This window comes from Gigantopelta aegis, chromosome 9 (genome assembly GCF_016097555.1).
Source record: "Gigantopelta aegis isolate Gae_Host chromosome 9, Gae_host_genome, whole genome shotgun sequence".
In the NCBI taxonomy this organism is placed as follows: domain Eukaryota; kingdom Metazoa; phylum Mollusca; class Gastropoda; order Neomphalida; family Peltospiridae; genus Gigantopelta; species Gigantopelta aegis.
The window spans coordinates 72,951,833-73,068,265 of record NC_054707.1 but is presented as its reverse complement, the minus strand read 5'-3'; the positions used below and the strand labels follow the sequence as shown (position 1 = coordinate 73,068,265).

General features: G+C 35.3%; 5 protein-coding genes across 6 annotated transcripts; 2 read left to right on the top strand and 3 right to left on the bottom strand.

Moving 5' to 3' along the window:
* Positions 1-16,769: 16,769 nt before the first annotated feature.
* On the bottom strand, positions 16,770-48,661 carry LOC121381004 (cleavage and polyadenylation specificity factor subunit 6-like). Of its 2 annotated transcripts, XM_041510075.1 has the most exons (16): positions 48,575-48,661; positions 43,559-43,636; positions 42,792-42,899; positions 42,018-42,121; positions 41,269-41,444; positions 38,944-39,126; positions 38,507-38,601; positions 36,628-36,733; positions 32,954-32,992; positions 29,495-29,566; positions 25,944-26,098; positions 25,059-25,132; positions 23,569-23,681; positions 22,920-23,067; positions 22,116-22,374; positions 16,770-17,200 (listed from the first exon to the last, which is right to left on the bottom strand). In XM_041510075.1, the coding sequence occupies exons 1-15, from the start codon at positions 48,629-48,631 to the stop codon at positions 22,134-22,136; spliced, it is 1,749 nt and encodes a 582-aa protein (XP_041366009.1). In that variant the 5' UTR covers positions 48,632-48,661; the 3' UTR covers positions 16,770-17,200; positions 22,116-22,133. The 2 variants fall into 2 exon arrangements, with proteins under 2 accessions (XP_041366009.1, XP_041366010.1); XM_041510076.1 differs by lacking the exon at positions 32,954-32,992.
* Positions 48,662-49,320: 659 nt separating this feature from the next.
* On the top strand, positions 49,321-61,011 carry LOC121381748 (collagen alpha-1(IV) chain-like). Its single transcript, XM_041511096.1, has 2 exons — positions 49,321-49,458; positions 59,986-61,011. The coding sequence occupies exons 1-2, from the start codon at positions 49,321-49,323 to the stop codon at positions 61,009-61,011; spliced, it is 1,164 nt and encodes a 387-aa protein (XP_041367030.1).
* Positions 61,012-65,364: 4,353 nt separating this feature from the next.
* On the bottom strand, positions 65,365-82,443 carry LOC121381747 (transmembrane protein 237-like). Its single transcript, XM_041511095.1, has 5 exons — positions 82,111-82,443; positions 81,205-81,481; positions 79,250-79,565; positions 67,158-67,332; positions 65,365-66,166 (listed from the first exon to the last, which is right to left on the bottom strand). The coding sequence occupies exons 1-5, from the start codon at positions 82,441-82,443 to the stop codon at positions 65,984-65,986; spliced, it is 1,284 nt and encodes a 427-aa protein (XP_041367029.1). The 3' UTR covers positions 65,365-65,983.
* Positions 82,444-86,751: 4,308 nt separating this feature from the next.
* LOC121380963 lies at positions 86,752-96,678 on the top strand. Its single transcript, XM_041510017.1, has 6 exons — positions 86,752-86,997; positions 89,300-89,488; positions 91,337-91,504; positions 92,026-92,246; positions 93,028-93,144; positions 93,947-96,678. The coding sequence occupies exons 1-6, from the start codon at positions 86,887-86,889 to the stop codon at positions 94,134-94,136; spliced, it is 996 nt and encodes a 331-aa protein (XP_041365951.1). The 5' UTR covers positions 86,752-86,886; the 3' UTR covers positions 94,137-96,678.
* A 412-nt stretch (positions 96,679-97,090) lies between these two features.
* Positions 97,091-109,485, bottom strand: LOC121382323. Its single transcript, XM_041511904.1, has 7 exons — positions 109,335-109,485; positions 103,890-105,164; positions 102,842-102,944; positions 100,834-101,009; positions 99,470-99,622; positions 99,003-99,125; positions 97,091-97,873 (listed from the first exon to the last, which is right to left on the bottom strand). Exons 2-7 carry the CDS (start codon positions 105,086-105,088, stop codon positions 97,726-97,728), a joined length of 1,902 nt encoding a protein of 633 aa, XP_041367838.1. The 5' UTR covers positions 105,089-105,164; positions 109,335-109,485; the 3' UTR covers positions 97,091-97,725.
* Between the last annotated feature and the right edge of the window lie 6,948 nt (positions 109,486-116,433).

Genomic DNA, 116,433 nt, shown 5'->3' with positions numbered 1-116,433 from the left:
TACCCACAATATTAGTGGTTAGGAATTTTCACTTAATTCGCGAAAAAAAATCACCCCGCCCCACTAGAAAAATGGGAGCCCGTACGCCTATGGATTCAGCAGCATAAACCATTTTGTATTAATCTTACAAACACTGGATTTTTCGGGCACTTCAAACTTCGGAAGGGGGGGGGGGGAGAGGGGGAGAGAATCTTGGAACCGCACCTGTATTAGTTTCATCTTGCATTTGCATTATTTAGGGGTGGGAATTGGTGAACTGTTTAAAAAAAAAAAAAAAAGAGGAAATCTAGTGGTCCCGGAAATTCTTGAAATCCTAGTTTAAAATCTGTGCCATAGGGCACATTTTAAGAGGAAAAGACGATTAAAATGCGAGGAAATGCAATGTTCCACGAGAGGAAAACAGCTGATCGAGAATTCCCCTCTGATTATTACATTCTATGAATTATATTGTTCCAACAGGCTTTTAAAAGTAAGCTAGCTAAGACATAAAACAATTACCTTGTAAGTTCGATATTTTCCTATTTTGATGGTACTATTGCTAACTGGTTCCCTGTTCCTCTGCCGTGTGCCTCCAGTAAATAAAAACAAAACGTCGATACACACTGTAAAGTTATATTTTCCAGCATATGGTGTCACCTAGATCGAATAGATCTCTCCGATTAGGTATTCATTCAATATCAACTCTTCGTCGACAACAAAAAACGTAAGACAAGCAAACTCTGGGATGCCCGATGTGCGAAAACACGATGTGCAAAATAATGAAATTTGACCAAACATATTGTACAATTGGCCAATCTATAGAGAATTAGCGTAGTTTGTGGGCCGGATATAATACATTGGGATATTGAGGGACTTCACATACAATCTGCTCATTTTGATTGATGCCATTGTCGCTTTTATTAGATCTATAAAAACGTTTCCTTAGATAACGCCATCTTGAATAACTCGATAGGTAAGGTTTAAGCGAGTCGACTACACAACTTTACGGCGGTGAAGGATTAATGTGGCTTAAAGCCACACTGCATTCGATTGGTCCCTCAGCATTGTTTTCAGCCAGTAGATGATGTCAACTTTATTGGCAGTAACGATTTCTTCTCATTTGTAAATATGATCAAAATAGCACGACATTGCATGATAAAGGCAGATTTAAAATGCATGCATGTATGTAAAATGTTGTATAAACAAAGTGGTCTATCCGAGTGACTGAATAAAAGTAGGTTAGGACATTCTCTTACATCCATCCTTGTCTACAGATAACAAAAAAAAACAGTTGTTTAAAGTCTTCTTTATTTGAACAAACTCAAAAGGCTAGTGTAATAAATAAAAACGTAAAAAATAAATAATAAAATATATAAATAAATGCTTATTAAAAAGTCCAAAAACCAGATATCATAAACATATGGGTCTACATTCTACGATCGGTGTCTGTATAGAGTTTTGTTTTATTACCTGCTCTGAGAAGACGATGCAGACAACACAGTCATGTCCGGTGAAACCCAAAAGTTGGAAACTAAAATGCCATTCAACAAAAAAAACGGGGCGCTCGGGGACGTCATATCGCTTAATAGTAGAACACACGTCATGCCCACCCCATCTAGTACTCCACGACTGTATATCGGTTGTGTGGGATTGGGGAGAGGGGTCGTCTCAACTAGTTCCCCAAAACTGTTACATCAAAATTAGTGGTATGTGCTGTCCTGTCCGTGGGAAAGTGCATTTAAACTAATGGGAAAAGGTACCGGTTTCCTCTATGACTGTCTGAATTATCCATTTGATATCAAACAGCCTGTTTTAATAAATTAAGTGCTTTTCTGGCGTCATTAAACAAACTGGGCCGAATTTACGAAGACAAATGTTTTTATCCGCAGGTGTTAGGGATTGTAAATGTATGTACCAGTAATTATACACATGTAACACACAAATAGGCTTTGTAAATTCGGCCCACAAACTCAAGTCTTTATGAACTTGAACATATGATAGCACATTGTATGTGGTCCATTATCAAGACTGGCAACTGTTCGTTCGTGATACAGGTGCGGGGTTATCAATACATATCTTCAAAATTAGAATGCAAAAAAAAAAATCCTTTCTGATTTAAGTACCTAATAAATACTACTTCTGGGGACAAACATGTCATATATTTTCTGTTAATAGTTTCATGAGCCATCAGCTACATCCTCTTTCCCCAACATCTATCCCGAATTTCAATATACCATTTAATCGAGTATTTTAAACTCTTTAAATCTTTCATCTAAACATTGCCAATGTTGATAACGACCACAAGGACCATCCATAAAGTACAATAATATATTACTCACAAAAACACAAGTAAAACGTTTGTCCATACGCACCACCCCCCCCCCCCCCCCCCCCCCACCCGTAAATTGCCAACAGCAACCCGCCATGAAGTACATTTGATAATTAAGTTGGAATTATGTACACTGTATAGAATTCAAGACATAAGATTGATTGATTGTCAGTGTTATCAAAGAGATTACGACACGCAGAAGAGTGATTTTTCTACCCCAATTCAGTAGTTGTGCCTTGTACATTTTTGGTAACGTATGCATGCGTATTGTCACAGACTTACCACCCTACCTCTAGCACCATCCTCCTTTACACTATTCAAATCTGATGTCCCACTCCTTCCCCTGTGGACGTACGTAATTTATGGATGTTCCCCTTAATTACTTAAACGAATGTTACTAGTCCTGATCATAATAATACTCCACCATGTTTTCACTTACTAATATTACAAATTATTCATGAAAATCTCTAAAATGTAACTAAAATCATATGTAATATGCAAAAACATGGTAGTGTATAATTTTGATTGGTACTTTAGTTTTAATAATAATAATAATAATACATTGGTTTTGGACCAATATATGTATGGTTGTGTCTGTAAAACTTGATTGACCGGCTAGCTTCAACCAGTCGTTGGCAATTTCTCTCTTCAATCTTCAATCCTGGCCAAGTTATCTGCAAATCGCCTTTATTACCAATAGAACTTCAAAAAACCACAATTTCCAAGTCAGTTAGCAGATCATCAGGGACTGGTGAGCAGCAGCTATTGGGCTTCCAATACTATCGACGTGATGTGTAGCACAATTACTAGTCCATTCAATCATGAGGTCATGTTTTCAAAAAGTTGAATACTTTATAAATAAAGGCAATTTTTAAGCATCTCAGTTCATATCAGTGTTCAGATCCAGTTTATTACTATGTTTCCATCAAATAGATTACATCAAATTTATACAACGCCAAACGATGCAGATCAAAGAAAATGTGTATGGGAAAACAATCGCAATTACGTCTCTGTTGGATCGGTCATGGACCAATGAAGCTAAAATATGTTCCTACTTTTGAGATCTGCCGCAGAGGGTCTGCATAAATAACGTTTAAAATAAAATTAAAGCTGAAAACTCACATCCCTGTATAAATAAATAAATGTACTTTTGTACGAATCTTCTGGATGTCATAATTATGGTCGTATCAAAGACAAACATATGCTTAAGATAATGGCATATAAATGCAAGTCGATTTGAATCCTGACACTTTAAAAAATTAATGTACAGAATGATACAATGCCCACAAAGGCAAACACCAAAACTGGTGCGCGTGTGTGCGTGCGTGCGTGGGTGCGTTCACACACACACACTATCACATTTTGTTTTTAACTATTATTGTTAGATTATCAACAACAAAATTATCATAATAATATTTTGCGCAAGAGCAACCTAGCAAGACGATTGGTTGATCTGTTGTCATTTCTATTTCAACAAACCAAATAAATAATTTGTTGTAATGTCGAACGATTTTAACAAAACATCCAGACTAAATCATTTTGTTTTGTATGATAGTGTACTATTTGTCGCCCATTCTGTAAAAACATCAATATCTGTTTATAATTTACTACTACCGGGGGGGGGGGGGGGGGGGGGGGGGGGGGGGGGGGGGGGGGGGTAAATAATTAAATTATCTTCTGATTATCAAATAATTAATAGGGAGGTTTGTCCATAGGATTGTATTGGCGTTGCTTTTGTGGCAATACACAATACAAAAAACCTTATGACAAGACAGTGTTTCTGCAATTGCAGTCGATAGGGGGTATGGGTTAGGGTTAAGAAAACCATACAGCAACGACAAAGAGTCATTAATTTTGTCAATAGGTAAACTTTAAAAAATAAAATCTACGAAAACATTTGGGTATGGCGCCATACCCATTTTACCCTGGGGCAGAAACCCTGCAAGAAACAAACAACATATACAAAACAGAACTAAGTAAATGTCTATAAACACAGTTCCACGAAAACACATTCAATCCAACTGCAATCTGTCTATCATACAATAATACTGAACTCAATTGAAAATGTAAGTCACAATTGAAGTTGTAAACAGAATGTAATGAGAAGACATAATACATTTAGCGGATTTTGTATAACTGGATGTATTGTTAACAACAAAACAAAACAATGTATACAAGGGTTAAAGTTATTGTGTTTTATAGCAAACTCGCACATGTGATAGCAGTAACATCGGGTAATTGGGTGGTGCGTTTTCAATGACGTTTAGCACAGTATGTAATGTGATGTAATCCCATCATTTTAACCCAAATTAATGTACTAGTATACGATAAGTTCACTCGAAATTGAACGAGGTTGTCAAAGAGCAAACTGAATGTACTTTAAATCAATAAAAGCATTAAAGGCATACTGTCAGATTTATTTATCTAAAAATGGATAATAATAAAAAAATTACATTAATTGTTGGAAACCAAATCTAGCTATCGCATCACCGTAACTGAACCATGATGGAGTGAAATCCATGTCATCCCTCTCGGCAATTTTAGTTTTTGAATTATGGATCATTGCCATAATTCAATTATTTTTACAAAATGCCATTAATAAATGGAGTATGGTGGTTATGAAGATGGTTGAATAAAGTACATTTAGGGACAAATCAAATTATATTTGTTCAGGCAATACTTTGTTAGACCATTAAAAAGGTCAGTGATCTGTGACAATATGCCTTTAACATAACTACAAAGTACAATCCCATTTTTGTACAAGACAAGAATCCACACAGAATTTAGTCATAACACAATTATACATATTGCAATATTTGGACCTTGGCGAGAATGACATTTCGTTCGCTCAAGTCTGGTTTTGTGTAACCCATTATTTGAACATTATTTACAGTCATAATGGGTTAGACAAAAATGAAACGAGTGTTAGACAAAAACAAAATGGGTTACCTGAATTCGTTTTGGTATAACCTATATATGATTTACGTAAATCTGTTTGTATGCCGATGTCCAAAAGAAACTTTACATAAATAAAATTTGGTAAATTTTGTTGCTAATCGAAAAGTAACAATTTAGAAACCACCTTACAAAAACAATGCTGTTATCAAGATTTTATAAACTTCGAATAAAGCATACTTTTATATGCCACGGTACCGTTTGTCGGTTTTCTACAATACAATTTCAAGCCTTGTAGTTCCTTTTGGACGTCAGTCAGTCAGGGTGGGTGTGTGTGTGTGTGTGTGTGTGTGTGTGTGTGTGTGTGTTTTGCGTGTGTGTACTTAAGTGGATTATCATGACATTAAAATCAACTGAAGTCAATTAATTATTAAATAAAATGCCACTGGTACTATTTTTGTCAGTGGTGAGCAGAGAGTTTTCGAAGACAAGTCCTATCCACATGATACAACCACAAATGGAATTTGAAGTAGGAATACATTACGATGGTAATTTCTATTCCTTTTTTTTAAAATATATTATGTAATTAACAGTATTATAATCTTCCAAATTTAAATATGTACACACATACTTGTATATCGCTAAATTTTAAACCCTATTGATTCATGCAACACAAAAGTTCTATTTAAGAAAGGGCATACATGCACTGCTATAAAGAACTACACGAAGGCACCTATAGTCACGGTTCCATTAGCTGTGCAGTACTCAAATATATTACAACTTTTCACCCATAGTCCACAATCGTTTGGCTATACATTCATGATCATCTGGTACGCCACACACACACACACACACACACACACACACACACACATATATATATATTTGTCGTATTTACTCACAACCAGATGCTACTATGATTATCAAAGTTGTTCAAACTGACAATACAGAACGGGTTGACGTACAATCAAAGAGTTCAATTATCTGAAAATCATCCTTTAAGAAATAATATAATTAAAATAAAATGTTTTAAGTTAAGGTCAACGCCAAAACCAATAAATAAATAAATAAAATAACGTGAACAGTTGAATGATTAATGTAAATATTTTACTGGGGCAATTTGTAGATCAACAGCTGTGAGATGTACCTTTAAATTTGTTCTTTGTTTTTCAATAGTACAATTAATAAGAACTTTTCAAATAGCATGTACATTTCAACGGTGCTGTGATACAAACAAATAGATTTGATCAATGATTTGTCAAATAGTAATAGTTTTATAGCTGCAATCTTGTCTGCACCCCTTGTTACATATTTTACTAAAAACAAAAACACAACTACAGATTTAACGAACATCCGTCTCAAAACCAACTTGCAAGTATTGTCGACATATATTTACGTAGACAAATGGGAAGCGAGCTACAGTCAATGCTTCTATATTTCATGTTCCCTTATTTTAGTGCTTATATCCAATTAAGCTTCTAACAGAGTTGGACACACACACCGGCAATATCGGCTGTATGTCTAGGACAATTGGTTAGTCGTTAGGTGGCGATTAGAGCGAGAAGTTTTTCTTGTGACCTTACACTACCCAATGAATCATTAAATCTAGATTTGGGTGGGAACAGGTACTGAGATGCGAACCAAGCCTAGCATGTCTTTATGTAACCATGACTAGAGATTACAGCAAACAAATAAAAGTGATGCATAGTGGTTGGTAATTAGCCTCATCTAATTCTGACAATACTGTGCATGGCCTCGGTCTGCATACTCAAATCATAGAGCTATTTTGCATAAAGCAGCATAATGTCACCAATGGGAACAAATTATTTCTTTATGCACCAATTTGGTAGGACACTTAAGAGTAATATCAGCAAGCCATCAAATAATTTCTGAAACAAAAATGTTTATTAATCTGGAAGAAAATGGGAAGATTAGTACAGAAATATAATTAGAATAACAAAGTGGAAGCAAATAATTTGGAAACTGCATAATTAACAAAACCAAGGCATAAAAAAAACTAATATTAAGAATGGGTAAATAAAACTTGACATCAAAAATACATTGTGTACACTTGTGTGAAATTCTTATTTTTCACAGAGATAAGATCCCTTTAAATCTATCAAATAACTGTTGTGAATCCTCATCCAATAAAAGGCCAAACAATAATGTTTTATTACAACAGCATTTTACACAAAAATAAATTGTTATTCTTTTTAACAGAACAAAAGTATTTCTCTGTTTTCAGTAACATGTTTTAAAGAAAAAAAAGTAAGGCAACATTGATTTTTCACATTAACATTATTGTTTAGCTTTATTTAAAACACTAATTACAACAGCATGGGCGTATTAATCATATACAGATAACATTATTAAGCCTTGCAGGGAACTTAGATGAAACTCCTAAATTTATCAAGCGGGACTACTTTAATAGAATTACATGTAAAGAGCTGGAGAGTTCTGTATTTAAAAGCTTGGCATAAAAGATTCAAAATAACTATTGGCTAAAATATTCTTAAAGTAATCTGCAGTAAAACATATATGACACAGATGTGAACAACATTTAGGTATACTAAGTTATGAACTGAATTTAAAATGTATTCTATATAATAGGGAATAATAAATAAAAAAAAATTAAAAGCTACATCGTCATTATGCTGTAATGAATCTATTGGATGTTATAAGTAGTACATTTTTTTATGTAATTCAAAATACAAACTTAAAATTCCAACATCATCATAAAAAGCATTTTGAGTTCAATAGTCTCAAATTATTTTAATTTCTGATGATACACAAAAAGAAACATTCCACAGACGAATTCTCTGAATTGTACGTTGTGCTTCTTTTCTTTTTTTTAAAGCATTTTAAGTTTAAATCCAAAACATACATACTTATGTCTGTGATGTTCCAAATAACATATCTTGAAAAACAGTATATATCTAGTTGATGTATGTATGCATATGAATACCAAATTACACATTATTCTAACTGGTGATCATCATTTTTAAAAAAAATTGATATAAGAACTTAACAAACCACAACTTACCTTTGTATCACTACTCATCTCTGAACATTCTCATAGAATTTATAAATTAAACTAGACTTACCTGTATGGCAAAGTTTGATTGTAATTCTGCCATCCAATCCTTAAGTGCTGAGAGTTTGGTTGGTAGAAATGCATACAGTATCACCTTCTAATTAATTTGTTTTTCTTTGTATAATTTTTATATATGATTAATATTGCCAACAATATTGAAACTTTGTAACAGATATGATTACAGATTGTTTTTGTTTTAACCCCCTGGTCAACTTCAAGTCTACAAAGTAAGGTAAGAGAAAAAAAAACGGAACACTTAAACTTTAACTTCATATTTTGATTAACATTTCTACCTGCTGTAACAAATAACAATTTTAATGTAATGTGAAGCTTTATCAAGTATGTACTTCTGGTTGCCTGAAAGAAAAATGTTTTGCACACAATGTGAAATCCCAATAAATTGTTTTAATACATATAAACTATAGGTGGTGCTAAATCAAGAGATTTAACAGTGAAAACATTGTTATAAAACCACAATCTAATTTTACCTACTATAAATGTTTTATAATATAAAATAATGTAAAATATTAGAGTACTGCTAAAGCAATATATGTTCCCAACCACGCCCAACAATTGGTTTTAAATTCCTAACTTCAAGGGCCTTAACTCCATGGAAGTCAAACTTATTCTGTAACTATACCATGAAGCTAAACACAAAATTTTCGCTTAATATCTCAAGGCATTATGAAAAAAAAGTCTGGAAAACTATGTGTGACAGACTGATTGGCAGAAGAATGGACACAAAACCTATAGTTCCATCTAGTTGGACTGGTAGGGGACTAATAAGCATCCTATTATTAGTACTGAAAAGTTCATATAATTTTGATACAAAATTACGGTATAGTAAGTATGATCATTGTCATACAGGAATTCTACGGACGTAAATGTTTCACCTACCAATTTTTATCACACATACATGCATTCACATATGTTTACGTCAATGTATGTTAAAAAAACTAAAACATTTTAATAAATTTTAAATAAAATTTTATAATAGAAATAATTTTATTATGTAAACTTCATGATTAATTTGAATGACAAAACCGTAATACATCATCTGAGCCATATTTCTGAAAAATGCAGTCGAATGGGCATTTGGCAAAATAGTGGTTGATTCCATAAACCTCTATCTAGTGCCTTTCTAGGTATTTTAAGGAAAACATTTAATAATAATTTTAGAATTGTAATAAAAAGATTTTTTTTTAACATGCATTGAGATAAACATTCATGGATGCAACCATAAAGCATATTTTATTTACCTAGGACCTACAGATTGTGACAAATGGAGCTTAACACAAAAACATAATATCGGTGTAAAGGTTGATGCTGTTGCTACCACCACCACAGGAAAATTAATACCTAAATCTCACCTTTTGACTTTAAAAAGATGAGCCCCTCCCCCTTCAATTGTAACTGTAATACTGTGAATTAAACAATATATTGTGTGATAACGGAAAAGATGAATAAACATTAATTGCATTAATTACATGTATATCCACTGATAACTATAATTACTAGATAAACCTCTTTGTTTTTGGGTCAATGACAGAATATAAAGTAAAGATTGTTTTGTTTCACGACACCACTAGATCACATTGATTTATTAATCATCAGCTACTGGATGTCAAACATTTGGTAATTTTGACATATAGTCTTAGAGAGGAAACCCGCTACATTTTTCCATTACCAGCCATGGATTTTTTATATGCACCATCCCACAGACAGGATAGCACATACCACGGCCGCTACACTGGCTGGAACAAGAAATAGCCCAATGGGCCCATCGACAGGGATCGATCCCACACCATCAAGTGAGCACTTTACCACTGGGCTATGTCCTGCCTCTTTGACAGACTATCGTCAGCTGATATAAATTGTGATGTTACCTGCTCTGCAAATCAACTGACTTTCTAATACCCAGCGTGTATGATTTTTTGTGATCAGATTTATTTTTCAATTTTTACTATTGTTATAACTTATTGATAAACAGGTGTTACAGCTTTAAAATATTTGTTCTTTGAGGTTCAGGTTGGACTTTTGATAACAATTGACACCAAATCCAAACTTCACATCATAAAATCAGTATCTTGAATGCAATAATCTATTTGTGAACAGCTCTAGTGTTATACATTTATATGTGTGTGTCGCAATGAATATTTCCAGACATCCACTACAATCAAAAACATGCTTTGAAATCCACAAACTCAAATATTTATCACTATAACTGTAAATAATGCAGTGAAATAACTTGGAATTTAAGGCTACTGTTACTATCTTACTTACGTAAACAGATACTTAACAGTTATGATATTTCACCGTATATTAAATATGCTATAAAACAGAACACAATTATTAATTAAATGTAGATTGTGATTTCATATATTTAAGCAATTGCTCTACAGCACTAACGAAGATAATGTCTAGCTAGATATATAACTCACATTATAACAGTGGAGGAATATGAATTCCATTATGCTAATTTCGTATTACTTATTTATATAAACACTGGTGCTAAAAAAGTAAACTGGCATATTTTGTTTGATTACTAGCTGCTTATGTATATGTAAAGTGGGGTTGTTGTTGTTTTTGTGGGGGGGATTTGGGGGGGGGGGGGGCGTATGTGTAGATTGTTAGCTTTGTTGTTTAGCCAAAGAAAGGTTGACTAAATAGAACATGTTCAGCACAAACTTGACATTCTGGTTATTATTGGCATGTAAAATAAAATGTATGTTGTGCAAAATAAATTAAATGGTATCAACAAAAATGTCATTGGCAAATATAAGAATATACATGTATCAGGGCTTCTAGAATTTTTATAAAATCCACTAGCCATGGGATCAGTGATTTTAAAAATGTACTAGCCATGAATAAAAATTCACTAGCCTTACTTTACTTAATACAATTTTACTAATAGTAATAATCAGATGTGTTGCATTGAAAAGATTAAAAACACCAATATTTGAGGGGTGGGGTGGGGGGCAGCATGTTCATATTTACAAAATGGACTTAAATGCAGCATTTGACAACTTATTTACTAGCCCAACATTGAATATCACTAGCCATGGGAGTGGGGCTACCATAATCTAGAAGCCCTGCATGTATATGCAGAACTTCACATATGTTGTTTTCACTTCCTATTTGTTGCACAAGTTTATTTTGCTCAAATAAATAAGAAACAAAAACAACATATGTGAAGTTTTGTATTTTTTACATATCTTCTTTCATTTAAAAAAAAAAAGGTTCTTAATTTAGCATCATAACTACATTTTCTTGAATCTATAAGCAATGCTCCTTTCATGTATTTACAGAGTTAACATTAAGAATCACACTGTGCGGCAGTTGTGTGTAATGTTTCAAATACAATAGCAAGTAAGTAGCAAAAAGATCCCAACTCCAGTAAAAATAAAAATGGAAACCTAATTTAAAATTTCCAGTCCAGATCACACGTGTGTGATACAAAATAAATTTATCACATGGTTTGAAAATGTCTATCACTATAGTAACATTGAATAGGTATGTAATAAAACACTGTACCATCCAAATGTAGTACAAAAATCAAGTGTTATTACATACACAAATACATGTACATTGTACACTGAAGACAACAGCAACATTCACAGATGTTATAAGCATCATTAGTGTATATCTTAGAGCATATTAGTTCCAAGGTCTCCATAATTCCCTTTCTTAGGACCTCAACAACCAAATCACAAGCTCCATAATACTAAGGTTGCTAACGACATAACACCTTTGTTCAGATTTCTATGATATTCAATTAAGAAATTACCACTGCTGTTTCTGATATACAATGTACATGTATAGTCTTCCTTTGTAGTCATTTTTATAAAATATTTTTGAAAATATTTAATACTATTTAAAGTAAAGCATATTCTGGTATGTATTTTAAAAGTGATTATGCAACTTGTAATAAAGTCACAACAAAGCCAGACCTCCCAGAACCTGTAGCCAAGATAGAGAATTGTGACAAATTAATATACTAGTAACCTGAACAACAAAACGCTTATCAGTGATTAAGACTGTATCACTGAACAATAACTATATTCCAAATTCAGACAACATAAGAGGACTGCATTTTAAATAGAAATATTTTTCTTTAGAATTTATTTTACATACTCTAGCTACAATTATAATCAAAATTTTTAAAACAAATTTTCTATTGTAGACTTCAACAGTTGACAGATTTTGAAAACGGGAAAGAAATCAAAGGATATCTAGGAGGCCTGAAAAGTATCTAAATATGACACTTCAGTTGTAACACCATTAACAACCAAATCATACCAATAATAATAATTGCATTATCATTAAAATATTATTACTCTATCGTTCATATTGTAGTTCATTTATTATAATATACAAAAAGCAAATTGTAAAGATATCATGATGCTGTAATTGTGAATAATCTTCTTTTTTTTTTTAATTAATAGTTTTAATGTAAGACATTACCATACAAAATACATCAATATTTTACACTTTTCCAATGAGTAAAAGTATCAGAATTTACCAACAATATTTTACAAATCGAAATAACTCATTCTGAGTCAATTGCATACTTAATATGAACCGGTATTTTAACATGAGGTGATATTACAACTAATTTGATAAATGGTAAATTATATTATTAGCTATATCTTTTACTAATACTACTATTTTATGTTAACAATACAAGTACTAAACACACAGTATATATGTGTAAAGTTGTATAATTCAAAGATTAATAAATGAATTAATGATTGATTGAATTAAATAATGTTTTGTAACATCCATGCACAAACAACAAATTGGCTATAACTAACTTTATGATTATGAAATGGTAAATGACTTTTGCATTTAAAAAATAAAATCAGTGTAAAGGGCTGATTAAAAAATGCTATATAAATGTTATTAAAAAGATTAGAAAAATAGTGTAATGCATAGAAAAATCAATGTTTTCAAAATTCATTTTAAACATTAGTCTCTTAAAAAATGTAAACTGAATAGGTGGTATATATTAATAAATAATTCACAGCCAATTACACACAATACAAACTGAATTAATTAATTATATAAAAATATACAGATATTTACCATATTCTAATTACAAAAATGAATAAACCTTTTACCTGAAAATAACTGTTGATGATTTCATGATTAAGTGTATAACATTTAGCCATTTCCAACACAATGTTTTAACAAAAAACTGAATAAAAAAAAGTACATTTTTGTAATCAATTTCCATTTCTAAATGTTAACTATGAATATTTAAAGTAGTAAATAAGGATCCAAAACAATGTACACTCAGTAGAAATTTTTGCATTTTTCTAAAAGTAAGTCCAGTTTTGGTCTAATTTATTATGTTTATGTACCATAGTAAAATAAATTCTTTATTCCTGAAGGTTTATAGTTAGGATAGTAAACAACACGGTGGCACATTCACACAATTTCTCACATATTAATAAATATATTATATTATATTATACTCAAATGAACTACAATTCAATTTAGTATTTTCAAGCTAAATATTTCCGTTACTAGAGAAGTTCATGCATAACAAAGATTTAAATTTTAAAATACTAACTGAAACTGGTCACACCAATAGAAAACCCCCACCCATAGTTTAACAATACCATGTTGACAGCTAACATGGAAAAAATCTACGTTTTAAAAAATCACTGAATTTTAATAGTCATATGGACATACAAGCTATATATATATATATATATATATATATATATATATATATATATATATATATATACAAACAAGAATGGTTGTAATAAATGTATGGAGCAAAAGGGTGGTTGTTAAGTAGGCATCAAAATAAGATGAGAATGGTTGCTCGGATTAACAGGTTACATCATGTTAAAAATGTTAAATACTTTATTGTCCACAAATTCTTAAATAAAAGCACTACCACCCTGATTAACTAAGTGTTATTCAAATATAAGATACACAACAAAGTATCTGTTTCTCTTACAAGATTTTATAGCAATAAAGAAAATTGTAAACTTGCCAAATGTGTCATAACATACAGTCAAATGTGTCATAACATACAGCCAAATGTGTCATAACATACAGCCAAATGTGTCATAACATACAGTCAAATGTGTCATAACATACAGCCAAATATAGTCAAATGTGTCATAACATACAGCCAAATGTGTCATAACACACAGTCAAATGTGTCATAACACACAGTCAAATGTGTCATAACACAGTCAAATGTGTCATAACACACAGCCAAATGTGTCATAACACACAGTCAAATGTGTATATAACACATAGTCAAATGTGTATATAACATACAGCCAAATGTGTCATAACATACAGTCAAATGTGTCATAACATACAGCCAAATGTGTCATAACACAGAGTCAAATGTGTCATAACACACAGTCAAATGTGTCATAACATACAGTCAAATGTGTCATAACATACAGGTTACAAGGACCTTAGGTTATGGTATTTTCACATAGGTTACCACATTCTGTTCTCATTTCGATGCCTGTAAAGATGTACTGTAATGTTATAAGCAAACAATTTAACAGTTAACTCCAGAATAATCTAAACATAAAGCAAGACAAAAAAAAGGTTTTGGCAAGTTGTAGACAAATATTAGGACATGACATTATGTATTTCGTTTCCAATAAAGCCAATTTCAATTTGATAAAAATTACTGAAAATTAGTGTATACACCATAAAAACAAACAAAACAAAACGAATGAAGAAACAAAGAAAAAAAAGAACATGGGCATCAGAAGATGCCAACAAATGGAGGGGCTAGTAATATATTAATTTTCCTTCCAACAAGAGAGGGGGCATGTATTATTTTCAGAGTTGGGGGGGGAGCAATTATTGTTTTATCTTGTACGTCTGCAGCACCCATCCTATGTACACGTGATTTAAATTTTAAAAATAGTTTGTAGATAGTGGGTATACATATATACACGTGTATATTAAATCCATAAGGTGTTTATCTCTTAATATCTGCATCTCTATACATTACATGGTTACTCCTAAAAAAAAAATGCTGCCTCTGTATGTAGGAAGGTTGCCTCCTCGAACCAAAGTGGCTAACTTTTGGGGGGAATCTGGAACATTTAGTGTAGGTATTTTGTCAAACACTTTTCAGTTAGCAAAGAAAGCAAAAGTATGAATATCACTTGCTATCGGTTACTGAGGACAAAATATACAGTAATGCAGATTTAGATAGTATACATAATTTTATTATGAAGCTAACCTCTAAAAGGAGTCATTTACTGTTGTCTTCGTGATCTGAAACACAGATTTCAGGAACTCAATAAAAATAGTAAGTATTTTTAGGTACGTTGGTCATGTGTGCTAAAGTGAAAACAGGACATTACTTAAATAAACATGCAGTACAACAGTGCACAAAATGAAGTTCAATGAAACAATATAAGAGACCAATAAAATTATTATAATGAGGAATATATGCTATACACACTATTTGTATGGCATATGATTCAGTTTTCAATATATCCCCCATGTTATAACAATTCACAAAAGATGTACTTACAACAACCAACTGCAGTTAGGTTACACCAAAAATAGCAAACTTATATTCTTTTGTGCTAACTATGAGTATACCTATTTTTAAATATCCTAATTATGGTTATATACCGACACATTACTATATATCTGTTACCCACATTTACAACAAACCATTGCAGAATTACAAAGGTTAGTTAAAAACACAATTATAGAACATAAAAAAAATTCTTGCACAACTTTTTCTTTTTTATTTGTACATGGCAGGGTTTAATGGATGACTGGTAAACACTTTTCAAAATTAATTAGCCAAATTTCATATTTAATTCTTCAAAAGACTGATCCAAGAATTAACATTTACAATGGGCTTTTTATTTTGCTAAAACAAACTGAACTTGTTTTATATATTTTTAAACCAAATTTGTCAAATTGTTAAAAAATTTGTCCAGCTTAAACCCTCCACGACACTGCAAAATATGATTACCTACTCACACAGCTGCCTGTATCAAGAGGCCACCTTTGTATTCTACCAATCATTTAACAGTGTTCATTGACCTTTCTAAAGCCATGTTTCAGAGACACTTATCATTAGGTGGCTTCTTTATACAAGTATAACTGTATGACAAAGTATATAACCGTGTGAACAAGTCCTGAAATAAAAGGTACTACAGTAAAGTACTCTTATAACGAACTGGAAGGGATCATGACAGTTAGTTTTGTTATAACAGTAGTTCGTTGTACACATTTGCATAAGATTGTTATTAATGTATAGGGAGATAAAACGGGACTTTACGATCAGTTCATTCTATGCAGTAGTTCTTCTAAGTGTACTTTACTGTATTTATTTATACAAGTAAAAACAAATAAAATAGTTTTTACCTTCAACAAAGTTTATCTAGTGTACTTGTAAATAACCTTTGACCATGTCAAAAATACATGCTGAAAATAAAAAACAATTGACAAAACTGGTGATTAAGAACCTTTTATTACCATACATTGATGAATTAAAAAAAAAGAAAACAAAACAATTAATAAAAACCTTCAAACGTCTAGACGATTGAAGATTTAAAAAGCATGATGAAAATCCATGAAGATCCACGAAGCGTGAAACTTGAAGATGATGTCACAATCCACTTTATTCCAAACTTTCGATGAACTGTAAAATGCATCCAACGACGAATTCGTTTTCCTTTTTCCGTCTTGATTCAGATATCTAGGTGATGAAGTCTGTCTCCAATCCAATGATGATTCGAATGTTCAATGCAGTGGCAAGGTAATTAACGTACAAATATGTGATCCACAATTACAATAAACGTAACGGTTATAGTCAAATAGCTATCGTAGCCAAGTACACTAGATGCAATCACAATGGACATGAAGATCAAAGGTTATATAACCTAAAAGAAAACAGAAACATGTTGATTTTATGTAGAAGAGAAAAGAAACGTTAGACATAATGAACAAACAGGTGACTTCAGATGTAATCAAGACCAGCAATGGGTAAAGCAAGGTGAAACAGTGCTAAAAACCCATCCAAGTAAAGTTTGTTTTATTTAACGACACCACTAGAGCACATTGATTTTTTATCTTATCATCGGCTATTGGACGTCAAACATATGGTCATTCTGACAGTTTTTTTTAGAGGAAACCCGCTGTCGCCACATAGACTACTCTTTTACGACAGGCAAGGGATCTTTTATTTGTGCTTCCCACAAGCAGGATAGCACAAACCATGGCCTTTGTTGAACCAGTTATGGATCACTGGTCGGTGCAAGTGGTTTACACCTACCCATTGCACTCACTCAGTATCTGGATTAAAAATCCCATGCCTCGACTAGGATCCGAACCCAGTACTTACCAGCCTGGAGACCGATGGCCTAACCACAATGCCACTGAGGCCGGTCCCAATCGCATCACACCCAGCATGAATTCACTAACAGTAAACAGAATATATTTAATCAAATCTTAAAGTAAGTTCTAAATAATTCCCACCCAATATCTCCAAGGGATTTTCTCTGAGATTTTACTTAATGTTCAATGCCCCAAACGGATAAATATTTTATCATTTCATATATTACTGGGAAATCTCATTTCACCTTCCAACACATATGTATTATGAAATTAATTTTCTTTGTTCTCGTGTTTAAATAAAACGTAAAAATAATGAACAATAAACAGTGCAGAAAACTAAAAGGAGGAGTGATACGGATGTCATTACCCCTCAAGTAATCATCCCAATACAAATTCAACAAAAAGCGGCTACATTGAACTTATTTAACTTCTTTCTTTTTTTCAGGTGGGTGGGGGTAGTGTAATCAAATAATTAACCAGACTCAATAAACAAATAAAATATAACATTAATGTCTTGAAATAAAATTACCTACCAGTAGACCACAATCCTGATGCTCAAATAGTTTAAATAATGAAGCTCTTTTATAATACGGTGTCTCTAAGTTATGTTTTTCATGTTGGTACTGCAACATTATTAATAAAAGTCATGGAACATTTGAAAATATATTTTGGGGTCTAAATATAATGAAATAACAAAGCAATAAATGGTTACTTTTAATAGAAAACAACAATATACAAATGTTGAAAGTAACCAGTAGCTATTTCTTGTTTTCTGGTCAATATATTTATATCCCCCCAAAAAACTTTTCAAATGTTTACATGGCATATTTTTTTTATGACACCGCTACGAGTTTAACACAATGTTATCAAAGACATTATACATGTTACCAAAATGGCACCTTACTTCTTAGTGAGCTAAATATGATCAAGCTTCAAATGTAACACAAACTGACCAAAGGACAAAAATATATTGCTCACAATGTTTACCACAAAACATTTAGTGTCATTTTAGTTCAGCAAGTGCCCTTTTTGTCTACCTGCAGAAGGCAATGTTTTTTTTTCTACAGCACCCCATTTTAAGCTAGATATACCCTGCTCACACATTTCATAATAATAAAATAGTAAAGTTCAAAGAAACTGTAGATGTAACAAACGTTAAAGCAGACAATTTAATTGTAGTTATAGCATAAAATAAATTTCTGCATTCTTTCTGCAGTTACTTTCATGATATGGTCGATAAAAGTACATGTAGTATTTAAACCTGGGTTGTTGTTTTTTACATTTATATGTATGTATACAAAATAACCAAACAAATATACCATCAAAAATCAGGTTCTGTCTAAAACTTTAGACATGACTTTGCCACGATTGCATTGTCTGACTTGCATATTCTTTCTATATCAAGATTTTAACTAGACAAAGTCCAAGTTTGTGATTTAACACATGCACACACACTATTATGGGCGTATATGACAATACATTTTACAGTAATTAATGAGTGCATGCCATCACAGCTGTATATATTCCAATGAGCTCTATCCTTTTGGTTTTCTAAGCTAGTCTTTGGCATGCAGTCCTCCTATGAGCTGAGCAGGAGGGATGAAACATCTTTTCACAATCTCCTATGACAGTGGCAGTCCTCCCAAGGACAAGCACCCGATAGTGAATTATGGAAGCAATCACGACTTTGTCTAACATCCTTTTGACTACCTTGTGCAGAGATACAATTCAGAGTTCACATCTCCCTATCTACATGTATATATAATGTACTCAGTACAGTGATACTTTAGCAACCTCTTTACCATTTAACATGCCATTTCGAAAGTCTAGTTACAGCCATGAATACATGTATACCCATTTTACTTTAATGTATATAATACATTGATTATGATAACGAAGCAACAGTTTAAGCTATTTCAGACCTGTGTAATATAATGACAACTAAAACCGATGTGGGGTAAAACAGAAATACATACAAGTCAGACAATATTGGCATTGTATACACTTAATATGATGGAACAAATGTATTATATACTGAAAGCCAAGCATTGTGGCTAGTTACATTTGTGAATGAATTTGATGCCTGATCAAAATTGCAACATGAAATACATAATAATAATATATAATAATATATGATAATAATAATAATAATACATATCATACAAATAAAACTATAAATATCACTAAATCAATGTCTGTTATATAATTTTAAGGAGAAATTCAAAACCATATTAGCAATCTAGTATTTCTATTAAAACAAGCCCATTGGGAATTCATTTACCCATCCATATCAGAATAGAATAGATGTTTAACGACACCCCAGCACGAAAAATACTGGGTGTGTCATCCATATCAGAGTATAACTTAAATATTCAGTGTAATATTCATTTAAGAAAATAAATATTCCATACTGTCAATACCATAACTCCCTTTAACATGCAGGAAATTTAGTTCACCATAGCTGGACTATTGTTTGCCTCCACAAAAACAGAATGTACTTTCAGCCTGAATCTGACTTACTTAGATCAAACAAGTGTATTATGCTGTGTTCAGGTGTGCTCCGAAATTGACACTTTCAAGTTGTAAACTCGTAATTACAACTTAATTACATTCGGATGCACTTGTCAAAAAGTAAACTTTAATTCCTTTAATGTACTTTACTTATAAATTTAACTATTTTCACTAATACTAAAACAAAATATCATTAAAAGAGAGTTCAGAGAAACATTTCATCACCACATTTTTCTGAACAAAAAGGTGAAGGTCACTTCGCTATTTTTCTTCTGAGTTTACAAATCAGAAATGTGAGCTCTCGATTGTTTTGGACACTATATTCAAGCCAGAAGTTTGTGAATTACGAGCACACTTGAACGCAGCATTAATATATAAAAGAATCCAATCCAATATACCTTAAATTTGGTTATTAGAAAGAACTTGCATTTTCTTTTAGCAGTAAAACTGCTAGTATAACTGAGGTTTTTCAAAGATTTATACTGAATTAAATTTAATCATTTTAAAAATGAAACAATCTTTACACTGGATCTCTTTTTTTGTGTGATTTGGTAAGAGAAGAAATAATCTAATTACAATAAATGTTTTTATCTTGAAAAAAAAGTTTAATACTTTATTTAATGACACACAATTTATATTATAATCTATAAACATCTTTTATGACTGTTCACATTTTGTAAAAATAAAAAATATATATTAACAGCCATAAATGATGTTTAACCCTTTTCAAAAACCAAAGCTTTATATCAAACACATGATGCATACATTTGATATTAGGTTTTTTTAAATGCAACAGTATAAAAGGAAAAAAAAAATTCAAACATATTATATTATATAACAATACAATAAAATGGGGGGAAAATATAATACAAAATAATTATCATATAAAATATTCATATAAAACAGTTGATGAAAAAACCTGGTTTAATTTTGTTTTCAATATTGAATGATCTAAAAGACCGACTAAAAAATATAAATGAAACAAAAAAACTAAATACAAGTGGAGATTTTTGTCTTTGTTTTCAAACAAAACCTACATCTTTGTTTCGATTCTTATAAAAAAAAATTTTTTAAATCGATTCAACTGGAAACAAAACTGATGTACTTCAACCTCCAGTGGAAGGTAAGTTTACTAATTAAAACATTTCCAAATAGCATCCTTTATCATTGTCAATCTGTTTTGTAGTGTAAATTTAGTTTTTTGAAAATGATTAAAATGTTTTAAATATTTATTAAAATGTTTTAATTCTTTAAAAAAAATTGCTTAAAATTGTATTGAAGTTTTTATATTTATATCAAAAGCACAAAATGTTTTTCTCTAAAATTAAATTAAAATGTTTCATGTCTCTTAAATGCATCTGCATACATAATGGACTAAAAAGGTGTGGAAAAAATATGAAGCAAGATGGTTTAGAATAAAAACTTTCACAAAAACAATTTCTCAACAAAAAAAAAATGTCCAGAGACCTGCTACGTTTTGTCAAATAAATATACGCAAGTCAGAATTTAGCTTTTCAATCAATTATATGTGGGATTAATGGTAAAGCCATCTTTTTTTCTCCATAAAGTAACGTTTTGATTTTAGAACTACCGTGAATGTAAAAAAATGTCCATAAAAAGTTAAGTATTCAATGGTAAACAGTAAAATACTTCACGCATTTATTACTAACTTCTGAAACAAAACTTTTTTTATTAATAATCAATTTTGTTTATACTACATAAAATCAAATCAAAAATAGATACTTCTATAGAAAACAATCTTGAAAAAGTTATAACATATTTTCAATTACAAGTTAAACCGTTTTAAAAATATATATTTATCGGAAAAACAAGAATGATACTTTACTTCAAAGGCCATTAAAAAATCACCAATAATAAATATATAAGATTTAATAATAATAATAAAAAAGAGATAAAAACCCTACCTGCTGCACAGCACGTCATTATTACCTGAAAAACATGAAGAGCTCAATGTCTGCGGCTGCTGCTGCTGCTGCTTGCATACTCTCTCTCGGTCCTCTCTCGTTCTCGTTCTCGTTCACTGCGCTCTCCTCGGTCAGACCTGTGTCGCTCCTCATAGTGCCTCTCTCGCTCCCGATTCCTTTCATAATCACGTTCTCTGCTTCTAGATCGGTGTCGGCTTCGCTTTTCCCTCTCACGGTCTCTCTCTCTAGACCTGGATCGTGACCTTCGAGAGGTGCTTGCACTCCTGTGTGTGGTGAAAGTATATTATGTAGTACAATAAAAACATATATACATTATCTGCATTGACTTTTTATCACACAACCGTACGTCTTGTGACATGATAATACGTACCTTATAATTCAGTGTTATGATAGTTTATTACATCACTGTATATACTGCTAACATGATCACAATTGATATGTGCTATCAAAGCTAAATTTTGTCTTGTTTAACGACACCACTAGAGCATATTGATTTATTAATCATCGCCTATTGGACGTCAAAAGATTTGGCAATTTTGACATGTAGTCTTAGAGAGAAAAACCCCTACATTTTTTCATTTATAGCAAGGGACCTTTATATGCACCATCCCACAGACAAGGTACCACATACCACAGCCTTTACTTGATATACGAGAAATAGCTCAATGGGTCCACCAATGAGGATCAATCCTAGACTGACTGAGCACCAAGCTTTACCATGGAACTGGGGATTTTTAATGGGAACATTCCTGCATGTTAAACTAACAGAAATATGACTTCACAAATCACAAGAATTATGTATACGTACTTGGAACCATAGGATTTTTCTTCAATTCCATGAAGTGTATCTTGAAGAGAGCTGATCAGAATCTTGCACCGATCATCACCTGCTATCTTGGACTGTTTAATCAAAGAAATCGCTGTAACCAAGGTCTCAATTGCACTGGCAAAATCAGCTGAAAATGGTAAATAAAAATAGCTTTAAAATGATCATTACAAATTATATCACAACAAAATAAACATGCTATAAATAAATAACATCAACAAAGCTGTCTATTAAAACAAGCATTATGAGAGAATTGCTAAAGCAACACGTCCCCTACAGGGCCCCACAAATTTCTTTCCATTTTTAACAGTTATGGCCCTTGAACTTGATCTGTAACTCTACATGATACACATATTCACAAAATTGTAGTTCCATATCTAGAAGCATTGTGAGAAAAAAAGTATTTTTTGTAGATGTTATGAAAATGGCTAAATTTGGTTCCATTCTAAATTATTACAAGAATTAATTTGAAATTTAGAAACTGAAAGTAAAACATGCTTTTATTTCATAGGTCGCTCAGTATCAGAAATAACGAAAAAATATGCTTCATTCTTTAACGTGCTGTTCCCTACCACTTCCCCCCCAAACCTCCAGTTCTCTACATTTCTCATTTTGTGATGAACTTTCTTACCTGCACTAGCATCTTGAACAGCCCTGTTGATAGCACTGCTGGACACAGTCTTGTTTCGCTGAAATATTTCTTCAAATTCTTGCTCACTCAAAGCTGGAGGTGGTGGCTCATGCCTATGAAAAAAATGTTTTACTTAGTAATACTTTCAATAATATAAGATTTTTTTTTTCTTTTAACAAAGAGGTCTGTCAATAATAATTAAGATTTATTTTGTAAATCATCAGCCTCTTAGCATAATTGCATTTAACTAATTTTTAGATATTTTGAGAGAAAAAGAAAAGGCAATCGTCAACAAAAATTCAACTTGCAGTCCATTTTTTTAAACACAAAACAAATCAGTGCTTCTTCAAAAAAATACAATAGAATGACTTACACATCATTAAATTACGAAATATTAAAATATGCAAGGATTTGCAGTTTCAGTTTTTGTACTTGATAGTCTTTAACCTTCTGACTACTGCAGGCGAGATATCTCGCCCGACGTCACGTCAGTCGATATACTGTACACTGTATACAGTGCATTCCCCAATTCATATTTCCCACCGTTTTGCACACGACACTCACCGGAAACGGAAATATAATTAAAGAAAAAAGATTTTTTTTTTAAATAGTGGCTTTTGTTTTGATTTTTTCAATTGAAAATACCTTGAAATTTTGAGTTCAAAAAGTGGTTTTCGGCAAGTATTTTCGCTGACAACAATGGCGGCGCATCGCGGTCATTTTCAGGGATCGATAGCTGATTGTGACAGCTAATTTGATAATAAATTTGATCGTTTTACCAACAACGAAAATTACCAAATATTGCAATATGAATCTTAGTTCGGGTTTTAAAAACAATTCTGGTCAGAAAACCACTGTTATCGGGAATAATGGACATAAATACTGGACAGCTGGCCACAAATACCCGTAAGTAAACGCAACTTTTTCGATTTTTTGCCTAATTTTAATCACCATTAGCCGATCTAAAATAATAAAAATTGCAAAAAAAAGACATGAAAATAATACTTACCGATTAATATATGAACTTTATTTCATGTTTTTATAAAACATTTAAGTGAATATATGTGAGTAAAAATTATAAACTTGTACCCACTCATACTGCTGTTTTTAAATATAGACTAAGAAATATTTTCTAAAATAATATTATTTGTACATATGTTTATTGCCATATATGTATTTTCTATTTGTTCATAAATGTATGTATTGTAATTCTGTATTGTTTGTACCTGAGGGCCTCAGGGAAGATTAGTTTTTGCTAACTGTGTAACCCTCTCTAAATAAAGAATTTATTATTATTATTATATTATATTATATTATATTATATTATATTATATTATATTATATTATATTATTATTATTATTTAAATGTAAAGAAAGTCATCTTTCTTCCTGATTTTGTCCTACAATATTAAAAGTAAGGTATCTGTTTAAATGTATGTGCCATTCATGATTCTGAATATCGGCACGAGAAGTAACGTTGATATGAATACCTCTCTGCTGGTCTGCCGTAAGGGTCTGATGGGGGATAAGCTGTCGGGGGTGGTCTTCCGTAAGGATCTCCAGGCTGAAAAAATATTTCATTAATTTAACAATGCATACAAAGTGAACAATATACATGTATGCATTTTGAATAGAAACTGGATACAAACTCCAAAATTTTACATTAGATATATATATATATACATATATATATATATATATATGTATTGTAGTAGATCAATTTATCCACAATGACTTTAAGAAATTAGTGAAAAACATGCCAGGACAACATATACAATAGCCTTTGATATATACCAGTTGTGGGGAACTGGATGGGACAGAAAAAAACCCAATCAACTGATGGGTACACTGAAGGGATTTGATCCTTCAACCCAAACACCTCAAGTAAGTTTCCTACCGACAGAGAAATTTGATTGATAATCCAGTATGGCCTGGTTTATTTTGCTTGAATGCCTTTATGCCACATAAATACAAAATGACTAATTTCTTAAGAGTAATTCTGAAAATTATTTATTATAAATAATATTAACATTAAATCAGCAGTAAAAAATTTAAAAGGAAATTTTAATTTGTTTTTAAATATGACTCCTCCACCCCCTACCCACCCACCCACCTACCTATCCCAACAAAACAAAAAACACAAACAAGTAAAAAAACCCAAAAAACCCACCTGCTGTTAACTACCATTATGTGACGTCATTCAATATCAAGTTAATCCAACACATAAGTTCAAAATTAAGTTTAAAAAAAAAAAAACTATATGAAAGTAACACATTCTTATATCAATAATTAAATCATATTTCATCTAAATTGTATTACTTCAGGAAAATGATCCATTAAGAAAATCTTGTGTTTCACATATTCTATGAACGTACCTGGAGAGTAACAACAGGTCCAGGTGGTGGAGCCCGGGTGTGAGGTGGCGGGAAGAAAGCAGGGTTCACGTGAGGAGCGGTTGTGGGGGGGCCGCCAGGGTGAGGCATCGGACCAGGTGGTGGGCCTCCAGTCACCGGGGGCATCTGCGGTGGCCCTGTACAACAAGATGCATTAAATATATTGCACCCAAATATTATCAGTGTTAAGTGAAAAGTGTGTTAAAAAGTTATTAAGTTTGTTTTGTTTTAAAAAAACCACTAAAGCACATTGATTTATTAATTATGGGCTATTGGATGGTAATGTGAGAGGAAACCCACTACATTTTTCCATTAGTAGCAAGGGAATTTTTATATGCATCATCTCACAGACAGGATAGCACATACCATTGTGAGAACGCCTTTGGTATACTAGTTGTGGTGACCAGCTAACAGGAATCAATCCTAGACCGACCACGCATTAGGCATTTTAATATAGAGATCTAATGCTTCAGACTTTTAGGTAGTACTATACCAAATAACTTCCGGCTGGGTCAAAGTTCGAGGTGCACCCAACTTTTGATAGAGAAGTGAACACCACAAGTCCTGTGATTGGTTATAAATGTGAGTGTGTTGGTTGTAAAAAATAATAGTTTCATCTGGGTAAAATAAATGTGCAATTTTATTTCATCTAGTACCAATGTGTCAAGTAGCCTTGTGCTTGAAACATGTATGGGGTACCTGTAAAAAAAAGTACTCAAATTTTGTGCGAAACTAGGGTAGTCATAGACGCTACCCGTTATCTCAGAAACGAGCAGCTTGACCCCCATTTTTTTCTGATTCACTTTAAGTGTAAGGGGTGGTAGTATTTATATCCGTGGCGTTTATGTCGGTTGATACGTTGCAGGTAGGAGTTTTAGCCGCATATGTTACTATTGTCGTCTATGGAATTTGATTTGGTAGTATACACCCTATAGCACATATTCAGTGCATAATAAAAAATATTATGATTTTGTCATTTTATTTAATTAAACTATACTGGTTGATTAATTAGCCATCACTGGATCATGCAAGTTCACAATGACCTTGACCTTGACAATAATCTCTGTACATGGCTCTGAATGGAGTTTGAATCAAAGTTAGCACTGAAGAAAAGTTGGTTTTGGCCTATAATTCATACTGTAAAGATTTCAATAATTTCTTTTTACATGGTATTTGACTTGCCATATACAACTGCTCTTAAATATGGTATTATATATAGGCAACCTGAACTAAGATTTTAATAGCAATTTATTTTTATATTAAAAATAGCATGTGCCAATAGTGGGTTAATGTCTTTAGTTTCCATTAACATTGTTAATTTTTTATGTATGAAATTCTGAAAACTCAAATTTGTAAAGAAGTTGATTTTTATTGTCATTTTGACATATTTATAGGGTGCTAAGTTATATTTTAGACAAATTTGTAGTTTTATGCAAAATTTAAAGTAAATTTGAAGAAAAACTTTACCAAAAACATAATTAAATTTGTTGTCACTATTGTGCCTTCTGTTCTTATTTGTACATAACAATAAGGTTGTTAAACATATACTTAGATTTCCAGATCATTTTTGTTTCTTAATAATCACTTAGTTAGCTCTCATGAAAAGCATTTTGAGTTTATACTAGATTCAGAACCAATTTTTTCAGATTTGATTATCTGCCTTGGATTAAGTTGATAATTTATTTTATTGTTAAAGCTGTATTACCTAATGTTATTAGCTAAATAAAATGCTGTATTACAGATTGTAGGAATACATCTAATGTACATATTGTATTCATCCGGATTAGAAAATAATGCAAGAAAATAGATGTTCGGGTAATTTTGTCATTTAAAAATAGTTTTTTTTCAGTAATTAATCAAAAATAAATGTGTTAAAGCTGCATGATTATTCCAGATATCACAACTATTAAAACCTCCAACTACAGTAGGCTATAAATAAAATATAGTCAGGAATATTGGTGGCTGCCAATGGTTTTGATGGTTCATTATGAAAATCAGCATGGCCGATGGATTTGAAATTCCCACACCTGGTAACTTGAAGACACCCACACCCAGCATACAGGATTTCCTCCCAACACTAATGTTCAGGACATTAAGTCATTACATCATACAGGTACAGTCATGTTTGTGTTTCCTTCCTCAGACAGTGTATTTTGTTAATACTGATATTTCTTTGATGTGCCTGTTAAGGTCTTCATAATCTAGGGGTCAATCAAGTGCATGTATTTTAATGGCATTCTTTAAAGGGGTAGAGGTACTCTGACTATCTTTGTTGTCTCTACATATATACCTGAGTACACACACCCAACTGAAAGTAAATATCTTCAGGAGTTTTATTTTAAAACATTTTGTTGTTTAATATGACATATTGCATTTGTACAAAACTATATGCAATATATATGCTTTTTGAGGTGTACATTATATTAGGTTGCACTGTAGAAACAACAGTTTCAGTGAGGTTGTCAGTTTATGTCAGAATACACCAGATCCTGGTTGTCATAAACACACATAGCTGGACACTTTTTGAAAAATGTATGTTATCAGTATAGGTAGTACTATACCAAATAACTTCCGGCTGGGTCAAAGTTCGAGGTGCACCCAACTTTTGATAGAGAAGTGAACACCACAAGTCCTGTGATTGGTTATAAATGTGAGTGTGTTGGTTGTAAAAAATAATAGTTTCATCTGGGTAAAATAAATGTGCAATTTTATTTCATCTAGTACCAATGTGTCAAGTAGCCTTGTGCTTGAAACATGTATGGGGTACCTGTAAAAAAAAGTACTCAAATTTTGTGCGAAACTAGGGTAGTCATAGACGCTACCCGTTATCTCAGAAACGAGCAGCTTGACCCCCATTTTTTTCTGATTCACTTTAAGTGTAAGGGGTGGTAGTATTTATATCCGTGGCGTTTATGTCGGTTGATACGTTGCAGGTAGGAGTTTTAGCTGCATATGTTACTATTGTCGTCTATGGAATTTGATTTGGTAGTATACACCCTTTTACACTGCTTGTGTCAGATCAAAAATATACTTGTAACTGTTATAAGAATAAAATTAAATCAATGTACAAGAAGAAATCTCAGAAATATTAAATCTGCTTAATAATTATAAAAGCAATCAAAACATGAACATCTTTTCACTCTGCAACTACACAAAGACAAAACATCTGCATATTTGTAAAATAAGGCATGATAAATTATTTTGCTATTAATAAATAACATATAATATCATAAAAGAATGTCAGTTTCCTGCCATGGTAAAATATTTTTGTTTAGAACATCAAAGTCTGTATATTCAAATATTTCTAGTCATTTTAATGTCTTCTGAATTCGATGGAAATGGATTTTACCTGTAAATAATTTTGTACAAAAAATAAATTAGGAAATAAAATGATTTGATAAATGACAAAAATTAACATGATCAAAAAGATACTTAATACAGATTGACATTTTAATTTAAAATATATATTTTACATGCTAATTTTAGTTGTTAATACGGCTCTGTTAGTTGCAAAAATCTGCAAATTAACCTACCTGACATTGGGGGTCTCAGTCCTGGGGGTGGTACAGGCTGTGGTGGCGGCGGTCCAGCATTATGGAATGGAGCTTAAATTGAAGATATAACTTAATCAAAATAATACTTGAATGGTGATATGCTTTTGTAAAGAAGCTATTGTTGAAACACAAATATTGATACACTTGCTCAAGAGTGGCTTTCTTAACAAGTTACCGACAGAAGGTAACCTGAAATAAATACATGAAAGGGTAACAGTCAAATGAATTCAGTTGTAGCTATCATCACTTTAAACGTCTGTCCCAAATAGTATAATAAGTACTATACAAAGACTTTGGTGTGGAAAACAATTTGAGGAGAGTGATTGACTGCTCCCCTAAGACCCGGTAACTGAGCAGTTAATGCTGCAGACTGGCAAATGCAGTAGGCTTGAATCCTGCCAACTGACATTCCATATTTTTAAACATTAGATTATGGGAAGTCATTTGAGTCATTATTATATCACCACACTGAGTACTAATATCTAATTCTTTTGTGGTACTAATTTTCACTAGAGCTGGGCAGTAATGACATTTCAGGTTCGGTATCGGTATTTTGGGGGTGATTTACCTCCATATCAGTACAGTATTCGGTATTGATATAATACCGGTATTAAGGGGTATTTTCGGTATACTTAGTTTTAAATGTATGCTCGAGGTACATCTCACCCACTAATTTCATCTAAATAAAATTAAATTCCATATACAAGGCCCTCATCTCTTCTTTTCAGCTATTTTGTGTTCGTCAGATATATTGTTAGTGCTTTACTAAATGGCGTAAACATTCATCAATACTGAAATTTCAGTTTTCTTAGATTTGCTCTGTACGGTAAATTGGTATTGACATGATACCAATACCGATCGGTATATATGGTATACCGCCCAGCTCTATTATTTACATGCTAAGGAGAGTTAAACAGTGAAGTCTGAATACAATTAACTAACTTCTTCGATAAATACTGACAATTTTATCCACAGTTAGTATTAATATCAGTTCCTTTATAACAAACCCAGTGGAAATAGTCTCTTTCATACAACCCAAAACATGTATTTAACAACATTACACCAATACGGATAAAACGTAGCTTTAAAAAAAAAAAAGTATCTTTTAAAATGGCAAATAAAACTAAGGTTGAAGTTATTATGCTGCATATAATACTTATGTATATCCTTAAACCCATGGGAATCTCAATGTCAATGAAAAGTGAAACAGTGATGTTCTAATTAACAGGGGTGGGAATTGGTGAACTGTAAAAAAAAAGAGGAAATATAGAGGGGTCATGGAAATTCTTGAAAACCAAGGGTTAAAATCTGTGCCATCTGACACATTTTGGAGGAAAGGACAATTAAAATGCAAGGAAACACAATGTTCCATGAGAGGAAAACAGCTGATCCGAGGAGAATTCCCACCCCTGAACCATTTGGCCAGTTAATCGAAAACATGATCCAGTAAAACAAGAATAAAATACGAGGAGAATATTTGTTATTCAAACTTAGCCTAGGTAACAATGACAAAAGGGTGTGTAAACTTTTAAGATTAAATATTCTTGCAATGAAACCATTAATACATTAAAACAAGGAAGGAAGGAAATGTTTTATTTAACGACGCACTCAACACATTTTATTTACGGTTATATGGCGTCAGACATATGGTTAAGGACCACACAGATTTTGAGAGGAAACCCGCTGTCACCACTACATGGGCTACTCTTCCGATTAGCAGCAAGGGATCTTTTATTTGCACTTCCCACAGGCAGGATAGCACAAACCATGGCTTTTGTTGAACCAGTTATGGATCACTGGTTGGTGCAAGTGGTTTACACCTACCCCATTGAGCCTTGCAGAGCACTCACTCAGGGTTTGGAGTCGGTATCTGGATTAAAAATCCCATGCCTCGACTGGGATCCGAACCCAGTACCTACCAGCCTGTAGACCGATGGCCTGCCACGACGCCACCGAGGCCGGTCACATTAAAACAAAGACAAAAGAAAGCATAGCATAAAAATATATTTCATTCAAGGGTTAAGTATGCCCTTCACCTCCACACCCAGGAAGTAGATCATCAGTTAGGGAAGAAGCATGTCAAATTAGATAGACAAAACATTAAACAAACAGTAACTTTTTTTTACAAGATCACAACTCTTTGCAACAAGAAAACTTTTGTAGCGGAAATTCTAACTGCAAAGATGCAGCAATTCCAACCATGCATAAATATTTTATAGCAATATCATAAGAAACTTTAATGTTGAAACGTTTTCAAGATGCAAAGGAATTGCTGAACATTAGAAAATAAAGTTTTGTATCCCAACTTAAACTCTACTCTAACCCATGTGAAAAGCACCCAATTCAGACGTCACTTTTTTAAGGTAATAATATTTATCACTAATTTGTTACTAATAACCAACCCAATGGGACAATGGTAGGGCAGTCCACAGTAATTTTTTAAAGGACAGCTATATAGAGAAATACTAAATGAACAAACTTCAGGTAATAAAAATTTCATGTTTATACTTTCCAAATGTAAAAAAAACTTGTAGATTTGTCAAGAGGATAAAAAATATAATAGTAAATGAATTTGCTTTATTTGAACTTGATAAACAGATTTTTAAAAAACAAAACAAAAAAACCCACTTAGATAAAGATGTGGAGATTGTAGCATCTTTGATGATAGCCAATTGGTGTCTGTAATACAGCATTATGTAACGAGGCTCTATACCAAGTACGAACAGACAGTACTGACCTCACAGTAAAAACAAATTGACGGGAATTATCTAGTTACGGGAAATCATTTAAGATTTTACCATACTGATACCATTTAAATTCACATGGTAAGGCAGGGAACATTTTGTTCAGTATCAATTTCAGATTTTGCCAATTTAATTTTAAATACCTATGCAACATTTGTTTTCCATTTACATGTAGATAAAAACAAACTCAAACCTCAGCAGATTTCAGATATTACATCATTTAGACTGTAGGATCTTAACACAATCTAAGACAACGGTTTATGAATTTAATAATCAAATGTCACATCACTAGAACCTAATAGATCAATTTTCAATCATATATTATTTTTCCTGAAGAAAAGCTGCTCGTATCTTTGTTTTTCCTAATTTAAAATCAGTGTTTGGGGCCCATGCCCATGCTTATAAAACTTTTAGAGTCCAGACTCAATCTCTAATGACGTCACATGCATACAATTTATATGACGTTGTCATGACATTAGTGCCTCAGACTCTATTAGTCTTGAGTCTAGACTCTAAAAGTTTTATAGGCACCAGGCCTGGATTGCCAAACTCAACATTGTGCTCTGTAAAAGATTTCCGGCTCTTTTGGCTATCCAATTTGACATGCTACAGGAGGACCGTATAACCAAATCCAACTTATGGTTATTTCCAAGCAACCAATGCAGAGAAACAAAAATAATTGGGCCTGACTTACTCCCAGGGGGTAGAGGTTGGCCATTAGCATCTATAGGTTCTAGAAGTAAAATAAAACAAGGTTTTTAAAAAAAATGATAATAAACTGATATGATTAACACTGGTTAGTAACAAAAAATTACAAGCTTGATCATAAAAGGGACGTGAAATATTAGTCAAAAATAGCAATGAATGATAATATCAAGGAAAGGTTTACCATTTCCTATATACAGATACATATACATACTCCTAAAATGATCACATTAGATCTAATACAAATGGCAGAAAAATTATATTAATCAAGCATGACATACACCATGTGGTTAACCAATTTCTTTTTCTTTTTTTAAAGTGTTAAAATGTCTGTGACCTTCACCTTAGTTACAAAGAAGTGTATATTGGATTTATTTCAAGAAATTAAACAAAGCAAAATAGCAACATACCCAAGAATCAGCTAATTTAAAAACAAAATTAAGGTCATTCTTTATTTTAAATCTGGTTTGTTATAACCCAACAAACAAACAAACAAAAAAATTGAATGTCTCGCCTGCCACAAACTTATTCAGTGTCACTAATAGCTGCATCCACAGACACTCATCTCAATGTCCAAAAAAAATTAAAGTTTAAAAAAAAATATTTAAAAACGAAATTAAAATTTTAAGCAATAAATTTCAAATTATTTTTTGACATTCATCGAGATGAACATTAAGCATTATTAAAATATTTGCCAAAAAGATAATCTCAGTGACTGAACAAAGTTTTAGAAATATGTTACTTATCAAAACCGACTGATATACAGTGGACTCTGTCTAAACCGGATTCTGTATAATCTGGATCTCTGCGTAAACCGGTCCATTTCTAAAGCCCCGTCCAGCTACCGTTTATCTCTTAGGTATAAATCTCTGCCTAATCCGTATTCTGTCTACTCCGGGCTCCGGATCAAAAATCAAAAACAAAAGAACCATTCATGTATTAATTACCTCGGTCTACACCGGATTGGGATTTGACTGAACGACGGGCTGCTTAATTAGTTGAACAATGATAGTCAATTGCCAAGTAAACAGGACGCTGTCGCAAGATCAAATACAAAATGTAATCGCACTCGTGTGAAGTTTACTCTTATTTCGATAGGTCGTTAGATCAATCGGATTAATATTAGTGTGTGTGTGTGTGTGTGTGTGTGTATTTCATGTTGTCTTATTTCATTTATAATGGCGGAGCGACCCAAAAAACGGAAACTAAAGTCAAATTAATACAAGAATTTGATTCAAATCAAGAGTAAAAACAGAAAGATTTAGCCCAAATTTTTTAATTTGTACGTACGAATAAACAATGTTTTAGAAAATAAAATGAAATTTAACCTAGTACAAATATTAGAACGACCAGAAACACATTTAAAGTTCTGCCACTAATATTTTATGCATGAAAATATATGTAATTATAATAGGTAAAATGTCTCTGTTAGTCGACATCTTAAAAATTGCAGCAAACTCAGGAATGTCTCTTTAAGTATATTTTTTTATGTCTGTGAAATAATCGATTGCTTGTATGACTGTGTTTCCCAAGCATCCATGGGTTCAAATGTCATTGTTGATCATTCAAGAACCATAACTCTGGATGAACTCTGCCTTAACCGGTCCTCTATGTAAACCGGACTATTTCGACGGTACGAAGTGAGTCCGGTATAGACTGTAAATGAATTATTTTCTTAAATGTTTATTGTTAGAATCTGGTAGGTACATTTTAAAATAACCACAATTTTCTTGTGTCACATGTTTGGCATGTTGGGTTATAGCAACCATTTTTAAAAAGGTTGATACAAAATCTGTCCTATAATCCTATAAACATTCCACCTAGAAATGTGAAAGGGAAATGGATGGACACAAAACAACATACTGTTGTAAGGACTGGTATCATCTTAAGAAGCAGATAAAGGATTTTAACTTTAAAAAAGGAGAAAAGTGGACCTTTTAAGCGAGGAAGTAAATGGGACACAGGTAATTTAGTTCTTTTTAAATTTAAACTGGTTATGTGGATAACAAAAATGTAATGGTGTTTGTACTATTCACAACACAAAAGCCTATAACATAAATGTGATTCAAACCATGAGCAAAATTTTAAAAAATGTTAAAACGGATTACCTTTTGTCCCTAGCACAAAGTGTCATAGATTCAAAGGTTTATCAAAAAACTTTTGCATATTTATTCTTCTTTTTTTTTGTTTTAGATGCAGTGACTAATGACAGCTGTGATGGCAGTACTCACGACGTGTGCCACCGGTGGAGCAGGATATGCTCATCTTTTGTGAACATCTGATATCACCACTGTTATAACCGTGTCTCATGAGTCTAGGAGTGGCAGTTCTCTTTTTGGCAGTGCAAGATACATGAATAAAGAATATCTTTGTAAGTGGCTGTCCTAAGACAAGGCACTAGACAGATTCATGGAATGAACCACTATTTTGTCAAACACACATTAGTTTCTGCATTGTGCACAGATATGACCGTGATCATGTGTTATGGTTTTATCATTCACATTTACTGCATCTGTTCGAGTATTATTACAATAATACTTTACAATAAAATCATAAATTGAATTTTTTAATAAAAATTCACCATATAACATTTAAAAAACTAAATATAAATCAAAAACACATCGAGCTCAAAAGAACTAAAAATATCAGAATCTTGCAACTTCTCCTCTGCATGCTCCTATCATTTTTACTCACATATATTCACTTAAATGTTTTATAAATACATAAAATTAAGTCCATATTGGAATCGGTAAATAAGTGGGGTTTTATAATTTTTATATTTTAGATCAGCTAATATTGATTAAAATTAAGCAAAATAATTTTAAAAGTCATATTTGTTTACGGGCATTTGTGGCCAGCTGTCCAGTATTTATGTCTATTATTCAAGATAAGTGGTTTTCTGACCAGAATTTTTTTCTAAAATAAAATAGACGATTCATATCTCAATATTTGGTGATTTCCGTTGCAATCAAATTTATTATCAAATTAGCTGTCAATCCCTGACAGCAATGCCGTCATTGTTGTTAAGCGAAAATACTTGCCGAAAAGCACTTTTTGAACTAAATTCCAAGGTATTTTCCATTGAAAAACAAAGAAAAGCTAGCATGTATCAAATAAACTGTTTCCTTTTTTTTTTTAAATTGTTTCCGGTGAGTGTTGTGCAAAACGGCGGGAAATATAATTGGGGAATGCACAGTATGTTATAGCCTGCAGTAGTCAGAGGGTCAACTAAAGTGTCAACACTTGAAATGTTTATAGCACTACTGGACAGTTTCACTCAATCGCTCTTAGGCGTCTAACTTTTGAGGGGCACAAATATGACGACCACCGTAGACATCCTATAATTCAATACGAGTGGTGCAAAACACCACTTCCCTCATGTAACAAACTGCACGCCCCCTTTAACAATAATGAGCCGAATTTACGAAGCCTGTTTTTCTTAAACGCAGGTGTTTAAGTATTATAAATGTATGTTGTTACACGTGTGTAAGTCTAGAACAGGCTTTATAACTTTGGCCCAATTAGTTTAAGGAGTGTGATTTTCAATTCCTCAAGATATTTTCAGTAAACCAATTTCTCAACCTCCTGGGCTTTTCAAAAAGGAAAGTCTAATACAGAGAATGTGAGTACAAACCTCCTCCAGGCCAATCTAACATAACTTACCAGGTAATCTCTGGTTCCATTCGGGTCTCACAGGTGGAGGTCTGCGGGGGTCTTGCATGCCAGGGGGGCCACGTAGTGGGGGCGGTGGTCCTGGACCCATACGAGGCTAAAGAGATACAGTTCAGAGTACAGTTAAAAAGTTTGTTTTGTGTAACGACACCACTAGAGCAGCTTGATTTATTTATCATCAGCCATTTAAAGCCAAATATTTTGTAATTTTTCCATCAGCAACAAGGGATCTTTTATGTGCACCATCGTAGACAGGATAGCACATACCATAGCCTTTGATATACCAGTCGTCGTGTACTGGCTGGAACAAGAAATAGCCCAATGGGCCCACCAACAGGGATCGATCCTAGACCAATTACACATGGGGAAAACGCTTTACCTCTGGGCTACATCCTGCCCCATTAAGAGTACACACAACCAGAGACGAGAGTGACAGTGGACATAAAAATGAAGCAACTTTGGTAGGGTCCTGAAAGGTGCACTGTGATGAACACCCACGGGTGCAGCTATAAACAAAGTTTCATTTGATGTAGGACTTATATTTTGTGACAAACAGATCTATAAACAAAGTTTCATTGATGTAGGACTTACATTTTGTGACAAACAGATCTATAAACCAATTTTCATTGATGTAGGACTTACATTTTGTGACAAACAGATCTAAATGTGAATCTTTGAAGCAAAAGTTGACGACGACAATGGAAAAGTTACACCTATATCTTGCCTAATAATTTTAAAAGGCGAGACAAAAAGTAGCTGTATTACGATTTTTTTTATTTGATTACTATATCCTGATGTGCTGATTTGGTTCAGTTTGATGATGGTATAGCTGGCTTGCTAATGATCACCTGTTGCACCTTTATACAAACCGTATTAAACAAAAACAATACCAAGATGTAACAACCTAATATTATATATATATATACCGTATTTGACCGGAAATAAGCCCATGTCTTTGAATAAGCCCCCCTCCGTTTTGATAGCATTTAAGAAATTAGGCCCTCATTCGTAAATAAGCCCACCCCCAACTTCGTCACCTTTAATAAATAACATGAAATTGCAAGTTTGCTCAAAGTTCATTTAAAAGGTCATACCTCCTGCAGATAATTAAACACAAATGTAACACAATATTTTACCACCAGTGAGATTTAGCAGTCTAACAATAACAGTGTGTAACATTGTTTTCAATTTCATGCCTGCAGTATTTCTCTGAAGTATCCAAGCCCAAGTATGAACTAAAAACCAATGTCTATTTTTACCACCACACTGGGTCCGCAGTTAATGCTAATTAAGCAAAACCTTATTCTGATTGGCTAAGAACAATGACCTTAGATTGACAATTCTTTGTAGTGTAAGCTGACTTGTGTCAGAAACGTGTGTACACGCTATTGCGTTTGTTGTTAATTGCTGTTGTTTTAAGTCTTCTCAGCATTAAATTTTGGATGTAAATAAACAGCACTGGTAAGTAATTGTAACATAGAAGGTGTGTTTCTAATAATTAGATACTAGTAAAAAAACAACAATTTAATTAATAAACAATTATTATTTATTAATAACAAATGGAACACTATTTAATAGATGTGCTACTGAACGTTTTTTGTTTTCTTCCTAGTTCTTTTAAGTATTGTTATTTATTTTAATTATTATTATGAAAAAGTTTTTCAACAAAACTGGCCCCTTGTCTGGGAATAAGCCCACCCCATGCTAAGCTCACAATGAGTTGTCTTGGCCCCCTGGGCTTATTTCCGGTCAAATACGGTGTGTGTGTATATATGTATATATGTATATATATATATGTGTGTGTACTCATAGAACCTAAAACTGTTATCAACTTATTTATTTCATGATTATCAAACTGAAGTTTGCTTACCATGCCAGGAGGGGGTCCACGCATTTGGGGGTTTCCAGGTGGCATGCTACCCGGGGGTGGGATGCCAGGTGGTGGTCCACCAGGTCTGACTGGGGCTGTAATGAAATGAAAAACAAATCAATAAGACTGCTTCCTCTCCTTATACAAGTATTTACAAACACTTAGTGAAATTAATATTCCAGTGAGTTACCTACCTAGGAGAACTTGTTAAAAACAGGTCATAAATTTTTTAAATAATCTCACATAACATTATGGTAATGAACAAAAAACAAAAAACGACCACAAAAAACCTTAACTATTAGTCTTAATGGATACTTGCATGGCATGTATTACACTTCTGAAATAGCCTTTTTTTTAAATTCCAGTTTGTTCACTATTCTGGTAACAAACAAGTCTCCAACACTGTGATGGTGAGCTGTAATTAAATTGTAACTCACCATATCCAGGTGGTGGTCCTGATGGAGGTCCCTGTGGTGGAGGTCCTTGATTCGATATGGGTGGTCCTCTGGGCATACCGCGTGGCTGGAAGTGAGGCTTTCCTGGGTTGTTAGGAGGTGGCGGACGCGAACCACGGGGGCTCTTGTCTCCAAAGTGTTCTTGTCTATTCTGGAAACTTCGGTCTGAATAATAAAATATATTATTTTAACATGTTCAAGTTTCATTAATTTTAATTTTCTCTATTCTCTCTTGCAAATGAATGTAATAAAATAGAATAATCTCTAAAAGTCATCTTGATATTGTGAAAAATGTGATGAATAGGTTCCCCAATGATGTTTTAAAGTGTGGCAATGAAATATGCAGGAGGAAAAATACCCCCACCCTCAGTTTTGCATCTGTACCAAATTATTAAATACTTAATATTTAAATACATCGTACTGAGATGGTTCCCCGTGCCAAATCCCATGTTTGTATATGCCATATTTAATTACTTAATTCACGTTCCCTTCTTCGGACGGTGAATACAAATTTCGTTATGTACAGTCCGAACATGAAAAATTTGTAAGCCCCTTACTCCATATATATAAACAGTTAAAAGCAATGGAAGAGTACAACGTGACTGATGTCGCTTCCGGTTTTTCCGAAAGCTCACCGATAAATATGTATAAATCGTACTTTGATACTGATTGGTGTAATTTCTACGTTTTAAGACAATTACACATATTATATTGTTATAAGCTTATTTGTATAATATTTTGATATCATTTTCCTTTTAAAATGAGCTATAATATGGCCTCATGACAAGTTTCCTTTAAAATAACCCACTCGCCAAAAAATATAGCATTTTGTAAATTTTGATCGCCACAACAGAATTTCATTTGCATAAGTTAAATATAATTTTCTTTTTTAATGCAGTATGTGTTGTGTAACCTAAGCTATTTTTAGCCTAACACATATTTGCAACAAAAATGTGTTAAGGGAGGAACAACGAAATGAATAATCATTTGAAGTTAAGTTTGTATGACAGTTTAATAATTAACATTGAACTGTAGGCTGATGGTCTAGTAGGAATTCTGCTGGACTAGTAAATTGTTATTAGTCTGACAGACTACTGATATACATCTTCCATTTCCATATGATTGCTATGCATGGTTAGAAGTTTTAGCTTGAAGAACAAGTGGAGCATTTTAGTTTCAAAATCTTCGTTACCAATATTTGTAGTCAATAGAAAATTCATCAACAACTACTGTTTAATGTTTTAAAATTGTGTAACCATCTCTGAAACTTGTGCAGAAAATCGCGACATAATAATGAACAAAATGTTCTCTGGATATGGGGTAGAAGGGGACCTCAAATAACTTTTACAGTGTTTAACCTTCTGACTACTGCAGGCGAGATATCTCGCCCGACGTCACATCAGTCGATATACTGTACACTGTATACAGTGCATTCCCCAATTCATATTTCCCGCCGTTTTGCACACGACACTCACCGGAAACGGAAATATAATTAAAGAAAAAAGATTTTTTTTCAAAATGGTGGTTTTTGTTTTGATTTTTTCAATTGAAAATACCTTGAAATTTTGAGTTCAAAAAGTGGTTTTCGGCAAGTATTTTCGCTTGACAACAATGGCGGCACGTCGCGGTAATTTTCAGGGATCGATAGCTGATTGTAACAGCTAATTTAATAATAAATTTGATCGTTTTACCAACAACGAAAATTACCAAATATTGCAATATGAATCGTAGTTCGGGTTTTAAAAAAAATTCTGGTCAGAAAACCACTGTTATCGGGAATAATGGACATAAATACTGGACAGCTGGCCACAAATGCCCGTAAGTAAAGGCAACTTTTTCAATTTTTTGCCTAATTTTAACCACCATTAGCCGATCTAAAACAATAAAAATTTTAAAAAAAAGACACGAAAATAATACTTACCGATTCATATATGAACTTTATTTCATGTATTTATGAAACATTTGAGTGAATATATGTGAGTAAAAATTATAAACTTGTACCCACTCAACGTGGTTTTTGTTAAAAATTAATCCAGTAGTCTAAAGGTTAACAAATATTTGAGAAAAGTCGCTAGTCCTTATAAAGCCTTGACTAGTGCCCTGTGTATTATAGTAATTCGGTTAATAATTTTTATTAGCCCAGACCAAAAATTCACCAGCCTGTTGGCTAGTGGATCTGTCGAACCCTGCTGTTCTCTGCAAGTTGCATAGTTTTACAAACTGAGATTAGGTGTGTAAATATAAACTGCATTACATCATTCCTGCATACAAGCCTGAAATAATGATTGTACAATTAAGACCACCTACTGTTGTTAGTCTGAGGTGGGCCTTCACCTCCCTTTCTGGAGGCCGCCTCAAGCTGATTCAGTGCATGACGACTGTATGGGGTAACTTGAGGCACCTGGCCATGGATTTCTTTACGAGACAGCTTGTCAAATATAGCACGCGAAGAACTGTCCGATCCCACTATCACCAAGGCAAATCTGAAACAAAATGAATTCTAGCTAGTTATCATGTCAGATCCAGCTCAAACCAGACTGTATACTGTTCAATAGATTTTTATTTTTACTACAGTGTACAATTTCAGTAGATGTTTTTCAAATTGTATTACATTTTTAACATGAGATTGGGAAAAAACTAAATATATTATGCATACAATATAATCATTAATGTGGCTCCAGTAAACACAACCTCAAATTTCACACAAAGGAAAGAAACACTAGTTTTATAACATAATGTTTGGCATAGTAGTCTATGTTTAATAGTTATTAAACATATCGTCAAATAGAAAACAAAAATCTGTTTCCACACTATTATCATATATTGCTGTGTATCACTATTAGTAGACTTTTCAAGTCTTCAAACATGTGTACCTTCCTCAGATCTCACTGTTCACGGCGAACTATCACTTTTGCTCTTGATCAATCTCCTAAGACTAATTCAAGGAGAGTAATTTTGTTTACCTCCCCTTAGTATATAAATTTATATGAACCATTTGTTGTCAATACATTGTAAAGGTCTGCTTCCTTTAAGCCAATACAACTTAAATAACTTACCCTTTAGATTGGCCATTAGCTCTATTTTCAAAAAACTTTATTTCCAACAAATCGTGAACTCCAATTGTTGTTAATGCATCCGTTAGATCTTGATCAGTCGTCCACTGTAAATATACAAGAAAAAAAACTACAATTATGATACAAACAGAAAAAGATTATTACTGTTCTGTTTTGGTTTTTATCTATTGCACAAATATACAAAAATAAAATTCCCAAGATTACCTTTAAATATATAGATTACAATTTGGAATGCTTTTTCAACTACAGTGAAATCCCTCTAAACCGGACACCCACATGACCTATTTCATAGTCCAGTTTTTAGAGTTTGTTTTGTTTAATGATACCACTAGAGCACATTGATTTATTAATCATCGGCTATTGGATGTCAAACATTTGCTAATTTTTACATATTGTCTTAGAGGGGAAACCCGTGACATTTTTCCATTAGTAGCAAGGGATCTTTTATATGAACCATCCCACAGACAGGATAGCACATACCATGGCCTTTGATATACCAGTCGTAGTGCACTGGTTGGAACGAGAAATAGCCCAATGGGACCACCGACAGGGATCGATCCTAGACTGACCGCACATCGGATGTGCACTTTACTACAGGGCTATGTCCCGCCCCCTGTTTTAAGAGGTATCTGGTTCTAGAGGTTATGTTCTATACTGTTATGTAAAAACGTCACGTTCCGGTTCACAGACGGTCCGCTTTTGAGATGTTTCACTGTACTGTTAATACATGAGAGAGAAAACGATTAATGAACTTACCCATGTGAGGTTTCCAACATAGAGATTGTACTTCTTTCCTGTATAGTTGGCTGGTATACTACTTACTGATATAGTCGCCGAAGGGGGCTTCTGTGTGTGATTATTTGACTGAAAACAAACACCAAGTATACAGTAACATTCATATATAAAGTAAACAGAACTTATGAATCATGGAACTGCCATGCCTGAGACATGTAAGTGAGCTGTAAAATTCATTATCAACAGTAAGAGTGCTGGTTATAATGTGCCAATAGGGCCCAACCACCATGAAGCATTGTGCAGAACCCTTGTATAACAACTCTGCTAAAAATCTGAATTTGGAAGAAAGCAGTTTCTAAAAAAAAAACTGAGATTCAAGGGCACATATCGATATAGTAAGTGTAAATAATACATATAATTTATACCTTACTTGTACTGATACACCGTTATTTCTGTATTTCACGGTTACTGTCAGTCATAAAAACATGTTAGATTTTACTGGTTTTCTTAAGAGAGCATAAAGAGCCCAATATCATTACTATTAAGTAAGCTTTAGTATCTGAAGTAATCCATATATTTCATGTTTTAAATAATAAACTTCAACTTTCAACATGTAATTTTTTATTAGAAGCCCTTCATAAAAATGGTTGAGGTTTCTATAAATAATATATTACTTTATGTTTTGTGATACAGAGAACCTGCATCACAATATATCACAATAAAAAAATTTCATAATACCCATCCCTAGTATGAACCCTGGATTTCCAATAAAACTAAACTGAAATTACTTCTAATCCATCTCCACTGGCACTTGCTGTGATGACATCATCATACAAGTCATCGCCATGGCTACCAAATTCTGTGTCCTAAAAGAAAGAAAGATACATCAGATACATAACTCACCAAATTCTTAAAAGCCAATCTCTGAGTCTGATGTAAGATGATTATGTGTATATTATTTAACTGTAACTGATTAACAAGACGTTTCAACTATCATGGCATAGACTGCATCAAAGTCGAGGCGATAAATGTTAAACCCAAAATACATGTATATGTTCAAAATAATCACTTTGGTGAGATCTCCTTTGACAAAAAGCATGTAAAGAGGCATGGAAGGACATAATATAATAAAGTTATGACATGCGCTAAAGTACAAGTTATTGTTATGATGTCAGATTAATTATATAGCATACTATGGTGGCTTCCACCCCATTTGAAGAGTATTCTATAATTATATAGCATACTATGGTGGCTTCCACCCCATTTGAAGAGTATTCTATAATATAAAAAAAAGCCAGGCCTCTGAGAATTGAATATATGTGTCAGCCATTTATTGGTTACGCAAAAATAAATCCAGGTAACCCATTTCCTTTAAATTGCGTAATCAGTTATATCCTACAAAAAATAGGTTAAGCAAAATTAGATTTGCAAAAGCAATGCGAGAACGATCGTTTCGTTCTCACAATTTTCAGAAGCCTGAAAGCAAAATGACAGATGGTGAAAAACTGCATGCATTTTGTCAGTTAAGTATCGTTAATATGCCTAATCATTTCTGAAGTAATATGGTGACATGAATCATGATCTACTACAAGCTAACTGACAGCAGATACTTCTGGTGTAATCTACCCAATACACACCTGCCAAACAGAAATTATGGGTGGCGGCAACTAAAAGAGTAGACTAATTAACTTAGAAGTAAAGTCATTTTATCATTTAAACATGTATGTAGCTTTCTGAACAGAACTATACTGCTTCTTATGGGTAACAAATAGGATATATACACCTGCTACCATTTCGTATCATGTTTATGTCCTTCGTAAAATAATTTTCATTGTCACTCGCTAAAGCTCATGACAATTCAAAATTATTTCATTCAGGACATAAACATGATTCAAAATGGAAGCTTGTTTAATATCCTATAATTTCACCCTCATCAGAAAGAAATGAAAGAAAGAAATGTTTTATTTAATGACGCACTCAACACATTTTATTTAGTTATATGGCATCAAACATATGGTTAAGGACCACACAGATTTTGAGAGGAAACCCGCTGTCGCCATTACATGGGTTACTCTTTCGATTAGCAGCAAGGGATCTTTTATTTGCGCTTCCCACAGGCAGGATAGCACAAACCATGGCCTTTGTTGAACCAGTTATGGATCACTGGTCGGTGCAAGTGTTTTACACCTACCCATTGAGCCTTGCGGAGCACTCACTCAGGGTTTGGAGTCGGTATCTGGATTAAAAATTCCATGCCTCGACTGGGATCCGAACCTAGTACCTACCAGCCTGTAGACCGATAGCCTGCCACGATGCCATCGAGGCCGGTACACTCATCAGATTCAAATTATGTGTGCTGTACAAGAGCGGTCGCAATAATGCATCTAAAAACAAAGGTCTGGTGGCCCTTGACATTAAATAAAATGTGTTGAGTGTGTCCTTAAATAAAACATTTCTTTCTTTTTTTTCCTTTGACATGTACCGTTTAAGCTGTGAAGCATGACCTATATTGACACTGACAACTAGCATGTGTATTGAAATTGACAGGCATTTTATGGTACATGGGTTAAAAAATCCCATCACCCGATGCCCATGCCAAGTGGAATTTCCATGCCAGGCTAGTAATTATGTTAACTGCATATGCCCGATGACAAGTGACTAATTAACACTTAAAAAACTGGGTTTTTTGTTACAAATCTCGGTAAAACATTTGGAAAGAGTTCCAATCGTTTGAGCATTTACATAGCTCTAAGGAAAACTAACCCTAACCCTAAATGCTGGAACGATCGGAACTCTTGCCAATGCGTTAACACCAAAACGGAAAACAATATGTTGAAAAGTTCAATAACAACCGAGTTATTCCCCTTTTACTATCAACTAAGATTGGTAATTTCCGCCACTGAACGTTTGACTGAATTCGTACAAGTAATCGGTTCAATGATCTTCAAACTTGGAGATAGCGTCCAATACGCTTTACAGCTTATGTATGGGGGAATGTCCTCGTAACTCTCCATTCCTGAAAAATAATGTCCCATTATTTTTCAGGAATGGACAGTTACGAGGATATTCCCCTACTTAAAATACACCACTGAGTAATAATTTTATGTGAATATATGTTAGTATGGAAATTAACACCAATGATTTTGGTGGGTTAATTAAGTAGGGTTTCATCTCTCCATTACTGAAAAATAATGGAGCACTGAGACAATACTGTGACTTCGCAGGTGTATTTTAAATAAAAATAAAATATGCATGTCTTGTGAATGCAATCAAAATGTTTAATCCTTGCAAAAACTGTCATATTCAAATTATATTAGATGTTAACACGGTGGACCCGGGAATCTGCTCTTTGCAAATGAACGGGGGCGTAAAGCACGGTTATAATTTCCGAGTTCACTTGAACAAAGCATAATAATTATGAACTGTATTCTTATAAACGTTGCAAGATATTTTCGTTTAGATATCATAAACCTGGTAGCAGAACATACTGGACTGGCAACTCATTTTACGTGCCCCTATCCACTAGGGTTCAGGCACGCCCACCCCGGATTCAGCCTCTGACTTCGCCAGTGACCGACTCCGGGGCGGGGGGGTGGAGAACATACTTGATGTTTTTCAGTACTTTGCAAATGTAAATCTACGTCCATGTAAAATGAACGGGTAAGGTGAAGTTAGATTTCATTAGCCCTACGTCATAATCGTGACAAGTTAAGATTACATTAGCCCTACCCAATAATCATGATGGTGCGATGCCCTCTAAGCATACATGAATGTATTAACTTGTTCTGCTTTATTAATAGTTTTTAACAAATAAATTATGCTTAATAAATAAAAAATACAAGGCTGCAATCAATGTACACCCCCTCCCCTACTGTTGTTTACCAATCATGCACTATTTAAAAACATTAACCAGGGCGCAAAGCAGCACTTTATATTTACTCGCCAACTGGCTAGTGAATGAAAAAAAATACTAGCCAACTAAAGATTGTTACTCGCCAGGCAACATAAGAAGTACATCATACATGTATTAGTATGGAATAATTATAATAACATAATTAAAGAACTTTAAACACCAACCTCATCCTATTTTGTTTTACTTTCCTTTGTAAACCGTTTTTTAATTGGGTTACGCAATTCCGACAAGTATACTGACGGCTACAGTTACCGAAACTAGGACGTATTTTATTTATTTATTTTTGTTCACGATATGCTATCGTTACCAAACAACTTTCTCGAACGTTTTAAAAAAATTTATTTAGCATATTCCCGCCATGTAACATTTAGCTTAACTTTAGATGCAAACAAATTGGCTGCGAAGCAATTGGTCCAATGCTTTGTGAAAACTCATTTACAATCGGAAAACCCCGATGTGTCACGAGGCTTTCCGAACACCTCGATCATCAAGTCGGCCGGAGAGCTCCGAGTGTGATATCCGCAAACAGGGCAAAATGCGGAAGTGTATGTTTACAGTTTCAATCATTAGTATATGTGTCGTCTGACTGATTAGTGAAATAAATGTTCCAGTGACATCTTCATTCTGAAAAAATAAATCTACTCGCCAAAAGGCTAGTGTTTTGCAAATTTAAATCGCCATAACAGAATTTCACTCGCATAGGCGAGTGTTTCACTCGCAGTATTGCGCCCTGTTAACAGAGCTCATGTTTACTTTGAGCCCAGCCACGGCTGTTTGTGAGAGACTTTTCTCAGCTATGAACAGGGTAAAAACATCCCAGAGAAGTGTTTTGGTGCAAAGAATGTTAAATAATATACTCACAATGACACATGGGCCAAAATCCATAAACATTTTTCAACCAATGCCAGCCATAAAAGAATAGCTCACAAGTGGAAAGGGTTCTCGCCACATACATGGCCACTAATACATACATCGACACAATAATTATATTGAGATGAACAAGTGGACACTACCAAACAAATAACAAATTTTAAATCAACAAATGGACACTATTTAAAAAAATAAAGTTTAAATCAACAAACAGAGAAGACAGTGAATACTACTGGACAGACATATATTTAGTACTTCCTGGGTAAATGTAACCTATTGGCAAAATTCATTATTTGTACAATCAAACCAATTACTTTCAATATTATTACATTATTAAGCAATGTATTAAATTAAATAGGAGTAACACAATTGGTTACCTTAAGAAGTATGGGCAAGTGGAAAAATATATGGGGCAAGTGAATATCTGATTGGCACTTGCCCTGTGGCTCACACTTTACTAAGTTAGAATAACAAGCCACAGATCTTTGCTTTCAAATTCATACATGCTGTTCAAATATTGTTGGATAGATTAGCCTATAGAAATAAGTTTGTAACTTTGTTCACATCAGATTTTTAATTTTGGTGTAATTTATTCTTATGTAGTGATAACTATTAATGAAAGGCCAATCTACAACTAGGTCTGGGTTTTTTTTTTTGTTGGGGTATTTTTTTGGTAGATTTGGGGGTTTTTTGTAGGACTTTTCTTCGACACTGTCAGTGTCACGTATAAAGAACACTATAAATTATAAATACTTATAAATAGTTAGAGTTAGTGACAGTGCCAAAGGAAAGTCCTTCCTTTTTTCCTTTTTTTTTTTTTTTCGGTTTTCATTGCCTTGCTACTTGCTACTCAGGTCTGGCTCGTACAGATTACGACTCAAAACGGTGAAAACCCCATCATCATATTATTAACAATCCAAATAAAAATTAAATCAATGCATACTAAATAAATTAAAAGCATTTAATGTATTGATAAGCAAATAAAAACGAATATAACATCACGGATTTAGTGCTACAAAACCTGGTTAAAATCATCCTCAATATTTGCGTATAAATCAATGTCCACGCCATCCGCCATTTTGTTTCGCTTTTGTCCGCCTTATAAAACTGTGTAGTAGAAAATACGACGCCGTGATATTTGTGTACACGCACTTTGCGGGATGCGCATGCGTTGTAGTACGGTCATATTTGGATGCCTCGCGACCATTTTGGGGGATCAAAGTTTTTTGGTGGATTTTAAGTCTTTGAAACCTTTAGAAAAATATTAGTCCCCATGTACTTACCAAAAGTTCCGGCTAACTTTACTAGAGGGCCATATCCATGGGGTCGCTTGCCTATATACTGTAAATGGAAAATCGCCATATTCACTTAAAAGTGTTTGGGAAAGGCATTTGGACTGGTATGCATATTCAATGATATTTAATGCACATTATTGTTTAATACCAACAAGTATATTGGTCTATTTAATTTATAAAATGGTACAAATGTGACGGATATTATATATAACGGGCGCAGCCGTTTTGCTCCATCCCAGTGAATCAGCTCTCCAGAGGGCCTACGTAATACTTAACGCGTCACATCAGGTATTTAGTCTTAGAACTGAAGAAACAAACGTACCGGTCTGCTGCTTTTTGCGGGATGATGAAACAGGCATGCGTCGCAATGTTCTATAATAATATCCATCCCAGTAAGCCAGCAATAATTAACTATAAAACATTTGTCACAGGAAAAGAGGAAGCAGACAAGTTAGCAAAAGAGGGAGGGAAAATGGTCCAAGAAGAGCTACAAATAACCAATGAGGAGATGAAGGTCATTGTAAAGCGCACATACAAGAGACGGTGGCTCCTTCAACACCCAGATCATAACAGCAGAGACGGTTACTACCCATTTTCAAGAGAAGACCAGGTGATAATGATGCGACTGAGAACAGGCCACTAGACTAAACTACCAAATGTATACCAAATTCCGAGTGGGAAACAGTGGAACCTGCCAGTGTGGTACAGTATCCATGACTGGAACATTTCCTGCAACATTGTTCCGCCTACTAGAACCAGAGAAAAGCAGTCTGGCCTTCAGATGAACCCCTGAAGGAGAAACTCTTTGGCCCCTTGGAGAACCTACGGAATACAGCAGCTTTTGTTCGAGCCACTGGGGTCCCTGTCTGGGCGTACGACGACGACGAAGAAGAAGAATATACAAAATAAACCACCATTCTCAGACTGGCTACAAAACAAATCGAAATAACTGTCCAACGATGTATCATGTTTTGTACACGCCTTAACCTGCAGTGTATTTCGGAAACCCTACGTATTGAAAGGATAAACTGACTGTTTACTTAGTTAATTGGTCTATTATTGTAGTTGCCTGAGTAGCGCAGTGGTTAAGCCATCGGACTACAGGCTGATAGGTACATGATTCGCAGCCCGGTACCGGCTCCAACCCAGAGCGAGTTCTTAAGGACTCGGTGGGTAGGTGTAAGGCCACTACAATAACCACTAACTAACACCTAACCTACTGTCCTGGACAGACAACCCAGATAGCTGAGATATGTGCCCAGAACAGGGTGCTTGAACCTTAATTGGATATAAGCACGAAAATAAGTTGACATAAAATGTAGTTGCTTAAAAGTACATTCCCTGGAATATTTTTATTATTTAAGCATATAGAAAAGAAAATCCAATTACGTTTTGTGCATATATGACGCCGCACTCCGCATTGCTTTCACTACGCTGGCTTATCCAGGTCAAAAACAAAGCCATGATTTTGAAAGTGGAACACTTTTGACGGGCTCGTACCGAAGTATAGAATTCCCCAACAAGAGATCACGTGAGATTTCGCAATTTTTGAACAAATTTAACTGTCTTGATTGAGGGATCGTCTCATATCTCCAAAACATATTTATATCCATAGAGGTATGGTACAACGCCTTTCCAGGGGTCGGTGAGTGGGGCATTTGCCTTGAAATTTTGACAGTGGCCAGCTGTTGGCATACGCGTTACATGTAAGGGGGTGTTACTAATTACGTAACGCTCTAGGGGTAGAGGAAGAGGGTACTGTGTTCGATTTACGTAACATTTTTCAAGACTATATGTTATTTTTATTCATTACTTAGACCTAAAAAGGTGTTTTTTGGAAATGCGCGGTCAGTCTAGGATCGATCCCCATCGGCGGGTATACAAAAAGACCATGGTATGTGATATCATGTCTGTGGGATGGTACATATAAACAATCCCTTGCTAAAAAAAAAATGTAGAGGGTTTCCAAGGCACGTGTGCAGGGATTTCAGCGGGGTTGGGTTTATAGACTGTGTTAAGCGAAGTTTATATGGGGCCATATTCCCCCAAAAAATACATAACAATTTTTTTTTTAAGCTTGGGCAAGTAAGGGCTTCGACCTCCAATACCCTCCCCCTGCACATGCACCCGATTCCTCTCTAAGATTATATGTCAAAATTACCAAATGTTAAACATCCAACAGCAGATGGAAGGAAGGATAGGATATGTTTTATTTAACCACGCACTCAACACATTTTACTTACGGTTGTATGGGGTCGGATGATTATTAAATCAATATGCTTTATCTTTGATGTCGTTAAACACCCCCAACTCCCACCCACACCCCCAACTTTACCCTTTCCAAACGAAATAATATTTATTTGAATTTGTCGATTTTAACACGTAAAACTAAGAAGTGAAAACGTTCATTGTCTACTTTAGTATATTTTATTTTAAAAATATATACATGATTAATGTGTTACTAGTATACAAACTAAACTTTGAAAGTTCTACTAACTTTATAAAATATCAATTTTGAAATAGGAAGGTACGACTGTTGATAATACGCTGTCAAGATCAAACCGGTTTTAACTACAGCGCAAGATTTCTCTTTTAATTTTTTGAGACGAACCCTACAATTTGAAATCGGCAAACGCACGTGTTAACTGAAACTGACAACAGGCTGTCGTTTGTGTTTGCCGAGCTATGGCGGCACAGGCGACGATTGATTGATTGATTGATTGAATGTTTGTTTAACGACACCCCAGCACAAAAATACATATCGGCTATTGGGTGTCACAAATGGTAAGTATATGAGCATATTTATATAGACTCATGTAAAACCACAGTGTAAGGAGCTGTGGGGGGAAAGTATAATACAATATATAAAATCAAGTTAAGTATATCTTAAATTTTTGTATAGAAGTCAAAGTGTTTTAAAAACTTTACAATTAACATTGGATGGAATTTAAACGATTCCAAAACATTTCTGTTGCCAAATATATCATTTCTTGTCGGCTTGAGATGATCACACTCCACCAAAATGTGCCGCACAGTCAGTGTACACTGACAGTGTTCACACTGAGGAGGAGGGTCCTTCTTTAAAATAAATGAATGCGTCAAATATGTATGGCCGATGCGGGCACGGCATAAGACTACTTCATCCTTCCTGCATCGCCTGTAGGATGACTGCCACTCTCCTAGGACTGCCTTGACAGAATGAAGCTTATTCGCAACCGCATCGTCCCAATCATCTTGCCAAGTCGAAAAGATATATTGGTTAATATGAAATTTAAAATCACTGTAGGGGACACCAACATGGACACGGGGCAAGTTCAAAGCAGACTTGGCAGCAACATCTGCCTTTTCGTTACCCCTAATGCCAACATGGCTGGGTACCCAACACAGTATAACATCTTTATTGGCAATTGATAAAAAGACACACTTTCGTATCACCATCCCAACTAAGGGGTGCTCCAATTTCATGTACTGTAGAGCTTGAAGACACGAAAGTGAGTCTGTAAAAATAATATACTTGGATGCATACGAATCCTTAATCTGTTCCAGGGCTTTAATGATTGCCCAAATTTCAGCAGTAAAGATTGATGCTGAATCGGGCAATCTCATGGAAATTATTGTGTCTGATGGAAACACTGTAGCACAAGCCACCGAATTCCCATCCCGTGATCCGTCTGTGTAAACAGGAATGTAATCACAGTACCTTTCTTGGATTTCCATGAAATGTTGTTTATAAATAACTGCATCTGTGCGATCTTTTTTTAGATGCACAAGATCGAATACAATTTTTGGTGGTTTGATACACCAAGGTGGCAAAATAAAATATGAAGGCGTTTCCAAAATGTCTGTTAAATCAATGTTGGAAACTGATAAAAACTGCTTAATGCGAAGACCAAATGTTCGAATCGCATTCGGTTTCGCATCAAATAACTTCATATATTTATTATCAAACACCGCATTGTGTGCAGGATGTTTTGGCATTGATTTAATCTTTGTAGCATACTGCAGAGAAAGCTTTGCACGTCTAGCACCCAAACTAGGTTCGTGTGCATCGACGTACAAGCTCTCCACAGGAGATGTTTTGAAAGCACCAAGACAAAGCCTAAGTCCCTGGTTGTGTATAGGATCTAGCATTTGCAAGTAAGACTTACGTGCTGACCCATACACAATGCACCCATAATCAAGTTTAGACCGAACTAAAGATCTATAAAGTCGGAGCATAACCTTTCGATCTGCTCCCCATTCAGTCTTACCAATAACCTTTAAGATATTGAGGGCCTTTAAGCCCTTCTTTTTTACATACTGTAAATGAGGAACAAAAGATAGCCTCCCGACGAAGCATGCGTATACGTTTGACGATATCCGTTCATAGCGAACACACACGACTTTTTTAAAAGTGCATTTGAGCTTGTATTTTACATTTGTACATGATGTTATAATATGGTAACCAGATAATGTAACTAAAAAAAAATCACATACACAAAAGGCGACAAAAGCAATGTACTTTGTTCTATAAAAATCTAAAGACAATAACTTTTAAATGGAATGTAAATTAAAGCTATTTGACTCCATGGTACTTCCGATTCTATTATACGGGTGTGAAATATGGGGTTATGAAAATATTGAGATTTGTGAAACTATTCATATAAAATTCTTGAGACATATAGGCCCCCTACTACCCGTGAAAAAAGGAACACCATTGTTCATGTTATGCGGAAATCTAGAACGATCTAAAATTGATCATTCAACAAATAATAATAAGTTTTTGGGCCCGAACTATTTTAGGCAAACGTACAAATCCTCATTTTTATTATATCAGCTACACGACTCATTTCTGAATGGCTATAATTATAAATGGATAAAACACGTGGAAGATATATTAGTATTCAACCACCTAGGCATAGGTGATATATGGCTGGCAATGGCTTCTCTTCGATAAATCAGTTTCTTAACCGCGTTAAATTAAGACACAGTTATCAGTATCTACAACAATGGGATAGTGATATACAGTATATATAGCGTAATCATCAAGAGGTAAAACATACGCTATATTTAAAGGTATTCTTATTTTGGATAAAATATTTAATTTTACTATCACAAAAATCCTGGATTTATTCAAATTCAGAAAATCCAACCATTACCTACTAATTGCAACAGGACGTTGAGACAACTACTCCATTAGAATACATAACATGCACATTATGTAATAACGATATCGGAAACGAATTTCACTATTTATTCACATGCATTTTTTTCACAGACTGAGTCACTCTCGTAAATCATTGTTAAAGCCATATTATTATATTAAACCCAGTATGCTGAAATTTAAGCAGTTAATGACGACTAACAAATTAAGTATCGTTAAGAAATTATGCAATTTAATAAAAGAAATCGCTGACAAATGTAAGCCCTAAACGAACAGTAACCTATACCCAAATACATGTGCGTGTTAGTATCAGTATCCCTAATTTCACTATATATATCTGTGTGTGTGTATGTATTGATGTATGAATATTTGTATATTGTATGTATGCCGAGGTTGGCTGTTACATACATAGATATTAACGCACTGGCGCAGGGGATAAGTAAATCCTTTCTGACCTCACAAAATTGTCCCATGCCGTTGCTGGGACTCGAACCTGTGGCACCGAATAGTCCGCAAATTGCAAGTGTAACCCTGATGTGCTCTGAGCTATTGAGGCACCCATATGTATGTATGTATGTATGTATGTATGTATGCACGTATGCACGTATATACCTGTGTATGTAAAGATTGTCTGGGTTTTTTTTTTTTAATGAATGTAACAGAGAACAATAAAACAGTAATGCATGGTCACAGCACCTGTATTTAAGAAAATGTCCATTTTAAAAACCATGACGTAGAGAAAAAAAATCGAAGTATGTCCACAGCAAAACAAGTTCCGCGGAGAATTAAAAAACCTCTGAGGCAATCGCCACGGCATTGCCGATTGACGTGGATAATTGCAGGGCTTGTGGTCTGAGTCGTATCTCCGCACAATGCCACTCCCGAGGAGATCCTTTACTGATGAGTTCATCCCTCTTTGCACCGCCAAAACGAGGACTACCACACTCAGACTAGTTTACTAAATCAAAACCACCACCGGACAGAGCAAATTGGAATAAGTACAGTTGTGATGACACGCACTCATGAATCACTGTCACAATAGTGATAATATCAGGTGTTCGCGAAAGGTGAGCATATCCTGCCCCACCGGTCGCACCTGTCATGAGTACAGTTATTTCATCTAAATCGATGAAAAAAAATGTGCAAGAAGAGATGAAAGAGTATGCGCAAGTTAAAAATATGGAATAGCATCATCAGTCATCATTTTGGTCAGTGGTGCTTCGTAATTAGTACATATAGCCTCCAAATGTTTACCATAACACGTTTTGAATGCCCTCGGGAGTTCCTGGACATTATTACCTTGATCGAACAACTTCAAAATTGCTTTGAAGAAATAATTTCCTTTAACATGCATATGTTTCATTTTATCATCACAAAGTAACAGCTGCTAAATAACTGTTAAATATGGCGTTAGTTAACCGTTGTATCTCTTATATATTATTAATTTATTGTCAAACGTTTGCTTTAAGACCATGCACCTTATGTGTATCCCGTCTGTTTGGCAATAAAAATTGTTACGTTACGTTACGTTATGACGTTACTACATGTACAGCAGAATGGGAAATTGATAATTATTTAAATGTAATGATTTGTTTTTGTCATTTTGTGGAGCTGATTTTAATCAGAATGTTGGAGAAAACAATTATTATCAAAACAATATCGTCGAATAATGATGCGCCACTGTAAGAAATTTAATATATATATACATATATATATACATATATATATATATATACATACATACATATATACATACATATATACATACATACATACATATGCATACATATATATATATATTCCCAAGAACGCCGCTTTAAAAAAAAGCCATGAAAATATTGTTCTGTAATGTACAACATGTAAACATAGATACATATACGTGTGTGTATGTTTCGTTGTATTTATGGCGATGTCAGTAATTAATATAATTAATTTGCTAATGGAACACTAAAAGATCAAACGCCGTCAGGGTTTAGCCATTATAGTGGGATGAACGTAGCTGTCAAGCAATCCATCAAAGTGAGTAAAATGTACACGATCAGGAAGTGATGCTACCTACACGAAGTTTGGAAATTACTTCAAGGCAATTTTAGAACCTCACAGTTGCTACAACCAGTTGGAAAGGTAGGTTATGCTAACGCGACCCTCTTCAGTTTATTTGCTTATTTTATGTTGTAGGCAGATTTTTATCATCGCAGAAAATAGTTATTTAAGGCTGAATTATATTTGGTTTATTTCTTTTTTTAAATAAATATTTACATACTAACTTGGTATATTAATAAAATATTATTACAAATGTGTCTAAACTTAATACAAATGAGCATAATATATATATATATATATATATATATATATATATATATATATATATATATATATATCAGATGCTTCATTTGTAAGTGTTTTTAACATTATACTTATTTCCATTAAAAACAGGTTTCGATTAACTGTTGAGATTCTTAAATTAAATTCCTCAATACCGTTACCATTTTGGTGTATTAGTAAGCTACTTTAAATCCACAAACGTTCTTGTATATATAATGTGACATATATTGCTCGGCTATAAGTATTTTTGATTACACCTATCAGTAAAAAAAAAAAAAAAAAAAAAACATTTTCCATTAGTTGTTAAAATTGTTTAGTGATTTTGTAATCAAATATCCGAATAAACCTCCTAAAATCATATTTGGATTTATTACTATTACAACGTTTGCGTGAAAAGGGAACCGATGTATTACCGAAGAACTCTTTAATGAATAAAGCTAAAATTCATATAAACACATACTAACTCAAATAACAATTTTTGAAGAAGAAAAAAACTCGGTGTATATAATAAAAAAATGTCTTTAAAAATTACCATCAAATTGCATATGTCAAATCTTATATTTGATACAGGTACGAAGACAGTCAAGGTAAAGCACGCGCAGTTCTACCTTTAGTATCTTTTTACTGCAATATTGATTATTTCCAGCATTTTGGCCTTACCCCTATATTAAAAAGGAGATTTAATCTATATAATTTGATGGCAATTTGTTTTGTTTTTTAAAAACCCTCTTTATTCACATAAAAATTGGCAGTAAAATGTTGAGTTGGTTTGGGTTTAAAACTAAATAATAATATATGTTAAAACTATAGATTGGTTCTAATTTCTATAGATTGCAGAGAAAACACATTGAATACTGCAATAGTAATTCCTTCATTTTGTATTGACATTCTCCCGTTAGTTATATTGGCAAATGGTGCATTAATTAAATCCAGTGTCTCAATTCACTTTGAAAGCCACACGTTTTCTGTTATTTAAGCACATTAACCAAATTGCTAAACGCTTTTGGCTAAGTATATGTATTTTTACATATGAATATGAATAGGTATGTGTGGGGGTATGGGTATGGGTATGGGTGTTGTTAGTTACAGTTAAATAGACATGTAAACTAGCCATCCATGTACCAATAGAATGAATCTGGGAGATATCAAATGGCTACTTTGTATGTCTACATAACTGTAACACGGATTAATAGATTGATAGTGTGATGATTTAGATGTTCCAGTAAGAGTTTAGTTGCCTAAGTAAGTACAAACGTATCTTAGCGTTTTACATTTGTGTTCTAAGATACGCCAGATCCAAGTTCAGCTTTTGGACCATCTTGATCATAATGTAATTTAAAATAGCGGCACTTGAAACAAAACAAAGCCACCATTAATAAACAAGTAAACTTATTGATATAACCTTCTGAAAAAAAAAAAAATACGTTCACACACACATACAGACACACAGACACACGCGACACACACACACACACACACACACACACACACACACACACACAGAGAGAGAGACGGAGAGAGAGAGACAGTGACAGAGAGAGACAGTGACAGACACACAGAGAGACAAAGTAAGAGAAAACATTAGTAATTTAGTGTCGAAATTTAAGGCTCCCTTTTGAGCTTCCACTTGCACCAGCAACCTTCGCAGGGATAAAGAATAGTTAATAGTGGTTATTTTATTCATTTTTCTTACACACCTGTTGGTGAGAACTAGAGGCGGATCTAGGGGGGCCCCAGGGGCCCGCCTCCCTAAATTTTACGATAGTTATAATTTTATTATATAATAATTTTCATTTTTTTACGATCCCCACCCAAAAATCCCCCAAAGTTCCCTTGGCATTCCACCTCATGTCACTGCCCCCCCCCCCCTCCTCCTAAATGGATTTTCTGGAGCCGCCACTGAGAACACCATGTGGTATTTGTGATAACAAATATTTGATAACACAAGACAAGACATACGAGTGGCTGCTCCTAGGTGATGACCAGGTCACCAATGTCATACGTCCAATAAAAAAACAGCGCGATGGAAATTGATTAGACTGTGACGTATAGTTAACTTGACAATCATGTGTCTGTGACGCGTAAGGTAGCTACAAGTGCAACGGCTGTAAATAACTTTTAGTCGAAAAAGTTATTAAAATTTGCTTTAAACATGGTTTTTGAGGATATATAAGAAATAGAATAATATATTAGTGTCCGTTAGATACCATTTATCTCACAACGAGCTATTTTAAAATTTATCTAACGTTGTGAGATAAATGGTATCTAACGTCCACTCATGTATTATTCTCTCTATATATTTAGTATACATGACGCAGGGCATACGCGAGGAGGTGGGCGGGACGTAGCCCAGTGGTAAAGCGTTCGCCCGATGCGCAGTCGTTCTGGGGTCGATCTCCGTCGGTGGACCCATTGGGCTATTTCTCGTTCATGCGAGTGCACCACGACTGGTATATCAAAGACCGTGGTATATGCTATCCTGTCTGTGTGATGGTGCATATAAAAGATCCCTTGCTACTGATGGAAACATGTAGTGGGTTCCCTCTCTAAGTCAACATGTCAAAATTACCAAATGTTTGACACCCAATAGCCGATGATTAATAATAAATGTGCTCTAGTGGTGTCGTTAAACAAAACAATCTCTCTCTCTCTCTCTCTCTCTCTCTCTCTCTCTCTCTCTCTCTCTCTCTCTCTCTCTCTCTCTCTCTCTCTCTGATACGGGATTGGACTAGACCTATGGCGAACGACGTTTCTACGGGAATTCAGGCCATGCTCCACCGGAAAATATATAATGCTTTGTGTACTGGTAGCTGTCATTAATCATAAATAGTGATACAAGTAACGTGTGCTGACGGGTGGATGGGTGCATGGCGTGCGTACATGTACACTCTTGTTTTGGCGTCTTTGTGGGATATTTTTCAGTGAAGGGAGAGGAGGAGTAGGGATAACCGCACAAAACTACATATAAATGTGAGGAATTAGTAGTTACCAAGCCAATGTGTAAAAGAAAAGAAAACCCCCAACAAAAACAATAAAAAACAACAAAACAAAAACCAACCACTGAGAAACTATTCTAGCTATGCCACTGTTAAAGATCGATTTAATTATAATTGAATGGTTCGATGACAAAAATAACTATATAGAGCATTTGCTAACAAATAGCCGTTTAAAGAGCACATTGATTTATTACTCATCGGCTATTGGATGTCAAACATTTGGTAATTTTGATATAGTCTTAGAGAGGAAACCGGCTACATTTTTTCATCAGTAGTAAGGGATCGTTTTAATAGACACGATATCACATACCACAGCCTTTGATATACCAGGCGTTTTGCACTGGCTGAAACGTAAAATAGCCTATTGGGCCCACCGACGGGGATCGATCCCAGACAGATTGCGCATCAAGCGAATGCTTTACCATTGGGCTACGTCACGTCCAGCCTTTAAACAAAACCCCACCCCTACTTCATCACCAGCCGCAACTTATTAAATTAGTATTAGTGTATTTATCGACGTTCGATTGGTTCTATTTTATTCCTAAAATATTAGGCACATTTTTGTCAAAAGAAAATGTAACATCACATCATAAGTTATACTAGTAGTCGGTCGGTTAACGCAAATAATATGTTTTTAAATTTCAGCTAACTATGTTTTGTTTGTTTCTTACAGATGTTAACTATAGTAACATTTGGTCTTTTGTTGGCTGTGGCCCATGCCCAGTCACCATGGCAAATGGGACCTCAAAGAAATCCCTTTATGATGGGAGGAGGAGCAGGAGCAGGAGCAGGAGGAAGTATGGGTATGCCGGGTATGCCAGGAATGCCGGGAATGCAAGGAATGCAGGGTTTGCCAGGAATGCAAAGAATGCAGGGTATGCCAGGGATGCAGGGAGGTCAGGGCATGCCAATCATGCCAGGCATGCAGGGAGGTCAGGGCATGCCGAGGTCAATGTCTTCGGGTTCATCATTACAAACAAATCAAGGTCTGTCAAACGCAGGCAGAAGCTCGAGCTCCACCACTAGCTCCACCTCAAGCTCCAGTTCCACTTCATCTGGACGTCAGCAGCCCTCTTCACAGCAAATGCCAACACAAATGATGCCACAAGTGTCAGGCTGGCAAGGTAACTCCATGTTTGGGGCACAGCAGAATCCGTTTATGGGCGGTCAATCTCCATGGGGAGGAAGTGGATCACCTTTTGGAAGCGGATCACCTTTTGGAGGAAGCAGATCACCTTTTGGAGGAAGCGGATCACCTTTTGGAGGAAGCGGCCAAGGCAGCTCAATGGGCTGGGGACAGATGCAGGGTGGTTTCTCGGGACAAGGACAAGGACAAGGACAAGGAATGGGTGGTAATCCATGGCAACAGGGCCAAGGTCGGTCAATGAGCAATCCGTGGCAACAGATGAGCAACCCATGGCAGTCATCCAGTACTCAAATGAACCCGTGGCAATCAATGGGTCGACAAATGAACAGCAACCCATGGCAACAAGGTGGTACAGGAAGTCGAAGATCTTTTGGAAATGGACAATCATCAATGTTTCAACCCCAGGGACCTTCAAGGATGGGTGGAATGTTCGGCCGAAACAGCAATCAAGGGTTTGGCGGTATGAATAGTTTTGGAAGAGGAATGTTTCCAGGCATGAATTCGATGGGAGGAGGAGGAGGAGGAAGCAGCTTCTTTGGTGGTCGTGGATAATGTAAAACATTTTTATATAGTCTACACACAGAGTTAAAACTTTTGTAACAAATATCGTGGAAAACGCACAAAACTAATACATACGAATAAATATATACCTTTGGTGGAATGTTTTATCAAAAATCAGAAAACAAAATCATTATTTTTCGAGTTCAGGTCTGAATAAACTGATACTAGTATTACATATGGTATGTAATCATTCTGAATATATGTACACACACACACACACACACACACACATATATATATATATATATATATATATATATATACACACACACACACACACACACACATACATTTGTCAATGTCACGAATATGCATTTAGTTTTATTGCCCATATGGTTCAGGGTATCTTGTCCGAGTAATGCATCACACTAACAAAAACCTTTTCGTGGTGCCACAAACTAGTATTCGCATAAGCGTAAGAAACAGAGGACAGGGAGACTGCCCCCTTAAGCTGGAGCAAAACCTTAAATTCGGACAAATATTATACAGATATTCGGGCAAAATTAGCTAACCTGAGACCTTTTTTACCATGTATTTCCATCTTTCTACCATCAAAATTAGTTGTAATCCATGATCAAATGCGTAATGAGTCGTTTGCATCCCTGTATAGCTGTTTAGTAGTAATGCTAATATGAATAAATGTTGTTATCCAGATTCGGACACTTTTGTTGAATTCGAGCAAAAAACAGCCTGTCACTACAAAAAAATGGGAGCCTATGATGATTCGTCATTAATGGATTTGAACGTGTTCGTTTTCCGTGTCCATTAAAATAATCTCACTGGATTCCACTGTTAACAAACACTATAAAATGAACATACATTCGCATTTGTTCATTATTTAATATACATGTATATGTATATATAATTATTATGATTTGTTACTCGTTATGACAAATGGATTATCATTTCATTCGGGAAGCATGCTCTATCCTCGAGTAACCGTGGAGCGCTCTATTAACGGGAAATGATTGGATTAAATGTTTTCAACTTGTTCAGTGTACTATCGAAATTACCAAATGTTCACAACAATGTCACTATCTATTGTGAAGAGATAAATGCATGACATTCCTCGGATCTTGTCATCAAGATTAACCTGGTAATCATGTTGGCATTCACGTTGGCTGTAATTAACTTTTAGTCCAAAAAGATGTTAAAATTTGCTTTAAATCTGTCTTTTTGAGGATATGTAAGAAATAGAATAATACATTCGTGTCCGTTAGATACCATTTATCTTACAACTCGTTGTTTAAAAACGTATCAAACTCGCTTCGCTCGTTAAGATACATTTTAAAACAACACGCTGTGAGATAACGGCCACTCGAGTATTATTCTCTATTTTACTGAATAGGATACAACAGAAAACAAGTCAAATAATTCACGAGCGCTCGTCCTGCAGAACACGCATTACTCCTAATTTGGAGCCGCGAGCTAATGTCACGTGTCTATTTTGAGCTAGAAATTCATACAAAATAGATCAATATTAAATGTTTATACAAGTTACTTTTATTGGGTGATGGATCGTTAGGCCTGAAAGTGCATAACGTGCAATCCGCCTCTCGGTCAATGTCACCATTCGTTTCGTGGTTGATTAACGCCATTAACCAGCTCAGATAAATACTTCCGCATTAAGAAAAAATGTTTTGCACCAGAATAATGTTTGCCACTGGCGGACTTCATCTGTCATGACCTTGGTCATTTTTCACTTTATTTTATGGCCATTTCATAATTACGGATCATTGATCACGTATATTGCAAGACTAGCTCTGTCAATCACCAATTGCACATTTTTGAAAACAGTTGGCAAATTTTATTTTAATTTGACGAAATGATTATAATTTCTAGTTTGTTAGAAAATAGGGGGATTTATTAATCATAGGGTATTAGATGTCAAATGTGGTAATTTTGACATATAGCCTTAGGAAACCTGCTAAAACAAAATTCATTAGTAGCAACGGTTTTTAAAATCATACATACATACATACATAAATAGTGTGCCTTTGATATACCACTTGTGGTGCAATGGCTGGAACAAGAAATAGCCCAATGGGCCCACCAATGGGGATTGATCCTAAACCGACCGTCCATCAAGTGAGCACTTTACCACTGGGCTAAGTCCCACCCCTTTATGCTTAATAGATAATTTGGCAAAACAATTCTGTTCACCCAGAGCTTAGCCTGTATTGAAAAAAGAAGATGAGGTGAAGAAATTTAATAATATAAAACAAACGTCCACCACAGATGTAGTAAAATAGTTTTAATTGAGATTTATCAATACAATTTTTAATTTAATTTTTTTTTTTAAATATAATAAAATAAATATCTTGAACATAATTACATACACATTAATGCACAATACAAAACTATGCTTAAGGTAAAAATTATACTAAATATTAAATGTTTGTCATATTTTAAGTACTGTAAGAACTAAATACCACTAAATACATATAATATATATAAATAAAACAATAAATGCAAATAATCTTTTCCTCTTTTTAGGGGAGATGGGTGGCATAAAACTAACCTCATGCATGAGTGAGAGTTCTACACTAGTAATGTCACTTTGTGTTGAAGCTTGCTGACTCAAGATAATGAATGTGAAATATTAATTACTTCTGAACAACTTGATTACTTGGTAATATATCAATCGAAACAAGATTTTAATTTTTTTTTAAAATCTAATTAAAACTATTACTATTAAAATAAACAATTGCTTTACCGGTATTTAAAATATCTTGAGAGATTATTAATTAAATACATCAACTTTTAACTTTTTTTTTTCTTTTTTTTAATGCTTTATTTATAAAACAAATTGTACAAAATGTAAAACATTTCTTATGTTAAAAAAGTATTTACATGTACATGTACTTGCATCAACAGCACTAATTATACTAAACATAGATTTTCAACAGTCATGAATTATAATTATTGAAATCGGTATCATTTCCTTTCATTTGGCTTGGACATCAACCTACCAACAGTAATAAAAATTAATTTAAATATTTTTCTTTCCCATATACACTACACTACATCACTCACATCACCACTGAATGTTTCAGTGGCCCAAGCTCGCAAATAATTTTATGGATGGATACATTGGATACTTGAAAATCTGGACGGATGAAGGTATGAACATATATGGAAGAGATAGACAAGCTTACTGCTTATGCCCTTTTCTCTAGCATATGACAGTGTAATATAAACACTACAGCATACATCTAATGTGCACGGCACTAACATTATACAAGACAGACATAAAAATTTGACAAAGAAGAACCAAATGTTCCATCAGGCTCAGTGCTTAAACATCTAAAAAGTGTAAAACAGGCTGTCATCCACACATGCAAACAGTAAAACAGGTAGTTTCTACACAGGTACTCGGTAGAATAGGCCGTCATCCACACATGCAAACAGTAAAACAGGTAGTTTCTACACAGGTAATCGGTAAAACAGTCTGTCATCCTAACAGCTGGCTACTATTCAGGTAAGGAGTATAACAGGCTGAACAGGAATTTTTTTTATTTAACGACGCATTTAACACATTTTATTTACGGTTATATGGAGTCAGACATATGGTTACGGTCCACACAGATGTAGAGAGAGGAAACCCGCTGTCACCACTTCATGAACTACTCTTTTTTTAATTAGCAGCATGGGATCGTTTATATACACCACCCCACAGACAGTATAGAACATACCACGGCCTTTGTTACACCAGTTGTAGAGCACTGGCTGGAACAAGAAATAGCCCAATGGGGATCAATCCTAAACAGAGCACGCATAAAGCGAGCACTTTACCACTGGACTACATCCCGCCCCTTTATAATATAACAGGCTAAGTACATGTGTGTATCCTACCTGGCCACCTATTATTTGCTGACTTTACCGAAGACTGGTTTGCATATTCCATTTGACTGTTAACTACATCTTCATCTCAAACAGAATTATAGCTACAGAACACGGGTGGATACATAATTTAAGTATAAATGTTATAAAATTGACTGCATTTTATTTTTGTAATGTGATGTCACTTCTTCTCTCACCCAGTATATATTTTTGTAATGTGATGTCACTTCTTCTCTCACCTGGTATATATTTTTTCACCACAAAAAGGAATATTATGCAGTGGTACATATTAGATGACTTCATGTACGGTACATAGCTTAGTGGTACAGCGCTTACCCGATATGCGATCGATACCATCGGTGGGCCCATTGTGCTAGTTCTCGTTCCAGCCAGTGCTCCATAGCTGGTGTAACAAAGGCTGTGCTATGTACTATGCAGTCTGTGGGATGGTGCATATAAAAGATCCCTTGCTGCTAATCGAGAAAGAGTAGCCCAGTGGCAACAGCGTGTTTCCTCTTTCAATATTTGTGGTCCTTAACCATATAACCGCAAATAAAATGAGTTGAGTGCATCGTTAAATAAAATATTTCCTTCGTCTCTTCCTTCCTTCAACAGGTAGCAATGGCCATCTATCTCCTGAATCATGAGACCTATTAACCGATAAAAAGGGCACATTACCATCTAGGGACAGGTGTAAAATGGGTTTTCTAGCACACCTTTCTGACACCTTTCTACCAGTTGATTGAACTAAAAATTAAAATCTTCCATAGAAATACTGTGCAGACCATTAAAATAAATAAATTAATTGTATTAATTCTGTTAAAAACACTTGATTTTCGTAGTACTTAAATGAACCAAAAGCGAAGGAAAAAAGAAGGAAGTTACAGTCACGTGACCGAAACTAGAGGGAGTATACAGTAGAAGAATTTAGGCAATCTCATTGGCTTGGGATGTTCAGACCAGACTACTAGCCGTAGGGGCTTGTTTGAGGACAGGTAATGTTGAAAAGATAGAATTAGTTGTATTAATTCTGTTAAAAACACTTGATTTTCGGAGCGATGTGCAGCCCAAAACACACCCTCTGGACCTGCTCCTGCAGACAATTGTAAGGGATCACAGATTATGCTGGAGAAGACAGCTGAATTTCGTTGCCTAAGATCACATCATCGTCATCTCCTTCCTGTAGATTCTTCCTAAGACGATCGGCATTTGGCGTGATTGACAGAATGAACCACCCCAGAACTGCCAGCACTCCACGGGCTGTGTTGATGGCACGCCAAGTTGTCAATTCCGATTTTCTTACCTGAAAATATAAATACTCATATATAAAAAATAAACTCACAAGTATTCAAAAAAATATGGAACTTGTTTTAAAATTCAAGATCATCAATATCGTGTTATCTTAAGATTATTATTTGTAATAATGTGCTGTCACTGGGTAGAAATTAAAAGTAAATACAATCGCTGTTGTATGCATATCTAATGAAACAGAAGCCAGTTCTTCACTGTAACAAATTATGGGCTTAACTTCTCGCTTTTTTGTTCTGCAGGTACCTAAAATGATCTGGTTGTAAAAAAAATTAATGGGCAGTTTATTCAAGGTATAATCTTTACATTATTAGTCCTGGACAAAATCAAACTACTGTACCAGAGTAACAAGCTTTCGTCATCAACTCATGTGACAAGTTTTGTAACTACTAATGTGAAATCGCGTTAATGGAAACCAGGAAAGTGGGCCTGAAGTTTTATAAGCACAGATCCAAATATCGTTCAAAATTATGTATCCCAGCTTGTTCATAAAGGCCACATAAAGGTGCTTCCAAATATGGTTTGGGACGGGACGTAGCCCAGTGGTAAAATGCTCGCTCGATGCGCTGTCGGTTTAGGATCGATCTTCGTCGGTGGGCCCATTGGGCTATTTCTCGTTCCAGCCAGTGCATCACAACTGGCATATCAAAGGCCATGGTATGTACTACCCTTTCTGTGGGATGGTGCATATAAAAGATCCCTTGCTGCTGGTTAAAAAAAGAGTAGCCCATGAAGTGGCGACAGCGGGTTTCCTCCCTCAATATCGCCATATAACCATAAATAAAATGTGTTGAGTGTGTCGTTAAATAAAATATTTCTTTCTTCTTCTTCCAAATATGTTTTTTACACAACTGTAAATTATGTTCAGAAAGGGCATATCTAAAAAAAAATCAATTGAAAGACAGGTGGTTGCTACATACAATGTTTCCTTCATAGTTCTAAGATTTAGCTGAATTAGCTAACTGTGACATAGTGGTGAACCTTACACTTGGAACATTCCACAGATCTACATTGGTGAAGTAGAGAGACATGCGGTCCTCTGTAGACACAATGGTTACACTCAGGATGATGGCAGCAAGGTATAACAAAATAGACACAGCACCGTTGTGCAGGGTGACAGCCTGGACGAAAAACTTCCCATTCATATTCCCAATGTCCCACCTGAAAACATATAATTAATATTACACAATGTATTACAAATGGAAACTGGAAAAGCAAGATTCATAATTACGGTATTACTGATTTGTATTTGCTTAATGTTTAATAAAAACTGAACATTATTTTTAATGGGAATGGAAGTTTAGGACAGTGAATGTACATATAGATGAAAGTTGACCAATTGCAGGCTGTCTAGCACACCCTTATGAAAATAGTAGGACAAAAGTAGGAACGAAAATACAGAAAAAGTAGGATAAAAGTAGAAAAATAGAAGAAAAAAGTAGGACAAAAATATGACTCAAACAGTATGTAGTAACATTAAGCACACTCATACTGAGAAAACGAATGTGTTAAATCCAAAAAGTTGTATTACTGAGAAAACAGTTTTAAAAACTGTATGTGGTGCTCAGTTTGTACCTATATTTTCTGTTCTATCCAAAATAACATGAATCTTATGTAATTGTCACATTATACAGTTATTTGAAATAACTCAAGGCATTGAGAAAACAACATACAGAAAACTATATGTGCGACACACGGATGGAGAAGAAACCTAGTCCCCTCCCCTCCAGTTAAGACCGGTAGGTGACTAATAACTATAAACCCATGTACAGGCTCAATATTGTAGTGCTACAACTCCAGTACTCAGCTGAGTAGTGAAGGAGCACACTACTTTAGACATGGTAAAAGGAACATTTGAGTAACAGAAATCAAATTTCATCTCACATTGACTTTCAGGTGTAAATTTAATATGTTGAGATTATATGGTGCCACAAATTGGAAGATATATATCTTGCTGCAAAATTAAAAAAAATGTTGACTTTTATAATAACACAAGCAATATTTACACTGTAACAGCAATTTGTGGCATTTTGAAACAAAAAAGTAGGTATTTTGAAGAAAAATTAGGGAAAATAGGACAAAGACCAAAAAGTAGGAAAAGTAGAATTGCTGGACAGTCTGCAATTAATATATTAATTTAACATGTTCACTTTTAGAATATGTCATAACATAATCCATCAGGAACGAATGTACATCAATTTCATTGACTTTATAATTTCTCAAACCGACAGGCAAATCAGGAACATACATACATCAGTGTTCGAAATAGATTTTTTTAGCTACCTGCAAAATGTGCACCTACTTATTATGACTACCTGCAAACTAATATTCTTACCTGCAATGATGACATTAGAAAAATCAGCATTAAATAAATTCAAAACAACAATGATAGAAAAAAAAGGGACTAAAATCACTGGAATGCATTCAAAAACATCAAACTAAATAGCAATTTCACATTGAACATTTTCCAGTGTTTTAAAAACTGAAGCACCATGAACTAGTTTATTACTAATGTAGTGACGGTATAATCTGAGCTATAGGAAAGAAAAAAGAAATATTTTATTTAATGACGCACTCAACACATTTTTTAAAGTACGGTTATATGGCGTCAGACATATAGTTAAGGACCACACAGATATTGAGAGAGGAAACCCACTGTAACCACTTCATGGGATACTCTTTCCGATTAGCAGCAAGGGATCTTTTATATGCACCATCCTACAGACAGGAAAACACATACCATGGCCTTTGATATACCAGTCGCGGTGCACTGGCTGTGACGAGAAATAGTCCAATGGGCCCACTGATCCCAGACCAACTGCACATCGAGCGAGCACTGTACCACTGAGCTACGTCCCGCCCCCTGAGCTATAGGACTTTAGATAACTTTCACCCCTATCAAAATAATTGGCAATTCCATATTGAGCCAATGCCGTTTACATGTCTGTATTTATTCATAAATATACCGGCCTTGGTGGCGTCGTGGTAGGCCATCGGTCTACAGGCTGGTAGGTACTGGGTTCAGATCCCAGTCGAGGCATGGGATTGTTAATCAAGATACCGACTCCAAACCCTGAGTGAGTGCTCCGCAAGGCTCAATGGGTAGGTGTAAACCGCTTGCACCGACCAGTGATCCATAACTGGTTCAACAAAGACCATGATTTGTGCTATCCTGCCTGTGAGAAGCGCAAATAAAAGATCCCTTGCTGCTAATCGGAAGAGTAGCCCATGTAGTGGCGACAGCGGGTTTCCTCTCAAAATCTGTGTGGTCCTTAACCATATGTCTGACGCCATATAACCGTAAATAAAATGTGTTGACTGCGTCGTTAAATAAAATATTCCTTTCCTTTATTCATAAATATTACATTCAATTTTAAAAAGATGAAAGCCAAAAATTGTATCATCCGTAACTTTACTACGGGTATATATATATATATATAAAAAAAGATTACGGTTAGATACATGTATGTTATATTTATGGTGTACAAAGGCAAAACAATGGTGCCACGAAATCCTGGGAACCTGTTGGCTAAGATGGAACCACCTAACGAAAGAAACCAAAAGTTCTCAATCTCCGGATATGCTATGCTGATTGATACCCAATAGAAAATGTTTTCGGAATATCGCATTTTCCCAAACTTAATTCTCTTTGTGTGCTCCAAATGTAATGTATTCATCAGGTCAGGGAAAAAAAACTACTTGCAAAGATTCATGATGTTCAAATAACTACCTGCATTTTGGAATTTCTGCATGCATTTTTGCAAGTAAGCACGCAGCTGACAGTGATATTACGTAACTATGCTGTAACAGATTAAATGGGATACTGTCAATGGCTGGTCAACAACGAAAATTAGCAGTAACATGCAATCACTTGACATTGTTAGTCATGATGGTCGGGATACTGATGTAATAACTATTAAGCAGCATTTTACATTAACATTACAGGGTGTGCATTTTACGGTCGCCTGGTCGCCCCAGGCGAGTGAAAAAGACCCATCAGGGATCACACCGCTATTTCAGCCAATGAGCGACGTGTAGGCGACGAATTTAGTTCCATGAAAAAGAGTACCTCTTTTCTTTATTTTATTATGTTGGTGTCTGAACAGACTTGACAGTATGATTATGGAATATTGGAAGGGTAACATTGCCTCTTGATTTTGGCATATCAAACTGACAGATGCATATCTGCTTAGCTACAAGCAAGACCATTGTTTGCTATGCCTGTGGTACATATATTTAACGAGAGTAGCCTCCCCTCCATTAGCCCATGTGCTTAGGAGAGTGGATAATTAAAATTGCAGGTGGCGAAGTATCAATTTTATTTACTTAAATCCTGTCACAGAGGCTGTTCTCTTCATGTCAGGTAGTATATAGCACCTACTGTTAATAATTTAGTCAGTGCTTGGCTTTATATTGTACTGTCACCAATGTATAATCAATAGTGGTGAGATACCTAAACACTATTTTACCAGTGCATAGCACCGGCCCGGCCGTGACCATGTTGTAATTGGTGCAAACTTCACCAGCCATGTGCTTTCGTGTTCTCAGAGCATCGGCACACACTAGGCTACACATTTTTTTGTTTTTTGAAGTGTGGTGGATATTTTAATCAGCACTAATTAGCATAATAATTAAGCAAATATAGCATGAATGCACTGTGGATAGCCACCACTTTGCATAAAATTAATAGAAACACAAGACAGAGTAATGTAAATAATTGTGTATTATGGAATGGATATATCAGACATTATAAAAATATGGCATATGGTGTCATGAATATTAGACTGCCAGGTCAGGATAAACACAAGCCAGTTAATGTTCACAGGCTTCGATACATGATTCATGTCAAATCAGTCACTTTACCAAAATCTTTTGATGTTTCTCACTTATGTCACCACAGTTTGTGTGTCAATATACACCACTTAAGTCTAGAGCCACATGTAATCAATAATCAAAGGCAGCACTGTAGAAATATGGTTCCAAAGAAATGTTCAGGCCATGGTATATATCCAGATTGCATTTTATAATAGTTCAGGTAAATAAATAAATACATATATATATATATATATATATCGGAAAGAATTCACCGAGTGTTCACAGTTTGTTGCCAACAGAGTTATAGTTCAGTTCGGGGTCGAGTAAGTTTTTTGAATATGTTATTGTCCGATGAAGTCTATCATACATATTGTATCTTTTTCTTCTTAGAGATGCCCTCCTGGCTTGGAATTGCTGTGTTCGTTGACGACTCGCATGTCTCCTGGCTATCCGCTCGATGCTCTTCAAGTGGCATATGACCGATGTTTTGTCACGTACCCCAGCTCCCACAGCTGTACATCTTTGAATGACCGAACTTGAAAACCCACTGTTCAGCATATGCACGGCACTGTGTATGCGGCTGGTGAAATTTCTATGGTATGTAACAGTTTTTGGATTTGTTCTGCTGTACGCTCTGTTGACGCTCTCACACTTTTGAGTATTTGTGTTCAGTTTAGTCTTCTCAATGGCTTTTACACCCAGTCTTATGTCTATGCATTGTTTAATCAGTGCCTCGTCCTCTACCGTGACATTTAACTTTGTACCGGTAGGCATGAATGTCATGTTTGATCGTCCCTTTTTCACCCCTGAGCACACAAAGGAATGTTTTCTGCATGTTGCTCCACATTTCCCAGTCACACAATATAGTATACTCGTAGCAGTGTAAGACAGTTTGCTTACTAACTTGTTCATGTTGCCGGCAAGTTGGTTGTGTGCCGATGTATATTCACTGTGGCAGCGCCGTCTCAAGTCGATAGCAAATCTTTTTTTAACCTTTTCTCGTTCCGCTTTTGTGTTTCCAGGGAACATGTTGTCACTGAACTTGACCCTTTCTGTAAACTTCCTTTGTGATTCGGATAAATGACGGGTGTCTCTCAGATTTTTTATCTTCACTTTAGATATTTTGCTCTGGGATGACTGTAATCCGGACACGGCACGGGAATCGCCATCAGTTGTGAAGAATCCAATCGTGAGTGGAGAGACGTCTGATGAGAAGTCACTTGAACACTGAGCTGCAGAATGTTCTTCGTCTCCTATTGTGTCGTCAAGCCGGAGATTTGCTGTACAGGTACCTGTATGATCGGGGCAGAGTATTAGTCTATTTTCTCTCGCTGCTTGAAGCTCACGAGCCTTGCAGAGTTTATTTCCTGTGTAAAGTCCTATTATTTGTTTCTTGCCAGTCTCATTTTCCACCATAGTGTAAGTTGCTTGTGTAGCCGGTTGAAATGGTGTTGAACCGCACCCACTTGAAAGAGGATTGTTGTACCGGCAGTCTCCTTCTATGGCAATGGGATGGTCAGCTGAAAATCCCCTATTAATGTTCAGTTGTACTAAGTCTGCTCTGCGTGTGGACATGTCAAGTTTATTGAGACTGGTTGTCACTCGTCCCACTTCGTTGGCAGTATTCTGCATTCCGCTGGTAGCTGGGGGTGTGACTCCAGCACACAGCATTATTATTCCCCGGAAACCGGTAACACCGACAGATGTGCTCTGTAGTCCTACGTGTACACCGACATTTGGCTTTGCTGATTTTGGTCCCCTCCTAGTATTCTGTGTTGTCTCTTCATACAGTTTGTATTTTTTACTTGTGAATGAACACTTTTGACATCTCAGTCCTGCACGGGTGCAGAGGCCCCATTTCTGACACAAGTCTAGATTCCATGTGTACTTGCCAGTGCACCCTGGACAAGCTAGTCTGTGGTCTTCATTAGTGTCATTAAACATCTTCAGAAGCATACCACAGTGTATAATTTTGGAATCATTCATGTCCATTTTTGCTTTCAGGAACTCGCCTGCCTGTGTACCACCTCCAGTTGAGATCCGTGTTGGTCGGAGAAGTCTAATGTCACTGGGAATTCCATCCGCATCCTTGACAATGTATGACTGTCTATCACAATGGTGTACCACAGCGTTGAACTCTTCTTGACTAAGTCTCTTGGTAACTGGTATGTTGTCACCTTCAGGCTTAAGACACTTTGTTTTAGTAACACCTATAGTTCTTTTGAACAGACATTGGTGTCCCTTTTGAAAGGCACCCTTGTTGTGCAGGTTTTCTGTTGGATTTTTCTTTGGCTTCATTGTTAGCACACTGGGTGTGGTATATTCTCTTAGTATAAGGAAAAGTTGTGAACTTTTGTATCTCTTAGCATGTAGCAGTCTTCAGCGGAATGGAACCTGTGGTGTGTGTTATGTTAATAAATACTCTCATGCAGTAAACTGATGCGTGTTCTGTTTTGAATTTGTTTATGATTGTGGTCAGTTCTCTCAGCCATGAGTACTTTAGGCTTCAGTTCACTCCCAGTTTGAAATTGCCCATGTGTCCCGTTGACAGCTGCCAGTGTGCATACTTCCCTCTCATACTGTCCCAAAATAACCTTTTTGGGCTCACTTGAATTTGCCAAATCCAATATTTAAATTAAATTTTTAATAAAAGTTCATGCATATGACATATTAAAATATGCCAGTACCCAGTATGGTCTTGTAATTTTAATGTGACCATTTCATAAGGTTCTGCTGTCAGTACCCCCCATTATACAACAGCAAACATTTGGAATGTCACCTCCATGTTATAACTTTGGTCAGGTGAACTTGAGGTGTGGAGAAGCTTAATTTTCTATTATTTCAGCCCAGTGTTGCTAACCCCCGGGCCAGTCTTCATGGCCTCTTGCGTTAATGCATATTAGAAGACATGACCAAATTTGGTGTTTTCCTACTAGGTATGCGTCATAGTATGTCATGTGTCAAAACTGACTAGCTATCCCATTCCAAACCCCCTCTTAAGGGATCACACCGCTATTTCAGCCAATGAGCGACGTGTAGGCGACGAATTTAGTTCCATGAAAAAGAGTACCTCTTTTCTTTATTTTATTATGTTGGTGTCTGAACAGACTTGACAGTATGATTATGGAATATTGGAAGGGTAACATTGCCTCTTGATTTTGGCATATCAAACTGACAGATGCATATCTGCTTAGCTACAAGCAAGACCATTGTTTGCTATGCCTGTGGTACATATATTTAACGAGAGTAGCCTCCCCTCCATTAGCCCATGTGCTTAGGAGAGTGGATAATTAAAATTGCAGGTGGCGAAGTATCAATTTTATTTACTTAAATCCTGTCACAGAGGCTGTTCTCTTCATGTCAGGTAGTATATAGCACCTACTGTTAATAATTTAGTCAGTGCTTGGCTTTATATTTGTACTGTCACCAATGTATAATCAATAGTGGTGAGATACCATCAGGCTGGTCAAAAATGTTCAAGGTGCTTACATTTTTAGCACCAGTATAACACAAATAAAGCCAAAATAAGTGGAGTAGTGGGTTGAAAACAATCAAGTGTTTGCCTTCAATCCAGCTAATCATGTTTTATTTTTATTTTAAATTAAAATTAGTATATTATTTATTTTAAATTTCTTTAATTATTTTTATATTATTATTATTATTATTATTATTATTATTATTATTTTATGTTTATTATGTTAGCATTCTGTTAAAACCCGGCAATGTTCTCGATGGGTGAAAATTAAAGGTGGGCGGCTGAGCGACTCCGACACCCCCCCCCCCCCCCCCCCCCCCCCCCCCCCCCCCATTTGAAAGCTTGGTTACTGTGTATCGTTGCATGTTAGTTGACTATGGATAGCCTACCCCTTATTTAGCCCCTCAGTATGTGGTACAAAAAAAGATTGGTACGATATATTTTATGTAATTGAACCGAAGATAACTCAGTCTGTCATTCACATGCATTCATTTTGGTGAATCCATTATATACTCTTCAAAAAAAGTAACGCAAAAATGAAATTTTCCTAATAAATATGGATGTGTGGAAACATTGTGTTCTGAACGCTAAGTATGTTGTGTAATGGAGCACACCAAATGCATTTTCACCAGCAAAGTTGTTCGGAATTTGATGACCTTGAAGACAGGTGTGAAAAAGTTAACAATCGCAAAACCGCACCTGCGGTCAATTCAGCGATTTGAACGGTAGGCATGGTGTGCACATACAAGAGGCACAAGAAGCCCTATAAAAGTGCAGGGTTCAGGACTTAGCTGTACTTAGTTTAAAACTGTCAGCGTAGCTTTCACAATGCCAAGACTGAATGAAGCACAGAGGAACAACGCCGTCGGACAATTGGAAGCAGGTGAATCCCAATCAGAGGTTGCGAGGCTTTTCAATGTGCACCCTAGCACCATTTCAAGATTATGGATCCACTACCAGGCGCATGGATCAACACGTGACCTTCGCAGATCCGGTAGATCACGTGTCACCACTCCTGCCCAGGATCGCTACATCCGGTTGCGCCACCTACGCCAAAGGACGACAACGGCTACCTCCACTCAATCTGCAATACCGGGACTGCGTAGGATCTCTGACCAGACTGTCCGGAACCGTCTACGAGAGGCAGGATTGCGACCCAGACGTCCTGTTAGAGGCGTGATTTTAACCCAGCATCATCGACAGCATCGACTACAATGGTGTCAAGCACACAGGGTATGGCCTCAAAGACGATGGAGACACGTGTGGTTCAGCGACGAATCGCGATTCATGCTCCGCAGACAGGATGGAAGGGCACGTGTCTACCGCCGAAGAGGTGAACGTTTTGCATGCAATTGCATACAGGAAGTGGACAGATTTGGTGGAGGAAGTGTGATGATGTGGGCAGCCATCTCTTACAACGCCAGGACAGACTTCGTGCACATCAGGGGGAACTTGACAGCACAGCACTATGTGGACGAGATCTTGCGCCCGTACGTCGTCCCCAACATGGCCAACGGCAACACTGTTTTCCAGCAGGACAATGCCCGTCCTCATACAGCGCGCATCACCACAGCCTTCCTAGCAAACAACAACATCAATGTTCTTCCATGGCCCTCCAAATCCCCAGATTTAAACCCAATCAAGCATTTGTGGGATGAACTGGATAGACATTTGCGACGACGACAACCCCAACCTCAGACACTACAACAGCTGGCTGCTGCTTTGGAGGCCGAGTGGGCTACAATTCCTCAGGATGTCATCCGTCATCTGATTGCTTCGATAGGCAGGAGGTGCCAGGCAGTACTCGACTCTCATGGGGGTCACACTCGTTACTGACTGTACGTGACGTCAAACGGGACCGTAGGAACTTGAATGGCTGTTACAACAGCCTCTGTCAATGTTGTTTATCTGTGTCAAATTGCAAGTTTCTGCCATGTTTCTTTCATGTATTAAACGATTTAGAAACATACAATGAAAATCTGGCTTTGCGTTACTTTTTTTTAAGAGTATATTTTAATAAAAATCTCAAATATCTGTTGTTGTTTTGTTTAATAGGATCCCCATATATAGAATAACACTGTTCTGACCTTTTTATTTTCTATTTCGTTCAATCGAATCAATCGTTTTGATATCGCCGGCTGATAAAAGTAGTTTAGTTTTTATAAACAGGGTTCATACAGGTTTGGATCGGCCTCAGTGGCGTCGTGGTTAGGCCATCAGACTACAGGCTGGTAGGTACTGGGTTCGGATCCCAGTCGAGGCATGGGATTTTTAATCCAGATACCGACTCCAAACCCTGAGTGAGTGCTCCGCAAGGCTCAATGGGTAGGTGTAAGCCACTTGCACCGACCAGTGATCCATAACTGGTTCAACAAAGGCCATGGTTTGTGCTATCCTGCCTGTGGGAAGCGCAAATAAAAGATCCCTTGCTGCCTGTCATAAAAGAGTAGCCTATGTGGCGACAGCGGGTTTCCTCTAAAAAAACAGTGTCAGAATGACCATATGTTTGACGTCCAATAGCCGATGATAAGATAAAAAATCAATGTGCTCTAGTGGTGTCATTAAATAAAAACAAACTTTAATTACTTTCATACTGGTTTGAGAAAATAAAATTCAAGGACTTTCAAGGACTTTTCAAGTACTTAAATTCATTTTTCAAGGACACAAAAACATGTTTTAAATAAATTTAGCACAAAGTCCTTTTGAATACAGGGGGGTAAGTACATTTATTGACGATATTTAAGTGTTTCTTTACAAAAGATGTCACAGATACTAACAGTGTACAGATGATGCACTACTTATTTCACACAAACCAATTTTACTGCTTTTCCCTCCAGTTTTAATTCTAAAAACGATATTTTAATGCTTAGGTGTGCCGGTTCACCGTATACACATCGAGCTCGGCTTGTCCGCATCTTGTGCGCGGGTGTCGCTGAACTTATCTGTGACGTCATTTCCCAAGAGTGCTATGGCTGTTCATCTATTATTGCTCACCAGTAAACCCCAGTCACAAAATTTATCGAGTTGCAAAATACTAACGCACATCATTAAATATGATAAACTAGCCTGAGAAACAAAACGAAGTACACACCTGATCATTTATTCAAACTACAAACATACAGACTTCGTAACACTGCCTCGCCCATGCTTGCACCACTGAATGCTTTAGAGCATAGTCTGCATCGCGCTTTGTGTCCATCATTGGGCACATACAGACAGGGCAAAGCCAGTCCTTGTAATCCTCGGTTTGCAACCAGGTATCGTTAAATTTACACTTGCCTCCCATGTTGAAAGAATTTTTATGGTCAATTTAACAATCAAACAATGGCATCTTCCGATGATGCACAACGACCACATGTCCGCATGTGCAAATACTTTGACCCAATCAGAGAGCAGTATTTGTGAATATTTAATTTCCGTGGACAGCCGAAGCACATATTTGGCGGGAATGACAAAGAAGTTTGGACTGACGTGTAAATAAACCTACAGAAGCTATTTGATTTTTGTTTACTAAAGCTAGGAAAGGCATGTTTCCTATTTTTTCAGGAGGAAGAAATAAAATTTAAGGACTTTTCAAAGACTTTTTCACAAAAATACGATTTTAAAGGCAGTGTAAATATCATTTGGCACTCAAGACATATACTAGTTGTAATGCTAAACACAATTTCCCTGGAGGTGTGTGTGTGGGGGGAGTATAAGCAGTCATATTCCTAAATTAAAAGTTTTTGTAATCTTTTATTAAGAATTACTGAATAAACAAATGACAGGAAGTAAAAATGATCAGTTACAAATTACATCTACAAATGATGACAAAATATCACATGACAGTGAATGGGCACAAAACACAGAACGACCAAAAAAAAAGAGACTGGTATTGGACATAATAAAAAAGACTGGTATTGAATATCATAGTTTTTGTATTCGCCAAAGTCTGTTTCCTTTGATGTCGAATGGGCAGACATACACAACTTATCTGTACTTTTAAAAAGTGTTTCACCTATCATTTGTTCAGTTAAATTATACTGTTGATTCTGTCAATTGGCATCTTCTGTGATCGGCCTTGAAGCTTGATTGCTCGGCATGGTCCTGCCGGATTAGCGGTCCCAGTAGATGTGGTAAAACTACCAAACACCAATTGTGAGCAAACGACTGGTCCATTGTTAGGTATTTAGTAAGTGTTTTACCTATCATAATGATTAGGTGTGCTTGATATACTGGTACACAAGTTGTTTGCAAGAGGTAATCGATTGCTATGCTCGTACTTGTGGTAACTGTTTTTTTAAAACACTTTAAATCAAGGCGTAGCAGCAATTGATTTAAGGCGCTTTCACAACGTCAAAGTGCTTACTTTATGGACCAAGGCATGTCGGGAAACCCCTGTTTAACAGTGCTGCGTTTGCACTTGCATACACTAATATCTTTGATTAGATTCCGGGTCGTTTCGCCCTGAAACCATTTCGGACCCTGTGCTGTTTCACCCTTAGTCCTATTCAACCAGGCAGGGTTGGTTCACCCCAAATGTCATATATCGTTGACATGGACGCGCAACTTGCATGGGGCCATAGCAACCTGCATGGGTCTATTAGGTTATACAAGGTTACCATGATACAAGATTTGCTAAAGAAAATACAAATGTAATTTTTTTTTAAACTCAACACAAATAAAGAACTTGAACTTGCAGCAAATTATGTACTCTTTTAAGCCAGTCATGAAACTGGAAAAGCTAAACAATCTTTTATCTAAAACTGAATTTAAAACCCCCAGTAATAATGAATGAACTGATCTCACCTGTCACAGGCGGACACAGTACAGAAGACGAGTAAGAGGTAAAACATGCACTGGACCGGCAGTGCTAATGGTTGATAGTGGTCAAGGAAATCAATGTCATCATGGGCGCTGAGGATGTATACAATGACTATCTGCCATGCAGCAATGCCGGCTGTCAGTCCGTGAAGGAACAAACAAAATGTCTTGAGGATTCTGTGGGCCGACAACGCAAAGTCTATTGTTGTTTGTCGTGACGGTTCCGGTGCACTCACTTTCTCCACTTCTTCTGCAGCCTTTCGCTTGGCATACCGCAATTTATTTTCCTTCTTAAATCCACCTAGAAGAAACATAATGTGTTTGAATATAAATAATGTGAAACTGAGGTATTTGGAGAGTATGCGAGTATGACATTTCTGTGATTGTCACTGAACTATGAAAGTTTAAGTTACATGGATACTAATAATTATTAAATATATAATATAATAAAATTACAAAACTAGAGATAAGTGGCATCAGAATCAGGATACAAGTTTAGTGTGATTATATCCATTCTTGGTTTGACACTAATTACGGACATTTCTGCAACATTTTCTTTACTTTTAACAAGATGCTTCTGTCTATTATATAGAGCTAGGCATCTATATAGCACATTTCTCTTTTTATAGTGCTTGTTGTTTTTTGTCATATATATACAGTGAGACCTCGATAATCCAAACAGTATGGTTTTTTCCTGAACTTGTCCGGTTTAACGAATTTCCGTAGTACTGAATCATACCTGAAGAGTTATTTCCCTTAAATGGCAAACCATTAAAATAAATGTCACTTCTTAACTGGATTTTCAATTTTAAAATTTATTTGTACCGACATTTTTCTTTCAATATGAAGACTGTACTTTTTTAACATTTTCATGTCTTGGGATTAGTGTAAAAATAATATACAGTTATATTTTACCAGTGACAATCGATCGTAATTTTATTAATTACATTTTATAAAGGCAATGGAAATATTAACAAAACGGTATCCTATAGATCAGTGAACCATATGTCATTCCCATGTTGAAGGAATACTATCAAACAAAGAACCAACAATTAAACATACTTAGAGGTGTGAGATCTAAGCTTTTTTGCCACCATTCTGGCACATGTTAGTTGTCTACTGGCATTCACTGGCCATGGCGGTGTCTACTGCTGCTTACTGGCCATGTTTGGACGAACTTGGAGCAAGTTATACATTTGTTTCTAACTAAATGATCTGTTGGAAGAAATTACATCTGGTCAAGTGAAGCAAATTGTCTTTACTTTTTACAAATTGTTTTGGATAATGGTCATCTGATTCCGGAAACTGAATATTTGGATTAACGAACACATTTATACAGTGGAGAGTTTGTTTTGTATGTCGGGTATCTGTAAGGTGTCATTTCCAGACTACTGGAGTTCGGGTTATCGAGGTCTCACTGTATATTAAAATAATAATAATATTAAAACAATGTATGGTACATAATTATATATAAAGAAGCATTTTGAAAGTACTGCTGAAGCAATTCAAGTCAAACCTGAGCATGATAAAGCCCTATTACAGAATTCAGCCCAATTTCTTCAGGCATTGTGGGGGAAAAAAAGTATGAAAAACTAATTTTTATATCTCAGATCAAGGGCCATAACTGTCAAAAATAGGTATATCGCCATAAAAAAAAATTGATCTCTAACAAAACATAAATAATACTATACATAAAATTTCAGCTCATCTTGAGGCACTGTGGGAAAAAAACATTTAATTTTTTTTTTTTAAATAAATATTTTTGACAGACAGACAGACGGACAGACAGATGAAACCTACCTAGTCCATTCCAGTTGGACCGGTAGGGGACTAAAAGGACCACAAAGTTATTATAGATTTTTTTTTTTTATATACCTCGAATAATTTTTTTTTATACAGGAGTATTAAATTATTGTCATGAATTTAATACAAGAACTTACTATTTATTTCAATATATACTTTAGGTGTAGGTTCACTTCTCAAATTGGGTTTATTCTGAAGGTTTGTTAGAGGTAAAGGTTCATCTTTTAATTCACTTCTATGAATAATGTCTTCATTGATGCATGCTAGGTCAGCCGCCAAACCGTTGTCTACAAACTCATCATCAGCATGTTGAACCACACTAGTAGCCTTCTTCTTTTTCTTCCCTTTCTTCTTTCTAGGGGTTGCCCCTGCTGTGCCATTTGTCAACAAACTAGCTTTGCTACCAGCAACATCCTTTTAAAAACAAAATAATTTAATATTATACAAGGACAGATTTTGAGATGAGGTTGGGATGATTCGCATATTACTATATCAGCTGTAATAACAGGACTCAAAATTAACGGAGCCAGACAGCAATTGCCATAGGTGTAATATGACTTTGTTTAACGACACCACTAAAGCACATTGATTTACTAATCATCAGCTATTGGATTTCAAACATTTGGTAATTCTGACATATAGTCTTAGAGAGGAAACCCGCTACATTTTTCCATTAGTAGCAAGGGATCTTTTATATGCACCATTCCATAGACAAGACAGCACATACCACAGCCTTTGATATACCAGTCTTGATGCACTGGCTGGAACGAGAAATAGCGCAATGTGCCCACCGATGGGGGTCAAAAATACTGGGACGAGTTGGTTTTGGGGCGAGTTGACCAGCATTTGCTGGAGCAAATCCTTAAATTCGGGCAAAAACAATAGATATTTTCGGGCATTCCAATATATAAGCCCCATAAAGAAAAATCCCTCCAGTCCTTACATTGATGAAGGAGGGGGGGGGGGGGGGGGGGGCGGATATGTTTCCATAACTGTTTTGCACTACCAATAAATGTTAACTCGTCTTTAAATTAGTCGATTACCTCCTGTGCTTCAGTAGCTCTTTCTGTATCTCCCTGACCGTCCTCGGCATCTTCAGTTAATTTACGTTTTCTTTTCTTTTTCTTCGGTGTTACTGGCGCACTCTCCGTTTCGTTTGCTTCGCCCTCCGTGTCCCGACTTGCACTCTTTGAGCGTCGACGACGTCGAGGTTTGGGGTCTTCTCCTTCAGCCGCATCGGTTACTTCCTGAGAATCTGAAGGTTTTTTCTTCTTTTTCTTTTTTACCGGCCTCACATCAGGGTTGTCGCCTGCTTCTTTTGGTCTCGGTGAAATTGGTGGTTTTCGCGTAGCAATGTTTTCGTTTTCGTCGGCCATTTTGTAGCGAGGGACAATATTACTTTCCGCGCCAAAGGTTTTCATATTACCATCGATGTCCCAAACTGCGTTCAGCTAACAACAAAACAGCAGAGGCAACAAAACTATTTTCAAATCGGTTAACGTAAAGAATCAACAACGTGGACGTGAAAATAATCAATTTTAGTAAACAAAAGTCTAATAGCTACCATCCAGTAAACATTAAAGTGTGTTAGGTTCAGGCACATGAGTTTACAAAAATAAACTTTTTGCGAATGCGCGCTTCGTGTATGTGCACACAGATTAGAAATTGAGCGAGGCAGATACAGAAAAATTAAAAGGGAGGATAGATTGTGCAAAGTATGTAATTATGATGTAGAAGATGAATTATATTTTATAACTAAATGTCCTGCTTGCAACAAAAAAAAACCCCAAAACCCCCAGCAACTTTCTATATCAAAATCTTAGTCAACAAACCGACCTCGGTGGCGTCGTGGCAGGCCATCGGTCTACAGGCTGGTAGGTACTGGGTTCGGATCCCAGTCGAGGCATGGAATTTTTAATCCAGATACCGACTCCAAACCTTGAGTAAGTGCTCCGCAAGGCTCAATGGATAGGTGTAAACCACTTGCACCGACCAGTGATCCATAACTGGTTCAACAAAGGCCATGGTTTGTGCTATCCTGCCTGTGGGAAGCGCAAATAAAAGATCCCTTGCTGCCTGTCGTAAGAGTAGCCTATGTGGCGACAGCGGGTTTCCTCTAAAAAAAAATCTGTGTGGTCTGACGCCATATAACCGTAAATAAAATGTGTTGAGTGCGTCGTTAAATAAAACACTTCTTTCTTTCTTAGTCAACAATGTCCATTATTTAAATATTGTCTCAATTGATATCAGAATGTATCTACATATTATAATTACTACACGTGTGCTCCTTTGTTGTTTTTAATAATATATATAGCCTATATAAGCCTATGTTTTAATAAATTGCGATTTCTATCAGTCGTAGGTGGTGCGACGATTTACCCAATACTACCCAATACTTACCCAATACTACCCAATACTAATCAATACCCACTACTAACTATTATATCATCACGCAAGAACCCCTTTGTATACACCGCAGACTCCTTTACGTTGACTTACCTCCCTTCGTTCACCCTTCTATAATACGAATAATTTTTATAAAATAAAAAAGAGGTAAGTATAAAATAAAATAAAAATCTAATCTTGATGATATGGACAATTTTTATCGCATTACTGTGATCAGAAAACATTTTTAAAAACCCACAAAAAACCCCAAACAATTACAACAGGTGTGAGAAAAATAAAAATACATTTTTTAAGCGTCTGCCAAATCAGGTACAAGATCTTCAGTCATTAGATATTATATATTTACATTACCAGTTTATTAGATGCAGTTTTTGAGCGGGCAAGTCTAAAAATATTTTTTAAAGATAATTTTTTAATAAATTATTTACTTAGGCCCTAAGTGGAAAGGCCTCAATTTGTCGTTTCACCAATTAAGACCAAACATTGTTTGCCTCTGGGTTATACAATTCGCCGCAAACAACACGCACGTAACTAATATCCAGGTTTAGGGGTTCTTGCGTGATGATATAATAGTTAGTAGTGGTATTGGGTAAGTATTGGGTAGTATTGGGGAAGTATTGGGTAGTATTGGGGAAGTATTGGGTATTACTGGGTACGTGGCACAACTCATTTAGTCTATTCGTGTATTTATGAATAAAGTGATTTGATTTGATTTGAAATATACATAGTGGACGAACATTTTGATTATGATATGGTAATATTTTTTAAAAGGAAAAAATTTAGTTTGTTAAAAGCAGTCGATTCAGATCCCCCTCCCCCATGATAATTAAAGCAAATATGCAATACGTTCTTACCAGTGAATACTTTGTAAACTATAAATTTTCTAATGAACTTATATTTAATTAAAATAATGCATATACTCAAAATTATTTACAGTTTTTCTGAATGGACTGTCTACTACAATATTCACTACATTAGTTGCACAAAAATGAAACATACCTTTTGCACAATGCAAATCGAATATAATAATTTTAAAAGCGGTTTTTTTAAAGCCCAGCATCACCGGGTGAGGGGTTCAGTATTATACAAATTAAATGATCTGGCCTAGCTCATTTTGCATGTTTGAGGTCATGTGAAACACACCGAATGTTAATTCATCTGAAAGTTCAATTGAAAGTTTCGCGGCAATTAAAAACATCTCGGCAATCTCCGCGATATTGGCGATTTTCGTGGTTAATTGCCAGGGTTGGCTTGGTACAGACTCACCTCTTTAAAGGAATGCTCAAGCAAGGCTTTTGGACTGGTAAGTATATTCAACGATATATAATGCACATTATTGCTTAATATCAACAAGTATAATCTTATATTCAATTAATAAAACGGTTAAATGTGACGGCTATTATATATAACGGGCGCAGACATTTTGTACCATTCCAGTGAATACGTTCTCTGGCGAGCCGGTGGTTACGTAACACTTAATGGTGCAACACGTACATACGCAATTTACGTAAATGACGGGGCCTGATGTTTTCAATGTATATTTTTATAAATACTATTCGCTGTTTGATATGTGGCAAGTTACTGTAGCACTTATAACTATAAATTGTTTTAATTTTTTTAATGTCTATATTGAGTCGTTCATTATTCTTATCATTAGCTTTATTATTGCTGGGTCGCTACAACTCACTAGACTGTGTTTATATGTATACACCATAATATGTAAACGCGGAAATAAAGCATTTTGTGTTGTTTTGTGTTGTCTTTGTGTTTTGTTTGTTTTGTTCTGAAACTTCACTCTGAAACATCACGAACTTGATTGGTCACTGTAAGAAACAAATAAATAAATAAATAATAAATAAATAAATGAAAATATTTATTAACAAAAAAACCTTTGGCTCACAACAATGCTGTTTAGCAAGAACTTTTTATAAATAGAGTTACTGCTCTTTGGGCGGTCCCATAATACATTGCAATTATAGGTTGTACTATACCAAATAAAATCCCATAAGCGACCATGTTAACGTTTGTGCTTAAAAACACTATATTATGCAATATATCAACCAAACTATGACCCATAAATATCAGTACTACAACCCCTACCTCAAAGTATTAACTGAAGGAAATGGTACCTTTCATGGCTAATTTTCGGTATAACCAGATGTTTTTACAACACCCCTGATTTCGCACAAAATTTTAGTATTTTTTTTTTACAGCACAAGGCTACTTGACACAATGGTACTAGATGAAATGCAATTGTACACATTTGTTTGTTTTTTTTTTTTGTTTTTAATTTTACAACTAACACACTCACCTTTATAACCAATCACAGGACTTGTGGTGTTCAACTTCTCTATCAAACGTTTGATGCACCTCGAACTTTGACCCAACCGGAAGTTATTTGATTTAGTGTTATCTTAGAGTCAACTTGTGGTCGAACTAAATACCGAAATGTACGTATGTGTTACTACGTGTACCAACATTTTTATTATTTGAAAAATTGTTTTTTATTTTATTCATTATATTTATTTCATTGTTATAAAATAAAATACACTAAATGTTATTGGATGTTTTGTGACTTAATAAACCTAAATAAACTTTCGCTCGTTAGATACTTTTTAAACAACACGTTGGAAGATAAATGGTATCTAATGGGTGCAGTATTCTTTACTATATGTATAATTAATTTGAATGAAGAATGAACCAATGGTAAATTCAATAAGTTATGGTACAATAAGTATGGGCTTGTTTTGTTGTATATGTATTTGAACGGACGGATTTTAATTTTATGTTGTAAATAGGACAGTTCATTTGGACATAGCTAAATTAATTTCATAAAATTAGTTACCGTACGATATATATATATATATATATATATATATATACGTTAGTATGGTTATTTATTTTGCTATCTCATTTAAGAATTACATTATTAGTGATCAGAACATACAAGCGGACGTATAAACCAATAATGTTTTCTTTGACTGCCAAAGCCCAGTAAAATTGAATTATAGACATGTCTGTTATGTTTGCAAAAAACGCGCACATAAAATATTTTTTTTAAATATGACGGTCCATTTGATTAATCTGTGAAAGAATATCTTGTTATCAGTTGATTACGTATGTGTGGTGATATTTACGATTAACTACTATTACCATGTTATTTTTAAACAGCTACATTATTCGAAGCATAAGCTACAACACAAGTTGCAGCGCATTTGGTCTATTTCTGTAAGTTTGTATGTTTAATGAGACCGGTGTATCCGTAACCAAGGAAGCGAGTTCCTTAGTTTTACAGTTCAGTGGTGTTTTGGCTTTTTGAATCATTTATTTGAAACGTTGATTGTTAACCAGCTATAATATATTTGGAAGTACAAAATATATCTTGATTAACTGATGCACACGGCCATACCAGGATGAGTTTTAAAGAGGTCAACAGTGAACAAAGACAGGACTGGAATCAAACCAGCACAGGTGTTGGACATCACTATCGTCCTGGCTATTACTTTCCAGATTCCGAATTCAAGGTTTGTCAGTGCGGTTGGCCTACATTTACATATTTAAACAATAATCTAAGTTTTTAGGATAACAAAACGTAGACTCGACAAATGGCTTATAATAGCCAGACAGAATGTGTGTTTGTGTGTGTGTGTGTGTGTGTGGTTCGACCCCACACTATTTTTTTCTATTTTTTATTTTTTTTAAATGTAAATTAATGGTTTCTTGTTGAACAAGGTGAATCTAATACAAGGATAATATGTACTTGGAAGGGGGCTAAAAATTAACACACAACACCCCAATTAAGGTTGACAGCAGTGGGTACCAGACGTTTCGCCCCAAGCCAGTTCGCCCCCAGTCAGTTTGCCCCCAGGTCTGTTCACCCCAAGTCAGTTAGCCCCCAAGTAGGATGTCAGTTCGTCCCTACATGCTTAACCAGTTCGCCCCCCACAAAAGTACCAGTTCGCCCCCATAAAGATAATTCCTCAATTAGAATAACGCTCACCAGAAGACGCCATATCAAATTGGTATTGCGGTTCAAAGCCTTCTTAGGTGTTAGCCAAAGATGCATAACCAGCATCAAGGTTATGTAGCTGATTAACCATTGTTTCAAAATCAAATACGGTGGAGGTTTATTTCGTTTTATTTGTGATAGTTTGTAGATACTTATAATTCTTTTTACTCAAATTATTTTTTATAGTTTATATCTGTAAAAGTGCTCTTTATATATATAAACCTCTAACATGACAATACAATAATTGTTTAAAAGTAACAAATAATTGGGAGTTAGGGCGAACTGACTAAAAGTTGGGGGCGAACAGGCAAACAGTTGGGGGCGAATCGACTGGGGGCGAACTGGTACATGTGTGGGGCGAACAGGTCAAACTGGGGGCGAAATGTCACTCATCACACTCTTGTTTTAGAATTGTACACAATAAATATAACATCTTACTGTAATTTCACTTGAAATCCCTATTCCATAAACAATCAGGGACTTTAGTAATTCTCAAACAAAACATTTTCCAGCATTCTGAAAACGAAAACATCATGTAGCCAGTTTGTTGTTATTTAAGTAGATGCAAAGTGACATCATTAAAAAAGTTAGTCTTGGAGAGAAAACCCCGTTTCATTTTTCCATTAGTAGCAAGGGATCTTTTATATGTATCATCCCACAGTGACAGACAGGATAGCCCATACATACCACATGATATACCAGTCATGGTGCACTGGCTGGAACGATGGACATTAGGTGAACGCTGTACCACATCCCACCCATTCTTAAAACAGAAACATCATGTACCCAGTTTATGGTTATTTTAGATGCAAAGTGACGTCATTGGAATACCGACATCATTCAAATTCAAAATTAACTATATTATTACATTGCTTCGCCACAGGAATACTGACATCATGCAAATTCAAAATTAGCTATATTATTACATTGCCTAGCCACATTAAAATAAAAAACTGGTCTACTAAGAGACCTTGACCCCTATCAAAATTCTATAACAAGCAGACAACGCTGTTTACAGGTCAGTATGTTTTTATTTTTCATAATTCTGGACAAAATATTGTTTAAGTTTTAAAAGATGAAAGAAATGAAAAGTACCTTTTGTCAAATATATCCGTAAAAAATTACTGTTGGATATGTTTTATTTATTGTGTATGAAACTAAAACAAGGGTGCGAAAAGTGACTGTTATCAACCTTAGGCCTGTACATATTATTGCCACATTATAATAAAAACTGGTCTACCTATCTTGAACCCTGTCAACATAGTTTTGCAGTTCTATATTGAGAAGTCAAAGGCTGTAATATGTGCTATCATGTCTGTGGGATTGTGCATATTAAAAGATCCTTAGCACCTAATGGAAAAATGAAGCAGGTTTTCTCTCTACGACTGTTTGTCAGAATTACCAAATGTTTCACATCCAATAGCTGAAGATTAATAAATCAATGTGCTGTAGTTTTACTTTATACTGAGCAGACAACACTGTTTATAGGTCGTTATGTTTTTATTTTTCATAATTGTAGACAAAATATTAAGTTTTAAGTTTTAAGTCAAAGAAATAAAAAGTATTATTTGTCAAATATATTTTATATTTAAAAAATACTATTGGATATTTTACATTTTTTGTGTGTGAAGCCAAAATAAGAGTGCCAAAAGTGACTGTCGTTGATCATAGAGGCCAATAAGCCAACAACGTATAATGTAAGAGATGTCTTGAGTTATGTTTACAGAGTAAACCAGTTGTTAATTAGGCTGTCTTTTTTGTTTTGTTTTCAAAGAGCTAACATGTTCAAGAAAAATACAATGTTTTTATTATTGCAGACTTTGATTCATCAGCCATTACCCCCAGGCCTAGCAAAAGGAAACGAGATCATTAAGGACCAAGCTTATGATACAACATATGGAGATTATTATGATTCAAAACATAAAGGATCGTTGTATGACTTCCCATTGCACAAAAAAGCTCCTGGTCACTGGAAGGTCAATTATGTCAAAGATGTAGCAGAAAAGGTAATTGAACAAAAATAACAGGTTTTAAGAGGCATAGGCTGTAAATAAAAATAAATAAAAAATATATACATACGTTTGTTTAACAACTCTCCAGTACTTTGGATATACAAATACAGTGAACATTTTGTTTTCAAAATCTTGATTAGTGATATTTCTAGTCAAATGAAAATTTATTAGCAACTACCGTTTAATGTTTTAAAATACATAGCAATCTCTGAAACTTGTGTAGCGAATCAAAAATATTCCCTGATATTTGAATAACTACACATGAGTATTAAGAGGTATGGGTAACTGGTGGAAATGTATACCTATTTGGAGAGAGAAAAATCAGTATGTAAACAAATTGTGTCTAGCATTTTAGTTTTGAGGAAGCAACATTGACACAGAATTTGAGAAAGGTTGAAGTAACAAGAATATTGTAATATAGCGTGGTACTGAATCTGTTCTAGAACAGGTTTATCATAGCTGTAATGTTCATCTGAGATATAGTGGGTTATGGCACTGACTTTAAATGTCTCAGGTAATAAGCCGAAAACACACTAGAATCGCTTAATCTAATTAAAATTAGCCCCACTATTACATGTGGATCTAACAGCAGCCTGTTGGAGCTCATGTCCAGTTGACCTTTCATTCGACCAATCAAAACCTTACTTGCAAAATCATGCCAGTGATTTAAAAAGAATTTGAAAACATTCAGGATTATACCGAGGGTATACGAAATGATTCGGGTGAATTATGAAGTATGCCGGAAACTAATTTCAATATAAAATTTTATATATAAAATTTGTTTTAAGACGGGAAAAAAAACCCGTGATGGTATAGCCATAAAATCTGTTTATACTAGTATACAATCCAGAGTTTATTACTGCACTTTTCCCCCTGTTTTTTTAATGTTGAAACAGACCAACAAGTTCGCCTATTACATAAATAGTCTCGCCGATATTTTTAGAATTTGTATGCTCACGAATAACGCTATAAACGGCGAAGTGTAATTGATCGATATTTGAATTGTTATTTATAGATGAAATGTCACCTGGACATGGGAGTCCACGCAATGCTGTTAGATCTACCAGGGTAGACCCAGTAGAGCTAATTTTAATCAGATTGAGAATCGCTATGAAGGGGGTTAAAATTTAAAAAATTTCCTTATGGGGCTTTGGGGCTTCGTGCTCACGGTTTCGCACAACACATTTTATACAACTATAAAAATGAGCCCTCCCACTTTGAAAATCCGTCCTACGGGCCTGTATATATATGAGACTCATTGCAGCTACCTGATAATAATAATACTAAGAGTAGCTATTTGGCAGCAGTGAATGTCTTCTCTCTTTAAACCAAATGTTTTAAATGATATACCGATATGATAGACACACAATAATTGTTAATTAAACGTTTATTCATTGCATTTGACCAGCCTCGGTGGTGTTGTGGCAGGTCATCGGTCTACAGGCTGGTAGGTACTGGGTTCAGATCCCAGTCGAGGCATGGGATTTTTAATCCAGATACCGACTCCAAACCCTGAGTGAGTGCTCCGCAAGGCTCAATGGGTAGGTGTAAACCACTTGCACCGACCAGTGATCCATAACTGGTTCAACAAAGGCCACGGTTTGTGCTATCCTGCCTGTGAGAAGCACAAATAAAAGATCCCTTACTGCCAATCGGAAGAGTAGCCCATGTAGTGGCGACAGCGGGTTTCCTCTCAAAATCTGTGTGGTCCTGAACCATATGTCTGACGCCATATAACCGTAAATAAAATGTGTTGAGTGCGTCGTTAAATAAAACACTTCTTTCTTTCTTTTTTTTTCATTGCATTTGCTCTAGCTCACATATACAGTTTTCTTATAACAGCTTGGTCAAGGTGGCTGGAGAAAACCACTGACTATGGGGAACCAGAAAACCGAACACCAGGACCAGTTTTGTGCTCGTAAAGGATTACCAGACAAATATGCATTTGAGGATATAGCTGGGCCTCAGTCGTTCATTTTGCAAGACCACCACAAAGAAGGACCATCAAAGGTTAGACTTAGTTTCTGAAAATTATTGCTCGTTACACAAAATTGACATAGTGTAAGTAATAGAGTCTGAGACTAACAACGTGGCAACACCATACAAATTGGATGTGTGTAATATCATTAGAGACCTTATTGCCACTCTACTACTGTTTTGTGTCCAGTGTCTGTGCTTATAAAACGTTAAAATCTAGACTCAAGGATTTTATAAAGTCTTGCCCATACAAATAGACTTTGTTGGGTCTTGAGTTTAATGTTTCACAAGTTCAGGTTCAGATGTATTTTGTTGTGAACAATCATTCTGAATGCACAAAGCTTTTATCAGCTACTGATATGTTAATGACTTAATTATTTGTTTGGTGGAGTGAAACATCATCTGAGACTTCTGAATGCAGGGTGACTAACGTTTGATTACAGATAGACTGGCTCGATCTTGAACGTAAATGAATGGAGTACGGTCTTTACTGAAGGTCTTCTAAGTTGGCATACTGCATATTATTTTCTTGATGTTTTCTTTTGTTTTCTTAGTATGGAAGAGGTACAACACAAAATCCAAAACTGCAAGGTCAACCATTCTATGTGAAGGACCAAGCCTTGTTGAGGAATCTTGACCCATACATAACAACTACACATAAGACTCATAGGAGATTCAAACCAGAGGAGCTGAAAGCACATCCCAAGAAAGATATAGCAACCTACTGGGAATGTGAGGGATATCCCAAAGCCTGGGGCCATGGTTTAAAGCATAAGTATGCATAACTTGTATGTAAGAGCCGTTTCAGATATTGCCATTTGGGTTGTGGTAGGAATTAAAATTTTAAATCTGAAAAGAAATCTCAACTATAATTTGACAAGCAAAGAGATTTAATTTAGTTAAGGAAAGAAGGAAATTAGTTTTTTATATTGTGGTTTATCAAGGTCCCAACTTGGTGAACCTTGATTTATTCAGATCCCAACTTGGTGAATATTGATTTATTAAGATCCAAATTTGGTGAAACTTGATTTATTAAGATCTAGACTTGGTGAACCTTGATTTATTAAGATCCAGACTTGGTGAACCTTGATTTATTAAGATCCACACTTGGTGAAACTTGATTTATTAAGATCTAGACTTTGTGAACCTTGATTTATTAAGATCCACACTTGGTGAAACTTGATTTATTAAGATCCACACTTGGTGAAACTTGATTTGTTAAGATCCACACATGATGAACTATGAATTAAAGTCTAAACTTGCTGAAATTTGATTCATTAAGATTCAAACTTGGTGCATCTAAACTGTTATCTTCTGGTTCAACTCGTTTTAATATCAAAGGCTGTGGAGAAATAGAAGTAATATATCCCTTGTTGAGAGGCAAAAACAGTAGCCTGTTATACCAGTGGGTTTCTTTTTTTTACTCTCTAGACAGAGTGTCTTGTAATTACCTTACACAGTTCAAAGAAACTATCTTTTATTATTTTCCTAATATCTATAACTAAGTTTATGTAGGCACAGAGTTGAATCTTATTTGGTATTTTTTCTTATTTCAGTCCTCTACCTAAGGACTCTGTACCAAGAGAAAGACTACCAATGAGAGACACAATGATCTTCAAAACGGCCACTAAGATCCCAAGATTACCAAAGCCTATGGTTCCAGTGCCACACTCGTAAGTGAACAACAACACAAGCTTGTTAGCTAGATGGGGTTAGCCCAGTTCTTTTATTTTTCAACCACAAATTTTCTTGATAATAAAGATTGAAAAACCAATTAAAATTACCAATAAAACAAATATCCATATGCTATTGTGATCCTACTCTGTTGTAACAAGTGATAAAATTATTGATATCAACAGTAACAATTTAACAGTGGGGCAGGATGTGGTTCATTCATTAGAGCTCTCACCTTAACTGCAGTGGATTGTTGGATACAGCCCCTGTGGTGGAATCATTGATCTTGTTTATTGCTCCACAAATGGTAGTTTAAATTCTGCGCGGTTGGTCTTAGATTGATCCCCGTCTGTGAGACCATTGGGCTATTTCTTGCTCTAGCCAGTGCACCATGACTGGTATATCAAAGGCCACGGGGTGTGCTATCCTGCCTGTGGGATGGTGCAGATAAAAAATCCCTTGCTACTAATGAAAAAATTAAGTGGGTTTCCTCTATATGTAAAAATTACCAAATCGTCGATATCCAGTAGCCAATGATTAATAAATTAATGTGCTCTAGTGGTGTTGTTAAACCAAACAAACTTTGTTTATTTATTTTCCAACCTCTGCAATTACCCATGGCGATTAGCAATGCCGTGGGGATTATTCAGTGTTTTCTTTTTCAATGGCATGTTTTTTTGCCATGGACATTTTCTGAATTGTAGGGGTTGTTTTCTAGACAGGTGTCACAATTTCACTTGTGTAGACACTGATTTTTCTTTTGTATTCTCAAGCCTTTTGTGTATTTTTTCTTTTATTCAGGGGTCTGAAAACACTGCACCAGGATTCATTTGTGCGTCCGTCGGACGTGAGGATGAAGGAGAACTACTACTGTGCTGTGGATACGCCATTCACACTCCCTAAACCAGGAAGCAAGTCTATAATGACTGCTCCCAAGATGTACAACACAGAATACCAAAATGTTGGGAGTGGCAAAACAATTACTGTCTGAAAGAACAATTCGAAATTTATTCACACTACTCATATAATTGAAACAAAATGGACCGCTTCTATATTGAGTGAAGCTCTTATTTTTTTAAATATTTTATTAACAAAAAGGCCAAAAACTATCTTGTATATTACCACATATTTTTGTGTAATAATATTAACATTAACTCTTTATTTTAAGGTGGTCCATGTGTATTCATTACAGTATAGACTTAAACCATTATTGTAATGGAATTATTCATGAGTTTTTCATCAAAAGAACAAAGTCTATAATTCAGAGCTGAAAAAATCACATGTTTTGTTAATCTGGGATAGTTCTTGATTATTGAAAACCTGTGTGTGCCAGTCTTAAATTGTTTTTGTCCAGTTCTTATTGGTTCAAAAATCTGTCTGTATCCGTAATGTTTTGGTATTTTGGTCATGTTTAGTCAGTTGTCATCAGTAATTTGGCAAGTCACTCTTTGCCTATATCAGTCGAAAGAAGTGACTTTAGCAGAAACTGCTTAACTGCCTAACCTATTGCCATAACTGAATTTGCTATTATTACATAATACTGCATTCACCAATACACTGTGTATCTATGTCATTTTATTCCATGAAGTGAAACAAAGATGACAAAATATAAATGTAAGTTGTAAGTTGTATTTTCTATCTGTTTGTTTTTTTTATTTCGGAAAGAGAGTATCAGTAATTATATCAATATTTCAGAAAGAGAGTATCAGTAATTATCCACAAGCAGTTTTAAAATCTGTTCATATATTGGACCAGACTCACTAACCCACATTATTTTACTACATCATGTAGACACAACACAGATTTAACCTGGCTTAAAACACGACCAGTGTTGGTGCAGTAATATGTAGGTATGTAGTCTATAAAAGGAATGTTTGTTTAACAAGATCACAGCAGCATATTTGTAACCAGCAGTTGTTAGGTAGTGAACATGGAGACTGCAATTTTTGGTCTGGAGATTGAGAGAAGGATCCTGCTGTCACCCTAGAAACTACTCTTACCACTTGGCAACAAGGGATCTTTTATATGGACTTTCCCATAGAATAGTCTTTTATATGGACTTTCCCATAGAATAACATACATTTTATTAGATATACTCCAATTGATCAATTTAATAATTGTCGTTTTACTCTAGTAATTCCAAATCTATAGAGATTCCACAACCTCCAACCTCGTTTTAGCTCATGACATAATAGATGGGACCTAATGACAATTTTACTTTTTCCCCAAAGCTGAAATCGCTATCGTAAAAAAGCATAAAATAGTATAATTGTATTTATGAATAATTTAAATGTATAAAAATATTGAATACATTATTAACTATTTCAGACTCATTAATATTTTTATTATCCAAGATATTCAAGGAAATATAACCAGTATGACCCACATGTGTTATAATGATTTCACATGCACAACAAATGATGTAATTTTGTGAAGTGACGTCATAACTTAATGCAACTTCCCCCATGTAAACGCTTATCATTATCAAAATGACATGACGTCGTCTCTTTTTAGTTACATTTGAAATGTTTTGACATGGTCCTAGCTAGTTATTCATAAAAATAATATTTTGGATAATGTGGATAATAAAGAAATTATTACACTTGCGTGTGAATAGTACTGATTTTACAAAACTTGTCGGGATTCATATATAATCTAACAATCTTGACACTCGTTTCATAAAATCAGTACGACACACAAGCTTGTATAATAATCTCTATGTATGGCTTTTACCAAAGAACTGGTGAAAAATGTTTTAAAGATTGTGCTTATTTGGTACATCTCGGCTATTCTGTAAAGCAGAATCTTGTATGTGCAGCTGATAAAAAGTAAATTTTTACCAATTACTTATCAAGTTCCTTTGTTACTTCGCAGAATAATTGAAATTATTTTTACTCTAAAGAATTATAACTCTCAAACTAGTTACTAGTACTTGTTGGGTAAACTTACTTTTGGTAATATACATGTACTATTTTCATATTTTAAAAGCACAAAAAACAAATATAATAAACATGTTCATTTTCATCTTAAAGACTCAAGGACCACAGAAGTTGTAGAAAGATAACTCTATTGTACTTGGTTTTACTCAATCATGTACTTGATTAACTGGTCAGTGGGTTGAACAAGCAATATTCAACGAGCTTGATTAATCAGAACATCGCTATGCAATGGATAAACTTTTATCAGTAGTAAATATTTTCATTATTTTAGCAGCATCGTTTTTTTGTTGTCTTTTGTAAATATGTTATTAGTGTGAAAGATGGTCTTTCTGCTGTTGTTAAAAGTATTAGCTCTCATTTACTTTATACTGCTGACTGGCTATTGTACTGTAAAAATTATTAAGAATAGCATCATTGTTAATGTCACAAGTATTAAATTTCTGCTTATAGTGTGATTTTGTTGAAAGGTTAAAAAGGTGTATTTTTATTACATATAACTTGTTAAAATGCCAGTGTTTTATTGTGTAACCTACGTGTATTTACTTGTACATTTGTGTGTCACTTCATCACTGGAAATAAACATTGCACAATAAATGTGTTTAAAATGAATATCTGATGAAGAATTTTATTACAATCAGATTTTACTGTAAAATATAACAATTCAGATACGGTAGTACTAAACCAAATAACTTCCGGCTGGGTCAAAGTTCGAGGTGCACCCAACTTTTGATAGAGAAGTGAACACCACAAGTCCTGTGATTGGTTATAAATGTGAGTGTTTGGTTGTAAAAAATAATAGTTTCATCTGGGTAAAAAAAATGTGCAATTTTATTTCATCTAGTACCAATGTGTCAAGTAGCCTTGTGCTTGAAACATGTATGGGGTACCTGTAAAAAAAAGTACTCGAATTTTGTGCGAAACTAGGGTAGTCATAGACGCTACCCGTTATCTCAGAAACGAGCAGCTTGACCCCCATTTTTTTCTGATTCACTAAGTGTAAGGGGTGGTAGTATTTATATCCGTGGCGTTTATGTCGGTTGATACGTTGCAGGTAGGAGTTTTAGCCACATATGTTACTATTGTCGTCTATGGGATTTGATTTGGTAGTATACACCCATAAGCATAGTTATTGTATTATTCTTCATTATCGGATCCCTTTGGAAAATAAATGAATGATTAATAACACAGTAGCTTAAATACGATAACAGGAGTACTGGTGAGGTTCATGGTATACCTGTCAAAAGTAGGTCGTGGTGACCTACTTATTGTATTCAACACATCGCCATCCCAAGTTGTACTTAAATGCGAGGTTTTATGATCCTATATGAATTAAGGAAGATATGGCCCAGACAAGGATTTTCTTTAATTTGCCTAATGAATGAAATATAGGTTGCTGTGACCTAGTTATGATATGCATGCAAAGTTTGATGATCCTATATGAATTAATACGGAAGATTTGTCCCAGACATGGATTTTCTTTAATGTGCAGTAAAGCATGAAAAGTATGGTAGGTCGCGGTGACCTAGTTATGGTATGAGACACACCACCATCCCAAGATATGCTCCGGAAACAAAACGTTTACGGATGGATGGACAGCGCCATACAATAATACCACCCATATAAAAAGGTAGACATGAATTTTCATTTTACTGGATCATCCGAAAGTAGACATGAATGTAAGCTGAAATCATAATATCTTTGTTGGAGAAGCCAGTTTTCTGCAATATTCTTTGCTTCCGTGGTGTCTGTGATAACATTATCTTTCTGTTGTTCCACTTCATCCAGAAGACTGAAATGAATATAGAAGAAGAATTATGACAAGAAAATTTTCCAAGCATTCTCGTCAAACGTATTATTTTAATTTATCAACATGTACACACTAATGGAATATGTAGCTGTCTTTTAAAAAAAACTCTTTCCCCCTTCTAAAAAAATCCCCTTCATTTGCCCCGGTTTATTGGAGTATTTTTCCATACATCCATGTAATATCTGCATGTAATAACTGTTAACTGTATTTAGACTCCGTCTTGTGCCGCCATCTAAATACAGTTAACTCGTCAAAACCATGATATAACTGTTTTGTACCATGACTGACACTGTGACAGCTGTCATGAAGCTACACCCATCGTATGACGTAATCACTTTCGTGCCAATTTACTTCAGTTGATCTTGCGTCAGTTGTGCGCTAGCAGTGACGTGATTTGGTTGGAAAAGGGATTCGACAGATTTTTTTTTAGATCTTGACGATTACGCATTATTGCAGCTGGCTTCCAGTATGGAAAATGATTACTTGGATGATCTAACATTATCTCAAACCTGTGACAGATGAGATTATCGAACGTTTAATTTCCGAGCAGCAGACCAAAATATAAAAATATGAGATTGGTGATTGAAATGTTCAACACATGGCAGGAAATTCGAGGCAATAGCTATTCCCGACTTGCACAAAATGGACGCGTGACTGCTTGTCCGAAATTGTGATTTTCATTTCTAATGCTCAGGATTTACTCAAAAGTACACGTTTAAGTTAAACTAGTTCAATAGGACTACATAATAGTTTGTATCTGTGTGAAAAATTTGTATTATTTTTTTTTTTTTTTTTTTGCTTTTTTTTTGCTTTTTTTTAATGTTTTGATCTAAAATACCCATTTATCATGATTTACTTTTGTTTTTGTTTTTTCTTATTTATTTTTCTCTGTGCAATCAAAAGAGTGCAGGTTATTTTAGCCATGGTATAACTGAAACTGAGCGGGTAACTGAAGTTAACCGCACAGTTTTTAGGCCACGCCCCTCACAGTAGTGACATTCTAAACTGGTATTACAGTTACACGACGTGACATCAAAGAGAAAAACACCAAGTCATTAGATACTGTGCTCTTGAAACAAGTTTTGCTTGATAATGATTAATATCAACACACCTCTTTACAATGAGCCACATATCATCAAATGCCTTTTGACCATGCCGTACTGACATCAGTATTTCATGCTCTTCTGTATCGACTCCCCGATACACTTTAAGAGGCCCACCTTGTGTAATGTCCCTGAAAGTAGAAGACACAAAATACAAATGTGTATATAAATAAATTGAATTTCTGAATGGTGTTTCTGGAGTATTTGAGGTTTTTGTGTGGGGGTTTTTGGTGTGTATGTGTGTGTGCGTGTGTGTGTGTGTGTGTGTGTGTGTGTTAAACATACAAATCTTTGAGAATTACAAAATTACGTAAGATTATAATTACAAAATAACAAAAGGTTATTATGTGTCATAAATTAAATAAAATAGCAATAAAATAATAGAAGCTTAATTTCTTAAAATCTAAAACTAAATTAATATAAAAAATTACATTGACATGTTTCAGATGACACAATTATGTCTTTTGATAAATACCTTGCATTTTGGAGAAGTCTGATTATGACATAGACTAGCTTATAAATCTTTGCTGGTAATTCTTTTCTCTCTGAATGTTCCTGTTTCCATCGCAACAACTGTTTTACACCATTTGATCCAAGACCATCACGAAGGTATTTGTCCAAACACTGCCTGAAATGATAGGAAACCATTTTCCCTGAAATAATTAAAATTATTGTAGGTTTATTCCTTTTTGTTTCTTCTTCTTGTTTTTGATGCAGAGAGAAAGTGTGCATTTGTCAGTGACTAATTAAAATGGTTAGCAGCAAAGGGTATTTTATATGTACTTTCCCATAGAACATCACAAACAATAGCCTTTGATATACATGTACCAGAGGTGGAGCACTGGTTGGAATGGTAACAAGTGGGTCCAATGAGGTAGCTAAATACTAGACACATGGCATATCATGTAAGCAGTCTACTACCTAGCTACACCATTCCCACTGACAGTCTACTACCTAGCTACACCATTCCCACTGACAGTCTACTACCTAGCTACACCATTCCCACTGACAAAGACATTGATTTCTTGGAACATATTGGCATGACCTTGCCAAAACATCCCTTGGACTACCTTATGTAGAGATATGAGCTGGAACACAAAGCTCTAAAAACACCATATGGTACTTTCAGTTGAAACGTATGTGGGTTTTTCACTTAGAATATTAATTTGTATACACTTGGTGTATTCTTGGTTGTCACACTTGCACCGACCAGTGATCCATAACTGGTTCAACAAAGGCCATGGTTTGTGCTATCCTGCCTGTGGGAAGTGCAAATAAAAGATCCCTTGCTGCTAATCGGAAAGAGTAGCCCATGTAGTGGCGACAGCGGGTTTCCTCTCAAAATCTGTGTGGTCCGTAACCATATGTCTGATGCCATATAACTGTAAATAAAATGTGTTGAGTGCATCGTTAAATAAAACATTTCTTTCTTTCTTGGTTGTCCTTATATCTATAGAAGCTCAAGACATTCAGGATGTGATCATCTGGTGTGCACCAAAACTTTGATGATACTGGGGATTTGTAAGTATGTTGTAGAAACACATTCAAATGAATCACCATGATGTGTGATACGTCTGAATACTCCATCTGATCATAAATGTAAGCATTTACTGGTCTCCAAATAATAATTGAAAGTTTTGTGCTGTGGCATGCCATACAAATTTGTGATATATGAAAGACAAATTTCTAGGTAATTATACAATCGGAAATAAATTCTGCATTAATGATAATTTTACTACATGTATTTCAAGCAAACTTTTAGGCAGAAACACCATGCAGTGCTCTTGGAGGACGAAGTACCATCAGAGGTTTTCTTGTTTATGTTTATTATCAGCTAACCTTGTAAGAAAAGTATGAGACTTTTCTTGGAGTTTCCTCCATTCCTGGGAGCACTTGACAATAGTGGACTCGTGCAGGAATAAAGTCTCCACACAACGGGGATCCCCACCTGCCAACAGATCGCAGTACCGATGCAGCTCTAGAATCGTGTAGTCACAGCCTTCTCTATCACTGTTCTGAAACGTAACATTCCCACATAAAACCGAAAACAAGGCAGAGGTAGCATTACCAACATTACTAGTGTAGTGGTTAAACCATTGACAGTAAAGCTAATAGGTGCTGGGTTCACATGCCATTGCAGGCCCCCACCCAGAGTGAATTATAATGGCTCAACAGAGAGGTATGAAGCCATTATATTGACTCTTGTTCTCAATATTCAATAACATCTAACATTAACCACTGTCCTGGATAGATGGCTCATGAGTGTGCCCATAAATGCATGCTTGAAACATTATTGGATCAAAGCAAGAAAAAACCTGTAGAAATTAGGCTTCTGGTAATTGAAGATTTGCATAAACCATTTATGGGTTGCAGTTAATAGGGTCCAATATACTTATTATGATGCTAGTCCCCAGGGCCAGTTAGATATGTTTCAATTTGATAACCAGTATTGTGCAGTCACTTCAAGTTTTTTAGGCTGTTCTAAATCAGCCACAAATATTGCCTATCTATCGGTCACAAAACAATGATGGAATGGTGTGTGTGTGTGTGTGTGTGTGTGTGTGTGTGTGTGTGTGTGTGTGCAAGAGAGAGAGAGAGACAGAGAGAGAGAGAGTGCATATGAGTGTGTGCCTGCATGTCATGGGCACTAGTAACTTTTATAGGCCAAAGGTAATATTTTTTAATTTCTGAAAGTTACTTTGTGTACTTGTAATTATTTAGACAAAACATATTAAAGCTGCACGCCCTAGTTCCATCCAGCAAAAATAAATTATAATTTGGTTAATCTACCAACCTGTAACACACTTAGATCACGTTTTTATCAAATGGAGTGAAAAAGCAGGTTTTATATCGATAAATACCATGGGAATCCCCATGTCCCAATTGCTTGAAATAATTTTGAAAGTTAGTATTCTGATGTCACCGGTAGATGTCGCTCAAAGCACAACAATGCCTATGTCACGACAAATTTCACAGAGTGCGCACAGACTTGGGGTGCGTTCCTTTTACCTCTCCTGGACATGTTCCAACTGTTCTGTCCTGGTTGTATCCCCTCTCCAGATATCGTAAGACTCAGCAAAATTATTGGTTTTAAGGGTTTGTAACATCTTGTATTGAGACACTTACTTGTCTGAACTTTATTGTTACTGAAAATGTTCACAAACTGTGAAGAAAAATCTCACAAATGAACAACAAGCAAACGACAACAAATCGGATGTTGATTGCGCGAACCGTGCACGAGAAAACAAACCGAACCAAAATGATAACGGTCACGTGGTATACCAACGTCTGTGACGTTTACACAGGAAGATTCCCTCTAAAAATAGATTGGACCTCGCTTGCTTAAAGTTTTTTTCTCGAGTGCGCGTAGCTTTTTAAGAAATACAAAAAATGCATTTCGTGGTTTTACAAACATCAGGATTACCAGGATTACCAAAAAGCACTTCAGGTGAATGGAAATGTGTATTCTAAATAATAAAATGTAAGTAAAGTGCAATTTTATTTGTGAAAAAATGGGTTAAATAGCGAAAAACAACGCCGTAATGGTTAACAACTAGCCGTAACTAGGGCGTTTCCCTTTAATTACACTTATAATCTTGCTTTCCATCCCATAACATATTTTATTAATGCAAAACAAACAGAACTATATGTACTTTAGAAGTGGGATGCTTATAAACTTAATGATAGTTACCAAATTGAACATAGCTTTATGTCACCCTGGTAGCCTGCAAAACAAACTGAACTATATTTATATTACTGTACAACTAAATACTTCAGAAGTAGAATGCTCATAAACTTCAATGATGGTTATCAAATTATCCCCATTAAAATTTGAATTTACTAATACCTTGATAGTTTGCTTTGGTGGGTTCAATCCAAGGATGTCTTTGGTACTTGCTTGGTAGATGATAAATACATCAACATCACTATCTGGACGATGCAGGTTGTATCTACAAATGGGTTTAAAGAAATAATTGAAGAATGTTTCATAGACCAATAATTAGCAGTTACTTTTTCAAACTGCATGAATTACACAATATTGAAGAAGGGTGGGTACAGGATTTTTTTTTGGGGGGAGGAGATACAATGCATAAAACTATCATTTCCCAAGTTGTTATATTGGGGTTTTTCTTAATTAAAACTGAGGATGTAGTCATGGCCATTTAAATACCTAAAAAGTACTGGGGGAGGGAAGAAATACTTAATAACAACACTTCAGCACATTTGTAAACATGACTATGTGGTATCTAACATATATGGGGGAGATAGGAAGCCCAATAATGCAGCAAAATATCTTTAAATACACTTTCCCATTAACAGGATAGTACATACCACAGACTTTGTTGTGGAGTACTGGTTGGGATGGTGGTAGAGAATAATCTAACAAAGGCAGTTGATAATGCTATCCATTGCACCTCAGGCAAATGCTACATTCATCCAGAAAAAGAAAAAGAAAAAAGAAAAACATCCATATTTTTGACAGTGAATGAGGTTTTATTTTAATTGAGTAAGATGTGTGATACAATTCTGACATGACACATGTATGCAGTTTGTAAATAGGTTTCTTAACGTTTACTAATTGTGCATTAGACATACTCAGTAACTGTAACTATTCAATCCTCCATAACTATAGTCCATCTCATCCTCCTACAAAGATGTTTTTTGTAAATAATTCCAGTTTGGTTTGACGTAAGAAAAGCAGTAAAAGTGTTTTGGAAATAACAACAACAAAAATTTGTGTGCAATTTAGAAAACAATCGGCTCAGAAATAAATAACTTGTAGTAAATTCCATAGCATGAAAAAAGGCGTTCCCTGTGGGAAAGAATACAGACGTATATTTACAATGTTCTGTGGCATATTCAGCCTCATTACCTACTGGTGCATTGTAATTTACCTTTGACTTCCAAAAGGACAAGCAAGATGCACTCTCCCAAGTTCAACTTCAATCTTGTCCACAATTTTCTGCCAATCTGATTGGTTGCTCTCGTTAATGTCTGATGTTAAAAATGCTGTTGGTCGTTTGGATGTCTGTGCATCAAGTTTTGCTTGTGATTTCTGTTTCAGTTCTGAGTAATGATTGTCTATCATTTCACACATTCGTTTACCAATCTCCTCTGGTAACTCTTGCCAGTTGCGTGCTTTGTTTACTTTAAGACTGTCTGAAACAGAAAAACTTTCAGTTGCACTTGAAGGTAAGCACTGTTCTCCAAATTCCTTTAAATAAATCGTCTTCCACTTGACATTGAAGTAATGCCATTCAGTCTCCTCCAGTCGTTTTTCAGGTATGTTACTGGCATTGGTCTTTAAATGGTCTTCATTAATATTTTTAGTTATCACACTGTTTTTACTTTCTGAACCAGAATCTGGACTGTTATCACCATATGCAAAGCTATCAATCATTGCAATCCCAATTTCTGATTTGTTACCACCAGCTATAGAGCTGTCAATCATTTCAGCACAAGAATCCGATTTGTCATCACCAGCTACAGAGCTGTCAATCATTTCAGTACAAGAATCCGATTTGTTACCACCAGCTATAGAGCTGTCAATCATTTCAGCACAAGAATCCAATTTGTTACCACTACCTACAGAGCTGTCAATCATTTCAGTACAAGAATCCGATTTGTTACCACCAGCTGCAGAGCTGTCAGTCATTTCTGCACTACAGTCTGATTTGCTACCACCATATGCAAAGCCGTCATTCATTGCAACACAAGAATACGATATGTTACAATCAACTGTAGAGCTGTCAATCATTTTAACACTAGAATGAGATATTTTTACATCTTCTGCAACACTGTCAACAATTTTTGAGGTAGAATCTGATTTTGTATCACCACTCACAGGGAAGTCAATCATGTCACAGTAACCATGCCAACCATGACAATTGTTAACACTGAATATTAAAACAACAGGTCCTTTCTCTAAGCTGCCTGCTAGAATGCACCGTGGATGAGGTGGGGACACTCTGTCTCGACATGCCCATTTGCCTGTCTTGTAGCACTTTTTCAGAGCTTCAATGTTTCGACATTTAACAACAAAATAACTTTTCTCCTGAGGTCCAGTGTTAAGCAGACTTTGTGTTGATGCCATGACGTTCAGTAAACAATCATCCGAATATAATGGTCACAAATTAAAGCTGGTTTTTGTATGAAGTCGGAGATTAAACCTGTAATGAAATTTGTATGAAGCTGAAATCTTCTTCAAAACTGGCTGTACACACCAAGCATATATGTATATATGAATAATGCATGCAAATATTATTATTATTGAACACCAGAAAAGTGTTTCTTGCACACACATTGGTGAGAACATTATTTGTTGTTTTTGATAACACATACTTGTTAATACGTGTGTGAGAACAGTTTAAAAACATACGACTGTCTACTCCTAAGTGATGACCAGGTCATCAATGAAAAAAAAAAAAGGCATCACTCTAAGACGTACAAGTTAACCTGAAAATTACTGGTCTGTGATGCATCAGGTAACTATAAGCACTAGGGCCGTAAATAGGTTTTAGTTGCAAAAGGCATTTAAATTTATCTTTAAAATGTTTTTGAGGATATGTAAGAAATACAACACTATATTCGAGTCCATTAGATATCATTTATCTTACAACTTGATGTTTAAAAATGTATTCCACTCGCTATTGTTCATTTTAAAACTCATACAATAAATGGTATGCAACAGCCACTCATGTAGTATTCTTTATTTAATGCAGCTGCGGCAGTATTCAAATAAGCACATTGGTATTCATAATACTTATAATAGTTGAACAAATCCTTGATAAGAATGTCATTACAAAATACAAATGTGTAATAAAAACCCTTTCTGAAAGAACTGCTAAAGCATTACAAGTTCCCTAATGCATCCACCAAATGTTTCATCTCCTAAGTTCAAGAGCCATAACTCTTGTCACAAATGGACAAATTTGATCTGTAACTACATAATAAGCTATTCACAAAATTTCAGCTCAGTATCATGAACATAAAACTACAGATGGACAAATGGATGGACAGGTAGACTGGTAGGGGACTAATATACTGCTCACAAAATGTAGGGGATATTGAAATGTTTTTAGCATTAACATGTTATGATACTGACAACTTAGGATATTAGTTTAATTACAATTTATACACAGTGCAGCCAAGTCATTATCGATTATGAACATGTGATGTGATGTCTCAATTTTCCAACTATGTTTTTAAGGTTTATTTACTTGTCACTCAAATACAAAAGGGGGTAGAAATGGTTTTTCGTAAGTCTCTCAATTTGTATTTAAACTGCTTAAAACATGCTGCACATGCACACTTTTTGAGCATAAAAGGTTCGAGGATTGTGATGCTCCAACAATTGCTGAATTGTAACAATGCACCAACTGATACTGGATGAAGGTCTTAGAGCCATAAGGATGCAACAGGTTGGACAAACAACAGACAACTCATCAAATGTCTCACAGTCAGTCAACAGCAGACTATGGGAGCAACACAGAGTGCAAGACAAGATGATGTTCAACTGCCACTGCCAGACACCAAGACAAGAGAGTGCAAGACAAGTTGAAGTCCAACTGCCACTGCCAGACACCAAGACAAGAGTGCAAGACAAGTTGAAGTCCAACTGCCACTGCCAGACACCAAGACAAGAGTGCAAGACAAAATGATGTCCAACTGCCACTGCCAGACACCAAGACAAGAGTACAAGACAAGATGATATCCAACTGCCACTGCCAGACACCAAGACAAAAGTGCAAGACAAGTTGAAGTCCAACTGCCACTGCCTGACACCAAGACAAGAGTGCAAGACAAGATGATGTCCAACTGCCACTGCCAGACACCAAGACAAGAGTGCAAGACAAGATGATGTCCAACTGCCACTGCCAGACACCAAGATAAGAGTGCAAGACAAGTTGAAGTCCAACTGCCACTGCCAGACACCAAGACAAGAGTGCAAGACAAGTTGAATTCCAACTGCCACTGCCAGACACCAAGACAAGAGTGCAAGACAAGATGATGTCCAACTGCCACTGCCAGACACCAAGACAAGAGTGCAAGACAAGTTGAAGTCCAACTGCCACTGCCAGACACCAAGACAAGAGTGCAAGACAAGATGATGTCCAACTGCCACTGCCAGACACCAAGACAAGAGTGCAAGACAAGATGAAGTCCAACTGCCACTGCCAGACACTAAGACAAGAGTGCAAGACAAGATGATGTCCAACTGCCACTGTCAGACACCAAGACGAGTGCAAGACAAGATGATGTCCAACTGCCACTGCCAGACACCAAGACAAGACTCCTCATCACCAGAGCTCTCTGTAGTCGTTAAATCAATGCAACTCAGCTATAGCAGCAACTCCCAATAGGCAACAGGGATCTGAGTCTGCATACAAACAGTTCGTAACCGCCTGCATGCTGCTTTGTTATGCGCCCATAGACAGTACATTCCCTTACCTTTAACTGCAAGATATCGTCAAACTAGGTTGGTCAAATGTTATGTTTAGCAACAAATCCAGGTTTAATCTGGCCTGGTGCTTATAAAACTTTCAGAGTCTAGACTCGAGACTCCAATAGAGTCTGAGACACTAATGTCATGAAAACGCCATACAGATTGTATGTGTGTGATGTCATTAGAGATTGAGTCTTATAAGCACGGGCCCTGGACTTCAATGACGGTCGTGTAAAGGTTTGACACAGGCTAGGTGAACGCAACCAAGAGGCTGCTGTGGTACCTCATGATCTTTATGGAAGTGGGTCAATAATGGAGTGGGTGGCATTGCCATGTCACGCAGAACAAATCTATACATTGTCAAGGGAGAGTCACATGTTTGTACTATCGAGATAACATTCATCATTCGAGAGATAACATCATCATATTCGTCATGTTCTACCATTTGCTCATCGTCATGGCACAAGATCTGTGTTCCAGGATGACAATGTCATAGGTCACCATGCACATGTTGTTACAGATCATATACAGAAGCATAAAATCTAGACCATTCGCCCATAAAACACCTGTGGGTTATTCATTGTAGACATTAACAACTATCATGAACACTGGTAGAATTAGGCAGGGTACTGCAAGAAGTGTGGCATCAGGTACCACAAATGATGATAGGCCACTTAATAAGAACCATGTGACATTGATGTAATGCATGTATCCATGCTAGAGGTCCAACATAGACATCTTTTAATTTTCATGACTTCACCCCCAGTTGGCATTACATTTATTGTGAGACTTAAAACATCTTTAACAATCCAGTGCACATGTGATTTATGTACATGTTATTGATGTTGAAATAAATGTTGAAATTATTTCAATGTTACAGAGTCTTGGTAATTTTGTGGAATATCCCTTAATTTTTGTGAGCAGTATGTTATTAGCAAATATAAAAAAGAGAAATGTCCAGCAACTCTTTTTACTAGTTTTTAAAAAAGTATTTATTATTTGATCAGAGTTGAATGTAGTATCACTGCTATATGGGGTAGGCCTACCTGTAAAACAAAGTACTATAATTTTGTGCAAAACTAGTACTGGTAGTATGGGTGCTGTAAAAACATCTAGGTTACCAGCATATCGAAAAATGAGCAATGAAAGGGTCCACTTTCTTCAGTTAATACTTTGAGGGAAGGGTTGCTGTACTGATATTTATTGGTCATATATATTGCATAACCACATATGTTAACATTGTTGCCTATGGGATTTTATTTGGTATAGTACAACCTATAGGCAATACACCACCATTTATCATGTTGTTACTTGCTGTAGCAGCTTACTATAGTTTAGGAAATAGTTCCTCATTAAAAAAATGCTACAAAATTCTGATATGCTTTTTGAAATCTTTCTTTGATGATTACACGTTGGTTGCCTTCTGTAGTATTTAAATAACCCACTGGTTTGAAGTAACTTGTTATATGTAGTACTAAAGTTCTGATAACAACTGTGCAAGTTGTATGGTGCCACTTGTACAACAGCAACACGAGGCAGTGGTCAAGCATAGGGGCCATTAATTGAAATTTTTTATATAAATGGTCGACCCATGTCGACACGGTACTTCTCAGTTGAGAGCACTCCCTAAAATTAGTAGTGGAAGGACTTTCCTTTGGCACTGTCACTAACCCTAACCCTAACTCTATTTATGGTAAGTATTTATAATGTTCTTTATACATGACAGTGCCAAAGGAACATCCTACCTTAGTAGTCACATGACCCTTTCGACAGTGTTGTATTGTTCACAGAATATATTCCGACATTGAAATTGTATTGAACTGCATGGAGTAATTAATGGTGGTGTGTAACCTATAAGATAATAATTTGTTGTTATTTTTAGAATACTTCATACCTTTTTAATATACCTAAAAGATAGTCAGTCTGTTCTAATATACTAGTACTAACAATAATGTATTTTTGTTATAATAACAGCCACTTGAAATATTTTCTGTTGTTTTTATATCGCAAAAACGTGCAGACTTCCTTCTTTGGCACATTTTCTTCTCTGTCGGAATGATCTAAAAATAGCACAGACGACAGAATTCGTAATCTACCGAGAGGTTCCGAATATTAATAGTTTACCACAATCGGAACTCCTCGTACATTTCTACGAAATATAAAAGCGTAGCGGAATTTGACGAGGTGTTCCGATTGAGTTTACCAAGGTTGTTGTTTTTGGGTGAGGTTTTTAACACTGTCTAAAAAGTAGGGTCTACATCAGTGCCTTTCGCATACATGTACATGCATGTATACATATTTATTTATTTATTTATTGTCACAGGGGTTGCAGACATTAACAAAATTGCAATCAACAAAAAAAAAACCCACTATTCTTAAAGGAGCAGTCTCAAAGTTTTATAATGACCAAAACTATTTATAAATTTTTCTGGTGAAATGTAAAGATTATATCTTCAATTAAATGCTTGCAATTTAAAAAAAAATAAAAATACATTTCAATAATTTCAATTACAACTGTTTTATAACTTTATATTATTTCAAAATCCAATGACAGAGGCTGGTCATTTTAATATAAAAAAACAACATCACTGTGCACATACTCGCCTAAAATAATAGCTACTACACATATTTTGATATCTCTACTACACCAGCCCCAAATTCAACCAGCAAACGTTTCACTAACATTCACAAACTATTTGATTGGTTCCCAATGTGGCCATTTGGTTTATTGTGAAACGCACAAACCAGTCTGGCGGACATTTTTCCGCTGAACGCAGCAGCCCTGTATACTTTTTACTATATACATGTAGGGCTATATAAATGGTGCTAAGCATAATAAACCATTTTACTAAATGTAATAGTTCATCAGACCTTTTAATTGTAAAGAGCAAAAATCAAACTGCATCTCGTTTGCTGTGATATCATCAACTACACTTACGGTGGTGACATATCACTATCTGTAACAAGAAATCAGTATTCACAACCAAAATGGATTTCAGCTAGGCATGGCTAAGTGTAACATGGGAAAAGTGTTCATTCATTCATTCAATTTCTGATAATTTTCATGCTTATATTTTATTGCATGACATGGCTGTGGCAAACAATGGAGCAACCAATCACAGGTCTAAAAAGAAACCAATCACAGGTCTCAAAAGTAATCTACAACTGGTGCATCATCTCATATTGGAGTACCAGCCTCAGTGGTGTCGTGTTTACACCATCAGATATTAGGCTGGTAGGTACTGGGTTCACAGCTCGTTACCGGCTCCCATACAGAGCAAGTTTTAGCAACTCAATGGGTAGGTGTAAGATCACTACACCAAGTTCTCTCTCATTAATTACAAACAACTAGCCACTACCCCACTGTCCTGGACAGACATTCCTGATAGCCAATGTGTGTGTGCCCAGGACAGCATGCTTGAACCTTAATTTGATATAAGTATGAAGAAATGATTGAATGAAATATAGGTGTGTGTAAGAAATTCCACTCTCCAAGTGAATTGTTATAAGCTTTAATACATGTATCATAAATTATATGACATACATTGTACATGTACAAATTTAATGTAATGTACTGAAACAAGGGGTAAGATTTAGCTCAGTCGTTTGAGTGGTCGCTTGAGGTGCTTGCATCGCATGATTGTAAAGTTTGTTTTGTTTGACAACACCACTAGAGCGCATTGATTTATTAATCATCAGCTATTGGATGTCAAACATATGGTCTTTGACAGTCTGCAAGGAAACCCGCAACATTTTTCCATTAGTACCAAGGGATATTTTATATGCAACATGTCACAGACAGGATAACACATACCACAGCCTTTGATATACCAGTCGTGGTGCACTAGCTGGTACGAGAAATAGCCCAATGGGCAGATCGATCCTATACAGACCGTGCATCAGGTGTGCGCTTCACCACTGGACTACGTCCCGCCCCTCGCACAATTGAACCACCTCGATGGATCCATTCAACTGATTGTTTTCTCTCTTTCCAATCAGTGCATCACAACTGGTCAAAGGCCGTGGTATGTCTTGTCCTGTCTGTAGGAAAGTGGATGTAAAAGATCCCTTGCTACATTGGAAAAAAATGTAGTGGCTTTCCTCCGATGATTACATGTTTTAAAGTACCAAATGATTGATATCCAATAGCCGATGATTACATGTTTTAAAGTACCAAATGATTGATATCCAATAGCCGATGATTACATGTTTTAAAGTACCAAATGGTGGATATCCAATAGCCGATGATTACATGTTTTAAAGTACCAAATGGTGGATATCCAATAGCCGATGATTACATGTTTTAAAGTACCAAATGGTGGATATCCAACAGCCGATGATTACATGTTTTAAAGTACCAAATGGTGGATATCCAATAGCCGATGATTACATGTTTTAAAGTACTAAATGGTGGATATCCAATAGCCGATGATTACATGTTTTAAAGTACCAAATGGTGGATATCCAATAGCTGATGATTATTGGTGGTGTCGTTAAACAAAACAAAATTTTAACTTTCAAACAACAATAACAACAGAACAAAACAAACCAACTGAACTACATGTATTTATTTTGTGTTTGTTTATTTTTAAAAACATCTGTACCTAAACATAAAACAATCAGTATCCATGTTGGAGGTTTTAAATCATAGTTTATAATTCCTTAGCACATTCGTTATATTCAAAATACATGGTATGCAGTAAAATAATGTAAATATACAGTATTAACAAAGAAGGGGGGGGGGGGGGATTACGGTACCCTAAGACAGCTTTTAACTACAAATAATACAAATTTTGTGCACTAGATAAAAACACATCAGTAACAAAGAGCAAAAAAGAACATTTAAGTATTGTATTTAGTTAATTTAGGGCTCAAAACTAGTATTTATTTGTCAACCTTTTAAACAAAAAAGTACAGAAGTATTCAAAACTTTTCTTTTATAACATTTTATACTGCATTAATGTGCTGTTTATTGTTTTCTAAATTGTTATCACATACTTATAGCACTTGATGTTTATTATAATACCAGATTATTTGACCATCTGTACAACATCGCATCACTATATTATGACATCATTTAGGCATATTAATGTAAATATAAACACAACTACAACTTTAACAAATATTACCAGTGTTATCAGTTTGGCAAGGCGTCTTTATACAGCATAAACATTTGTTGTCATATAACAGTGGAATAGCACCAAACTTCTGGGTGTTTCCAATACATTTTTATATACATTGGATTAAAGGAATTTTCTTTTATGGCATTATACGAAAGATGGTAAGAACATTAATGTGAATGGTTCAGTCTAAATAGTTAAGTAATAACAAGCATTCCGAGAGTACTATTGAAGAAACATGTTCCCTATGTGGCTGTGACGGTACATGCTCTTAATTTCTTTTAGCCTGTGGCGATATTAATTGTTTTAGAGGGCCGTGCGCAGTTCCATATGCACTTAAGCCCAGGTGGCCAGTAGTTAGAGGGCCGTGCGCAGTTCCATATGCACTTAAGCCCAGGTGGCCAGTAGTTATGTAATACCTCTGCGAGTGCGGTTTTTACAACCGTGATTTTGGCGACTGGCGACAGAATGTCTGGTCATCTAAGAAAATATACCGACTCTGGGAGAGGTGGATATATCAGATGATAGGTGAGGTACCGCGTTGTGCCCCCAGGCGATATTCGCTGCCTCTGAGAGTTTTGAATAAATAGCTAGGATTTTAGAGATATCAGGGAGAAACATAAGGAAGGCTCCAGGGGATCGCTGTCCGTCCGGACTGGTAATTAAATATTTTCTGCTCTGTGTATAACCTTGATGTGATTGATGTGACTTTAAATATTTTAATACTGTATTATACCAATATTATTTAGACGGTGCTGCCGGTCATCTGACGCAGTAATCTGTAGGCTCACTGTCCTAAATAATTATAAAAAGCTTAACCAGTCATCCTAGAGGACCTAGGTAAACTGTAGGTTATTGTCTTTATTGTGATAGGTACCAGTATTAAGTCTGTATTACAAGGTTATTGAATGAGTAATTAGGGTTAATTAAAAATTAACCAGTTAGGAATAGAGTTGTAATTCCTTTATTAATTAAGTTCCCCTGGAAGCGTTTCTCAATTATCACACGTGTGGGTGTTGTGTCACGGTGAAGTGATTAGCATATTGTGTAAACTAGACACCTAGAGATTAACTAATTAAGTGATCAGTTCTGGGTTGTTATTATTTGTTGTTGTTAATTAACTACTGCGGCAGTACATTGGTCTGCGTAGGTTAATACAGATTCCAAAGTGTATTGTGTTTTTGTTGTGTTTTCTAGTGAACTAAATGTGCTATAATAATATATACTTTATATAAGATCTTATCTCTGATCATACCTAGACGAGCCAGCGGGTATAACTGCCTGTTACAGAGAGATCTAATAGATATACAGTTAGGAGAGATATTTGGACAATCGTGTTTCATTCAGTTACGGGTATTATAGGATCCCCGTGACAGTGGCCCAACATATTTTGGTTCAAGAGCTATAACTGTTAAAAATGGGCCAATCCTGATTAAAGTCAAGCTTGGTTTATGACTCTATATAATAAAGCTACATGTATATACAAAATTTCAGCTCAATATTTTGAGGCATTGCAGAACAAAATTCAGAGGATTGTATATTGGACAGGCGGATGGACGGACAGACAGACAGATGGAGACAAAAGTATAGTCCCCTCTGGTCGGACCACTACAGGACTAAGTATACACTAGAGATTGCAGCTTTAAGATGAAGGTAGACTACAGATAACATGTACAAATTTCATGTAGTACCTTTGAACATATGAAGATAATAAATGTGTGTATGCACTGATGAACTTCCTGTTCCAAAATGGCGATCAAAATTTTATAAATATTTAAATTATATTTATTAAATTGTTTTTAGAAATGGTGCATCTAAAATTAAAATATAAAGCCCCATTCCCCCATTGGATTAAATTCAAAATTGACCTAAGTAATTCTGCCCCAGATTGGGTCCCTGGCCTCCAGAGGTTGAACCCGGGGTGGTCATGCTCGAAACTTTAGTGGTATAGGAGCATGTTAAAAACATTATGCCATGTAATTAATAATACATTTATTTAATGATATACAATGTGGGATAACTAATACTATTCAGTATGACACCAGGGCAAAAAACTTAAACTCGCTAAACATAAGCAGAGTATTTAAATAGGACATAAAAAGACCACCAGGGTTGTCTTATGCTGCAATTAAATGGAGTAAAAAAAAAAAACACTAAAAAAAATATATTAATTAAATGTACAACTTACAACAACCTGGAATGGTGAAAGCAACAGCTGATAAAAATTGCTGACTCACACTTTGCTTTTAAAAGTAAAAAATAAATAACACACCAAAAAAAACCCATTTGAGATAGACATTCTCAAGTGCAACTATAACCCAAGTTTCCTTATCTATGACTTACGTTCTATACATAATAAAGCTGAATATTAAAACTTACAATAGAACTAAATGCAAAAGTAAACTGGTGCCATGGAGACTGAAAGACCTATTAACTTATTAAGAGTCAGAAGATGCTATCTTCACTCCTTATAGTTTTGAGGATTGTATATAAATATAGCAATTTCTGCTGGCACAATTTAAAATTATATATTAGTCTGATAGGACTCTTCTGGGTTTTTTCAAAGTAAATGAGTAACAAAATATTCACAAGTAAACTCGGATAAAACATCATAAGATACAATAACATCTACATATATAGCTAGCTCTGGGTATGCAGAACATTTTGACTAGTGAAACCAGTCTAAACCAGTCCAAACCAGATCATCATGGGGACCTAATATTTAACTGATCTAAACAGCATCCGGTGTTATGTGGGTCATGTTTTAGAATTTAGAAAATGTGGGACCATGAAACGTGGCCGGTTTTGATAGGATTCGGGTTTGTTCAGGGTCTGGTTTCACTGAATTGAATTTCAAAATTTGCAGAAACCCCAGTTATTTTGCAACAAAATATTAATCGTTAAAAATTGTTATAAAATCACTTTGTCAAATTAAAATAAAATTTGCAAATTGTCTGTAAAATTTGCAGTTGGCGAATGGCAAGGCTATCGCTGTACCTGGAAGATAAAACTTGGAAATCAAGACCAAGTGCCTCCAATCAAAAAACCCATCCCACAAAACCAGACCCTCTGTAAACTGGAATTCACTCAAAACCAGATGTTTTTCATGGTACCTTAAACATCAAGAAGAAGTCTGTTTGTTTTGTTTAACACCACCACTAGAGCACATTGATCAATAAATCATCGGCTATTGGATGTCAAACATTTGGTAATTCTCACATGTAGTTATCAGGAAACCCGCTACATTTTTCTAATGCAGCAAGGGATCTTTTATATGCACTTTCCCACAGACAGGAAAGTACTTTGACCAGTTGTGGTGCACTAGTTGGAATGAGAAAAAAACCAATTGGTTGAATGGATTCACTGAGGTGGTTCAATCCCTTAAACATCAAATTAAATACATAAGATAACCTCTGTAAACCAGATACCCAATAGAAAAAGACTTTTTACTTGGTCCCATGGATGTCTGGTTTGGAGGAGTTTTCTTTTAATAAGAGCATTTCATACTTAGTCTAATAATATACCAAGACTGTTCAATACATTTTGAAGAGACGGATCACAGCAGACAATATTTCAAAATCTTACTATAGGTAAGCACACGTCTGCTCACATGATGGTTACCTAGGTAACTGTTTGTTTGATGATGTGAATTTTTTTTGTATAACTGGTGCGTTACTTGATCCTGTATTATGCGCCTGTACTATACTGACATTCCAAATACATTTTAAAGAAATTAATTTTGTAATGAGGTAGTATTTTTCAATTAGACTTGCATGTTTGTTTTGTTTAACGACACCACTAGATCACATCGATTTATTAATCATCGGCTATTGGATGTCAAACATTTGGTAATCCTAACATATACAGTCTTAA

Coding starts and splice junctions, on each gene's coding strand:
- LOC121381004 (XM_041510075.1), bottom strand. CDS start 48,631: ATGGCGGATGGCGTGGACATTGATTTATACGCAAATATTGAGGATGAT. Junction 42,122..42,791: donor ATGTTGGAAACCTCACATGG/GTAAGTTCATTA, acceptor GTATATTTACAG/TGGACGACTGATCAAGATCT. Junction 23,682..25,058: donor TACGGCAGACCAGCAGAGAG/GTATTCATATCA, acceptor TTTTTTTCATAG/GCATGAGCCACCACCTCCAG.
- LOC121381748 (XM_041511096.1), top strand. CDS start 49,321: ATGGTCCAAGAAGAGCTACAAATAACCAATGAGGAGATGAAGGTCATT. Junction 49,459..59,985: donor CATTTTCAAGAGAAGACCAG/GTGATAATGATG, acceptor TGTTTCTTACAG/ATGTTAACTATAGTAACATT.
- LOC121381747 (XM_041511095.1), bottom strand. CDS start 82,443: ATGGCCGACGAAAACGAAAACATTGCTACGCGAAAACCACCAATTTCA. Junction 81,482..82,110: donor GAGCTACTGAAGCACAGGAG/GTAATCGACTAA, acceptor TGTTTTTAAAAG/GATGTTGCTGGTAGCAAAGC. Junction 79,566..81,204: donor AGTATATATTGAAATAAATA/GTAAGTTCTTGT, acceptor TGTTTCTTCTAG/GTGGATTTAAGAAGGAAAAT.
- LOC121380963 (XM_041510017.1), top strand. CDS start 86,887: ATGAGTTTTAAAGAGGTCAACAGTGAACAAAGACAGGACTGGAATCAA. Junction 86,998..89,299: donor TTCCAGATTCCGAATTCAAG/GTTTGTCAGTGC, acceptor TTATTATTGCAG/ACTTTGATTCATCAGCCATT. Junction 92,247..93,027: donor GGCCATGGTTTAAAGCATAA/GTATGCATAACT, acceptor TTCTTATTTCAG/TCCTCTACCTAAGGACTCTG.
- LOC121382323 (XM_041511904.1), bottom strand. CDS start 105,088: ATGGCATCAACACAAAGTCTGCTTAACACTGGACCTCAGGAGAAAAGT. Junction 101,010..102,841: donor CACCAAAGCAAACTATCAAG/GTATTAGTAAAT, acceptor GTTACGTTTCAG/AACAGTGATAGAGAAGGCTG. Junction 99,126..99,469: donor AGACTTCTCCAAAATGCAAG/GTATTTATCAAA, acceptor TTCTACTTTCAG/GGACATTACACAAGGTGGGC.